General features: G+C 42.2%; 2 protein-coding genes and 1 long non-coding RNA gene across 3 annotated transcripts; 2 read left to right on the top strand and 1 right to left on the bottom strand.

Moving 5' to 3' along the window:
- Nucleotides 1-27739: 27739 nt before the first annotated feature.
- enpep (glutamyl aminopeptidase) lies at nt 27740-127327 on the bottom strand. Its single transcript, XM_069926185.1, has 20 exons — nt 126534-127327; nt 70878-71019; nt 70439-70573; nt 68933-69053; nt 60635-60789; nt 59567-59680; nt 55905-56039; nt 53140-53205; nt 49774-49839; nt 49529-49680; nt 45811-45893; nt 43055-43182; nt 38382-38437; nt 35259-35409; nt 35102-35175; nt 34908-35009; nt 34158-34328; nt 33638-33778; nt 30832-30913; nt 27740-28213 (listed from the first exon to the last, which is right to left on the bottom strand). The coding sequence occupies exons 1-20, from the start codon at nt 127184-127186 to the stop codon at nt 28073-28075; spliced, it is 2868 nt and encodes a 955-aa protein (XP_069782286.1). The 5' UTR covers nt 127187-127327; the 3' UTR covers nt 27740-28072.
- On the top strand, nt 80457-87718 carry LOC138757977 (uncharacterized). The gene is made up of 3 exons (XR_011354019.1): nt 80457-80696; nt 84399-84513; nt 87366-87718. It is a non-coding gene; the product is annotated as an uncharacterized lncRNA (long non-coding RNA).
- Nucleotides 118080-126352, top strand: LOC138757976 (endogenous retrovirus group 3 member 1 Env polyprotein-like). Its single transcript, XM_069926187.1, has 2 exons — nt 118080-118752; nt 123809-126352. Exon 2 carries the CDS (start codon nt 124120-124122, stop codon nt 125821-125823), a length of 1704 nt encoding a protein of 567 aa, XP_069782288.1. The 5' UTR covers nt 118080-118752; nt 123809-124119; the 3' UTR covers nt 125824-126352.
- Nucleotides 127328-144179: the final 16852 nt, after the last annotated feature.

Genomic DNA, 144179 nt, shown 5'->3' with positions numbered 1-144179 from the left:
ATTCATATGGCATTTGTGAAACAACACAGAAAGTGATGTGGAGCTCTCTAAAGCACAACCTTTTCTTTTTAAAATATTCTTTATTGAGTTTAACATATAAATCCTACATACAAAATGATCTAAAGGTAAGGATTGCATAATTGTCATGTAATACTACATTTAGAATGTTACATGCATGAAATTCTTTAACTTTATCTAGCGTAAGGAAGACAGGAAGTTGCCACTTTGTCCATCACCCCTCACAGAAATAAGACACCAGCGAGGGAAAAACTTGCAATCCCTAGTTTACAAGATCAGTGCTCTAACTACTGAGCTATTGGAGCCTCACTGAGTTATTGGAGCAAACAGCATATCACATATTACAAACCTATCAGAAATTAAACCTATAATGTAAAGCACAATCTGAATGCCATTAGGCAGACAAATGGATTTGCTTACATTGTGATCTTGTTAGATATGAATGGTCAGTAATCTGCTCCTTGACAAAATTGATTGTCCAGGACACAGGGAAAATGTCCAATATTAATCAATACACGTCATAGTGGGCAATTCAGTGGGGGAATATAACAGATGGAAATCAAGGACCAACAGGTCAAGATGATCTCAGATTTGATCCTTGCTTGGGGGTACAGCAAAAATGGGTTTGAGGTAGCTGTACTGTAATCAGTCAAGTTTCCATTTGATATTGATATCCATGCTCCCTGCTGGGGGTTCAAATGTGGGTAGTATGAAGACGAGTGAATTGCCTGCAAAAAAAACCCTTCCATTACTAGCTGTACATACTGAGCATTATATACTGAACAGCCAATTAGGTGACATCCAGAGACAGAAGATTCTCTGTCTATAAGAGTCATTGTCATCTTCAGTGGAGGAAACAAAGACCTGAGGGAACAAAAAATTGCTAAGACAAAGCCATAAAGATACATTCTCATCCACGAACAGGATAACTTATACTATTATACCATTCAAAGTAGTGAAATATCATTTGCTTTGCAAACTGCCATGTGTTTCTGTTCAGGCCAAACATAAATTTTCAGTTAAAAAAATGCAACAAAGTCAGGTAAAGTTACAGTTATGATATTATTGAACTAATTTTCTTCTGCGTGAGAAACATTATACTCTTGTGCATTTGACGAGATACTGGATTTCCTTCTCTTGCACTGAACAGTTTCCAGATGTTTGATTGGTTCCACATGTGTAAGAGTGAAGTAGGCAAAATAAATGTGTCTAAGCTGAAAGGGCACTTAGCATTATGACCAAATACTGATGTTGTTAAGATGAAAGCTTTTAGTGACCCACCCAGGATTTGTTAAACTGGGGGACTACCTCTGTTCTTCTTTGTTGAAAGATGATAATGTAACTGAAAAGTGCCATTTCTGTTGCAATTATTACTGTGGCAATTGATTGCAAAGATTATCTAATTTTAAAATACATTTTATTTGCATCAGTATTTGTTGGTTAACATGCTTTTTAGGCATAAAGCATGGTAACAGGCCTTTCCAGCCCATGAGCCTATGCTTTGAATAGTGGGAATAAAGTCGAAACCTTGGGGAAAACATGGAGAGAATGTACATACTCCTTACAGACCTGGATTCACATCTGGGTCACTGGCATGTAATATCATTGCATTAACCACTACAATAACTGTGCAACCCTAATACTTGAATTTCCTTGTATGTTGGAGTATAAGGCAACTGCGTGTATAAGATAACCCCAGAATTTCCACTTAAAATGTAGGTTTTGAGCTATACTCACTGTATAAGACTACCCCAAATCTGGCACTTACAGCTGAGAGCTTTGTGCCCCAATATTCCTTTACCAACCATCCCACTGACCAGTGGAGTGATGCTGTTAAGCATACTACTAAGCAATGCACTCTTGGTCATTTAAAATTTAGCTAATTAATTTCAAGTAATGGCAAAATACTGTCAAATAACTAACCTAATATACATCAAATGTTCCCAGCTAGTGTAACATAGACACGAGTGACGTCACTTAGATGTTGGTTCTTTTGCAGGAACAAATATGGTGTCAAGTATAATTTTATCATTTACTTGAAATTGATTGACTGGCTGATGTTCACACATAGAGTGTTCCTGCTTATGAAGGAGTGAAAACGAGCCTTTCCAAGAAACCCTGTCTTTAAAAGTTTTGTCACCTGTAGATGAAAAGATAGGCTGTTCCTCCAGCATTTCGGTGTGTTTTTAAGACAATCACAAAGTCTGCAAACTTTTGTGTTTCATGCTGATTCTCCACCTATCTTTTTTTTCAGTCTTTTTTATTTGGTCTTTGTAGGAAATACAATACAATGAAGAAATGGAACGTAACTGAAAAAATTGTATCAATGTGTGTGTGTGTGTGTGTGTGTGTGTGTGTGTGTGTGTGTGTGTGTGTGTGTGTGTGTGTGTGTGTGTGTGTGTGTGTGTGTGTGTGTGTGCGTGTGTAAAATTTCAAATAGTATAAACTCGATCCTTCCCCCACTGCAATGGGTGAAAATGGAAAAAAAAATCAAAAGTATTGTATAAAAAGAACCCCACCTAATAAAAAAAAACTAACAAAAAGCAGCTGAGCAGCTTATCCTGAGGGTTACATATTTTTTTTAGTTTTTGGTTCCTACCGTAAATCAAAAGAACAAAGGTAAAACTATATCTCATCGAGAAGAGTAAGTACATCTAATCACATTTTTAAAAAAACATTTACATCATAAAAGGTCACCATGCATCTTCAAATTTCACTGATGAATCAACTACATGATATCTAATTTTTCCTAAAATTAAAAAAGATATAATATGAGGAAAACCATTGAAACACTGTTGGAGGTCTAGAGCAGTGGTTCTCAACCTTTTTCTTTCCACTCACACACCACTTCAAGTAATCCCGATGTCATCGGTGCTCTGGGATCAGTAAGGGATTGCTTAGGGTCGGATGTGAGTGGAAAGAAAAAGTTTGAAAACCACTGTTTTAATCGGACCTCATTGACTCATGATGTGCCCGGTTTCATAACTCCAAAGGAAATGGGCCAATAACCATTTTTCTCAAGCAAAATCTTTCAGTAACAATTGGGTCTAGAGCAGTGATTCTCAACTTTCCCTTCCCTTCTGATCTCAGGTTTGCTGGAGAGGTGACACAGTCTTCCACAATCCACTCTGTAGCTCCAGGTTGTGAAAAGCAGAAAGACTGTAGATGCTGGAAATCAGAACAATGCTAGAAGTACACTGCATGTCAAGCAGCGTCTGTGGGATGAGAAACAGTTAATATTTCAGGTCAAACACATTTAGTCAGAACCCAAGGGTGCGATGCAACCTGCTAATTTCCAGAGATTTCAGGTCCTATTTTATGTTACATTGTTTTATTTACATTCCTGCATTCACACAGTCTTGGGTGTATATTGAGTAGAGCAGTGGGACTTTTGTGTTTCATGCTGATTCTCCACCTATCTTTCTTTTTCAGTCTTTTTTATTTGATCTTTGTAGGAAATACAATACAATGAAGAAAATGGAACTGAAAAAATGGTATCTGTGTGTGTGTGTGTGTGTGTGTGTGTGTGTGTGCGTGTGTCTGTGTGTGTGTGGAAAACAAGTAATTTGGGACTGAAAGCATCCTTGGGGTGCTTCTGTGTTAATAATCAGTGAGGGGTTGTTAAAACAGTGTTGTAAATACAACAATATGGATGTCTCACTGGAACCTCTGACACATTTACAAAACAGTTCAGAAAAACTAAAGCAATGGCCTCAAAAGCCTTCAATTTGTGTGCCATTATTGAGGGAATGTGAAATGCTAAATATCTAAAATAACTGTATAATTTGTAAATCGGGTTATCAGGTATAACGTGTAAAATATAATAAACAGGTTCTACTACACTTACATTTATATTTTTAAAATCTCTCCATTTAAATATAAGTAGAGGATCTAAGGCTTATATTTGTCTATGCTATTCTTATCATTTTCTCTCTTCCAAAAATGCTTAGCTTTTGCTGCTCTTTAATTCATTCAGTTAGTGCTTGACAGCGGATTTATGGTCACAAGAATTTAGATGCTGAAATCCAAAGCAAAAAAAAAAACAATCTGCTGGAGGAAGTCAGCATGCTGGAGGGTTTCACCTCAAAGTATTGACAAATACCTCCCATGTCCCTCTCCCCTACACCACCCCCCCCCCCCCCCCCCACCATTCCGCTCTGATACAGTCTGACCTGTTGAGTTCTTTCAGCCGATAGTTTTTTTTGGACAAAATTTTGGTCCAATTAGAGATGGTGCTACTGATGCTGCATTGTGAGTGCTTCAGATCTCTGTCTTAAGGAAATTATCTTTGCATGGGTTATTGTTAACTCGCATATTAGATTGATTCACAGAATTAGAGACTTGCTCCATGATCAGATGCTGAGTATAATGGGTCGATCATCTCTACTTTAAAGAACATTTAACAGAGGCCTTGGAACTAAGGAGAGTGCAGGAGATAAAACCTACATGAGTTTAGTGTAATAATGTAAGTCCATGGAGTTAAGGACATAACGGGAGGAAAAGGGCTCTGTGACATTTAGGATAGAGTGGAAAATAAACTTTGTAAGTTTAGGAATAACATAGGAAAACAAGATCCCACAACTTCAAGAATAATGGAGACAATACTGGAGATAGAGGGTCCATGAGTTTAGGGACAATATGAGAGATGGAGGGCCCATGAGTTTATGGACAATGCAGGAGATGGAAGGCCCATGAGTTTGGAGACAATACAGGAAATGAAGGGCCCCTGAGTTCAGGGATAATGAGGGAGATAGAGAGCCAGTGAGTTTATGAACAATATGGAAGGTGGAAGGTCTGTAGGTTTAGGGTCAACATGGTAGTCAGACAACCCAGGACTGTAGGTACAGCATAGGAAATGAAGGCCATAGTTTAGTTAAGGAAGTCAGAAACCTGTACCTAAAGGCAGCATCGGAGATAGAAAACTATTTAAAAGTGGTCTGATACACTGACAAATGATGATGACTAACTGAGATGCTTTTGCATGACAAATTCTCTTTTATGTGTAACAACACTGAATTTTGATGTAGTATTCTCCTCTGGGCAATAAAGTGTATCATGTGCCATTGTTTTCTTCATTAACACCAGTGTGAGGTCAGTGCTGCAATCTGTATCACTGACAGATTTATCCAGATCTATCCCTTTATCTTTCAGTTGTTTGGGCTCTTGATCCAATCCAGCCACACTGCCTCCTTCACACAATACTCATCTGTTCTGGTTGCCCACATACTCTGATCACCTAACTGCCCTGGGGAGATTTTTTTTTACATTTTTACACTCTTAGAACTACAGAAACAAATGAAAAATTCAAAAATTATATTTAAACATGTGATTTAAAGAACCTGAGATTGACCTGTCGAAATAAATTATAAATGTCTTTGCTCACAAGATTGACCAAGGCCTCATTCCATCAGTCATAACTTGTCCAGTCAGCCTCAGTATTAAAGGCATTTACCTTACCAGGATCGGAGAAATCTTCACTCATTTTCCATTGTCATTTCAAGACAAGAAGCCACATTGTGACCACAGCAAAATTAGAGACATGGCAGGACTGTTGAGGGTACTAACAGTTTTACTGTGTAAACATCCAACAAATTGGGACTTTCAGTCCCAAATTATTTGTTTTCCAAACTAAAGCCATGTCATAGTGTGAGAGATGGGAAAATTGATCTAAAATTATGAACATGGAAGAAACTAAAGTTCATCAGTTAATGGCTGTAACCAATACAAACAGGATAAGCTTGGGGGTTAGGATGCAGGAAAGCAGAGTCAGCACGATTAACATAAGAATCTTCTAGTCTTTGTGACAAGACCATAAGACTAAGAAAAGGAATGGTAAGGTACAATAGAATGTAGGAAGTTGAGGTAGTCTGGATCAGATAAAGGTCTCCTAGCCCTGGACAGAAGTACCAAGTCCTACATATCTAATTAGCTAACCATACACAGATTTATACATATGAAATTAGCCAACCCTAGATAGAATGAGTCAACTCTGCATACCAAGAGATTGTAGCCCCGAGAATCAGGAAGGTGTGAATAAGGACAATAACATGAAGGGACACCGACAGGATACCCCCCCTGGTCCTCCAAGTATACTGAAACTGCACGTAGGCAGGAAGGATTGCCTAATGCCAAACCTCTCCAGCAGGAGGCAGAAGAATGTAAGGGGGAGGGTATTCCTATACTGAAATCAACTGTATAAAAGTTGGGTGAGCCCCAGTATATGTGTGTATTCCCAGGGTAAGGGGAAGCACCCAACTTTGCATTGTTGTTGTAATAAATGTTCTTTGTTCTCAATTTTTGTCTCGGGCAATTTCTTTAAAGGTACTTTAATTTCTAACAAATGGGGGCTCGTCCGGGATCACACTCCCTCCACTGACAGAGTACCCCGACGACGAGAGTAGGTGCACCCCGGCTGATTCAGCTGGACTCACGGGCGACGGGTGGCTGGTCAGTGGAAGAAGCGAGTGATATCCGAGAAGAGGCATTGAGAACAAACGACGGAAGGAAGCGCACTAGAGCATTACTACTGGAACTCGGTAAGAGTAATTTTACTTGTTTATAAGCATGGGAATAATGGGTAGCAAGGAGGAGAGTCCTGGTTCAGGATGTGAACACCAGATAGCTACGTACAGCCCGCTTGGGTTGATGTTATCTGAGTGGGGCACAGGAAAGACCCGTGGTAAAGAAAAACTGACAATGGTCAGGTATTGTTGTATTGAATGGGTTAAATACCCGGTTAAAGGGAGCTCCGTGTACTGACCAAAATTCGGATCCGAGGATGAATGGATGTGTCAAGCTTTGAACCTATGGCTCTATCAAAACCAGAAAGACAATGTTGAGAGCAGGGAATATGCGGCCTGCTGGCTCAAGGGACCCATTGAACAACTGGTTTTGAATGAGAAAGAATTCAGGGATAAGAGAGAGGAGGAACCTTTTGTCCCTGAATCACAGGGTTGGGATTCCCTCCCTCCACCTTATGTTCCTCCTATGCCAGCTCCTATCTTTCCTTCCCCTCCTATGACCTACCCTTCTGCACCTTCCCCACCTCCCCCACCACTAGAGAAGAGAGAAGAGAGCAGGAGTGGTATGATAACTTGCTCACAAAGCACTCGATTGCCACCTCTGTTGACAGGAGAGAGAGGTAACTTTAATTCAGAACAGCGTGAGACTCTTCAGGAAGAAAGGGCAGAACCCTTTGATTCATTTCCCAGGGAGCAGGAACCCAGACCTAATAAGCCAGAAACCAATTGGATGAGACCACTGCGGGAAGTTCCCATGGGAGAGGGTCTCGGTTTCGTAAATGTGCCCCTGACCAGTACTGAAGTGCGTAACTTTAAGAAAGAACTGACCTCCCTGATAGAAGATCCCCAGGGATGTGCCGAACAGTTAGACCAATTTTTGGGACCAAATATATATACAATATGGGGGTCTCGACATAGAATCCCCAGCAGGGGAACAATTAGTACTAACAGGTTTTGTTACCAACTCAGCCCCAGACATTAGGAGAAAATTACAAAAGACAGAAAATTGGCATGAGCAGGGAATAACCCAGCTTCTACAGATCACACAAAAAGCATTTGTCCAGACATCTGAGGATAAGCAGAAAGCAAAGGCTAACATTTTGATGCAAGCAGTTAAAGTAATAGTAGATGAGTAACATGAAAAAGGCAGGGACTGTGTGCCAGCTCCTGAATGTTGGGAGAAGCGTCGGGAGTGGAAGAGTAGAGACCAGAGATAATTTCATAAATCACGACTTCCCACTTCAGTCACTGACCAATATTGATTAAAATTCATGCTAAAATTTAAATGTCATAAAGGATCGTTTATCAATACTGTAGAATGAGCGAATTTAACTACCAGTTAATTCCAATTTATGAAATAAATTGTATTCAAATGTGATTTTGCACAGGGAGTACCTGAGAATAGTGATGTTATAACATTTGCAGGGAGAAATGTTTGCGCAAATAGGGTGAGTTCTATACATCTTAACTTTAAGTGTATGTGAGATAAAGAAAGGATCTGATGTGTAAAGTGGCTGGATCAGCCAGTTGAAGGGGGAGTGTGCATGTCCCTTTAAGTGCACTGTGGCACTTGAAATTGAGGCTTCAGGCTCTTGTCTTGCAGTTAGAGGTATTTCTTCTACACATTCAGCAGTCAAGGTCCGTGAGTTTAAAGATCACCCACCTCTGGAGAATAAAGATACCTCTGGGGATTCCTATGGGGATTCCTATAAGTTTAATCAGTCATTTCTCTGGTGCATTTTCCTCCGGAGTGAAATTAATGCCTCAGCACAATTTCTCTGTATTGCCGCTGTTATTTAATTCATGATAACTTCCCCCATTCATCAGGTTTATATTTAAATCCGGTAGTGCGGAAGTTACATTGTAAATAATCACGGAGGTAAACCCTGCGCGACTGGATTCAGCTTAATGGAGAAATAAACCTGCGAACTGGTCTATGGTGGTGTGTGAGTACTGCAATAGGTGGAATATGATTTAAATTGGTGGCATCGTTCAGAACAATTGGGCGCATAGGAATAATAACATTAATTACTCACAGATTTTGTACCTGATACTATTCACTACGTCCCGGCTTCAGGACTGGGAAATTGGCATGGTACAGAGAAATTGGCATGGCACCAATATTTCTTGATTCACTAATGACTCCACAAGCTCCAGGATTCATGCAGCTAAACTTTAAGTGTAATATTATAGAAACTAGCCGGTACTTAAATGATTGTGTGTGCAATCAACATTGGAAAAATATGAAAGGTAATACAGGTGCTCCCCTACTTATGATTTTACGATGACACAATAGCATGACTGTCATTTACTTTCATATAATGTGTTAAAGGTCATCACAAGCATCATTGATTTTTCCAATAAACTTTGATAATTTCTCTAAGGTGAATTTTTTGTAGCCTCGTTGGTTAATCACATTTTCGGAAAGCTTACAGGGACTGTTGGGAGAGAGCAGGGTAGTGAGATCAGTATGAGGACTGATACAGTGCTGTCAATGTTAGACAAGGTACGTCTCCAATTAAGATTTTTTTTCAACTTATGCTGGGTTTGCTGGAACGCAACCCTATCGTAAATTGAGGAGCACCTGTGATGTTCTTCTATCTAAAGCCAGCTTTAGATAAACTCTTATCATTCTGACAAATCCAGGTCTAAGTCTAATTTTCCTCCAGCCTTTGAGCAAGCACTTCCACTGCTGCATCTTACTGATCACCTCCTCACCAATGAATCAGGAGACCATGGTGTATGGCACTCACTGCACAAGCAGTCTGAAAATGTATACAAGCCTGTTCAACTTCATTTTACAAAATCAACAATCGGTTCCAGGCTCCCCAATGCTCTCTGTGGAGAGAAAATTGCCAGATTTTTACCCTTTTAATGCCCTTGGTTATGTTTGCCTCTTCTCAAAGATTACATGGCTGCACAGAGGAGCAAGGCTGAAAGTGCCTTGAAGTAATCTGTTGGCTACACTTGTGACCTTTAGTCAGAAAATGCATGGGCTCTTGTCTCACTTTGGGTAGTGCAGCGGTTAATTCAACTATATTACAGTGGCACTGATGAGTACATGGATGTGAGGGGGTTGGAGGGTTATGGGCAGGGAGTAGGTAGGTGGAACTAGTTGGAGTTTCATGTAAATCGGTGCGGACTAGAAGGGCCAATATGGCCTGTTTCCGTACTGTTATTGCTATATGGTTATTATATGGAATATGGTTGTGAGCTGTGGCACAAGGCATTTTACTTAAGGCAGAACTAAAGGTTGAATATGTTTCAAGTTCTCTTGCAGAGGCTCTTGTGCTACAATGTCTGTTATGTACTCTAACAAATTGGAGGGTTGTGCCCCATACAGACAAGCAGCTCCAACTGCATTTTAATAAGGTCTAACATATTCAAAACCCATGCAAATATAGTTTGTGTTTCATTTTACAATTTTTACACTAACACAAAGGAAAGTCAGATTGTTATTCATTTTTTTAAAATCTAGTGATTGGTTATATGTAAAAGCATGGCAAGAGGATCAACTAAAACCTGCCTGGGATGGTCCCTTCTGTGTACTTTTAATTACAGACACCGCAGTAAGAACAAGAGAGAAAGGCTGGACCCACATTCAAAGAATTAAACCAGCTTCTGAACCACAACATCACGACACACAGATTCAACCCTCAACCTGGCGTGCAGTTCCTCATCCTTCAGACCTGAAACTTACACTGCGCCGTGACAAAGTGCCGTAATGTTACATTTATTGTTGTATTTTTTTAACTGTTTATACATTTATTGTTGTATTTTTAACTGTTTATTTTTTTAACTGTTTATTCATTTATTGGGGTATTGTTTGTTAACTGTTTATGTCACTTCATTACTCGCTATGTTTTAAGTCCTCCTGGAATAGGGGCAGCAGAGGTTACAATTGTGCTCCTTTAGAATGTAGACAGGGCATAGATTTAATGTATAGTCATAGTGGGATATGGGTTAACAAGGGATTCCAATACGGACCAGGGGAACTGAACAGCTTTAGTGGAGTACATCTAATTTGTATCTTAGCCTACACAGGTATTAAAGACAGGAGTTTTAAAGCGATAGCACAAAGGATATGGTGGGACAAAGACAGACAGAATGGTAGTCAGGATTGTACATGTCGCAGAGAGAGAGAGTTAATACATATGCTAATGTACACAGACAGGCTGCAACTCACAAGTTCAATGATACCCATGCTAATGTTAGCAGACAAGCTGCAACACACAGTTAAATCACAAGAAACAATCCCCCCCCAGCTTGGTCTCTTTTCATCACCCCGTGAAGGGGAGCACCAGTTACCAACAACGTGAGCTGCTTGACACTTTAATATCAGGCTCCAGACAGCCTTCGGAGATCGGTGGCCCTAGGGTTCGGGGCTGAAGAGGACATCATATACTAACCACAATTCAACGGAACCGCCTGACTACTCGTTCGCTGCTGAAGGCAGCGTTTCTCACAGACTTCGTCAGGACAATGCTTACAAAAGTCGGGTGGTTAAAAGACACTGCTTCAATGTTTCAACGTGAATCTGCCCATGCCCATGTTCAGACGTGGCAACTTCGGACTGATGTGGGATGGACTAGACTCTTTACTGAGAACTGGAGCCTGATACTTGCAACCCTAATAAGCAGCTGGACTCGCTACTCTGACCTTCATGGTGCTCCCCTACCTAAAGACTTTACACAGAGATTACAATTCGGTTATTGACCAGCTGGGTAAAACAACACCTTACACTTGAAAGATCAGTATTACTGATCTAAAAGAAAAGTGAGGAGGGGGGGGGGGGATCAGTCACACTGGCACTAGTAACCAAAGATCAGTAACACTGATCATGGTGAAAGATCAGTATTACTGATCTAAAAGAAAAGTGAGGATTGTGAGAGATGGGAAAATTGATCTAAAATTATGAACATGGAAGAAACTAAAGTTCATCAGTTAATGGCTGTAACCAGTACAAACAGGATAAGCTTGGGGGTTAGGATGCAGGAAAGCAGAGTCAGCACGATTAACATAAGAATCTTCTAGTCTTTGTGACAAGACCATAAGACTAAGAAAAGGAATGGTAAGGTACAATAGAATGTAGGAAGTTGAGGTAGTCTGGATCAGATAAAGGTCTCCTAGCCCTGGACAGAAGTACCAAGTCCTACATATCTAATTAGCTAACCATACACAGATTTATACATATGAAATTAGCCAACCCTAGATAGAATGAGTCAACTCTGCATACCAAGAGATTGTAGCCCCGAGAATCAGGAAGGTGTGAATAAGGACAATAACATGAAGGGACACCGACAGGATACCCCCCCTGGTCCTCCAAGTATACTGAAACTGCACGTAGGCAGGAAGGATTGCCTAATGCCAAACCTCTCCAGCAGGAGGCAGAAGAATGTAAGGGGGAGGGTATTCCTATACTGAAATCAACTGTATAAAAGTTGGGTGAGCCCCAGTATATGTGTGTATTCCCAGGGTAAGGGGAAGCACCCAACTTTGCATTGTTGTTGTAATAAATGTTCTTTGTTCTCAATTTTTGTCTCGGGCAATTTCTTTAAAGGTACTTTAATTTCTAACAATAGCTTTAGCCATGATTAATTTAGGGACAGCACAGGAGGCTGCGGCCATCTGGGTTCAGGAACAACACAGAATCCTATGGGCTAATAATATCCAAATTTAAAGGCAGAATAGGAGATCAAGTGAGTTTTCAGACATATAATATACTGACTGATGATGGGACGGTCTCACTGGTTGAATTGGCTCTCATAGTGTGTGTGTGTGTGTGTGTGTGTGTGTGTGTGTGTGTGTGTGTGTGTGTGTGTGTGTGTGTGTGTGTGTGTGTGTGTATAGTTTTTCAGTAGTTGAAGTATAAGTATGGAGTTGATGGGAATGTGAAAAAGAATTGGTGTGGGAAATGAAAACAGAGAATGGATTTGACGGGAATATGTTGAGAGCCACAATATATTTTTGGGCTTAATAGTCTCCTTTTATGTTTCAAGAACTTACGTAACATAAAATAAATAAATGGGAGGGGCTAGGAGAGAAGGAGGGAAGTGAAAGGGAGGGTGGTGATAAAGAAGATGAAAGGAGAAAATGAGGATCAAACAAAGGGAAAGAGGCAGAGGAGGAGGGTGATGACGAAGATGAGAAGAAGGATGAGGAGGTGGAGGACGATAAGGATGATAAGGGTGATGAAGATAAGGACAACAAGGAGGAGGAGGACGATAAGGATGATAAGGGTGATGAAGACAAGGAGAACAAGGATGAGGAGGAGAGCAGGAGGACGATAAGAACGATAAGGATGACGAAGACAAGGACAACAAGGATGAGGAGGAAGACAATAAGGATGATAAGGATGACAAAGACAAGGACAACACGGATGAGGAGGAGAGGAGGAGGATGAAGACAAGGATGATGAGGATGGGACAAGAATGTGGATGGGGACAAGGATGACAATGACGATGAGGACAAGGGCGAGGAGGATGATGAGGATGAGGACAACGAGGATGACAAGGAGGACAATCAAGACAAGGAGGAGGATGATGACGAGAATGAGGATGATAAGGAGGAGGACAAGGATGAGGACAAGGAGGATGAGGATGAATACAAGGAGGATGAGGAGGGTGAGGAGAATGAGGAGGAGGAAGAGGAGGAGGACGAATAGAATGAAGATGGGGACAATGACGATGAGTACAATATGCAGCATTTATAGTAAATAAATGGACGTGAGCCTTTGTCAAGAGTAAGGAATAAGGGAAAGAGAGAGAGATTGGGTGAGAGGGAGGGGTCAATGGAAATTGGAGGTCAAGATTGATTTCTTTTAGAGAGGGCCCAGATAGAATATAAGGTGTTGTTTCTCCTTTTCATTTGGCAAAACGTGAGGTCATGGCAAAACATGTCAGTGTGGCAGTGGTGTGTAGAATTAAAATAGTTGGCTGCTAGAAGGCCATTTCTGGAAACAGAAGGCAGAATGAAGGTGGTCAATGAAGTGATCTCCCATTCTGTGTCCAGTCTCCCCAACGTAGAGGAAGCCATGTCAAGAGCATTGGAAGGAGTAAATGACACGTACAGACTCACAAGCAAATTGTTTACTGCTCCAAGTTCCATGAAGGATTGACAGGATGATACTAAGGTTCTTTGACCTTGATGGTATCAAAATAAGTACAATTTAGCCCTGGAAAAAGAAAAAAAAAATTCAGAAATGTTAACTTTGGTGCACTGTGGATTCTTGATAAAGGGCATATGTAAGAATGTGAGGGAATGATTTTTGGATACAAAGAAATCAGAGGACTATGTGAATGGGATAGAAAAATGCAATTGAAGTAGTTCTGCCAAGATTGTATCAGCCAGAGAGCTTTCACCTGTGCTGAATAACATGCAATGTTTTGTACAGCATCTCCTGCATTTTTAGACATGAAGTATGAAGATTCATTCTAATGAAAATCATAACGGAGCATAAGATTCAAACACTGAAATAACTTAAAATGTCAGGAAATTGTGTGGAATATTCAATATCAGATACAAGTTCAAAGTTCAGATTTATTGCTAGAATTATATACATGACATCACATATGATAGCACCCTGAGTATCTTTTTCCCATCAAGCAGCATTTCTACATATGCATAGTGCAAAAACTGTACTCAAGGAAAAGGAAATAAAAGAGAGAAATGTAAACAAAGAAGGCAACACAAACAAACTGACTGTTCAATACAGAAAGTAAGAGTCCTTAAACGAGTCTCTGATTGAGTTTGTTGTTCAGGAGTCCGATGGTGGTCAGGGTAGCATTTGTGCCTGAACCTGGTGGTGCGAATCTTGTGACAGCATGATGGTAGCAGTGAGAACAGAGCATGTCTTGGGTGGTGTGGGTCCTTGGTGATTGCTGCTGCTCTCCGACAAAAAAAAACATTTTGATGGTGGGGAGGGTTTTGCCTTGGGAGGGTTTTGCCTGTGATGTATTGGGCTGTGTCATGGCTTTTTGCTCAGAGGTCTTGGTTGCCATGATGCAGCCAGTCAGCACACTTTCCACTATACATCTGTAGATGTTTTCCATGTTATAGGAAACCTCTGCAAACTCCTGAAGAAATAGAGGGGTTGAAGTGCTTTCTTCACAATGACGTTTGCGTGTTGGATCCATAAACGGTCTTCCGAAATAGTAACTCCCAAGAATTTAAATTTGCTCACCCACTCCACCTCTGATCTACTCATGATCACTGGACCATATATAAATTCCAGCCAGTAAGAATCTTTTTATCATATGCATTTTTCCTCTTAATTTTACTGTATGTTATGTTAGCCAATTTTGTGTGGTCACACTTAACAATTATTTATTGCTGCATAATTCTTCACATACTCGAGATGATAACTAAGGCTTATTCCTTTGGCATGTTTTTATTTCTGGTTTAGATTTTGATACAAATCATAACTGCCATCAACTACCTTTAACTTTTATCCTATTGCAAGTCCAATTGCCAATGAATTTTGATGCAACATTCCCCATCTGCAAAATAAAATCTATCACAGTTTTAACAACAGTGTGAGGTCAGCACTGCATTCCATAACACTGACAAGTTTGTCCAGATCGATTCCTTTATCTTTCAGTTGTTTGTGTCTTTTCTTCAATGAAGACACACTGCCTCCTTTATACAATACTCCTCTGTTCTGGTTGACCACACATTCTGATCTCATAACCATCCTGGGGCCTGGGGGGATATTTTTCACATCTTTCCACTTCTGAAGTTACAAAAAAAAGTTCAAAAAATAAATTTGAACATATGGAATAAATAACAAGAGGCAGAGCATGAAGAAAGAAATTATAAATAATCGTTACTCATGAGACTGTCCAAGGCCTCATTTCATCGTTCATGAGTTGTCCAGTCAGCCTCACTAGTAAAGGCATTTGTCTCACCTTTTGACTTCATGCATCCTATAGATGCCAGAAATCTTCATTAATTTTACACTGGTATTTTTGTGTCCATTCTCATTTCAAGACCAATGAGCTCGTGCTTGTTCAGGAAGGAAGTTAGACTACACAATATTACAGGAACCCAAGGATGGTCATGGTATGAACAATACAGCTCATTTTACTTTGTAACAATACAATAAATTTGGTGCTCTTGATGTAAACAATAGATGAATTAAAAATTAAGTTTGACTTTGCTTAATATTTGTTTTTATTTCTACATTTTTAATTTTTAGTTTAGACATACAGCATGGTAACAGGCCATTTCGGCCCACAAGTCTGTGCTGCCCAATTTAACCTACAATCCCTGGTATGTTTTTGAACAGTGGGAGGAATCTGGAGTCTCTGGGGTAAACCCACGCAAACATGGGGTGAACATACAAACTTCTTGCAGACAGCGTGGGATTCGAACCCCAGTCCCGATCGCAGGTGCACTAACTGCTACATCCACCGTGCCATCGCTTCTCTGTTCCTGTCCCAAATATTCCCTGGCAAGAATGACTAACGTATATGTGGTTAAGCTCAAGACAAGTTTTGAGTATAGTGTTAAAAGTAGCTCACTAGATCTCACAGGATTGTGGATTTATATTCCATGTATATGCTGAATGACACAGTAAACTTATTTTTGGAACAGAATCAGCATGGATGTTAAACTGGCTGAGTGACAGAAAGAGTCATTGTGATAGAAAAGCAAGCAAAACTATGGAGGTTAGAAATCTGAAAGAGAAAGTGTTGGAAATACTCAGAAGATCAGGTGGCATCAGGTTAGTGAGCCTTCATCAGATTTGGAGAAGTGGGAAACAAATGTTTTAAGTTGGAGAGAAAGGGAGGGGATGAAAAGAACACCGGTGGTTGATAAGTCTGTCCAGGGCAGAGAGCAAGATTGTTTAGGGATGGTATAAGTTATTCGATGAATGAAGGAGGGCAGTTAAGGAAACAATAAAGATTGAAAAAAAAAATATAGAAACAGAAAAGCTCAGAAATATTCAGCAAGTCAGGTTGCCTCTGTGTGAAGATCTAAAATACCTGAGATACAGAACACAACAATTGTTAGAAATCTGAAACAAAAGGATATGTGCAGCTAATCGAACAGTCGTCGTGGGAAGAGGAAAACCAATTCAATGTTACAGATGGATGACCAGTTCCGACACAAATAGGAACATTCAAAAGATAAAATGGTGGCACTGGCGGAGATACTGCATTGGTGGTGATGCCACTAGTGTGGAGCCACAGACAGCAGGGAGAGGAGACAAATGAACTGGCAGTGGAAGATGTCACTGAATGAAAGCTAAGGAGCAAAAGGGAGAACCAATGGCCTCAGTCAGCAATGAATTTTAACATCCATGACCATAACCCAAGAACAACTGTGATCAGCTGGAAATGAGGATAATGAATGAACACCTTTAACACTCATTCACTGTTGGAAAAGTATAAGACTGTACTCATGTCAGTTTCACCAGCATGGCTAAGCTTCACATTGCAAAGCAAGAAACAAACAATTTATTTGATTTCTGGAATATTAGGCACCAGTTAACCATAGAATTCCCTGTTCCAATATGATACACACAGTGCACATCAACTGCAGTATGAGCCACCATTTTGGAGAGGATACTAACACAAGTACTCAGAGAAAGCCGATAATGATATAAATCGGGGAAGAAGTTCAGCCATCCTGTTCATAGTTCTCAAGTCTCAGTCTGGACATTGTGCAAGGTGTCCACACTTCAGGCAGGTCATGTACCCAGATAGATGCTGAATGCTTCAGCCAAAATTTCAAGCTCAAAGCAAGGCGAGGCCAGTTCTGTCAGTGTCTGTTGCAATCACCAAAGTCATGAAATTGAGATTTCTTGGCTGTGGTGTGAGCTCCTTCTGCAGAATTCAGACATTCCACTCATGGAGAAATCAGCATCACATTTGGTTTCACAAGTGGATTTGTCCAAAATTACTATGCTGGAAATAATACATGACAGGCTCTGCCCAAAAGCCCTCTGCTTGGTCAGGAATGATTCCTGCTCCTTCATTTCACATACAGGCCTGACAATGCATCAATCTGTTCCTTGCTTGGTCCTTCTGTAGGTTGTCTATTGACACCTTATTTCAGTTCTCTGCAACAAAGTTGACTCACTCTCCAGAAAATCACAATGGAGCAGGGCACAGCTGACTCCATGCAGGTTTTGGTGAATCATAAAGTATAGGCACATATTATTCGACTGAAGTTAATGGTAAATGCTAGTAATTTTTCAACAGTTAAGTTCTTTTAGGTTGGATTTTTTAGCTGAAGCTTGCAGTTTTCAGGTGAACAGGTAAGCAAGAGGGCTGGTAATGCTGGAGGAACTCAGCTGATCAGCCAATCCTGAAGGAGGGTCCAGGGCCAAAACATGTTCAATTCCCTCCATAGATGCTGCCTGCCTCACTAAGTTACTCCAACAACTTGCTTTTATTTCAAACAGATAATCATAGTAGCTTGAGTGAGGCTACTCTTTGTAATTGTAATTGAGACTTTAATTTAAGTCAATTAGATTCAGCTGTCTGGACAGGATCTGATTGGATGGAATAAAAAGAGGTAGAGAAACCAGTGTGTAGTTATTGTATGATGAACCTCAGATCTGGGAACTTTGGAAAATGATTTGGTGAGTAGCAACAAATGTTCTTCTTAATCTTTCCTTTAAATGTTCGTCCACTGAAGCAATAATATGTGCAAGAGTGAAGGCAGCTTGCTGATGGCTTTCCTCGCTGGATATTTTCGATCTTGAACTCTTTCATAGACTTCAGCTAATCATTAAAGAAAGAAAACATTTGGAATACAAGCAGCATTCTAAATTATATAAAAGAAAAGTGATTAAAAGTTCTGAGACTCAGGACATGGCAGAAAAACTCAGTCCCATGGCGTAGTCTCACTGCAATACGTGAGAAACTTGAGAGACTTCAACATGTGCAGGAAGTGTACCCAGCTGCAGCACCTGACTGAAAGCATCTCATAGTTGGAATTGTAGTCTGCGGTGCTGATTATATTATGCTCAGGGACCTGGAGACACCAATCTGTGGCAGAAGGTGTGTGCCACCTTACAAAAAAAGCAATCAACTTGCCCATCAGCTATCCCCTTCTCCATTAGTGGAAGAGTTTGTGGTTCCCAATATGGTCTCAATAGCCATCTCAGAACTCATAACACTAATGTAATAGTGGGCCATCCTCAATCCCGAGGGTCTGCTTAAGATGAAGAAAATTCATGATAGCTCACGCTTTCAAATAGTGCAGGCTAATTATAATTCTGATTAGCCACCTAAGAAAATGGGCATTTTGCTGAGCTGGCAAGCCAGCGAATAAGAAGTTTAGTGGATATGGGGAGAAGGCAGGTAGGTGGAGTTAGGTCATAAATTAGATCAGCCATGATCGTATTGAATGACGGGGCAAGCTCGATGGGCCATTTTTGGCCTACTCCTGTTCCTACTTCCTATGTTCCTAACTCTATCAGCTGAAATCATATTGAGCATCTGAATCTGAATGCATTTGACCAACTGGCATGAATTAATTTTGCACCACAATCCTCGTGTCTATTTTGGCTTCCCCTCTCCATCTACGCTACCTGGATTCTCTGACCTCCTATTGACATCAGAGGCAATTTACAGTAGCTACCATATATTTCAGTGTACAAGTTGACTCGTGAAACTCAAAAAATGGAGGTCAATTTGTACGCTGGATACACCTTTTAGATATTAAATTCAAATCAAACTCCAATCTGCGCAAATCTGGGATACAAGTCAACCCTTGAAAAACCAATTCAGTGTATAAGCCTTTTATATATTTTAAAAAAACCTGACTGTGACAGATTTTCATTGAGATTTTTATCAAAAACAACACAATTAGCACCTTTCCAAATCATTCTCACTATCATCGTCTGAAGCAAAGATGGCGGCCAGCACATCCATACTCTCACTGTTTAAACAGTTATCATATGGGTCCAAGTTTGTATCCAATGAGGTGGTTTCAGCTTCATCATCAGTGTCCCACAATAATTCATTTTTCCATGCCAGCACATGAACAAGAGATATCCCACATTTTAAATGATTTTTATCACAGTCTCTACTTTAACTTTGTCCCTTGCCTTGAGCATGAAGTTACACAGCACATCAAGTGATGCAGCAGGCATTGCCCCTACCTTTTGTAAACTACTTTTCTTCACTTGACATCCATGTAGTCCATCCCTCGCGCACATGGTCTTTGAATGGCTTGCTCAAGCAGACATTGACAGGTTGCAATATAGATGTCAAATCACCTGGGATAGTGCCATGTAAGTATTAAGTAGTGCTAATCTATTTTTGGTGTTCTCAGTTAAGTGGCTATTGAAATATATCCCAGAGCAGCAAACTCTGTTCTCTGTCTGGGTAAACCACCTGGCTGCCTGTTCCACATATTGTCTATCCATAGTTTTACACCATTTTCATCTATCCATCCTTTTTTTATGAAAGTGTACAAAAATACCTGCAGGGAATTTCATCTTCCATTTAATTTTGTGTTTGAAGATTACCATGGGTCCTAACTTTGTCCCATTGGCTATACACGATAACACCACAGAAAACCTTTCCATTCCACTGTTCTATTGCCTATTGTGTCGAAATTCATGGGGGTCTCGTCCACATTTCCAATATTTGCCAATGCAAACTGGTGTTTCTGCTGGTTCTGTAATAATTAACTGATAAAAACTTAACACTTTATGATCAAGATCTTTTTGATAGTTTTGGTTTTTGTGTGGGTGGGTGGGTGGGTGTGTGTGTGTGTGTTACCAGATTTTTCCGATTCATGAAACAATTACACCAGCCGACTGTAGCCCCAAAATCATCACTAATGTCTGGGTGAGACTTGGCCCACTGCAGTGCAAATGTTCTTTTTTATTTCACGTGACTACGTAGCAATTTGCCTCTGATCATGTGCCCGTTCTGCGACATGATTTTTCCAACTCTGGCCAACAAGTGATTCCTTTTTTCAATGAACATTGTCTTTCTGGTATTTTTCTTAAAATCTCTTACCAACTTGTCATGCACATCAAATTTTCTTGCAGGAGCACAGTTGTTTTTTGGCCATTTCTATCGCTTCATATTTTCATTGTGTGTTGTGTTGTGTCACTGACAGTAATCACCTCCAGCCAACATCCAGCAGATTTATGGGGGTTGATCTATTCGCTGCTTGGGTAAACTTGTGCCTCTCACTTTGTTCGTTTTAGATTGGTCACAGTGTTCGAACTACCGAAAGAAAATGGACACACACAACGAGAGCAGTTCAGTTTATACAAGACTTTATTACTAAATCTAAAGCTGAACTCACACTACAATATGCAAGCCCTTCCCAATTATACTTATCGATGCCTGGACTGGTCCCAACTGCCAAAGCGAGGCGACGACTACACACTTGTAGTAGGTTGTCCGGGCGCCGGTAGCAGCTTCTCCACCTCCCCGGACCAGGACGTCGGTTTGGAATCTTGAAGTTATTCTTCTTGCTGAGAGATGTTGCCACCTCTTGGAGAGTCTCAAACTTCATGGCTTATATTACCCAAAAGTTGTTTACTTCAGATCTTATCTCTTTGAATAAATGATTTAATTATCTTCAAGGTCTCCTGACAGTCTGCGACCAACAAAAGACAACTACATCTCTTGGCCTCATGGTGGAAGTTGGATAATGTCAACTGATTCATATGCATCCCTGGGCCCCATAGTTTTAGATAATGTCTTCCTATTCAACTGCATCCTGGGCCCCATGGTGGAATTTAGATGTGTTTACTAAATATGCATTCTGGGCCTCATAGTGGAATTGAGATTATGTTTTCTGATGCAACTGCATCCCTTCTTGCATCAGCTGGTTTAAATCCTCCATTACACTGGTCAACAGAGCACCTCAGGCAGCCAAAAGCAGACAGTGGGCCGGTCATGGGGCCATTTCCACTATCTTGTCAACTCTAACTGCTGACTGGCGGTGGCCATCAGCATGGGTACCAATAGCAAGGGTGGCCCTGATGTGCAGTGGTTATAACGAGTTAAAATCAGTCTCCATTGCTTTAAGCTTTGAAAGGAAAACTTGAATCGTTTGAGCATATGAATTGGGAAACTTTTTTTTTGGGAAACCCTCTATACTCATAACTAAAAAATGGTGGTTACAGAAAGTTATGACCATTAATATCAGAGGTCAGGTTCTGAGGACTTGCATGCAAAAAGTTCAATGACTTCACACAGGTAGCTAACTGGTAAATTTGATACTGTGCTCCTTGACTCAGATGCTGCACATCTTGAAACCCTTTCTTTCCTTCTCCCAATCTTTTAATTCAGGTGCCTGCCTGCTTTTTTTTAATCTCCTGCCTTGAAGGTGTCTGGTCCAAAACATTGGTTATATATCTTTACTTCCTGTGGATGCTGAAAGGGCAGTTGAGTTCCTCCAGCATTTCTGTGTTTTTTTTTTAACTACAATCACAGTGTCTACAGACTTTCATGTTTCGCTCCATTTAGTCTACAAGGGATGTCTACCCTGAAGAAGTTCTACAGAAGAGAGTTCTGTAGGCTGACATAGGAGCCAATGTGCCAGAGGGCAAAGTCTCAAACGAGTTCAGTTACTAATGGGGCAATCAATTGAAGAAAGGTACTGATTAAAGGGCAAGAAAATGAGAAGCCTGCTAGAAATCTTGAGTTCAATGCCAAGGAACATGGAGGAACATGAATGCTTCATGGAACACCCCAGAACTCTATCCTTTGCCACCTAACTGCAATACCATGGACAAACCTGGCATTGGTTTCCATTTGAATGTGAACTGAATTTGTTAACTTCTAACCCCCACCCCAGCTCTGCCCCAAACCAATCTTTCTTAATTCCTAGACTTGCTATGGTTTGACATTCAGCATTACATAATTAACATTTTGACAGTAAAATATTCAAAGACTGAAACAGGGGAATATCTGGGCTGAGTGAGAAGATGAACTTAAAAAATATATCACATCTGTCCACCTTGATCCAGGAGATGTAATATAACATAACATAACAATTACAGCACGGAAACAGGCCATTAGGCCCTTCTAGTCCGCACCGAACCAAACACCCCTCTCTAGTCCCACCTCCCTGCACAATGCCCATAACCCTCCATCTTCTTCTCATCCATATACCTGTCCAACCTTTTCTTAAATAATACAATTGACTCCGCCGCCACTATTTCTCCCGGAAGCTCATTTCACACGGCTACCACTCTCTGAGTAAAGAAGTTCCCCCTCATGTTACCTCTAAACCTCTGCCCCTTAATTCTTAACTCATGTCCTCTTGTTTTAATCTTTCCTCCTCTTAACGGAAATAGTCTATCCACATCCACTCTGTCTATCCCTTTCATAATCTTAAATACTTCTATCAAATCCCCTCTCAACCTTCTACGCTCCAAAGAATAAAGACCTAATCTGTCCAATCTCTCCCTATACTCTAGATGCTTAAACCCAGGTAACATTCTGGTAAACCTTCTCTGCACTCTCTCCACTCTGTTTATATCCTTCCTATAATTAGGCGACCAGAACTGCACACAGAACTCCAAATTAGGCCGCACCAACGTCTTATACAATCTCAACATCACCTCCCAACTCCTATATTCCATGCAATGATTGATAAAGGCCAGCATACTAAAAGCCTTCTTCACCACCCTATTCACGTGAGTTTCTACCTTCAGGGAACGATGTACCGTTATTCCTAAATCTTTCTGCTCTTCTGTATTCATCAATGCTCTCCCATTTACCACGTATGTCCTGTTCTGATTCTTCTTACCAAAATGAAGCACCTCACACTTATCAGCATTAAATTCCATCTGCCATTTTTCAGCCCACTTTTCTAAGCAGCCCAAATCCCTCTGCAATCCTTGAAAACCTTCTTCATTATCCACTATTCCACCTATCTTAGTATCGTCTGCATATTTACTAATCCAATTCACCACCCCATCATCTAGATCATTAATGTATATAACAAACAACAATGGGCCCAATACAGATCGTTGAGGCACACCACTGGTCACCGGCCTCCAACCTGACAGACAATTATCCACTATCACTCTCTGGCCTCTCCCTTTCAGCCAATGTTCAATCCATTTGACTATCTCAAAATTTATACCTAAAGACTGCACCTTCCTAACTAACCTTCCATGTGGTACCTTATCGAAGGCCTTACTGAAGTCCATATAGACAACATCCACTGCGCTAACTTCATCCACATTCCTAGTCACCTCTTCAAAAAATTCAATCAGATTGGTCAAACATGACCTTCCTCCCACAAATCCATGTTGAGTGCTCCTGATCAGACCCTGTCTATCCAGATGTTTATAAATACTATCTCTAAGAATTTTCTCCATTAATTTACCTACCACAGACGTCAAACTTACAGACCGATAGTTGCCAGGCTTCCTCCTTGAACCCTTTTTAAATAACGGAACCACATGCGCAATGCGCCAATCCTCCGGCACTATCCCCATATCTAATGACATTTGGAAAATTACCGCCAGAGCCTCTGCTATTTCCTCCTTCACTTCTCTCAATGTCCTGGGGAAGATCCCGTCTGGTCCCGGAGACTTATCCACCTTTATATTTTTCAAAAGCCCTAAAACTACATCTTTTGTAATCTCTATATTCCCCATATTTACCCAATTTGCTTTTTTTTATCTCACATCTCCCAATATCCTTCTCCTTAGTGAATACCGAAGAAAAGAAACTGTTCAATATCTCCCCCATTTCTCTAGGCTCCACACACAGCTTTCCGCTCTGATTTTCTAAGGGACCAATTTTGTCTCTAGCTTTCCTTTTACCATTAACATATTTGTAGAACTCTTTTGGATTAGTTTTCACCCTGCTTGCCATATTTTCCTCGTACCTTCTTTTAGCTTTCCTAATTCCTCTCTTAAGATTCCTCTTACATTCAATGTATCTTTCAAACATCTCCTTAATTGTTAGATCTTCAAAGCCCCTGAAACCTTTAAAATTGGAAGCTGATGAGTTGGGTACAAAGGTTGGTGCCAGTGTATGACCTGCTGAGCTTATCCAGCACACACAATATCTATAAATTTAAAAAATGAACGGTTATAGGGCCTTTCCAGCTCACATGCTTGGGCTGCCCAAAAATTTGTGTATTGCATTATTGTCATAACATTCTCTTTAAGCAGCAGCAGAAATGCTTTTTTTCCCCCAATTTTGTACACTTATTTGCTTTGCTCATGTTTACTGACATCCTCCCTGTCACTGATCCCAGACCATCATTTCATGTCTGTCAATCATCTGTCCCCATGATTAGCCTTGGCATTTACTAGTTATTATTACTGTGCAGTTTTGTAATTTACTGACTCTTGACCCGCTTTGTTCAGGTGCATCCTTGTGCTGCAGGCTTTTATCAGGTACAGATTTATTGTCAAATTACTTCCAACACATCATGGACAAGCCTGAGATTATTACCAGATTGGTAGTGCAAAACAAAACTGTACTCAACATGCACATGTAAACAAACTTTTCTCTCTGTAGCACAATCCAAGTGCAAAAGTAAGAGTCCTTAAATGAGTCTCTAATTGAGTTTGTTGATGGTGGATGGGGAGCAGCTGTTCCTAAATCCTGTGGTGTGAGCCTTGTAGCGCCTATACCTCTTTCCCAATGGTAGCAACGAGAACGATATGCATGCTGGGTTACATGGGTCCTTGATTGCTGCTGCTTTCCGATGGCAATGTTCACTGTAGGTCTTCTCCAGGGTGGGGGGAATTTTGCTTGTGGTGTCCAGGACTGCGCCCACTACCTTTTGCAGGGCTTTACACTCAGTGGTATTGGTGTCCCTATACAAGACTGATGCAGCTGGTCAGCAACCTTTCCACCACATGTCTGTAGAAATTTGTCCGATTTCTGATGTCATTTCAAACCTCTGCAAACTTTGAGGAAGTAGAGGTGCTGACGTGCTTTCTTCACAATTCCATTAGTCCTCTAAGGTAGTGACTCCCAAGAACTCAAATTTGCTGATCCTCTCCACCTCTGATTTCCCCAATGATTACTGGATTGTATACCTCTGGCTTTCCCCTCCTGAATCCACAATTAGCTTAGTTTTATTGACATTGGGTGCAAGGTTGTTGTTGGTGCACCATTCAGCCAAGTTTTCAATCTCCCTCCTGCATCTATTTCATCACCTTTATACAACCCACTACCGTGGTATCATCAGCAAATTTGTAAATGGTACTGTTGACATATGGAGCCACACAGTCTTGGGTGTACTGCAAGTGAACCAGGAGGCTAAGAACACAGCCCTGTGGTGCTCCAGCACTGATGGAGATTGTGGAGGTCAGAAAATTCAGGATCCAATTACACAGAGTATTGATTCCCAGGTTTTAGAATTTGCTGATCAATTTTGAGAGGATAATGGTGTTAAATGCTAGGGAGATGGCATCAGTGAGATAAATCTCTCAATAAGACCTCAAAAATAAAACTCATTCCTATCTTCCTTAGAACCTTTGCCATTTATGCAATGACCCTTTCAATGCTCTACCTGTCATCTTGTCCATCATCAAAGTGGGATGTCTTCAACTGCCTGGACTCAAGGCACTGCTGTTCATCAAATGTAATTTCCCCCCCCCCCCCCACCCCCAAAGCACACCTTAAAACCCATCTATTTGGTAAAGCTTAAACTTGCTATCATAATATTTGGCCTGTCAGGACTCCAATAAGTAGAAATGACTTCACTCTGATCACAGCAATTTTTTTTTAAACGCAAGGACTGTGGTGGTCAAATGCAGATACCTGCCGCTTGATGTCCGACCACATACATGTCCATGATTCTATAATTATTCAGTTATCGTAAGCACATCCACAGCAATATAGAAAAAGTGATCGCTAGCGCTAGGAAATTGTATACTGTATACCCACATTGATCTCACTGCCCAGTTCTCTCCCCTCAGGCCCTCATCAGTCCCCACACTGATCCCATGTAGCTTTGCTACATGTTCACGCAACATCAACATTGCATAGTGCCGATCACAGAATGTATCGTGGATGTTTAGCATCGCATACCTGCCTCTGAGGGAGAGAGATCAACTGAATTTTAGGTTTAAATTAATTCAAAGAATACTTTACGTGTGTGGAAAGTGGCAATAAATTAAAATGGAAGTTATTTTAGTGAATGGTGTTGCAAGGAAAATGGCAGAATGGTCTGTTATTTGTAACATGTTCCTCACTTTTACAGTAAGCTCCTTGCCATACCTTTTCAATGCTAAAAGTTCTGGATTAACTTAGATTTTCAACTTTGACCGTTGCAATTTAAGAACACTTGTAAGCCTAGAACTGGCTGAATTCTCCCTGGCAAGTCAGTGTACCACTGCAAGGCCTGCTGTCACATTGAGGATCACATGGAAGGGTGGGGTGGGTGGAAAGAAAACAGCCAGAGCAAGTCCAACCCAAAAAATAAGGCTGAAACAATTTTGTCCTGTAGCAAAACTATCTCATCACTTCTAGCGTCATACTGTTCAAACACGCAAAATCGTAATCTGAAATCTCTTTTTAAAAACACTGATTTTTTTTAATATAGTGAATGTGGAGAAAAGCAACATTTCAGTTAACATGTATTCAACTCTACAGATGCTGCTTGAATTGATGAGTATTCCCATAATTTTGTGTGTTTTTTATTATTTTTCACCAACTGCAGCATTTGTCTTCCAAAATAACTAATAGTCACATTAATATTAGGATCTCCAGAATTCATGGTTTTCATTCAAACAAAAATAAGGGAGATACAAATGAAACCAACTATCTACAAGATCTATTTCATAAAATGTTAACTATTTATCTGCGCTGGATGGGTCACGTCTCCAGAATGGAGGATCATCGCCTTCCCAAGATCGTGTTATATGGCGAGCTCTCCACTGGCCACCGTGACAGAGGTGCACCAAAGAAAAGGTACAAGGACTGCCTAAAGAAATCTCTTGGTGCCTGCCACATTGACCACCGCCAGTGGGCTGATATCGCCTCAAACCGTGCATCTTGGCGCCTCACAGTTTGGCGGGCAGCAACCTCCTTTGAAGAAGACCGCAGAGCCTACCTCACTGACAAAAGGCAAAGGAGGAAAAACCCAACACCCAACCCCAACCCACCAATTTTCCCCTGCAACCGCTGCAATCGTGTCTGCCTGTCCCGCATCGGACTTGTCAGCCACAAACGAGCCTGCAGCTGACGTGGACTTTTTACCCCCTCCATAAATCTTCATTCGCAAAGCCAAGCCAAAGAAGAAGAACTATTTATTTATTCCTCTTTTATAACAGTCAATTTCTTGTATTAACAGCAGCAATTATGGATGACTTATTCCAGTTTAATTGTTTGCATTGTAAACAATGTCATCATAAGGCACAATGATTGCATAAGGGAAAGCACAGTCCTGGAATGGGTTCACTAACCATCTTGGATTACCAGGTCACAATTAAAATATAAATTAAAAAAAATTCCATACAACTTGCTTTTTTTAAAAAAAACTAAAATGTCAGCTGCTGCAAATGTCCTTGCATTGTGTTAGGATGGTTCTTCCACAGAGGATTTGCAATACCCTCAAGTTTTCAGTCAGTGGCCCTGCAGCCATTGTTCTATTTCATTCAGGTTGTTTTTTAACCAGTTTATATTTGTCTGCACGGATTCAAGAGCTTGTTTACGAGGAAGTTCTCCTGCTCCAGCCTCTGGATATTTTGCAAAGAAGTCTTCCATCTTAAATAAACAAACATAAATTGGGTAACTTGGGGTGGAAAAAAAGTGTTCGTTAAGATAATTACTCCCTTTCTTTTCAATCCACACATTTCCAGTCCTGTCTCCATTCCAGTCTCTTTACTCAAAAGATTATTGTCCACTCACCACCCATTAAATCTTTCCTTTCTTTTTCAATATTCTAAAGGGACCAGTCTTTCTAATGCGTCCTGATTTATTCTTCAGAACAACCCCAGCATTCTTCCAATCCAGCACCCATTTCATATGTATGAGATGTGTGTTTTCACTGCTTTCTGCTCAATATTACGGCACAAACAAACCTTTTGCTGTAATAGAAATTATTATTTTTTTTCTAATTAGTAAATTACAATTGTATTTTCTGCTCACAATGCAATGGTTCCCTTTTCTGGACAACTCTAGCCAGTCAACAAAACATTCACAATGTTCTGAGCTTTGTGTCTAACACAAGAAACTTAGCACAAGTTACAAGGATTTTTCAATTTGTCTTTTTGCAGCATTTTAAATTCAACAATTTCATATTATTATCTGAGTTTCAATTTCCTCATCTTACTTCTGTAGTGTATATCAGTTCTGATGAAAGGCCATTGAAATTATGTTTTGGTTCTATTTCTCACACCATTGTTTGTTAATGGAATTACTTTCCAGATCAGGAGTATTTCCCCCCCCCCTCCCCCCCCCCCCCACCCCAGACATTTTAGTCCATGGGCCTTTAACCTATAGGCCAGATGATAAATTTGAAAGAACATGCTTAATTTAAAAAAAAAAATTGTAATTGTAAAAACATTGCAATAATCATGTGGATCTGCGATCTTCATATAGATTGAATGAATCACATTGGCAAGGATAGTCCTGATGAGGAAAATGTCCAAGGTACTATTCTACATTGTAGAATCAACCAGGGAGTAGGGTATTTTAGAAACAAACATATAATGACTTGTAGCTAAGGAAGAGTTAGCAAAACTTGAGGGAATTTCATATTCTATTTAAGAAAGATTTGTACCTTAAGTAAATGCAGTTACAATGCTCTAAGGCAGGTATGGACAAGGAAAATTAATTAAAAGTTAACATTGAAGATAAACAGTGGGCCAAGTTTAAGCAGATACTTGACAGTTTTCAACAAAGTGAAGGATGAATTATCCATAACTAAGGAATTTAGGAACATCACTGATCGAAAAGGCAACGTTTAGTAATAAACCAGATTAGGAAAATTTTAGAATCCAGCAAAGGGTAACTGAACAAAAAGGAGAAAATAGATTGACAGCAAGTTAGCAAGAAAAATAAAACTGATAGCTAGATTTTTATAGAAGATATAAAAGGCAAGAGAATAGCCAAGGTTGGTATTAATCTTCCTAGATGAGACCAAACAATTAGTATAACAAAATAAATAAATGGCAAAGACATCAAACAAAAGCTTTGTACCTAGCTTCATGGTAGGAGATAAAACCTCATGACATGGATATTTATATAATTAGGAATTATGGTTTTGTTACCCAACAAAATGTTGGGTAAATTGATCAATTTCAGATTTGCAAGATGTAATTAGTAGCAATCCATTAGCATAGAAGAATGAGTAGAAAATATTGAAACAGAAGAATATGCATGGATTTGATACAGTGGATTTTGAAAAGATGTTCCCTGAGTGAGAAAATATAGAATTTAGGGAGCTTAGTTTCTGAATATTGTGTTGCCCATCAAAGGAGGAGGCGAGAGAAACTTGTGAATCTTCAAAATTCTTCATCCCCAGAGAGCTGAGCAGGTTGAGAAATGTATATTTTTGGTCTACAGCAACTATTCTCAACAGTAGCCCTACATGCCCCCACACTGGGGACCACAGCACAGGTTAGTAAAAGCCTTGTTTTCCTTTCACCTCTGGTAACATTAATTTTTTTTTACATAGTTAGTAAGGGAGAAGTACTGAAGAAATAAAAACTTCACAGGGAAGGGGGCCCATAAACTTTAAAGCATAGTCCTAAAGGGGTCATAGCTGAATAAAACAATGAGAATTGCTGGCCTACAGGATAGTTGAGGGTTATGTAGAGCAGGTGAGAAAGTGGAGCAGTATTTGTGATTTTTCCTGTACATATGTTTTTTTTTCTAGATTTATCACATCCATAACATGTTGCTTCTGAATTTAAAATGTTTTTCTGTTTTCCAGATGTCTATAATTCATGTTACCAGCAGCAAATGTATTTGGGGAGCCACACATGTATTTTGACCACCTCCCAGTTAGAACAAGTTTGAAAGCCACTAAGGTTCCTTAGTACCCAACTTGTATTGATGTGGTGTGTTTCCTTTTTCTTAATTCAACCATGAACACCATTGAATCTAGACTTTAGTTACTGTCTAACCATTAATCCAACCACTAAACACCAGATCCCACATCTCACTTTCATCAAATAATCTCCCCCAGTCTTACCTTTCCATCTTCCCTTCAGCCTAAAATTCTAATAATTGACACAGCCTGTGCCTGTGAGTGGAGATCAGATATAACATTTTGATTTTACTTCTCTGCATTTCTCATAGAAAGTCGTGCACTCAACATGATTTGCGTACAAAAATGGAAAAAAAATAAAGGCGAAAATTGTTTTCTTGCTGCTTACCTGCCACAAACTGAGTTCAGTGTTAAATGATGTTGTTATTCTCAGAACCAACCGTCCCAGATTTCTATCGTTAATTGTGTATCTGAAAGGTGAACATAATGCAGGTTTGCCGAGTGTTCCTAAAGAAACATTGTATGAAATCTCTCACACACACACACACACACACACACACACACACACACACACACACACACACACACACACACACACACACACACACACACACACGTTCTCCAAAAACTGTCTTGCTTGTTTACCAAAACCTAACATGGCTGTCAATTTCATATTATTCCAGTGCTATCCTGGTGTACTCAAATTGGCTGCTATAATACTCATGCCTCAGGTTATAAGAACATAAGAAATGGAGCAGGATTAAGCTATCTTGCCCTTTGAGATCACTCCACCATTTAATAAGCTCACGGCTGATCTGACAATGGACTTAGCTTCCCTTACCTACTTGTTTCTCAACCCTTAAAGGCCCTATTATTCAAAAGTAATTATCCATTAGAATCTTAAATACATTTAATAAGACAACTACTGCTTAATTTGGCAGAAAATTCACTATGCTCTGGGAGAAACAGTTCCTCCATAATCTGTCTTTGGATACATAGCCTCGATCCCCTAACCCTTCAGGCTATGTCCTCTAGTTATAATTTCATGTCTGTGGAAAGCAGTCTCTCTGCTTCTATCTTGTCTATTTGTTTTATAATCTATTTTCCTGCCTCATCCTTCTGAACTTCATAGTATGATCTCTTCATAAGCTAACTTCTCTATTTCCAGTCAACCTAAACCTCCTCTTCACGGCCTCCAAAGTCTGTATATTCTTTCTCAAATTAAAATCAGAATTGTACACTGTAATCCAGGTGCAGCTCACCAATGCAGTTGCAGGATAACCTCCCTGCTCTTGCATTTAAACCCTCCAATAACAAAGGCATTCTGCTTTGCTTCTTGATTACCTGTTGCACCTGCAAAATAATTCTTAGTGATTAATCTACAAGCACTCCCAGATCTCTGCATGCTTCACTGTTTAGAAAATTGTCTGATTTTTTTCAAAGTGAATGAGGTCACACTTAATGTTGTACTCCATCTGTTAGACCCTTGAGCAAACTCCAATACACTGCACTTTATCCCCTCCTCCAAATCCTAAATTGTGAATGGCTGTATATATCAATCCAAAAGGTATCACTTTACCAAAGAATAGTTGACATAAAAGGAAATCTTTCTTTCTTAAGGTAGCAAATGAAATTGATAGTTTTCTTAAGAGGTTTCATTATAACTACCTTCCAAAGAGACATTCTTGTCTGAGATATTTGAACATGTTGACCCATACTATATATTTTTTTGATTAGTTAAAAGTGCACGCTAACAGGCTGCTATGTGAGTTTACCATGGCCATTTCAGATAGTGAACTGTGAGTGCAACATTTGAACTTGGAGACTTGTGAAAACTGCATGTAGCATAACTTCCATATGCAAGTTTCAAAGTATGATCCACTATGATGCTGGGAGCAAAGAAGGCAGTGATTTGTGTGGAGAACTACCAGCTCAAACAGTGGGTGGTGATTTAAGGTAGTGTGCCTTCATGTGATGCCAGTGAGATGTGAACTGGCAATGCACATCTTGGAAGCCCAAAATGATATTGTAATGATAGAGGTGGGCATTTTGGACAAGTGTTACTGGGTTTGACACACAAACAAAGCTTTATTTGTATATTGAAAACATAATGGCATCTGTGATGATTCCAGGCCTTGTCAACTCCATAAAAACAATTAAGGTGAGTAAAGGACCTTTAATGAACTTGGAATGACCTGTCACACTATTGTGAAGACTTGCTTCTGCAATCAAAATCCACCTTATTCAGACATGTCAGTGTGGACTGGGAATGTAACAGTAAAATTAACAATGCATTGTATTGTTGACAAATGCCATTGCTCTGCTCCCTGCACTCATTATGTGCAAACTCTATTCAGGAAGAACTATGACAATTTGCTACATACTACGTACATATACTTTGGTGCACCTCTTCAAGGACTGCCTAAAGAAATCTCTTGGTGCCTGCCACATTGACCACCGCCAGTGGGCTGATATCGCCTCAAACCATGCATCTTGGCGCCTCACAGTTCGGCGGGCAGCAACCTCCTTTGAAGAAGACCACAGAGCCCACCTCACTGACAAAAGACAAAGGAGGAAAAACCCAACACCCAACCAACCAATTTTCCCCTGCAACCGCGGCAACCGTGTCTGCCTGTCCCGCATCGGACTTGTCAGCCACAAACGAGCCTGCAGCTGACGTGGACATTTACCCCTCCGTAAATCTTCGTCCGCGAAGCCAAGCCAAAGAAAAGAAAGAATGTACATATACCTAATTCAGGCCCGAAAAATTGGTTACCCTTTACTTCCTATGGATGGTGTATGATCTGCTGAGTTTTTCCAGGATATATTGTGTATTGCACTCGACACCAGAATCTGCAGACTTTCTTGTTTAACTCCATGTGCATAGGGTATAAATTGCTTAGTGTATGAAAGCTTGCTGCCATAAAATAATTTCCATCCAGTATAGCTTCATTTAGGTCATCAATCTGTCATGTTAACTTCTTCTTTCCATTGGTGCTAACTGACCTGATGAATATTTCCAGGAATTATCTTTATTTCAACTACTCAACGCTTGCAATATACCACTGTTCATTGCTAGGTCCTATCATCCATCCACCAAACCTCTCCATGGATCTGACCACTAACAAGCAGGAAGAAACAGTTACGCAGTTTGTGAAAATGTACAGGAGGATGGAAAGAAGAGGCGCTCCTACCTATCCACTAAGTATTCCCAGTTGAGTCGTGTCCAATCCCATGCCATAGTTTTCCCATACTTGTTGTATGAAATGTACTGGAGAACCGTAAACACATCCTGTGTCTTTATGAGACTTTCATTCTTAATGTATTTTAAGTATCTGCATGAAAAAGGAAAAAAAAATATTTTTAGTACATTGATTTTCAAGAAAATAACAACCAATTTATATCTTTGAAGCACAAATTTATGATTATGTACTGGCCACTACTTCTATGAGTTGGCCTTCAGCTCATCCTTGAATGGAGGTACTTCAAATTTAAATACAGTCATAAATTGCGTGCCGCTTCCCAAACAGCAGTCTGAGTTCAAACTGACTTAAAGCAGCAGCACACTGAATGCCAGGGCAGTTTTAAAGAATGAAGAAGAAAAATTGAAGTCAGGCAGGAAAAAAAAACCTTTTTGAAAAATATTTTCAGTTTCAGAAGTGGTAAAATAATGCAATAAATCTCATGAAATTGGCCAAAAGCAGCACTAACTACCTGTCCAAAAGTTGTACATTCTCCACTGATGCCAACCCATACAGAAGCTTGTCCTTCTCCTGAGCAAGAGGCGTCTCCTGGTATTTTTTAAACATAAATTCCCACGAAGATTCACTCCCAGCCTCCTGCATTCCATAGCGGTACACAATCAGACGCAGATTAGCTGGTATACTGGATTAAATAAAAATGGATTTGAAATCAATTCCAAAAGGCAATCTTTATTTCACAGTATATTTTACCAAATTAAAGACATTAAAATCACTGTGTTGGGGGGGGGGGGGGGCTAGGGAGGGAGAGGAGAGGTCCATGATATGTGGGCTGATGGGATTAAAATTAAATAATTGAGCAACCATATTATGCAGGTTGCATATTGTGTTCATCTTGATCTGAAAAGATGCAATGCCCATAGCAATAATCTAGCTCAAAAATGAAAACCCAGATTTCTTTAATGGCAACATCTAAAGAAATTATGAGCAGCTCGATCCAGAAGTTATTTGTGCTTTGAGGTACAGTTCATAACAGGAGTTGCCCTCTGAACCCTCAGACAAACATTTTTCCACAATAATTTCTAAAAATCCAGGAGCATTGTGGCCATGATAGAGCAAGTAAATCTCTCCAAATTCTGGAGGAAACATAAGTGGAACTAATATCTGTGGTAATGAAAAATTATTGATAAAACTAAATTCTTTCCATGGTCACAATTTCAGGGTTCAGACCCTTCTCCATACACATCAGAGCCAATATATTCACCTTTTCCCTGTCAACCATTCTTCGAATAAGCTGGTTGCGTTGCTTAATGCTTCTGCATCTCCCATGCGGCATGCAAGCCCCAGAACGTCTTCCCTCAATAACCTATGAATACACCAAAATTAATTTGTAGGTTAGTTTGTGCAATTCCATACATGGTGAGATTGACAAGTGTAAAATATAAAAAAATAGTAAACCTTTTCAAATGAATATCTGAATCATTCCATCCAAGTTGATTTGTAATGGGCTTCACCTGTTTTCTCCAATATGCCTACAAAAGCAAAGATAACTTGAATGAAAAGTATCTTGATATCTATTTTAATTCATTGTTTTAAAATATTAGTTATGGCTCACTTGGAACTTTGGGTAAAGAGTGTAATTGTCTTGTAGCATATCCTGAATATATGCAATGGATGAAATGGCTTTCGACCAAGGTAAATAATCTTCTTCTTTGTATAGGTATTCTGTCATATTTAAAGCCACAGAGTAGTTTAAGAGAGTTGCTCTACAGAGGGAAAAAAAAGTAAACATTACAGGAAAAATAATTTGAATTAAGTTTGTTTTATTTTACTCTTGCCCAGCTGAATTGTTAATTTCAGATTTCTCGCATCTGTAGTTCTTTGGTTTGCAATTACTGTTTATTTTGAGAGTCACTTCTGGTTCTTTAGCAGATGTTGTCCAAGCATCCTTTTTAGAGAGTCAATTTAAAGCTGAACAAGATATTTCAATCAATATAGCTGTTAAACAATTGTTTAGTTTCTCTGCTTCTCCCAAATAAAAATGTCACTAAAGCAATGAACTGCAGATGCTGGAAATCCGAAATAAAAACAGAGAATGATAGAAGCAGCATTTATGGAGAGGGAGCATTGACCTAAAACACTGACTCTGTTATTGTTTTTGGTCTGAATTGCTGAGACTGTCTCAGTCTCCAAGGGATCTATGTTAACTTTTGATCATCTTTTTCTTCTTTCATATCCACAAATGCTATCAAGCTTTAAAAAAAAAATGATTCTCATATATTTACTCTCTTATTCTATTTTCTATGACCTTACAATTTTTCAGTTTATCATGGCATATGTGGTCCAAATGACATACCTACTTTGAATACGATATCAAAGTTGAAAACCACTACCATTCAAATGCTGGAAACCTATGAACATGTTTGGTGCCAGCAAGTAAAAAAAAAAAAAAAAAAAAAAAAAAATTCAGGGCATCTGCATACTGCACTTAAGTATATGAATATAAACTCACATTGAAGAGGTTTGAACAAGGAAAGAGTTGGTATCTTGGGAATTAAATTTGTTACAAAAACAAAGCCTTTGGACTTCCAAATACTTAGTTGGAGAAACTGATCTTCAACCACTGGATGTCAGACAATGACTCTGACAATTGAAGCCTATGAAAGATGGAGCCATCCTTTTTCAAATAGTGAGATTCTAATTTACCATTTTAGAAAATAATAGCCATTTATATTACAAGCCACCTCTTTGAAACCCTTGGATGCAGCTCATGATGACCTGGAAATGAAATGAATTTTAGTCTCACTAATTTTTTAAATTATTTTTTGCTAAGGTGAAATTCATTCAGTATCTCATTGTTTCTTCTCCAATTGTTCTAAACTATTTCTGTAGTTTTCCATCAATATGGTTAAAATTATTAATTTATAATTTATATTCCCCAAGATAAATGTCACTGAACTGACAGAGGGCTGCAGATACTGTTAAAATGAATACTACTGCATAAAATTAGTGTCCTATACTAGATGAACATTGATAGAATCGTGATAAAATTACATTTGGGCCATCGTGATAAAAATGACAATAGTTAAACAGGGAAGATTGAAGATGCAGTTGTTATGAGCCCAAAGGACCCCAAAACCCAGCAGCAATAGACATTCACCACAACAAATAATTACTTAAACAAAAGTTGTTTTGAATAATCTTTACACATGAAAACAGAATCAAACTTTACCCAACTTAACCCCCTTCTAATTCTAAGCGCATGTGTATGTAATGTGGGTGTCGGTTCAGAAAATTCTTTGGTTCACAGTTCAATCTCACTTCTCATTCTTGCAAGTTGAATGGTTGCAGGCAATTCTTATACTGAGCACAGAATTTAACATGTAGAAAGTTCACCAGGCTTTGGTGCTCAAAAGATAAATGTTTACTACTCAGCAAGGTTCTTGTAGTGTTGCTGAGAGAGATTTGTTGTTCCAGGATTTCCACAACTGAGGTACCACCATTAGTCACCTCAATGTCTTGCTGATGAAACTTGCCCCATCAGGGTTCTCCAGATGATCACCTCTTTCTTTCAGGCTACCACAGAGTTCCTTTCTGTTCCTCTTATTCCAAGAGAAAATCAGACAGATAGCACTTCCAGCCATCCACCACTCTGGAGCTTCTGTTTCAGTTCCAACAAGCTTTTCCTGGCTTGTTACAGCTTTCTGTGTCACACACAGTCCAAGACTCCCTTCTCTCACTCTTTCTCACTGCCAGGCAACATGTCCTCTCTCTCACTTGCAAAGCTCCTGACCTTCTCCAGCAAACAATAATTTGTCTTTTGGTTATTCTGCTGTATTAGGGAAACAATAACCTCTCAATGACCTTTCTGTGAAGAGATATTAGGAAACAGCCTGTCTCTTGGTTTGGCTTTTAAAGACAATAGTCCATTCATTCACTTCAATTAATAGCCACTTGTGAAATCTCCATAACTTCTGTAAAGTCATGTGAATATGAAATCTCCAGTATTTCAAAGAAGTTTTGTTTTAAAATGTGTGTATGCATGTAACCTTCTCTACTTTTCCCAATTTATCTCCCAAATACATTACCAAATATTCCATCACACAGTGAAATACACAAAGTATGGACTTGTCAGCCACAAACGAGCCTGCAGCTGACGTGGACATTTACCCCCTCCGTAAATCTTCGTCCGCGAAGCCAAGCCAAAGAAAAATAGGGTAACCAACATTTTGGGCCTGAGTCTTTCATCAAGATGGGTGCAAAAAGCAGGGAGGTATTTGAATAAAACAGTGGGGGGGAGAGGCAGGGGGAGGAGAATAGAGGAAGGAAGAAGGGGTAGGAGAAGGCTAATGGGCAAGAGAGGTCATCAGTGGATTATAGATGGGTGGGTCTTTTCGAAGTCTGTATTGAATTAAGGCAGGCACATTCATGATCACAACTTGTTCAGTTGAAAATGTATTTTTTCTTCTTTTATTGCAAGTTCAATTTAGCTCACCCAGAAAATGTTAGAGGCTGGAACTTATTTCTGCTTCACTCATATAGCGTCATGCATTGAACACTGACGCTGAAAATATTCCACTGTGATTACAGAAATGAGATCATGGAAAAATAAAATTGGTATTAATTAGTTTTGGACCATAGTCAGTAGGATAAGGTGTTTGTTAATTTACTGCCTCAAAATTCTCCCTTTTGAAAATATTTGCACTTAAAATTCAAAGCTGGTTACTCAAACACTTACCTTGCTAATGAAAATGCATCATCAATAAGTCCCGTACGATCAGTGTCTGAAAACCACTAAATAATTAAACAGATGTTATGGCAAGATTACGCTGAATAAAGCTTTCAATCAAGAAGAGATCTGAACAATGACAGACAGTACATGCTGCTAACTCCAAGGGAAGAGTGCAGGTTGCCTTTGGTCTTTTAGTAATCAGACACCAAATTCACCTTGCACAGAATTTAGTGTAGTTAATTAATCCCATAAAAAAATTGTCATTGACGACAAACCAAGAAGGAAACTTTACTGATTTTTATAGCTAATTTTCATTTTAGAGAGAAATATAAAAACTTAGATATGCATAAGCAACTATTGTTGATGTTAAATATCAAATAAATGTTTAAAATGTATTTTGTACCTCCTTGAAATGTGAATTGATTATTTCATTGATTTTTTTAAAAATTGTTTTTATTTTGAGTGGAGCCCAGTTAAATTTTATTGAATCAGATTGTTAAGCCGGTATGCTGTGAGCAAGGTAGTTGCACCTTGTACAAACAGATCAGACCATCTCAATAGCTCTTGTCCCCACCACCACCTTGACTGTCTCTTGTTTAATCATCACTTTGGACATCTAATCCCACACCATGGTGATCTGAGGGTCCTTCATTAAACAGATGCCTAATCTGTCCTTCCAAGCACCATTGTTCATCATTTAGCAGACTCATTCTTACATTGACTGACATGTGCAACTCAATAAATTCATCATTTGTGATGATCAGCTTTTCCTGTTTGTAACTTCATCCATCTGGAATGGGAACTCAATTTTTCTCTCTGCAGATGCTATTTGACGAGCAGCCAACAACTTCTATGCTCTGCATCTTACACTTCCAACATATTTTCTCCTTCTCTCCAACCCTTTATCTTCTATTGATGCTCCTTCCAATATATCATGTATGATTCATCAAGCATTCTTTATTCTCTGAGATGGCGCCATCTGCAACCTGAACAGTCCTGATCTACACTTCTTTACTGATATTCCCTTTTTTCTCTCTACCTACTAGAAGACGCTTGTTGACCAGTTCTGATGAAAGGTCATTTACCTGAAATGTTAATTCCTATTTCAACATGTATGCTGCCTTAACCAGTTTAGTGCAGGTATTACACATCCTGTGACCACAGTTAAAAGTGCCCCGGGGGGAGGGGCGGGGGGGGGGAGATTGGGTGGGGAGGGAAGAATGCACAAGGGAGTCACAGGAGGGAACTGTCCCTATAAGAAGGCTGAGAGGGACTTGATGGGTGATGGTGGGATCCTGTGGGAGAAGTTAATAGCAGGAGGTGTCACTGTGAAGCCACTGTCTCCAACACCATCTCTCACCTCATCGACCCTGGGCACCACCCCCCCACCCTCCATGGCCATCAACATCATTGTCTCCCATCCTTGCACCGCCCATTTCTACCTTCTACCCAAGATACATAAACCTAAACATCCAGGTAGACCCATTGTCTCTGTTTGCTCTTGCCCCATGGAACTAATTTCATCCTACCTTGACTCCATCTTTTCTCCCCTAGTTCAAACCCTCCCCACCTACATTTGTGACACCTCACACACCCTCCACCTCCTCCAAAACTTCAGATTCCCTGAACTAGACCATCTTATTTTCACGATGAATATCCAATCTCTTTACACCTCCATTCCCCACACATGCCTCAAAGCACTTGCTTCTTCCTGGACTTCAGACCTGAGCAGTCACCTTCCACTACCACCTTTCTCTGCCTGGCAGAACGTCCTCACCCTTAACAATTTTTCCTTTAACTCATCCCAGATTAAAGGAGTAGCCATGGATACCCGTGTGGGTCCCAGCTATGCCTGCCTGTTTGTGGGTTTTGTGGAGCAAAACATGCTACAAGCCTAAACAGGCAAGACCCCCCCTCCCCCCAACTCTTTCTCCGGTACATCGACGACTACATCGGGATGGCCTCATGCACCTGCAATGGGCTCGTCAATTTCACGGCCAATTTTCAACCCTGACCTCAAACACATCTGGTCCATCTCCAATGATGCTCTCCATTTTCTGGATCTCTCTGTCTCCATCTCAGGAGATGGTTTGTAATAAATGTCAGTGGAAAGTCTAACTCCCACATTGGACTACATGTCCTCACACCCTGTCCCCTACAAGGACTCTATTCCCTTCTCTCAATTTCTCCATCCACCATATCTACTCCCAAGACGAGGTCTTCCAGCCTAGAGCCTCTGAAATGTCTGCTTTCCACAAATGTGACTTCCCCTCCACCACTATTAACTTGGCGCTCATCTGCCCTAGCCCCCTGCCCCTAGAAACAATAAACACAGAATCCCCCTCGCCCTCACCTACCACCCCACCAGCTTCCTCCGCATCCAACATATTATCCGTCGGAATTTCCGGACTTACTATAGGCCCACACCACCAGACACATTTTTCCTTCTCCGCCTTCTGTAGGGACCGCAGCCTCCGTGACTCCCTTGTGCATTCATCCCTCACCCCCCGGCACCTTCCACTGTGATCGTAGGAGGTGTAATACCTGCACCCACACCTCCTCCCTCACCACAGTCCGAGGTCCCAAATAGACCTTTCAGGTGAAGCAACACTTCACTCCAAAGAACTCATTTACTGCATCCGGTGCACCCTCTGTGGCCTTCTCTACATTGGAGAGACTGGTCACAGATTAGGAGATCGCTTTGTCAGGACCTCCTCTCGGTCCACAACAGAAGCAACCTCCCCGTAGCCAACCATTTAAATTCTGAGTCACACACTCAAGCTCACGTGTCTGTCCATGGCCTTACACTCTACCCCACCCTGACCATCTACAGATTGGAGGAACAACACTTCATTTTTTGTTTGGGCACCCTCCAACCCAGGGCATGAACAATGAGTTCACTGCATTCTACTAATCAGCTTGCCTTCCCCCCCCCCCCCCCCCCCACCATCCTCCTCCCTTAACTAGTTTATTCCAGTTCCTACTTCCTTTCTTTCTCCACCTATATATATCAAGCCCGAAATGTTGGATGGTAGTGGTTTTCAACTTTGATACCATATTCAAAGTAGGTATGTCATTTGGACCTACATATGCCATGATAAACTGAAATTTTGTAAGGACATAGGAAATAGAATAAGAGAGTAAACATATGAGAATCATTTTTAAAAAAAGCTTGATAGCATTTGTGGATATGAAAGAAGAAAAAGATGATCAAAAGTTAATCATTAGGTATTAACATTGAAATAGTCAAATGGATTCAACAATGGTTGACTGGGAGATGCTAGATAGAAGTGGTATATAATGGTGTGTCAGATTGGAAACTGGTGACTAGTGGTGTGCCTCAGGGTCCATTACTATTTGTCATCTGGATGATGGGGTGGTAAATTGGATTAGTAAGTATGCAGATGATGCCAAGATAGATAGAGCTGTAGATAGTGAAGAAGGGTTTCAAAGTTTACAGAGGGATTTGGGCCAGTTAGAAGAGTGGGCTGAAAGATGGAGTTTAATGCAAGTAACTGTGAGGTGATATATTTTGATAGGGCTAATCAAAATGGGACCAACATGATGAATGGTAGGTCATTGAAGAGTGTAGTAGAACAGAGGAATCTAGGTAGAATGGTACATAGTTTCCTTAAGTTGAAGTCGCATGTGGATAGGGTGATGAAGAAAGCTTATGGTATGTTGGTCTTTATAAATCTGAGCATTGAGTATAGGAGCTGGAATGTTGTGTTATAATTATACAAGGCATCGATGAGCCCACACTTGGAGTATTGTGTAGAGTTTTGGTCACCAAAGTATAGGAAAGATAAACAAATTAGAAAGAGTGCAGAAAAGATTTACTCGAATGTTGCTGGGGTTACAGGGTCTAAGTTAAGTTAAATAAGTTAGGTCTTTATTCTTCAGCGTGTAGAAGGTTAAGAGAGAATTTGATTGAGGTATTTAAAAATTATGGGTATTGAGTCGACATGGAGAGGCTTATTTCCTTTAAGAAAGAGGGAGATATAAATGGAGAGGACACAAGTTGAGAGTTTGGGGGAAAATGATTATTGGAAACACAAAGGGGGACTACTTTACTCAGGGAGTGGTGGGTGTGTGGCACGAGCTTCCAGATGAAGTGGTGGAGGCGGGCTTGATGTTAGCATTTAAGGACAGGAAAGGAATGGAGTGTTATAGTTGAGTGTAGGTCAGTGGGGTTAGGTGGGAGAAAGTGTTTGGCATGGACTAGAAGGGCCAAGTTGGCCTGTTTCTATGGTATACGGAGTGTGAGATCATGCACCACCAGATTCAAGGACGGTAACTTTACTGCCATTAACAGTCTCCTGCATGAACCCTACACCTGTAAAATTATTAATTGCAACTCTGTATTTCTGCATTGTTCTTGCTTGCTATACAATGCATGCGATGTCGAGCTGGATTGCTTTCACAACAATCTTCTTGCTACATCAGGCAATAAGCTTGCATTGTTATCATTTCATCCACTGGGGGAAGCTGTAACAATGCATTCTTTGAAGGAACAATAATTGAGCAGAGTTCTTGGTTATTCCATGAGTTTCTCTCAAGTTTCCTCTATAGCAATGGTGATATTAACAGCCTTATCATAAATTTTGTGCCCCCTGGAGTTCCAGCTGTTTACATTTTGAAAGTTAAGATCAAAAGAAGTATAATCAAATCAATCTTACTGTATGGTTGTTTCTCAGTTGTTGGGTGATGTTATCCCAAGCTGATTCTTCATACTGCACTCGATAGAAGCCAATGTGGTCCATGTTTAACTTTTGGATGCCTGAAGGTGGCTGATTTGGTAACTTTTCTAAATATTTATGGCAAAAACAACCATTGTAAGAAAATGTCGACCTGGTTTCTTTGCACCACAAATAATTAGAAATCCTGCAAGTAAAAGAATCTCTAGGTTGTAAGTGATGGCATGTATATACTCCGATAATAAATCTGAAATTTGAAGTTTAATGCCATTTCTTTTTTTTTAAACTTTATTTATTCATTCAAAATACAGATAATAAGTAACATATATAACAATAAACTAAACATGAATATTTCATATATACATTAAAAAAAATAAAAAAAAATAGAACCCCCCTTTCAGCCAACTCTCCTAAGGAGAGCCATAAAGAATGGAAAAAAATAAATAAAAATTAAGCATACATAATAAGATCTAATCAATGTAAATCAAAATGTAAATATTCTGAATATAACAACCACTTATTAATAAAAAAACTATAATTATCACACGAAACATATGTGATTTTTCCATTATTAAACAATATTTCATCTCATTATGCCATCTATTAATATCAATCATATTCATATCTTTCCACATACTAGCAATACATTTTTTCACTACAGATAATGCTAAATATACAAAAGCAAGTTGAAATTTATCTAATCCCAGACCTTTCAGAGGTTGCAAATTACCCAATAAAAATACTGTCGGATCTAAAGGTATTTTAATCTTGTACAGGTATTCCAGAAACAATTGTACTTTCTTCCAAAAAGATTGTATGTATATATACATATACATGACCAAACCGCATAAAAAAAAGTTCCAACAGCATTACCACATCTAAAACACAAATCTGATTCATGAAAACCATATTTTTTAGCTTTTCAGGTGTTAAGTATAATTGATGTAAAAAAAATTATAATTAATCATTGCATAACGTGCATTTATGAGTCTAGTTACACTATCATAACAAATATCTGACCAATCATCCTCAGAAAAAAAAACAATTTCCGCTTCCCATTTACCTTTAGATTCATCCCAACCCTTTTTATCCGTACCATCCTGTAATATTTGATACATAACTGAAATATAAACCCTTCTCTGGTACCTTCATAAGAAAAGTCTCAAATTTAGTCATTTCAGGTAAAATCATCTCTCTACCAAACACATGTTTTACCAAAGATCAAATCTGATAATAAAGAAACAAAGAATTCTTATCAATACCATAAATGTCCCTCATTTGATCAAAAAATAAAAATTTACCTTCTTTAAAACAATCTCCCAAATTTTCCACACCTTTAAATCTCCAATATAATAAACTTCGATTATGTATTGAAAAAGAAATAAGTTGATTATTATACAACGGAGTCGAGGCCAACAATTCACCACTAGAACCTATCATTTTCTTTTTCTTTGTCCATAACTTCATTAAATGTTTTAATAAAGGCACATTATGTTGCTGTAACAAATTTAATGTATTTCAAATTCAAAAATATTTGCCTTCTCAATTTTGGCCCAACTAAACTTTAATGCCATTTCCAAAATAAGTAGGCCCATTAATGAAGAAAAGAGCTGAAGGAAGGGAAGGGGTGGGGAGCTGGAGGTAGAGAAATAGCAGGATGAGGGAAGACAAAAAACAGGGGCAGGAGATTAAGTAAGAGAAATTGGATGTTGGATATTGAGTGTTGGTGGGAGAAGAACACAGAGGGTGGAAGGTAACCTTAACTTTGAAAGTTCAAGTTTCACCCCACTGGGTTGTAAGCTACTCAAATGGAGTACGCGATAGTGCTCTTCTAAATGCATTTTGACTCTACGTAGGAATGGAGAAGGCGGAGGGCAGACAGGTCAGTGTAGGGGTGGGAAAGAAACTTTAATGACCATTGAGGATAAGCGTTACTGCTCCACAAAATAGCCTTCAAATGTTAAAAGCAGTATGGACATTTTGTGCTCAATACTGAGTGCTTTGAAGTTTTTCACCTCCACTTGTGTAATATTACCTACATGGAAATAATTCGGTGTTTAATCCTTCCAAGCTCCTCAACATTAGATGAATGAATGGCAGATGTGTTGTTAAAATAAAGGGTAGAAAAATCAATATTTTATCCAATTCAGGTACCTTTGCTTGTCCAGGATTTTACAATCATGCAGAGTTTGGTCACAGAAATTACCTTGTTCCAGTCATCACCATCATGGATTACTTCGACAGAAGTAGACCGATACAAGGTGACTTCATGTTCAATGAGATGAACAAAGTGAGTGCAATTTTCATGATACCAAGGGTCATTTTATAGGGAAAAGGCTCCTTTCTTGTGAATTTGGACCGGCAACACGTTTAGATTTCCTTGGGATGGAATTTCATTTTGGTGCCTATTGAAGATGGATGTTCGCTGTAGAAGTTACAGGACTATAATTTCCAGTACCTCCTATCTATCATTTGCTTTCATTTCAAATATATGTATTTTTTAAATTTAGAGATCTAGTGTGGTAACAAGCCCTTCCTGTCCACGAGCCTGTGTCACCCCATTTTGGAGGGTGGAAGGAAACCAGATCACCTGGAGAAAACTCGTGCAATCATGGGGAGAACATGTAAACTCTGGACAGAAAGCATCAGATCCGGGTCGCAGGCACTGTAATAGCGTGTCACTTACGCTGCTGTGCTGCCCTTTTCAAATTTTATCAGAGTCCCACCTTTATTCATACCTGTTGGATTTGACAAGTTGAAAAATAAATTCTGAGGTGTTCCACCTAGAATATGCCACTGTATGGGAATGTTCCATTGATACCTAAAATTAAAGAAAAGGATTCATTTTTAAAAATTGTACTATTTTGCTATAGTGTTTTACATTGTCCGAGAGCCATGCACTCAGTTCCTTCTCATTCCATTACCATAGTACAGAAATAAAAACTAGATTTTCTGAAAAGAAGCAAATCCAACTAGGAATGAGAATAACATCACCATACAAACAAGAGTGAAGAAATGATGATTGTGAATCTCATCCAAAGCACGTTCTCATCCTCTTTGACATTTCTGACTGTGAACTGGTCAAGTTTATTGTCCTCTGATTGCTCGTACAACCCAACGAAACAGTGTTCTCTGGTCCTCAGTGTAAAAGAGACAAGACAAGTATTCTTATATACAAATAAATACCGTTTTCAGAATATGAGAGCTTGAATGGTTAGTGTGAGCAGTTCCTTTGGTCGTTCAGCATTCTCAGTGCTAGTGGTAAGAGGCTGTTCCTCAGCCTGGTGGTGCTGGCTCTAATACTTCTGTATCTCCTTCCCAACAGGAGCAGCCGAAAGATACTGTGTGTGAGGTGGTAGGGGTCCTCAATGATTTTTGTGTGCCCTCTTCAGACAATGATTCTGGTAGATCATGCTGAATTGGGGGGTGGGGTGGGGGGAGGGGAGATTGGGAAGAGGTTGGGGGCACAGTGGACAGGAGAGAGGGAGACTCCAGTGATCCTCTCTGCTGCTCTTATGGTCCTGTGGATTTCTCTGGAGCAACTGTACCACAATGTGATGCAGCCGGCCATGATACTTTCAAGAGAGCTCCTGTAGAAGACTGATATAATGGTGACCGGTAGCCTTGCCTGCTTCAGTCTTGTCAGGAAGCGTCATCATTGCTACACTTCCCTGATTTTTTTAAAATTTGGAGATACAGCATAACAGGCCTTTCCAGTCCACACCATGTGTTCTGAAACTCAGGGTTGTGGTGATACGACCACTAGTCTACTGCAGGGGGCAATCTCTGTACCTGCAGGAAGACCACTTAAGGGGCTGACTCCACCTGGCCGGCTGTCAATTAGTCGACCTGAATATAAACCTGAGCTGGCCCCTCCTGAGGCAGTCACACGGGGAACCACCAAAGCTTGAACTGGTGTTCAGACTTTTACTGGAATAAAGCCTGTTGTACAGTCTTTTGAGTTTTGTGCTTGCTTGCTGCTACCTCAGTGCACCACAAGTGTCCACTTCATTAAACATCTTTTATTACTGAATAATGTAGAATGGACTGCCAAAGCAGACCAAGCTGTTTTAAAAATGTTTTTTCAAGATGCCGCATAGGAACAAGCCCTTCTGGGCCATGGAGCCATGCCATCAATGAACCTTAAAACCCCATACTTTTTGAAGGCTAGGAGGAAACCGACAGACAGTGCTGGATTTGAGCCCAGGTTACTAGTGTAATTGCATTGTGTTAACTACTACACTAACTGTGATGCAACCATTGCATTGTTTGTACTGTATGTATTGTATGAGCTGGCCCACCCCCTGAAGCTGTGACTCCTCCCTCCTGAAAATCCCTATAAAAGCTGTTACGCTAAAACTCCTCCCTCAGTACCTGCCTTGGAACCGGGCCAGCAATACGCGAGATGTGTTGACGTCTTAAGGTGAATAAAGTCTATTAATTACAACTCTCTGTCGATCGATACCGCTACGCTAAGAGTGCCAGCTATTTTGAGGGTGATTATTTTGGGTTCAAGAGCCAGTAATGGCCTCAAAACAAGGCCAGTAGCTTTACCAATATATTAATCCCAGCAAAGTACATAACCTAGTTTAAAACCCTTCAGCCTTTCCCTCCAACCAACTGCTATCAGCAGCACCCAATTTTACATTTTATGTTGGAATGAGCAAAATGTCACATTGGACAAGTGCACTTTAACCTGAGATTCTCCCGAATGTAAGTATTTAACCTTTTAGTTATACAGAGTGTTTTAGGGAATATTGATCAGTTGCATTTCAAGCATAAAATCATTTTGGGCAGTAGCAGAATGGCCACTGTTAAGAAAGAATTTCATGACTCTAAGTCCTGTGCATGTATTTTTGCAGAGATCATGGAGCATTGGGGGAAATTAACACTTTAAAATGTAGGTCATGTAGGTAAACTGATGTGGATAATAGAGGTGAATCCCTATCCTGCGTTCCTATCAAGGTAACGCTACGTGTCCCAACCCCTTGATAGTATGGACACGGCTCTAACTAACTGGCTCGGAACTCACCCCAACCCAATACTTATGGGCCATGAGGAGTCAAGAGAGAGTGCAAAAAAAAGCATGGTCCTTTATAATCCTGCAGCAGGTATGGGGAGGCCAATCACTTGGGGGCAAGCTGGGCCCTGTTGATTGCTGTAACCAATGGCTTGAAGCCAAGTGCAGGGACTTGTCAGGGGTCAGCCCAGGTGATTCACCTGGGCCAATTAGGTGAAGGTCAGGGCCAAATCCAGGCATCCAGCCAGGAGCCCAGTACCTGGTAATTTCAATGGGCCAATCACAAGAGTCATCTTGTTGGCTTGGAGTGAGTCCGGCCTTGATTGGCATGCGATGTGTCCTCTGAATAGGAGCCCAGCAGTGCCACCTTGTGGTGGCCACAATCTCTTCATCATAAAAGACAATTAAGATTAACCTTGGTAAAAGTGCATCCACATTGTACACAGGCACAGCATGGTGTGTAAATAAGGTCTGACCAGCATTTTAATTGGGAAAATTCACTACACATCTTACTGCAATGAAGATAATTGTAAATTGTGTGAGCATGAAACATGTAAAGAATGATATTATCATTTCCAACAGGTGGTTCAATCTATTTTAAATCCTGATCACAGTTGAACAACATCCCAAAATTGTTAGAAATGAGTAACCACCCATTTCCCTGACTATGCCATTTCTTCATCACCAGTAATGGGGATGAGCAATCTGAAATAAACACAGTAAATATCAGAAACGCTCACCAGGTCAGACAGCACCTTTGGCAAGAGAAAATGATTTCAGGCTGAATACTGTTTGTCAGAACTGGGAAAGGAAGGGAGTACACAAACATGCTGGAGATACTCAGCAGGCCACATAGCATCAATCCAACATTTTGGATCTGGGCCCTTAGTCAGGCACAACCAAAATCAGGCAGGCACCCCAATAAAAAGTTGGAGGGAGGAGGAGAGTATGGTAGAAGGGCAGGAGAACGAACACAGGCTAACACATGAAAGGTGAATAAAGGTGTGGTGGTATGTCGTGCATGATGTCATTACACCACTAGGGCACCAGGTGGCTCACCTGGTGACCTTGTATTTAAGCCCCGGGGAATCCCTTTCCCCTCATTCTGGCCTAGGCTTGTACAAAGGCAAGACCAAGGCCTCAAAGCCTAGCTGTATACCAGTCTATTAAAACAAGTGTTTTACCTGCACTCTGCCTCATGGGGTTAGATTCTGGTAGCCTACAAAAGGTGGGAAGGTAGAAGAGAAAATTAAAAAAAAACTGAAAAGTGATGGGGTAGAGGAAAAGGAAGGGAAGGGGGTGCAGAACTGGAGGAAAGGAGAAAGAGAGAGAGTTGGTTTAAATTGAACTAATGTATATTTGAAACACACTGAGATTATAAATTAGTGTTCTGATCAGTCAAAACAAATTTGTTATAAACTTAAAAGATATCTTACTTCAGAGGTGAAGGAGGTTGAGTTGCATTTGCGTTTGGATCCAGCAAGAAGCGTTTCTGTGTGAGAATTCCATTGGAATCAACATTTAGCACAGGGAAACCCATTTGTTGTGTCCACGTATCCATCACTTCTTTTACTGGCAGACCACTGGCCTAGGGATGAAATAAAAAGAAGCATTTCTACCTATTGAGATGGACAGAATCAGCAAGAAAAAATTTCTTAAAAGGCGTGCGAAGCTCACTTACCTGAGCCAAGGCTTTCCAGAAGTCATCTGTTTTGGCATTTTGAAACTGATGATCACGGAGGTATTTCTGAAGGTAGAATATAGCATTTAATTCATCCTCTTTATTATTGTTCCACTTTACTCAGACAAATACTGTTTCTTTTCTCTTTCACCATAAAAAAAAATGGTGGCACTGACAGGCCTGCTGTAACAGCCATAGACTGCGTAAAGGCTTTAAGTGACCTGTTAAAGGAGCTGATGGTGATTTTTATTTTAAAAATCCTGCAATTGCAGGGTCTGGGCCCAAGATGACAGTTCATATGATTGGCAGCAGCCTTGAGGGGTTGCAGACTCCGAGGAAGCAGAAGACTGGCACAGGGCAACAGTAACAAGGAGTACACTCCCTGTTCGAGAAGGAGAAGCAGAGGAGATGACCCTACGTGACGGTGACCAAGGCAGCGGATCAGCAAGGGGCTCTGTAACTGAAGAACACACGGGTGGTGGGCAGTTGGTGACACAACGCGGGGAACCCATGCAGGCTGAAGGTTGCTGGTGTCTGTGGTCAAGGGACTTGTACAAGGCTGTGGGCTGATGGGGACTAGCTCTTGACTGGCTGAAAGGATACCAGGTATTGAAACAGAGATGCACGAGGATGCCAAGGGAGATTAAGACTTCCTGAACATGTCGGAGATACGGATCTGGAGCTTGGGTTGTTGATGGTCAGATTGGAGTCTGTGTGGCTGCAGAGGCGAGTCCACAGACTTTCAATGACTCTGAGGGGACTCTCTTTTTTCTACTGATGGCAAATCTGTCTGACTTACAGCAGACTAAAGCAAATTTTGAGCAATATTACAGCTGTTTTAATGCATGGAAATAAAGGTATCTTGAATCCCCTTCATGTTCCAAATTATTCACAGCCCAAATAATGAGACCTAAGCCAAAATTGCATGGATGATGCTTGTGCACATCTGCTGTTTGTCTTTTGGTGCCAGTTAGAGAATAATTGAACAGTTGAATGCACCACTAGAGGAATATCTGCACAGACATTGATGCAATGAAAACTTCTGAATGAAAACAGGTGACAGAGGTATGTGTGGGGGAGCACTTTGGGTCCAGTGATTATAGTACCATTAGTTTCAAGGTAATTATGGAAAAGGATAGAGTTGAAGTTTTTGAGTGGGGAAAAGCTAGGTTTGAGGAGACGCGCAAGGATTTACAAGGGGTGGATTGGGACTATTTTTTTTCTGGGAAGGATGTAATAGAGGTCTTTTAAAGGAGAGATTTTAAGGGTACAAAATCTTTATATACCCTATTAGATTAAAAGGTAAGGTCATAAGTTTGAGAGAGCCATGGTTCTCAAGGGATATTGAAAACTTGGTTTGAAAAAAGATGGAGTACTACAATAAATATAAGAAACAGGGAAAAAAGAGATGTTTGGGTACTATATTGAATGTAAAAATAATCTTAAGAAAGAAATTAGAAAAGCTAAAAGAAGATATGAGGTGGCTATAGCAATCAGAGTGAAAATAAATCCAAAGGGGTTCTACAAATAAGTAAAGAGCAAAAGGAAAGTGAGAGATAAAACTGATCCAATAAAGAATCAGAAAGGACAAATGTGTGAGGAGCCAAAAGAGATGGGGGAGGTCTTGAACAATTTCTTTTCCTCAGTATTTACTGAGGAGATGGATATTGATCTGTGCAGGATAAAGGAAGCAAAGGGGGTATATATGGAGATTCTAGTGATTAAGAAAGAGGTAGTACTGGAGCTTTTGAAACATATAAAGGTGGATAAGTCACCAGATCCTGACAAGATTTTCCCCAGGACGTTGAGAGAAGTGAGTGAGGAAATAGTGGAGACTCTGGCAGTGATTTTTCAAATGTCATTAGAGACGGGTATAGTGCCGGAGGATTGGCATGTTGTGCATGTGGTTCCTTTGTTTAAAAAGGGTTCGAGGAGCAAGCCTAGCAATTATCGGCCTGTAAGTTTGACGTCTGTGGTAGGTAAATTGATGGAAATTGTTCTTAGAGATAGTATATATAAGTATATGGAGGGACAGGGTGTGATCAGGGACACTCAACATGGATTTGTGCGTGGAAGGTGGTGTTTGACCAATCTTGTTGAATTTTTTTGAAGAGGTGACTAGGAATGTTGATAAGGGTAGAGCAGTGGATGTTGTCTATATGGACTTCAGTATTCAACTGATAAGGTTCCGCACGGGAGATTAGTTAGGAAGGCTAAGTCCTTGGGTATTAATTTGGAGATATTCAAATGAATTCAACAGTGACTGGAAGGAAGGTACTAGAGAGTAGTAGTAGATAATTGTTTGTCAGGATGGAGGCCGGTGACAAGCGGTGTACCTCAGTGTTCGGTATTGGGACCGTTGCAGTTTGTCATATATATTAATGATCTGGAGGATGGGGTGGTAAATTGGATTAGTAAATATGCAGATGATACTAAAATAGGGGGAATTGTGGATGATGAAGAGGGCTTTCAAAGATTGCAGAGGGATTTAAACTACTTAGAGGAGTGGGGAGAAAGATGGCAGATGGAGTTTAATGCTGATAAGTGTGAGGTGCTTCATTTTGGAAAGAATAATCAAAGCAAGACATATGTGGTAAATGGGAGGGCATTGAAGAATGCAGTGGAGCAGAAAGATCTAGGAATAATGGTTCATTGTTCCCTGAAGGTAGGAGCGCATGTGGATAGGGTGGTGAAGAAGGCCTTTAGTATGCTTGCCTATATAAATCAGTTTATAGAATATAGGAGTTGGGAAGTAATGATGAAACTGTACAAGGCATTGGTAAGGCCAAATTTAGAGTACTGTGTGCAGTTCTGGTCACTGATTTATAGGAAGGATATTAACAAGATAGAGAGAGAGTGCAGAGAAGATTTACAAAAATGTTGCCTGGGTATAGTATTTGGAATACAAGGAAAGATTGAGCAAATTAGGACTTTATTCCTTGGAACATAGAAGGCTGAGAGGGGATTTGATAGAGGTGTTTAAGATAATGAGAGGGATAGATAGAGTTGATGTGGAAAGGCTTTTCCCATTGAGAGTAGGAGAGATGGATACAAGAAGTCATGGGTTGAGAGTTGATGGGCAAAGGTTTAGGAGTATCATGAGGCGAACTTCTTTACTCAGAGAGTGGTTACTGTGTGGAATGGGCTTCCGGGAAAGGTGGTGGAGGCAAGGTCAATTTTGTCATTTAAGAAAGAGTTGGATAAGTATATGGATGGGAGGGGGATGGAGGGATATGGGCAGAGTGTTGGTAAGTGGGATTAGAGGAGGGTACTTCGATCAGTATGGACTAGAAGGGCCAAATTGGCCTGTTTCCATGCTGTAATTATAATATGGTTATATAAACTAATGAACTAAAAATCTTGTACCTGGCATCCCTTTTGAAAAGTGTCTGGAGTTATCCAGTTACGTAACATACGCAGAATCGACGCACCCTGTAACCAGAAGTACATGAGATATAAAAACAATATTATCACTGAATCTCTGTATACATTACAATCATAAATACAGTTTGGGACAAATATATTATTTTTGTTTATTTATCCCTGTGCTCCAATTTTCAATTTGCAATCAAACAATTTACATGGGATTAAAATGCACTTTCCTTATTTTATTCAAGGTTATTTTGTATACATTTTGGTGAGACCATGTAGAAATTACAGCACTTTTTATACATAGTTCCCTCATTTCAGGGCACCATAATATTTGAGGTAGAGCAATGGTACAGCATGTACATTAAGTAGTGATGCTTAGTACTTTGTTGCTTATCCATTGCATGCAATGGCTGAAGTCTGTGATTCACAACAAGAGCACTGGATGCAGAAGATGACTCCCATAGATTGATAAATGAAGCATTGCTTCACTTGGAAGGACTGTTTGGTGCCTGAATGGTGGTGAGGGAGGAGGTGTGGGTGCAAGTGTGGCACTTCCTGTGGTCACAGGGATAGGTATCAAGTGGGTGATTGGTAGGAAGGGATAAGTTGACGAGGAAGTCATGGAAGCTGCAGAGGGGAAGACGTGTCCGGTGGTGGAATCATATTGTAGGTTATGGAGATTACAGAAGATGATATGTGGGGTAGTAGAGGGGGCCAGGTCAGATGTGTGAGAAGTGGAGGAGATGCGGTAAAGGCTGAGCTGCTGGCGATAGAGGGGAAGCCATATTTTTTTGAAGAATGGGGAGATCTTGGATGATCGGGAATGGAAGACCTAATCTTGGGAGCAAATGTGACAGAAACAGAGAAATCAAGAGAAAGGAATAGAATCCTTACAGGAGACAGGGTATGAAGTAGTGTAGTCAAGGTAGTTGTGGGATTTGGTAAGTTGGTAGCAAGTGCCCATAGAAATTTTATCTCCTGAAATGGAGACAGAGAGATCAAGAAAGGGGAGTGTGTCAGTGGAGGTGGGCCAAGTGAATTAGAGGCTACCAGCAACAAAGTGAATAAAGTTGACAAGCTCATCATGGGTGCTTGAGGCAGCCAGGTTGGCAGGCTCATCACTGTGTATGCAAATTTTTATGTTTCACTCTCTTAATCAGATGTTCAGAATCCTTGAACAAATTACAGATTAACACTAGTATTTTCACATGGAAACTTCAGTACATTAATACATTGCCACAAGTTATTGAGACAAAAGGAAGGAAAAGGTAAAATATGTAGGAAATTAATGGAGATTACTCTTGAGATTTTTTACTTTTCCTTCTAAATTCAATTATGGTCCCATATAATTTGAAAAGTCTAAAGTAACCAACTCTACACACTTCTTATAATCTTCAGTGTACCCGAGGAAGTCCTCCTATTTCTGTTTAACATACAGTCTTAAGTTCCAATATACACTGATATCACCCAGATTTGCTTCACCTTTTTTGTCTGTCAGTATCCAATACTGGATGAAGAGAAATAACGAGATGCAGAGCCTCCCTTTCCCTATACATTTTGTGTCTTCCAGTCCTGCAATATTCTGGAACATCTGTTCTTCTCCAATTTTAGACTTGGTAAATGAAGGCTTCAGCTCTGACATTTGCTTTGAGAAAGCTCTCTACAATTCTATATCTTTCGTTTTCTCATATTCTTCCTGCAATCTATTAATTTGATTCAGCTTCTGTCACAAAATCTCTTCATGTAGTTCAGCATCAATTCATTGTTTGACAATAATCCAGTGAAGCTTTTTTAATGAATTTTGCAACTTTAAGAGTACCAAACAAATCAAAGTTGTTGATTTAAAATGGCACATCAGCTCACTGCACCCCACCTGTTATGCTCATATTAAACTCACCTGAGGTCTACTCAAATAAATCAATGCCTTACCAAAAACCCAGCCAGTGCAGATCAATGCATTAACTATATATCCAGCAACCTCGGCTCTACTCAATGTTGGTTGTATGAAGGCAGAAAATTGCGCTTACACCAATTACTGTGGTTTTGTCTGATTTCCCTTGTTATTCAAGCATATTGATCTGAATTAGATAATTTAGGGTATTGCTTTCTTTTGGATATCATACCTTTATGAGGTTGGACAAAAAACAAAGCTACTTAAATTAGATATTTGAAGACTACATTTGATGTGGTAAAAATAATATTTGCAAATGAATATGTTTTAATTCAAAAGATAAACAATTCTCATTGGAGGCCATAGCAAATTATTACGCTCCAAGGAGGCCATTATTCACTTCCAAATTTTATAGTCTGCAAAGCAAGTTTGATTGCAGCATTGCTTCCTCTATCTGTTAATTATATCAACTTATTTCACTATCTCTAACAAACCGTTAACATGTATAAAGTGATGCAATTATAGAGATAGAAGCAAGTAATAATTCATCCTCAAGGTTTTCTCAAATGCAGTGGTCCCTTTTAATAGTCAGGTTTTAAATACACTGTACTTAGAATGGTGTTGCACAATATTACTGAGAAGGGCATTACTGTACCATATGATCTAAATTAAATCATTAATCTTCAAAATAGTAAATTTCATGTGTTGATGAAATCCTTGCAATTGGTTCTCAACAGCATTTTTATTCCATAGTTTCTAAATCATTCAGTAAATGAAAATTCATGTAAAATAATTCAGCATTATTTTGGATGCCTCTCAAAACTGTGCTGTAGAAGAGGTCTAATCTGTAAAGAACTACTGTTCTTACCTTGCTATATGATATGCCATCAAATACAGAGGTAATTTCTGCTGGGGTTGATACATTAACAATGATTGGATGGGAGGACAGCAAAGCATCGTCAGCCATTACAGGCAAAACTTCATCTGTAAGAATCTGATCTATCTAAAAGGTAATATCAGAGTTGTTATGGATCAAATTTATTTTATCAGAGAATTACAGAAATATACAGCATAGAACAAAACCATTTGGCTTATGATGCTTTTATTCCAGCAAATATTCTTTAAGGCAAGATTGGATGATGTCTGTAACTTTTAACAACTGATGCTAAGCAGTAAATAATTTAAATAAAATTTCAATAGTTACATTACTTATATAAATATTAAATTGGTAATTGATAGAATTTAATTCAGTGAAATACAACTTTATAAACAGTGGCTGTGGTAACTCACACTATTTCAGTTATGTTATGCAGGACAAGATGTTAATATCCCTTATTACACTTCTGAGACTTGCTGCCGAGACTCTGCGGGGTAGTCAAGTGAGTGGTGGCATCTTCTGGGTTATCGAGGAGGTGCCCTCCTTCCTCAGTGTTTTGCTGATAAACCCATGACACCTCTGATGGGTTCAGCAGTGAATCCCAACATCCCATTCACTCACTTGGGGGCGAGATGGAATCCTCCTCCAGAGCTACTGACTACACTCTTCAGCAGCTCTGGAGAGACCTTTGCTTGTTGGTGGATCTTTCCTCACACTCCCAGATCCCGATGTCGACGTGGCTACAAATCCTCTGCAGCCTACTTCAACTGGTCAGACCCTTGCCTTCCAGCCACATTGCTGCACTACAGCTGCAAGCTCAGTGTACCTCAGTTTCTTGTGCTCATAGGCCTCCTTCACTGTATCCTCCCAGGGCACTGTAAACTCGATTACATCAATGAGATGGAGTGAAGCCGATCACAGCCCAAAGTCTGATCTGAGGTGGGTTTCCGCAATTTCATTTGGGAAGCAGAGCCTCTGGCCAAAGTCTACCACCATCTTCCAATCATGTGCCCTGCCTAACCACCCAGAGTCTGATCTTGATGTGGCGATTCCGGCTTGACCCTCACCTTCCCAGACAAATGCTGTTAATGGCCAGTGGGATGAAGGGGGAGGTAGAACATTGACACTTATCTGCTGATTTTCCAGCACTGCTACTAGACTCTGTAGCACCTGGTTGTAATGCCAAGCATATCAGCCCTGAATGAATGTTTTAGTGTTGCTCAAATCAGGCAGAGGGAGCATGGCTGAGATTCATGGCTGACGGCAGGACATCTTATGTAGCCCTAATGGTGAAGTTTACTCTGAATGTCTCCATGTCCCACAGTTCTTTCCAGGAGATCTTCCTATTCTCTACCCCCTCCCATCTTGTACATTTCCCTTGCCCTGCCTGAGCGACAGCCTTTGCGAACCTTGCCACCTCCTCCTGCCGACGTATCTCCTCCACCACAAGCCTGCGTCTCTGAGACAGAGCAGACTTGTTCCCGGCTGGTGTACTGGCCCCAAGACCAAGACCATTCCTCCCTTGCTGCACTCAGCCCATGAAGTCCCTATGCTTGAGTGCTGCCTTTGCTTGCTTAGTTGCTTCTGATGGAATCCATTTCCTCTCAGTAGCCAGGATAATGGCAGCTTGAGCTATAAATATATCACTCGCCTCTGTTAACATCATCTCCAGAGTTTCTTTGGTGCACAGATTCTCCTCTAAAAGACTGGAAATGGGTAGCTCTAGGACTCCTTTGGCATAGAGCCCTATGCTGCTAGGGCACCTGGAAAGACCAAGCCACTTCCTTACGTGAGATGATCAATCTCTCCAGCTTTTCCACATTTGAGACTGGAACTTCATGGAGGGTTAGCAGCCACATGAGGTGTAGAAAGGGCCAAAACTGCATATATCAGAGTTACATCTTTCCAGGTAGTGTGGTTCTGTCAATGCACTTAAGGAAACTGATGGCATCTTTCCTGAGCTGATGTATTTGCTCTGTATCTTTGAGGGATGTTATGCCACCGAGCTAAACTTTTCACTGGTTTCTCAAAGACTGTTGGAATCATCTCATTGTCCATGTAGAAGCGTTGGTCTACCAGCTTCCCCTTGACAATGGAGATGCTTCTGGACTTGCTCAGCTTGGTCTTCATCCAAGCCTGCTCGATGTTCTAGCACTATTCAAGCTGGTGACACTTAAAAGCCTTTGGTATTTCACCACAGTGGTCTAAGTAAATTTCAGTAATTCTGATCCACCACTTCACCATTTGAGGTAAATAAGCTGAAAAATTTTTAATTTTATTTTTCATTCACTCATTGTTATTTTGTTTTTCCTCAAAATATACATTATTTACCGATTTCCCCCCACCCAACTTCTGAAGCATATGGAGTTTGTAGGTTAATTGGTGTATTTGGGGGGACAATGGCTCATGGGCTGGATGGTGCTATTACTGCGATGTATCTCCAAATTAAAATTATTATTCCCATTAAACCCACTCTGAAGGCAATGAGTGTTGACTGAGACTCCATCTGTGCAATAAAAAAAAACGTCAGGGAAGGCACTTCTCACCATCAACGAAGCAGCTTCTTGGTGCTTGTTTGAAAGTTCTGGTGATGAGATATGGGGTCAAATACCTCAAATTGAGTCAGTACAGAAGTGCAGCTGATGCCAAAGACCCAGGTTCAATCCTGACCTCAAGAGCTGTCTGGAGAGAATTTGAATCTTTTCCCAAGACACATTGGTCTCCTCTGGGTGCTTGGAATTTCAGCTACATTCCAAATTCATGAGGTTTGTAGATTAATTGGCCACAGCAAATTGCCTCAAGTGTGGAGGTGAGCAGTAGAATCTGGGGGTAGCTGAGAATGAGGGGAATATGAAAAATGGGATCAATATAGGTTAATGTAAATGGATACTGATGGTCAGTAGCATTCAGTGGCCAAAGGGCCCCTTTCTTCACTGTATGACTGCATGACATGACTTCACTTGCCTGCTAGAGAAAGAGTCAGACAAGATTCACCATCTTCCTTTCCTGCAGGAATTGAGGACAATCCATTGCTAGGCTGAGCTGCAGTTAAAGATGTTCTTCTGCAATATGGCACAATCTAAATCAAAGAATTTTCTACAGCATCACAGCCAGGCCCATCCTCCACTACACTAAGGATAGGTAGATCCTCACCATATCATGGTGCATCATGCTTGGCTACCAAAATCTATGTGTAGCTTGATGCTGTCACACAAACCTATCTATCAGGCCAGCTTTAGGTATATTTTTCATGCTTTTTGTGAAGATTTCCCATCATACCTTTCGAGACACAATCCAGTTTCAGCCTCAAGGTGGCTTTAGTAAGTGCTACAGGCCAAAAGTCAAATGCAAGTTACATCAAGTGCAATGCGCAGCAACCAAAGCACTCTGTACCTGATGAGAAGATTCATTCCCACAATTCAGAGGAATTTCCAGCTTACCAATGGCCATAGATACCATTGAATTCAATCAACCCTAATATCTCGTCAAACTACAATGGAGGTCTTTAATCACACTCCTACTTTGTTATCTCCATATAAAATCAATTTAACTGAGTTAAATCACTGACATTTCTAATATAGTGGGAACAGGAAATTTCACAGAGTATATATCCCACAATGAAATTTCAGAGCTGTTATGATAAACTAGCTTACCATTAACCAGGAAGGTTGAGAGGCATGTACTCCGATATACTCAAAGAAACTAGCAAATCCTTCATTCAGCCACAAATCATCCCACCAGTCCATGGTGACAAGATTTCCAAACCACTGCAAGGACATAGATGTGAATAAGTTGAATTTCAACATATTTTGGTACAGCAAAATGAAAAACAATTCTGCAGGTCCTTGATGGCTCTCATAACTTTCCATGCAGAAAGGCAGGAGATGTAATCATAATTCAAATTACAAATGGAAATTAAAAAGAAAATGTTCTTCCTTGTTACTCTTTTTCAAAGGGTACTTCTGATTGTGGTATTTTTATTTCTTAGCTTTTTTTAAACAAACTTCAATTTTTATGTGAGGTTAATCATGTTTATTGAAAATAATATGTATGTAGTTCAGGCAACCTTTCACACTGGCCTCAAAATAACAAATAATCTAAAGAAAAGTTGCCTTATGATTTATGCCACGTTCAAGACAATATTTAGGCCTTCCCAATCCATTACCATGCAGTCCTTCTCTTTAACAATGAATTTGTTAATTTCAGTTGTATTGGTGATCATTCAATATTCTTTTTTGTTTTCCTGAGTTTGGTGTGTGGCTCATCAATAAGTTAACCACTGTACCTTGTAGATGCCTCAGCTTGCTCATGGTTATATTCAGATAATCAGCTTCTATAACATGCCTAAACTTCTCAATCTCAGCTATTTCCTTCATCAAGGTTTAAGGTCATGCCTGCCTTATATTTCAGCCAAAGAATATTTTGAACCTTAAGTTTGTTTTTGTTAATTGAATTATACTTTACATTTCTTTGAAGTCAAAGTTGTGTGCATTTACTTTCACAATTGCAATTTATTTTGGAACAGCTTTTCTTAATTAGTGGGGACACAACAATTCCTGACTCACCACTTTACAAATTAGGCAAACATGTCTTGGGGAAGGCACAGATGATATTTATGATGCATCAAGTCTTCAAAGAGATTTCAGTATCCCAGGCTGATGATAAGTTCAACACGAGGAAATGAACATTGCTTTAAAATGAAAATTGCATTCCTACTGTACCTGGTGAACAAGTTCATGGGCAACGACTGTGGCAACCCGTTGCCTATTGTAGGAGGATGATTCGTTAACATCAAATAACAAGTTAGTCTCTCGGTAGGTGATCAGTCCCCAGTTTTCCATTGCACCCGTGCCAAAGTCAGGGATAGCTATCATATCTGCAACGTAGGAGGTAGTATCAAAAAAAATTATATACAGGTGCCCAACCTTTTATCTGGGATCAGCAGGATGACAGTCCCTTTAAGCTTGCCTCCACCTACTGCCTGCTCGATGAGTCGCACTGCTGCCCCTCCCCCTCCTCGCCCTGCCATCTCTCCCCCTCACCACCTGCTCATTAGCCTGAGTCATGGTACCGTCTCTCTCCCCCCCCACCTACCTGAGTTACACTCTCATCTTTCCCCTCTCTCACTCTCCTGCTTGAATTGCACTGCCGTCTCTCCTCCCCCCCCCCCCCACCAATAGCCGTACCAGCACCCTAATAAGGGCCCACTTCTCAGTTCCCCTGCACTGGCATAGTGGTTTCAGTTGTGTGGGATATTATGGATAGCAACAACAGCCATTGATCCCACACTGAGCCGCCGCCAGGCTAACTGAAAGTGCCATGACGCTAGACGAGCATCAGTATATCGCGATTTGAAGGTGCCTATAAATTAGTGGAATGACACGGGATATTCCAACGTGAGTTGAGCAAGGGTCTTTCTCGACAGGTAGGGTATAAAGTAATTATACCACTAATTAGTTATATGGGAGGAATGCACGGGAGTTGAGCGAAGGTCACGTTGAGTCACGTTTGGCACCAAACTTCATCTTTGCTGAGCAATTGTCTTCTACCGAAAAAAAGTTCCGGTTTTTGGAGGTAGCTGTTTTCCAGAATCCTGGATAAAAGGTCAGGCACCTGTACAACCTGTATCCATTTAAACTTAAACAATTGCAAAGGCCCACAAAATATACCAAATACTCCAATGGTTCTCTGGACTTTGTGGCCACTCTCAAGAGTGAGTGACAACATTTTGCTGAGTTGCCACAAAAGGGCAGGTGTTCTGCACACATCCTCAGTGACAAAAAAAGGCATTCCTACCTCCAAGCACTTTTTTTTAAAAAAAAGTGTCCTATGTTTGAGAAAAAAAATGTACCTTATTAATCTCTTACCTTGTGTAGATAAGCAGACATTATTAAAATATGGACAAAATTCTGGCAAAACATAATTCATTTCCTTACCCGATACCCTGTGTAAGATATAGGATTTTTTTTAAGGAGGTCAGTGGTCTCTCAGATGAGAGACTATTTCACCAACAAACAATGTAAGAAAGTTCTTTTGCTGGAATACCTATGCAAAATAATTGTTCCATAAAGGTCTGATCTCTCTTTTATAATTTGTGTGACAGCTTGAGAAATCCCATAACCAGAATGAAAGAAACTAGAATTATTTATTTCTCGGCATGACTCTAATTTAAGTATATTAAGTCTTGCTGGGAATAAAAGCAACCAAAATTTGTGCCAATTTTAAGAACTCTCTACAAGATAGATACAAATGTGAATGAATAATTCAAATGCTCACCTCAATCTTTTTTTAAAAATCTCTATCATGTAATTAAACAAGAACGTCTGCAGAATCGGATTGTAGTTTAATATACAAAAGTGCTTGAGAAATACAGCAGGTCAACGCAACATTCTTTATGGCAAAGAACATTTCGGGCCTATGCCCTTCGTCAAGGGATGAGCAAAGAGCAGGCAGACACTGGAATAAAATGGTGGGGGTGAGGGGCAGAAGGAGGAGCTCAGGCCCACGGGTAAGAGATCATAGATGAATATGGGTGGGAGGGCAGAAGATACAAAAGCTGAGAGTTAATGGTGAGGTGGGGGGAGAGGGGTGGAAGGATTTGGGGAGCTGGAGGAAAAGAGACAGGGGAATAGGAAAAGAGAGAGAATCAAGGGCAGACTCTTTCAGAAACTGAGGTTAATACCATTTGGTTGGAGAGAGCCCAGGCAGAATATTAGTTGCTGTTCCTCCAATATGCAGGTGGCCTAATTTTGGCAGTGAACAAAATGGTTGGCCACCTGGAAGTCCCCGTTATTGAAAGTGCACAATGAAAGGATCTTGCAGTCTGCTCGCCTCAGCCCTGGCCGCCCATAGGCTGGACACCGTACGTGCAGGTACTTAACCAGGTTTCAACCACCCTTTTCTGGCATTCACACTGACTGGTTGACCAGGTCCCACACTGACCTCATCTTCGACAAGGTTGAGATCTTGAATAGCTCTTTTGCTGGATCCCATTGCCTTATCTGGCCTACCACCACTCCTAACTCTTCCCTTTCCCTTCACACCTCTCCCTACTCACCCCTATCTACTTCTCTAAGCTCTCCCTTTCATTCCACCCCCTGTTCACTGACCCTCTCATCTCACCCCCTCAACTCTCCCCTGAGCCCCCAACATTTCACCTCACCGTCAGCACCCAACCCTCCACCTTCAGAAACTCCCTGCACCTCTCCCCTTTGCCACTGTCCTCCACTCCCCGACCTCCCCATCCACAACTCTCTCTGATTTCACTCTCCAATTCCCCATCCCTGCATCCCCCCAACCCTCCACCTCCCCCCCATCACCCTAGTCCTCCCTCCCCTGACACCCTACATCCCTGTCTCATCCCTGCCAAGTCTTTACTTTCTCCTCTGGCTTTTCCTCTCAGAGATGGAATGTTCCTTGTTCCATACTCAGTAGAGACATCACTTTCATCCCCCTTTGCCCACACTGTTACATACCGAGGAAACCTGGGACTATTTTATGCTAGAGCATGAACACCAACACTGTAAGAGCCACATCATACTTGAGAGTGGTCTATGGGTGGTGAGGGAAGCAACAGCAGTGACTCCAACACTGACGCTCGATATCGAAACAATACTCCTCCTTGAGACTTCCAAGAAAGGGAAGGGAGGAAAAAATAGATTGCACACCATGATCCAAGTGAAAAGAAACATCAGAAGCAAACCAACAATATTCAACTTGAAAATAAAGCTGGACACTGGATCACAAAGCAGCATCCTCTGGCTCAGACTGTACCATCAGATGTTCCCTGAGAAAGGCACACTAGAAGCCATAAATCTCACTCTCTCAGCCTATGGAGGCCCCATGATTAAACAATTAGGAAAAGTCTAAATAAAAGGTAGACATAAAGGAAAGAGCATCATATGCACATTCTTCGTGGTTGATGCTGACAGACCAGCAATCCTAGGCCTGAATAGTTGTCAGGAATTACAGCTAATCTCTGTAAGCAATGAGATCAGGGAGAAGAAAATGTCCAAGAGGATCAATAGCGACACCCCACTTGAGAAACACCCTCTAATCACAAATAAGGCCGAGTTTATGAACATGTACCCTTAATGCTTTGATGATAGTTGCTTTGGAAATTTCAAATACCACATAACCATAGACCCAGAAAGCAAACTAACAATGCATGCTCCATGGAAGGTGCCAATAGAGCTGAAACCAAGGCTAGAGCAGGAGCTCGAAGAAATGGAAGAAAAACAAATGATAGCAAAAGTGGTCGAGCCGAATGACTGGGTGAATTCCATTGTAATAAAGGAAAAACTGAATGGCCACCTGGAGATATGTCTGGACCCCAAAGACTTAAACCAAGCAATCAAGAGGTTACTATCCAACACCAATGCTGGAAGACATCACTTCTGCATTAGCGGGATCAAAAATCTTTAGCAAACTATATGCAAAGAGTGAATCTGGATGAAAAATCGACACTGCTCACAACGTTCAATACTCCATTCAGCCGGTACAAGTTCTTGCATCTACCTTTTGGCCTAAAGATGAGCCAAGACATCTTCCAACAAAAGATAGAGGAGATCTAAAGGGCATGCAAAGGTGCTGTCGGTGCAGACGACATCCAGGTCTTTGGTGGAGACCTTCACCTACACGAAGCCATCAAGATAACAAGAGGGGCCGGCATCAAACTCATTGCAGACAAATGCACCATTAAGGAGAAGGAGTGCCAATTCTTCGGAATGGTGTACACACCTAATGGGGTCCGGCCAAGTCCAGAGAAGGTAACCAGCCATTGCTGAAATGGAACACCCAAAGGACATAAAGGAACTAAGAAGCTTCCTTGGCCTGGTCCAGTACATGAGTTCCTTCACCCCACACATGTCAGACCATACAGCCAACCTCAGAGAGTTGCTGAAAGAGGATGTGGAGTTTCAGTGGTCACCATCGCATCAATGAAATTTCAACAAGCATAAGGAAGTGGTCTGCAGAGAAATAGAACTGAGCTACTGCGACAGAAAAAAAAAGCTGTCACATTACAAGTAGATGCTTCCATCGGAGGCCTTGGGGCAGCATTGGTCCAGGAATGAAAGCTTTAGCTCAAAAGCCCTGACAACAGCAGAGACCCGAAATACCAATATCGAAAGGGCACTGTTGGCAGTCAAATATGGATGTGAAAAATTCCACAAATTCCTTTACGGGAGACAGTTTGTGGTAGAGAGTGATCATCGCCTTCTGGAACACATCCAGAAAAAGAACCTCAGCATGGCACCAGCCAGATTACAGAGGCTACTCCTTCGGCTCCAATGTTATGACGTCAACTTGAAGTACAGTCCAGGGAAGGAAATGGTGCTGGCTGATGCCTTGTCACATCTTTCCCCAAACAAAAAATACGAAATGAAAGACACTGAGATCAAGGTACATCATCTCGTCAGTGTGATCAGCAACAAAAACTAAACCTGATTAAAGAAGAAACTGCAAAGGACGAGATGCTACAGCTGCTCTCGCAACAGTGACACAGGGATGGCCAGAAAGGATAGAACAGGTGCAGCCTACAACAAGTTAGTATTGGTCTGTCAGGGATGACATATCCCTGGAGAATGGTGTACTGCTGGCAGGGTCTCGGCTGATAATACCAGAGACAATGCAGAAAGAAATTCTCCAGAAAATACACCAAGGCCACATGGGAATGGAGAAATACAAACTCAGAGCAAAGTCAGCAGTTTTCTGGACAGACATGTATAAGGACATCGAAAAAATGGTGGCTACAACTCAACAAAAGGAAAAGATGATTCCTGCTGAACTACCTGCCAGTCCATGGCACACTGTGGGAGCAGACCTAATCATAGAAAACCAAGAGTGGTATCTTATTGTGTCCTGCTACTACAAATTCCCCTTCATTAGGAAAGTGAAGGACCTGAGAGCACCATCCATCACTGGTGCAGTAGGAGTGCTCTTCATGAAACAGGGGATACCCTACCAAGTGATATGTGACAATAGGTCCCAATTCACATCGTGTGAATTCAGAGAAAATGCAGCACAATATGGGTTCACCATCACTACATCATCACCACATTTCTTCAAGAGCCAAGGATTCATTGAGAGGCATGTACAGACAATTAAATGCACTTTCACTAAGTGTTGAGAAACAAAAGAAGTCCCTTACCTTGCTCTTCTGTTACTGCAAGCAACATCCTTGAGGGCCGACATCAAGACCCCGACAGAGCTTCTGAATGGCAGAAGGTACAAGACAACCTGCCAAGCAAAATCTGCCCACCAGATGACCAAGAGGAAATAAGAAAGTTGACTAACATACAAGAGGAAAGTCATCAACATTATAATAAACATGCACAAACACTACCAGAACTCTTCAGAGGGCAGCATGTGCATGTTCAAGTGCCAGGGATAAAAACCTGGGGTCCAGCAAAGATTGTTAGAGAGGCTGAGACGTCAAGGTCATACATCATTGAGACAGAATCTGGCAGGCAGCTGAGACGAAACAGGATCCACATTCGTCCAACACCAGATCTGACATGGAAAGCGCCAGAAGCATCAGCATCTTCTGTAATTCCAACAACTTGTGAGGGAATGCAAGGCCAAACCCTAACTAACAACACACCAATGACTGCATAGCAAGAAGCAGGAGCACCATAGAACCAAACAGTTGCAACAAAGTCTACAAGGTGGAGAAGCAACATCCTACCACCAGTGTAATTCCGCTGAAAAGAATATAGAACTGCAAATGTGTGAATAGTTAATTCTTAATTGCAAGTGTAGATAAAGAAGCAGTAATGATTTATTTTTAAGAAATTTTAAATTTTAATATTTTTATAATTTTTTTTAAAGAAGGAGGGATGTTATATACTGAGATAACCTGGGACTATTTTATGCTAATACATAAATACTAACATTGTAAGAGCCACATCACACTTGACTGGTACATGTGCGATAAGAGACATTGTATCTATACACGACCCAGTACCCGGATGTGAGTAAAGAAATGTGTTGTTAAACTTACAATTCTTTCTGGTGTTTATTAAGACCTCCGATGGTACAACTCAGACACAACACACACCTCAATGAGTTCCATGCACGCCACAATGCCAAACTCTTCTTCTGTTGTTCCAATCTCTCTGCCTACTTCTTCCACCAGGATTCTCCACCCTGAGTTCTACCTCCTATGCAAGATCCACAAACCCAATTGTATTGATAGAACCAGTTTCCATGTGCTCCTACTGAACTGGTATCATCTTACCTTGATTCCATTTTTCTCCTCTGGTCCAGTCCTTCCCTACATCTATGCTATCTCACATGCCCTCCATCACTTCAACAACTTCCAGTTCCCTGAACTAGACTGTCTAATTTTCACCATGGATGTCCATTCTCTGTAAACCTCCATTCCATACTGAGGGACTCAAAGCCCTCAGTTTATTTTACAACCATCCCCGTCCTCTGTCTGGCAGAACTTGCTCTCAATCTCAATAACATCTCCTTTGACTCATCCCACTTTCTCCAAATTAAATGGTAGTCATGGGTACCCACATGGGCCCAAGCTATGCCTGCCTTTTTGTTGGCCATGTGGAACAAACCATCCTACAAGCCAACACAAGCAGGATTCCTCAACATTGACAACAACATTGGTGCTGACTTATGCACCCAGGCTGAGCACATAAATTTTATCCACATTGCTGCCAACTTTCACCCCAACTTCAAATTAACCTGCTCCATCTCTGGCAACACACTCCAATTTCTTGATCTTTCCGACTCCATCTCTAGAGATAAACTCTCTACAGACATTTTCTAAAAACTCATCAACTCCCATAGTTATCTTGGCTTCATCTCTTTCCAAACTAACCCCTGTAAAGATTCTATTCCTTTCCCTCAATTCCTCCATCTCCAATGCATCTGCTCCCAGGAGGAGGTCTTCCATTCCTCATTCTTCAAAAGCCTCGATTTCCCCTCTACCACCATCAACTCAGCCCTTACTTGCATCTCCTCTATTTCTCACACATCTGCCCTGGGCCCCTTGAATCCAGGATTCCCCATGTTCTCACCTAACACCCCACCAGACTCCACATCCAACATATCATCTCCACAATTTCTGCCCCCATAATGTGATCCCACCACCATCTTCCCCTCTCCTGCAGTCTCCACCTTCCATCAATGGTTCCCTTGTCCATACATCCCTTCACATTATTTGATTTCTTGGTACTTATTCCTGTGACTGCAGAAAATACTACACTTGCACCTACACCCCCTCCCTCACCAGCATTCGGGGCCCCAAGCAGACTTTCCAAGTGAAGCAACCCTTATGAATTGTCAAGTGACATCTACTGCATCCAGCAATCCTGTTGTGGCCTCCTCTAACTCGGAGAGACCAGACGCAAACTGGGAGATCAATTCGTTGACCACTTTTTCTCAGTCTGCTGATATAGTGGGGACCTCCACATGGCCAAGCATTTCAATTTTGTGCGCCTCTCTCATGCCGATATGTCTGCCCATGGCCTAATGGACTGTAAAACCAAGACCACCCATAAATTGGAGGAACCACACCTAATGTTCTATCTGAACACTCTCTAAATGGATGGTATTAACATTGGCCTCTCCAGTTTCAGTCAGGTCCATCCCTTCTCTCTCTCTCTCTCTCTCTTTCCTTGTCCCTCTCATCCCCTTTCATCTCCATACAGAGAGCTGTCCCCTTCCCCATAACATTCTAGGGCTTTCATTTCTGCCCTCTCACCCATACCCACATGACCACTTGCCTTTGGGCCTGTGCTCCTCCCCCGGTCCCTAACCCACCATTTTATTGAGGCACCTGTCTGCTTTTTGTTCACATCTTGACGAGGGGCCCAGGTCTGAATCGTTGGTCAAGTATCTTTGCCATAAAGAAAGCTGTGTGACCTGCTGGGTTTCTCCAGCACTTTTGTGTATTAAATTTCATCATGAAAGTTTGCTGGCTTAAAATGATCAGCTGTGTTCTTTCTAATTATGTAACCATTTGCAATAAAAACCAACAAAATTGCTGCAACATTTACCTAGTTTCGGAAGAGCATAACTTATATTGAAATACTCTTCAAAGTAGTCAAATACTGTTTTCATGACATCTGCTGCAAACATTGCTGTATGACGTTGTTGAGGTTGGACATATATCCTAAGCTGAAAAATGTATGACAAAGTTTAATTAAACAGACATGGCATTACAGAATTCAATTTGTTCAGAGTAAATCTTGCATCATTCAATATAGATTTATTTTTAAATGTTTTCTGCCTTTCCCATGCCACTCTCTAAACTCTCTACTCATCCCAGGGTCAGTTCACAGCTGACACTTTCTGACATTTCAACTAATTTGACGCTCTTCATAAATAGACTGGTAAAGTGAGTTCAGGAAGATTATTTTAGCATGGGAGCTACAAGGCCAGGTTTGATTCTAATCTTAAATTTATGTTTTATTACATGACACAATTAGTGCAGCAGTTCAAATCTGACACTATCTGTAAAGAGTTTCTACATTCACCCTGGGTCTGTGTGGGTTTCCTCCAGGTGCCTCCCACTCTTCAAAAACAGTACAGGGGTTGTAGGCCAATTGGGTGTAATTGATCAGCACAGGCATGTGGGCTGGAAGGACCAATTACCATGCTGTACATCTAAATTTTAAAAAATATATAATCTGATCTGAATATTAGTATTAAAGAACATTATACCAGAGAAACAGACCCTTTAGCCCTTCTAGTCAGTGCCAAACTATTTTCCTGCACAGTTATAATTGATTTTAATTTTTTTTAATATATATGAGCTCCACCCAGTCCATAGCCTTCCAAAAACCCTCCCATCCATGCACCTGTCCAAATTCTTCTTAAATATTGAAATTGAGCCTGCATTCACCACTTCAGCTGGCAGCTTGTTTCACACCCCCACCCCTCTCTGTGTGATGTTTCCCCTCATGTTCCCCCCCAAACTTTTACCCTTTCACCCTTAACCCAAAAACCCATGTCCTCTGGTTTGTATCTCAGTGGAAAAAGCCTACCTACATTTATTCTGTCCATACCCCTCAATTTTAAATACCTCTATCAAATTTCCCCTCATTCTTCTATGCTCCTGAGAATATTGATCAGTGTCAAATTTATGAATGACTTTCTAGGAGTAGAAATCTTGGCAGATCATCCCTCCTCAATCAAAAGCACTATGGCCACATGTATAATCTCAACTACTAAGTTCATTCTAGTTTAGGTTTGTTGAGACTGAAAATGAAACTTCTAACTTTTCCCATCTGTATGACTGAGCTCTGATGATGTTTGGAGAATCACTTTGAATACCAACAATGCACCAAATATGCTTCGACATCATCAACATTATCTGCAATATAGTTACAGTAACACAAGTTATCAGTGACAATTTTTCATTTAAGTGCTTTACAGGAATTACAATGCAAAATCAAAAGAACTGGGTGGGAGAACAGCACAAGGATCATTCTTATTTTACACATCAATAAATATTTTGGCATAAAAACACTATCTCTGTTGCAAAATGTTAAATTACTCACGGGGATATTATTGGCTTTTGAGATTTTTTCCACATAGTCAAATTGATGAACAGCAAAACAAACCAAATAAGTACTCATCCTAACAGATTTTTTAAAGGTTGCTTTTTTCAGGCCATTACTCAGGTTTTCTTCATTCTGCAAGACACATTGAGAGTTATTTATAATCAATTATTCCTGTACCACCAATACACATCTGTTCCCTTTGTTTTATTATTTTTTTTGTACTTTATATATCGACTTAAGTCCTTCTCTATAAGATAGCTCGGATGATAAAAGGTAGTAAAATATTAAGGTTGGCTACTTGCCATTTAAAAAAAATCAAGATCAGAATCTAACCTCCCAAACCCTCCCACTCCATCATCCCTACATTAACCCATCTGACTTTGCAATTCTCAGTCTCATGACAGAGCTGGTTTTAATTTGAGTGCAATATAATTACCTCAACTGGCATGTTTGAAAGCACTTGATAAGGTTCACTGTATATTAAAGAAATGGTGTATGTCGCTTTTTTGTTGGGTTCGTCGAAACAAGGGAACGTTTTCCGTGCATCTGTGGGTTCGTGGTCAGTGGCCGCAATGCTCCTGTTAGTGCGACATTATTTTATGGAGAGTTGAACATAAATAATGAACTTCGACAGAATAATCCACAATTTATTAAAAAAATCACTCTGATAATTTATATTTCTCCATTTGTTTCTGATCATCTGCTGCTGTCATCACAAAACACAGGTCATGAGGAAATTGAAAACCCATTTCCAATAAAAAATAAATTTGTCCTGCAAGTGTAAGGAATTTCTTCTCTCGTAAATAACTCTGTGGATAACCAAACTCCCACTGCATATCCTGTAAACAAACTATTCAATATATATAATAAATATAACAAAAACATTTTTTTTTGTATTAAATATTATATACACTTGGTACTTCAATGGTTGAATGAATTTAGCCAATACCAATAACAAAGGCAACAAAAGCTTATAACTTTGAGGCAAAGGGTCACATTTTCATTGCAAACATCTGTCCAAACAATAAATGAAAACTTACCCTTATTTTATTTGACTAATGGTGTTCATGAGCCAGCACAGTGGCGTAGCTAGGGGAGGTGCAGAGGGAGTGACCAAAAGCAGAGCCATCCCCCCCCCACCACCCCAACCCTGCCACCACCACTCCGAAACCGCTGAAAGACCAGTGTGGCCTGCTACTCGACAACTGACTCACCATCTGGCATGGTGTCGTGGCTCCTTTTACGTGCTCGCTCTCCCTATCGTCATGTTAGAACCTGGCTATGCCCCTGGTGCCGCATAGAGCATGATTACATGATGGACACATATGTATATCATTTCTCTGGTGGATGCAGTTCATTGCCATGCTGGGAAACATTTTCAATATAATTTAACAAAGGATTTGCTCACAAAGTAATGGAACCTAAAGTAAAGGAGACTAAAGAGCAGTCTTTATTCAAGGTATCTGCCTTATTTTTTGACTGGTGCGACAATTCCAATTTTCCTGATCCAAAGCACTGCACCCAATTTCTTTGTGTCTCAAAATGGCATTCATCTTTATTATAATGTCCCCTTTATACCTCTGATCATTTAGAAACAAACACAAAAACTCATAATAGGATAATCCCTCTGTGTAATCACTGTGCCAGAACATGGTGTTTCATTCAGTTATTTTGTTTGCTTTGTTAATAAAATACACTGAGTAAGCAGTAAACAACAGAGAATGTGTATTTTTAGTTCCCGATGCCAATTTCTGCTCGGCATAATTGTTTCTCTTGCTATTGGCATCTGTTACACAAATTTACTATATCAAAACATGGATTAATTTTTAAAATACTAATATACACAACCTTGTTCCATATGACTCTCTTTAGACATTCACTTCTGTACACAATCTGACCTTTTTTTAAAAATGGGAATTAACTTTCTCCATGTTATTGAGTATGATTGCATGAAAGGAATAATAATTGTATTCAATTGAAAACAGAATTACATGTGCTTTTCACATGCACTTTTTAATCTCTCCAAAATCTGATGAGGTGAGACTTCATTTAGCTGTTTTACAGAACACAAATTTACAGAAGGACGGTTATGATCAGATTCACTTCATTCCATCACTACATTGTTTTATGTATTCCAGCCAAAATTTTGGCCAGATTGAATTCTGGTCATACAGCATGGAGTCAGGCTCTTCGGCCCAATTTGCCCATGCTAAGCAAAATGCCCCATTCACTCAAGTCCCACCTGTCTGTGTTTGGCCCATAACTCTCTAAATCCATCCTAGTTATGTACCAGTCCATTTTTTCCCTTGAACATTGCAATAGTACCTTCCTTAACCACCTCCTTCAGCAGCCCATTCCATGCACCCAACACCCTCTGTGAAAAAAAAAAGTTACCCCTCAGATTCCCATTGAATCTCTCCCTCTCACTTTAAACCTGGTGTTTGGTCTTAAAGCATTTTAACAGTTAATGAGGATTGCTTACAATAATAGATTTTTAAAAAAATCTACATTGCAAACTCATTTTTGGCTGAAAGTAGGGTTAAAGAGCAATACAGCATAGAATCATGTCCTTTGGCCCAATTCATCCATGCTGACCATGGTGGGTTCCTATTAATCCCATTTGCCTGCATTTGGCCCTTATCCCTCTATCTACATACCTGCCTAAATATATTTTGAATGTTGTAATTATTTCCTCCCCTACCACTTCCTCTGGCAGCTTATTCCATATATCCACCAATCCCTCTGTGAAGAACTTGCTTCTCAGGCACCCTATCCATAAATATCCTGAAAGAAGTTCTGAATGAAAAGCATAGAATATTACAGCCCAGCCCCTTCAACCCATGTTGTTGTGCCAACCCATGTAAACTTAATCCACTACAATCTAATCCTTCTCTACCTCACACTAATCACCCTCTATTTTTCTAAGATCCATGTGTCTTTTGAATGTCCCTATTGTACCAGCCTTCACCAACACTCCAGCAATACATTTTGTTACCTTAATTACCAGAAAGCTATCAATCTATGTTGTGAAAAAAACTCAACAACTGAGCCTCCCACAGATCCTCAGGAAGAGAATTCCCAAGATTCACCCAAGAAATTTCTCATCTTCTGTCATTTATTTCTGAGATTATGATCCCCGGTTCTCAACTCCTCAGAGAGAGGAAATATTCTCACTTTATCCAAGCCTGTCAAGTCCCAGATTTTTATTTTATGCATCAATTAGTTATAAAGGCCAACATGGCCTGTTTCCGCTCCATAAATGGTTATATGGTTATATTCTCATTTTCTAAACTCTGGAATATAAAAGCTTAAAAATTCTCAATCTCCCTTCACAAAAACCAACCAACCCTGAAACTAGAGAATTTCAGGCAATTTCCTCTGTGGCAAGTATATTGTTAAGACCAAAACTGTACATCTTGTATTACAGCAGTAAGTCTTCTTTTCCCTTGCAATCAAAGCCTCTCATAATGAAGTCTAACGAACTTTTTATCTTCCTAACTGCACGATCAATCAGCACATTGGCTTTTGGTGACTTTATAAACACACCAAGTTTGCTTTAAACATCAACATTACTCAATCTCTCTCTAAAATACCTTGTTTGTTTTTTTTTGTTTTCTCTGCTAAACCTTGTACTTTTCCATCTGCCGTGTTTTAATCCACTCTGCGGCTTTGTGGATGTGACACCTAAAACTGATTAGTCATAATACAATCTCACTCAGAAATGCGATACTAGAGACACACGAGAGACAGAAGATGGTGAAATCTGGAGAAACAAACAATCTGCTGGAAGATATCTTCAAGTTGGGAGATAAAGATTAGTCAATTTTGCTCATGAAGCATTCCATCCTGAAAAATTGACCATTGTTTTTCTCTCATTGATGCTACACAACCTTCTAAGGTTCGTCCAGTGAATTGTTTGTTGCTGGAAATATACTTGCTTTCTTCATCCAAATCTGTGATACTGATTGTGTCTAGCAGGGGCTCAAGAACAAATGCCTGCAGCACCCCCTTAAATAAGAGCTTACAAAAGATCAATTGTTCCCAGTCTTTGCATTTGGGCTAGTAACCCAATGCTCTCTTTTTCATGTGGACATTATTGCCCAATCTCCTAAGGCAACTAGTCAAAAACCTCTGAAAATCTAAATAGACAACAACCAATAGTTTTCTATCCTTGATTCTACAAGTTGCATCCTTAAAATATTCCAACTGATTAGTCAAACACAATTTCCACTACAGATTCTACTCAATCCTATCATTATTAATTCCAGCATTTTCTCTGCAATTCTCATCCACCTAAAAAAGATAAGTTGTCTGCCTCAGTTTAAAAAAAATAATTGTATCATGTTTACTACTCTCCAGTCTACAGGAACAATTAATTACTGAATCTTGTGGATTTTGGAAGAAAACTGGAACATCCCCCACCCTATAGTTCAGGTTATACAGTACTCGTACAATCAGATGACAATACATTTGACTTGACGTGATTGTAGTTGCCTCCTTCAAAATCTGTGCTGTGTGGATCATTGTGTCCTTAAATTCATTAACTGTTAGTCTTATCAACTCCTCATTCTTGCTATACCCTTGGATCTCTAATAGACTGGCTGTTCTTTTCCACTAACACAGCCACAAGGTGGCTGTTCAATTCCTCTACCATTTTCTAATTTCCCATTGAATGTTCTCCTGTCTCTGGAAAGGACCCATATTTTCCTTGTCAACCTTCGGTTTTATATACCTATAGAAGTTTTTGCAGTTCCTATTTATTTTTCTTGCCAGTATACTTTCAGGATCTTATCATGTTTTAATCAAATTCTGAGTTTTCCTTTGCTGAGTTTTAACATACTCTTTATCCTCAGGCCTATTGCTATTTCTAGTGATTTTATCATTCTCTTCCTTTCTTTCATTCTCACTGCCACTCCAGTCCCTGTTGCTTGAGTGGAACTCCTATCGTGAGTTTGCCAACAGTCCCGAGAAATCTTTACACCAGTCCCAATGCTGGGCTGTAATGTTCATTGGGAAACACATGCAAAGATCAGATGGACCACGATGGAAGCTCTGGCTGAAAATCCATACTCCACTGAATTCACTGTCTGTCAAATTGCTCAGTTGCATCCTTAAAATATTGTGATGGCAGGCCCAGTATGAGGCATCAAAAGATGAAACACTCAGGGAACTGAGACCTGGATGCAGGGTTATGCTATGTCCAATTCTCAGCTTGATATGGATTTGCTGGCACATGTCCGTCATGAGATACCACTGGGATATTAATGCACACAGGTTCTTCACTGTATATAGCACAAGGATACAGTAATGTTGGGTACTGGTACAATACTGGCGAGTACATCCCTGCCCTGCAAAACATTGGAGCCCTGTATCAGTGGATATAGCCTGTTACAGCATATCCCTGGCATTTAATCCTCTTGGACACAGGTCCATCATTATATAACTTTGCTCTATTGGACTGTGAATTGTTGGTCAAGCACTGTACATCCTAGATAGCCCCGAGTTACAGTATTATAAGCAACAAAAGTAGCAAGTGGACCAGTGTTGGGAAGGAATTGGAGCAGTGAGGGGACAGTAGAGTAGTGAGGATCATGTATTTGCGTATTTGAACAATCAAGTATATCAGTGTTTGGTAAAGTATGGTTTCCTGAGAGTGTCCCTTGGATTTGGTTTGTATTACAACACTATTTACAAATTTACTCACAATACCACAGTACCAGGCTCTATGATAAGGGGTGAGGGGTCAGTGTACAGGAGGGAGATTGAAAACTTGGCAGAATGATGTACTAACAACAACCTTTTATTCAATGTCACCTCACCAAAACCAAGGAGCTGATGGTAGACTTCATGAAAGGAAAACTACTGGGGGCTCAGAGGTGTAGAGGGTGAGGAAAATTAAATTCTTGGATATCACCAGCCCAGAGGAGCTTTGCTGGATCCAACACCTTAAGGACATTTTAAAGAAAGCACGTCAGAGCCTCTACTTCCTCAGGAGTTTGCCGAAGTTCAGCATGACATTGCAAACCTTGGCAAACTTCTACAGAGGTGTGGTGGAAAATGTGCTACCGGCTGCATCATGATTTGGTATGGGGCACCAACACCTCTCATCTGAAAGCACTGCAAAAGATAGTGGACACAGCCCAGGACATCACAGGCAAAACTCTCCTCACCATCGAGAAATCCACAAAGAAACACTGCCATTTGAGAGCAGCAGCAATCAAGGATCCACACCACCCAGGCCTTGTCCTGTTATCACTGCTGCCAGAAGGAAAGAGGTATGGGTGCCGCAAGACTTGTACCACCAGGTTCAGGAACAGTTGCTACCCCTCCACCATCAGACTCTTCAACAGACTATTAGAGATCTATTTAAGGACTGTTACTTTGCACATTATTTATTAGCGAATATTTATTTTTTCCTGTATTTCAATTTTGTTTATATTTCTTTCTTTGTTTACCTGTCCCTCTTTGGCCTACACATCTTTCTTGTGTACAATTTACAGTTACTGATAAGTAGATCCAGAGGAAAATGAATCTCTGGGCTGTATGTGATGTCATGTATGAATGCTGTCAATAAACTTTCTTTGAACTTTGTCCTGTAAATCCAGCCTTGGCCAGAAAAAAAAATCAAAATGCAATGCGAGAGAACATTGATTTCCACAGTAAACATTTTAAACAATCACTGAAATATTGAACTAACTTTCATGGTGCAGTCTGTCCATATCTTTATTTACCTCTAAGAGTGTACTATATTGTTAATGTAGCTACTGAGAGATAAAGATTATCTCAATAAAAGCATTTTCAACATCCCTGGCTCCATGAGATAACTGGGGTAACCCATAACATTAGACACGCAAACCCAAAAAAGTCTACAAAAAACATGATTGAAAGAAGGATAAATTAATTTCCGTCATTCTCTTTGATTTCATGCATTTTATTTGAATATGTTTTTATTGTTGTTCCATGGTGATTGACTGCAGCCTATGTTGCTCTCTGCTAACAGTCAACCATTACTGACGAGAATGTAATCTATAATGTTTACTGTAATAAGATGAAAGATTTTATTGCGTATCTCATTTGAAGTTACTCTGCAAACAGTGACGTGATTCTGAAAGGTAATTTAATTGCCTAACTTCATTGTGATAAATCACCTATGAAAACTCATTCACATTCAGGTTTCCATTACATAATAGGTTATAATACTAAATTCTTTAAATTTATCATTCAAACTTGAGATTATTACATTTTTGAAATTATTACCAATATGCATGCACTTATAGCAATTGAATGTGTTTACATCAGTGGTTCTCAACCTTTTTCTTTCCACTCACATACCACTCTAAGTAATCCCTATGCCACAGATGTTCTATGATTAGTAAGAGAGGTTTAAGGTGGTATGTGAGTGGAAAGAAAAAGTTTGAAAGCCACTGTTTGAATTGTACCTAAATAACTCGTTATATGCATGGTTTCATAACTCCAAAGGAAATGGGCCAATGACAATTTTTCTCAAGCAAAATATTTAAGTAACAATTGGATCTAGAGCAGTGATTCTCAATTTTCCCTTCCCACCCACATACCACCTTAAGCAATTCCTTATTAATCTCAGAGCACTTATGGCATAGGGACTACGGCTCCTAGAACGCTTCCACCAGCGTTGTCTCCGCTCCATCCTCAACATCCATTGGAGCGCTTACATCCCTAACGTCGAAGTACTCGAGATGGCAGAGGTCGACAGCATCGAGTCCACGCTGCTGAAGATCCAGCTGCGCTGGATGGGTCACGTCTCCAGAATGGAGGACCATCGCCTTCCCAAGATCGTGTTATATGGCGAGCTCTCCACTGGCCACCGTGACAGAGGTGCACCAAAGAAAAGGTACAAGGACTGCCTAAAGAAATCTCTTGGTGCCTGCCACATTGACCACCGCCAGTGGGCTGATATCGCCTCAAACCGTGCATCTTGGCGCCTCACAGTTTGGCGGGCAGCAACCTCCTTTGAAGAAGACCGCAGAGCCTACCTCACTGACAAAAGGCAAAGGAGGAAAAACCCAACACCCATCCCCAACCAACCAATTTTCCCCTGCAACCGCTGCAATCGTGTCTGCCTGTCCCGCATCGGACTTGTCAGCCACAAACAAGTCTGCAGCTGACGTGGACTTTTTACCCCCTCCATAAATCTTCGTCCGCGAAGCCAAGCCAAAGAAGAATGTGAGTGGAAAGAAAACAGTTTGAGAACAACTGGTTTAAATATAATTATATTAAAAATACATGTATATATTAATGATTTAGATACAAGAGTAGCTGGTCTGATTAGTGACCCTGCAGGTGATATGAAAAATGGTGAAGTATAGATAGTGAAAAACACTGTCCAAGGATACAGCAAAATATCGATTAGCTGGAAGTTTGAACAAAGAAGTGGCAGGTGCATCTTATTCTGGATAAGTATCCTGTCTGAATACATCACAGCCTAGTCTGGTATCTGCTCTGCCCAAAACCACAAGAAACTGCAGAGAGAAAGGCAAACACAGCTTAGGCAATCAAACAAATCAACCACCCCCCCCACCCCTCTATCAACTCCAATTATACCTCTCGCTATCTCAAAAGAGCTGCTAAAATATTAAAGGACTCATCTCAATCCAATTGAACTCTCTTCTCCCCCCCCACCCCCCATCACCTCCATCTTTGCTTGAGAATGCAAATCCGTGATTCAAGAATGGTTACTTTCTCACCATTACCAGCCTCCTAAGTGGATCTCACACTGACACAAGATGATGACCTTCTCTGTTCCTGGCACCTCATTTTTTTGTGTTTTGCTCCATAATCTGCACTGTCTGACTACTATTTTACCTTTCTCCCAACATTGGCATGGCCAGAATTAACACGTACCTAAGCAAGAATATAGAACCATTGCAATTTGCCTATCGTCACAACCACTCCACAGCAGATGCAATATCGCTGGCTCTCCTTTCTGCTCTGGATTACCTCAAAAACAGCAATTCATACATATGGCTGCTCTTCATAGACTAAATCTTGACCTTCAATACCGTTACTCCTTCACTGCTGGTCAAAAAAGCTACAAACTTTAGGCTCCTGTACCACACTCTGTAACTGGATCCTTGGCTTACTCATTGGAAGACCACAGTCAGTATGAATTGGAAACAACATCTCCTCACTGATCATCAACACAGGCTCACCCCAAGGATGCGTGCTTAGCCCACTGTTCTACTTGTTATACACCCATGACTGTGTGTGGCCAGGCACAATTCCAATGCAATCTATAATGACACCATGTTGTCGGCAGAATCACAAGCGACAATGAGGAAGTATATAGGAGGGAAATAGATCAACTCATTGAATGGTGTAACGAAAACAACCTTGTGCTCAATGTCAGCAAAACAAAAGAGATGATTGTGGACTTTAGCAAGAAGTTAGGGGAACATGACCCAGTCCTCATCGAGAGCTCAGTTGTGAAGAGAGTAAAGAACTTCAAATTTCTGGGTGTCAATATCTGAGGGTCTGTCCTGGCACCTTCAGGTATTTTCTTTGAAAAATTTATTTATGAATTTTATAAAATGCATACAAAACAACTTACATAAAAAACTATACCCTTACTATACCCCCTCCCCCTACATCCCTCCCCCCCATGTCAGAGCAAAATATGTATTTATCGGTTGCTGTGGAGTGTGCCAACCCATTACATCATTAAAAAAAAATATTTACCTTATATCCAAACCCATACATTTCAAATATAAAGTCCACATTTTACAAAAAAAGGATGATATTTCTTAAGTTAACTTCTCTAAGAAAATACACAATTTTATTTCATTATGCCATCTTTGTATATTCAATTCAACATCATTCTTCCACATAACAGCAATACATTTTCTAGCCACCGCTAACCCCAGACAAAACCTTCAGGTTGATGCAGTCACAAAGAAGGCTTGCCAATGGCTATACTTTGTAAGGTGTCTGTGGAGATTCGGTACGTCACCGAAAACTCTTGTAAACTTCTGCAGGTGCGCCATGGAGAACAGTCTGGCTGGTTGCATCACCTTCTGGTACGGAGGCACCAACTCTCAGGGTTGATAACTTGGTCTGCGACTTCACAGGCACTAGACTTTACTCCATTGAGGTCATCTCCATGAGATGGTGTCCTACCCCCCGCCGGCCATGCTCTTTTCACTCTGCTACCATCGGGGAAAAGGTACAGGAGCCTAAAGACGAGCACTCAGCGGAACAAGGACAGCTTCTTCTTACTCCCGTAAGGTTCCTGATTAATCAATGAACTAGACACTGCCTTAATTTTCGTCCACTATTATATAGTTGTTATTTTCTTTAAGGTGGTTATAATATGTATGTTTGCTCTATGATGCTGTTACAGAGGCACTGAATTTTATGACTTGTTTATGACAATACATCCTGATTCCATGTTTTAATTATTTATCTATTGGTAATTGCACCAATGCGATACAATTTGATTGCCTGAAGAGCACACACAAAAAAGCTTCTTGCTATATTTCAGTATATCTGTGACAATGAAACAATTGAAGTGAGGTGCTGCATTTTTGGAGGACAAATGCAAGAGGAAAGTATACTATAAATAACTGGAGACTTATGCTGTACAGAGTTACTGTATCTTGGCTGCATGTCCATCTTTGATTAGAATGAAATAGTTTATTGTCATGTGTGCTGAGATATAGCAAAAAGCTTTGTTTTGAGTGCTATCCATGCAAGTCAATTTGCAGTAGGTAAGGTGGTTGAAAAAACAAAATGCAGGGAGTAGTGCTACAAGTCAAATAGTGGAGGGTATAGCGAAAAATACAATTATAAGCAGTATAAACATATATCTTTTGCCAATGAGAGATTCCATTTTCGAGTCTAATAATTATACTCGCATTATCTGCAAACATATCCCTCTCCGTAACTCTGCTCTTTTGTTCTGTGTTTTACTGCTGTATGATGTTATGACATGTTTATCTGCTCTGCTCACAAAGCAAAATTTATGACTGCATCGCAGTTCATGTGACAATAGATTAAACTTGTTCAGAGCAGGAAAGAAACCATCCCTGGATCGATAGGTTTATGTTTTCAAACTCTCATGACAAAAGGGGAGAAGAGGGCATGACCAGGCTGCAATGAGTCCTTGATTATGTGGCCAGCTTTCCTGAGACAGCAGGACGTGTTGATGGAGTCAGTAGAGGGGAAGTGGGTTTGTGTGCCAGCTTGAACTGTTTACAACTTGCCATTTCAAGCCATCTTGACCAGAGCAGTTCCCAACCATGCTGCAGTGAATCCCTATTGAATACTTTCCATGGTGCATCTTTGAAAGTTCCACACGATTCTATGAAAGTGGCAACTTAAATGGACAGGGTGGCAAGGCATCCAATATCTGTCAGAACAGGGAGTATAAAAATCAGGAAGTCATGTTGCAGATGTCTAAAACTTTGGTTCGGCAGACTGTGTGTTGTTCTTCTCACTGCTCTATAGGAAGGATGTGGAGGATTTGAAGAGATTGCAGAAGAAGTTCATCAGGGCGCTATCAGAATTGGAGTGTACTATCTATAAGGAAAGCTTGGATTGTTTAATCAAGAGCACTGGATACTGAAGGGGGTGAACTAATAGAAGTATATAAAATTACAAGAGGCATAGACAGGGTAGACAGTTAGAATGGAAATGTCAAATACTAGAGGGCATCAGTTTAAGGTGAGAGGGAGAATGTTGAAAGAAGATTTACAAAGGAATTCCCCGACCCTTCCTTATGGCGAGAGGTAGGAACCAGAAACTGCTGTGATGAGGTAAAAGCAGATGATTTCAAATGTCATTAAAATGACATGTGAACAGGCAGAGATTAGGGGGATACAGACCATGTGCAGTCAGATGGGATCAATGTAATTTGACTTCACAGTCGCTGGAGAAGTGGTAGCCAAATCTTATAATTCTGTCAGCAAATGCTGGGGTTGAGTGAAACACACAAATGCACTGCAAAAACTCAGCAGGTCATGCTGCATCCAAAGGAAGTAAAGGGTAGCCAATCATTGGGCCCTTCATTAAGGTATAGCGAAGACAGGCAGCCACCTGTATGAAAAAAATGGGGGGGGAGGGGGAACCAGGAGAGGGGAGGCGGGAGGATGAGGAGGACAGGTTAACAGGTAAGAGGTCACAGGCAGAAACAGGAAGAGAGAAAAAAACAGACATGATGGGGAAGAGGGTAGTTCTTCAAGAGGAAAAGGAACAGGGTGGGGAGCTAGAGGAAAATAGACAGAGTGATATGTAGAGAGTCTTTCTGAGGAGGGGTTTAACAGAAAGTTGATACTCATGCTGTCTGGTTGGAGAGTGTCCATCTCTTCACCCAATGCCCCTCCCCCCCAATCCCCCATATCTTTTTATTCAGGTCTTTGCCTTCAGCTCACCTTTGTTTTTATTTTGATTTGGAGGAGGAGGAGAATAAGGGAAAGGGTCAAAATGTTACTTACCTTTTTCTTATCCATTAAAAAATACTTATTTAATACAGCTCATCTCTGTGCAACAATGCAAACAGTTCAATGAAGTGAATGCACTGACACAAGATATTTTGATGTTCAGCCTCAACATTGGAAATGTGAATATGTTCAGTTTCCCTTGGCCACAGGAATTTTGTAATACAAACAAATAATACCAAAAATGCTTCACTTTCTTGTGCAAAATTGAGATGATGTTTGATTGACTTCAAATCAGGCAACTTCATATAATAATAAACTGGTCCAATTGCACTTTCAGTTCATTATGCTGTGAATGACAAGGTTCATTAAACTTCCTAGGTAAGTGCTCCAGATTTAATGTTAATACACTTTGCCCATTTAAGGTGAAATTGCACTTCAGTATCTATAATGAGCTAACTCAAACAAAGTTGCTTCTATATTTGATCAACTATTGAGAGAAAAAATTGTGGAATTTGCATACTCCCATTTGACCACTTGAGTTTTCCCCCTCTGTATGTGGCAAATTCCATGGTATTTTTTTTTATTTTATCAATACAGTATGGTAGGAGGCCCTTTTAAATCTGTGCCACCCAACCCCGTATGTTTTGGATGGTAAGAGAAAACTGGAATACCTGGGGAAAACACACACAGGTCACGAGGAGAATAGATAAACTCCTTTCAGACCGTGTCAGATTCCAGTCCGGGCCGCTGACTTTGTAATAGCGTTACACCAATTGCTACACTAACTATGCTGCCACGTAATAAATTATGCAAGGAAACATGGAAGAGGAGTGGGATTGTTCTGTGACCCAGAGGAATTAAATGTATCCTTCATTGAGGAAATATGGGGAAAAAAAAAGTACCCAGTCTTCACATTCTGAAGTTTTGACTGGAAAAAGAGTTGTTAAAACTGAAGGATTGTGGGTCTCAAGAGGGGAATAAACATTAGATGTTCAGTCTTATACAGCATAATTTTATCTTTCATCCTCTTCAACTAAAGTGAATTAAATTTTCCCTTAACAGCCTTCTATCAAAGCACAGTGATATTAAGCCTTTTGACAAATGCATATTAAAAATGATAAGCTACTGACTAAAGAGTGATAACATTAATCTATGCTTGATAATACTTCATCATTTTAAAAAGGTGTTTTTTTTTATTCAAGTGATCCTGCGTTGGTATTGAATGATTTACGTCGTGCTACTTTTACAATGAACATTTTTGGTTGTGTTGCACAGAAGGTCATCTGTAATAATGTAAAACTAGCTGATGCTAGTTTTGAATAGTATTGACACTCATCCCAGGGATGAGTTTCATCTCTGATGTTTTCAAAAATCAATACAGTAACTTATAAGGTGCATTGCGAAAGGCAACTTTGGTCCACAAATTGAAAATGAAGCCCACAGAAAGACAGAAACATATTATTGATACATTTTCAATTTATCTTTAATGTTCATATTCTTTTACATTCAAAAAATAACTTCTCCTTGCCTTTTATTTTACTCAGAATCAGTCAGGAATTTTCACTCCAGTGACTCTTTGCTTGAATATCCAAAGGAAACCTGGCTGATCATCAATGTTTGTTTTAAGACACCACTGCGTTTACATCTTTGGATACTAAGGTATGAAGCCAAAACAAGATCAGTTCACAATTTCTTTGACTCTTTCGATGGGTTAATGCCTCAATCAAAATAATTTCAAATTCATGAACAAACATGTTATTCATGTCCTACCATAACAGGTTGAATGGGAGAGTCACATTCTATTATCTGTTAACGTTTAATGGCCAATTAATAAGATGACAGCACAACAATACTCACAATCCAAAAAAAAAATGATGTTTTGTGGCAGTGAGTCGCTCTCCCCCATTCCCTACACCATTATCCAACATGGCCTACTTTATACATCACCCAGAAACAAATGCCCTCCTGATCTCCCACTCCTCCCACTCTGGATGGCATTTTTCTGTTGCTCATTTGATAATACTCAGTCTCCTTTTTTCAATGTGTTGCCGATATTTCTGAATTCCTCAAACAGCTTATTCATTTTGCTGTTTGAATCAACATTCCTTCAATAATGAAGTATTTTCATTTTGGATGCAAATAGGAAAATTCACTTGAATATGTTGAGTTACCCATCAAGCTAAAATTAAACTGTCTGATCACACAATTTTTTTTCCGCCCCCAGAGATTGGACAATTGGACAACTTATAGGTTTCTTTCTTTCCTGACCCCTAAAAAAAATGCATGGTTTTATTAATATTGACTTAGGAACATAGGAAGTAAGAACAGAAGAAGGCCAAAAATGGCCCATTGAGCCTGTTCCGCTATTCAATACGATCATGGCTGATCTAATTTATGACCTAACTCCACCTACCTGCCTTCTCCCCATATCCCCTAATTCCTCTATCGTGTAAAATGACTTATTAAAATATTTTAATTAGCTCAATAACAATATCCAGTACGAATATGAATAGCTAGATTTTTTTTAAAAATCAGTGAAAAATCAGTTCTTTCATTGGTCATCATGAGAGTCCTTGTGATAAGGAAGAAAGCAATCAGAAGTACCTGCATCAGCTCATGCACTGAACAGAATCAGGCAATTTCAGCTTGAGTTCTAGCCAATTTTATGGACGGGGGCCTATTTTATATAAAAAAAAATCATGGCCCCAGTGCCATAGATGACAAAAAACACCAGTGCTTTGTTCCTTTTCCCTAATTTGCCTAGAAATTTGGACAAAGGACCAAATCTTTGAGATAACTACAGAAGTCATGGGAACAAAAAGGGACGAGGGGGAGGGAGAAGAGGGAGCACTTGTGGCACAAATCATCGTGTGCTCAGACAGCCACTGCTCAGCTTTCTGCGAGTCAATCAGCCCCATCAAAATTAATGGTTAGATTTCTATTCTGATGGACTAGTGGTGCATGTTCCTGCATCTTTACTGGCAAACAGAAGGAAACAAGTTTTGTTATTTAATGCACATGACAATAAAGGAACGATGAATCTTCTAGCAGCCATGTTGCACCTTATGAAGGTGCGCTGCCTAGCCTAACAACAACAGGCAAAAATAACAGGAAGACTATAATAGATTGAATGCTAATGTTTCTGTGCAAGGTTTTAATTTTTTTTTAAAATTTCATTCACAACGGCTTTCACTTTTGACTTGCAGCTCCGTTCACTGTGTAACGGTCAACATCATAGGGAAGTTAATCTGGCCACTGGAGAATTCAGATTATTTGACTGGATAATCAATGAACTCAATGTGTACTGGGTCAGACTGGCCAGATAGGAGCTGCCCAGGGTGCCTTCTTCCTGTTCAGTCACTATTTGCTCTATAGTGGCATGAATGTTGAGTTTGTGCTGTCTTTGGAGGGGAACTTAACTATGAAAAGAACTGCAGAACCCACGCAGCTGTTGCAGACCATACTTCTTGATTTGTTTCCTGTCAAAAAAATTTCTTTAATCCACTTACCACACCACTGAACTTACTCAAATGCCCATGAGTAACGCCTTTCTTTGAAATTAAGTGAGCACCATGCCTTTGTATGCATTTAAATAATCTGGGATAAGGTGCCAGAAAAGTTCATGAAATAAGAAAACCTAAGAATATTTACAATCAGTCAAAGAGGCTTACACTTCAACTGTGCCTCATTGGAGAATTATCTGCACTGCCATTAATTAAGAGCTAACAGTTGGGGATGTTGGCCCAACAGTGTTGACTTACTCATTCTGCTTATGAATCTAGAGGATTTTGCAGGGACAACATTCATGGTCTTTTTCCAATGTTCAAGTTTCCACTGCAGGTTGCTCACAAGTCAGGAATTCTGAGCAGTGGGCAGGGGGGGGGGGGGGTGGCTCAAGGATCAATATCCAACAGACCACATCTTTTGCACCAGGTCTTGATCTCACACCCTTGTCCTTGATCTCACACCCTTGTCCTTGATGAAGCCAAGCCAGAGCCAGGATACTGAAGGCCACGACCGATTTCTTCTCAGAAGATTGACAGACGTTTTGAGGAATGGTCAACATTTCTCCTTCCAAGGTACAGGATAGGTGGACTGTTCCCAGGGGTGCTGTAATTTTACCACTCTTTCAGATTCATGCTGTCTTAAAAAGGCCACTGTTTTGTGAAACCTTGATGAAGGAATGTGAGCCTACAGTGCCATCTGCTGCTCTAATACAGTTGCTCTGATACAGAAGCCCCAAAGCCTGCATGTTAATTATTTGTTCTTAGGGAAGCATGTTAAACACAAAACCTAGCAAATAGAATGTTATCAGGAAACATTTTAGTCTATGTAGTGATTCCATGATGTAGTTTGTGCTTTATAATAACAAAAGTGGAGGCCAAGTCAAGAGGATAAGGGAGTTCACGTAACTAGAGATAGTTCCCTCCATGTCTCTTCTTTAGACTGGAAAGCAACAACCAAAATAATCATACCAAGACAATTCTGACATTGATGTTTTATGGTTCTAGCTTCAAGAGGAAGAAAAATCAAAAGCAAATCTACTAACACATACTGTTGGAGATGAAGAGAGCAAGCTCCTCAAACACCGAACAGAACCAGCTGAAAATTACTGACAGCAGCATCATAAACAAAACCAAAGCAGGATTTGTCTCACTGTTTAATTTAATGAAGATTTTGTAAATGTGCCATCGAGTACCTTAAAATGGAAAATGAGGCCATCTTGCTGGCATTGTATCTTAGAACAGGACTGCACAGTGCAGGCCCTTCTGCCCACAATGTTGAGCCGATCGATATAAACCTACTCCACAATCAACGTATCCTGTCCCTCATTCACAGTACACAGCCCCCTATTTTTCTTTCATTCGCAAGTTCAAAATATATTTTAAATTACTTATTTATGTACATGTAATTATTCTATGCTGTTTTTTCGATGCACTGTGCTCCAGAGAAATTTATTGTCAGAATACACTAATGACATTACATACAACCCTAAGATTCTTTATCCTGGGGGTGAGACAGAATTACCACTTGCAAATAACAGTACTCAACATACACATGTAAACAAGAAATGTAAACAAATGACATGCAATTCAGAGGAAAATGAAACATAGAAACATAGAAGATAGGAGCAGAAGTAGGTCATTCGACCTTTTGAGCCTGCTCCGCCATTCAACGAGATCATGGCTGATCTTAAAGTTCAGTACCCCGTCCCCGCCTTCTCTCCGTAACCTTTAATACCCTTATACTGAATCATGTATGAAAATAAGAGTCCTTAAAGAAATCCTCGATTGAGTTTGCTCTTCAGGAGTCTGATGCTGGAGGGGTAGCAGCTGTTCCTAAACCCAGTGGTGCAAGTCTTATACCTCCTATGCCTCTTTCCTGATGGTAGCAGTGAGAATAGAGCATGTGCTGGGTGAGCTGAATGCTTGAGGATTGCTGCGGCTCTCTGAAGGGAGTGTTCCCTGAGAACGTTCTTGATAGTGGGGAGGGTTTTAACTGTGATGTCCTGGGCTGTATCAACTACCATTTGCAGGGCTTTCCATTCAGGGGTTTTGATGTCCCCATATCAAGCTATGATGCAGTGGTCAGCACACTTTCCACCACACCTCTATAGAAATTTGTCAGAGTTTCCAATGTCATACCAAACCTCTGCAAACTCCTGACAAAGTAAAGGCACTGATGGGCTTTCTTCATGATCCCATTAGTGTGCTTGGTCCAGGGAACATCCTCCAAGATCATGACATCCAAGAACTTAAATTTGATCACCCCCTCCACCTCTGATCTCCCACTTACCACTGGATCATAACATCTGGTTTTCTCTTCCTGAATTCAACAATCAGCTCCTTGGTTTTGGTGATATTGAGTGCAAGGCTGTTGTTGGTGCACCATTCAGCCAAATTTTAAATCTCCCTCCTGTATGCTGACTCATTGCCCCTTTTTATACAACCCACTACTGTTATATCAGTGAATTTTTAGATGGTGTTTTTTGTCAAGCCACATGGTCATAGATGCTCAAGTGAGCAGAGAATAGCGAGGGGACCAAGAATGCAGCCTTGTACTAATATTCCAGTGCTGCTGGAGATTCTGGAAGAGATTTTTTTTTTGCCAATCATAATTGATTGTAATCTAGAGGTGAGGAAATCCAGGATCAAATTATCCAGTAGGGTGTTTAGTCCCCGCTTTTGGAGTTTGCTGATCAGTTTTGAGGAGATGATGTTGAATGCCAAACTGTAGTCAATAAAGAGCATCCTGATGTATGCATCTTTGCTGCTCAGGTGTTTCAGGGCTTTGTGTAGATCCAGTAGGCATTTACAAACTGGGGCTGGTTGGGAGCAGTGTATCCTACCCATGTAGCAATCCCCTGCAGCCCCTTACACACTAGACCCTAAATTGCCTGGTTGAATGGTGAGTGATGTCACCGTGTCATCTGAGGCCCCACAGGGAATACCCAGTTCCCTATGTTGGCTTCCAAAAGGAAAGTGGCCAGGTTGAGCGCAGAGTTGGAATGCTGTCGGGGCGGGGGGAGGGATGAGGAGTCAGGGCCAGGGAAAACAATGTTGGGCCAGTGGGGAGCGGAATGGGGGCAGGATTAATGGCCATCCTATTTACCCATAATCCCACACACTGCTGGAATGGCTTTGGCATTCTAGTAGTGTGAGGATTATGGGTATTGAAGACAGCCACTGCATGCAAGTGCCAACATCATTTTCTACCCAGGAAGTCATCGATCACTTATAAATTGACAAGAAGCAGCTGGTACATGTATACAGGTGGATAATCCACCTCTGACGTGGTTTGCCCAACTGTGCAGTTTAAAAAAAAATTCTACCCACCCATTGGCCTGTACACGGGTAGATAGCCTGCCAATTTGGCAAGTTAAACTCATGTTACAATCCAATTTGTAAACCCCCAGTAAGATGCCATCTGCCGTTGACCTGTTGCTATGATAGGCAAATTGGAACAGATCCATGTCACCACTCATGCTGGAACTGATATGCTTCAACACCAGCCTTTAACACTTCACTGTTGAAGTGAGTGCCCCTGGTTGATGGTCATTTAGGCACGTTACCACACTCATCGGTCACTGGTATGATTGACACATGTTTAAAACAAGTGGGAACCACACCCTACCAAAGTGTGATGTTGAAGATATCCATGACAAGTTGGTCAACACAGATTTTTAATTTTTGGCCAGGTACTCCATCCAAATTCACTTTCCTGAAGGCTGACAGCATGTCATCCTCTGATATGGACAGGGGAGGATCATCAGGGTACAGGAGAGTCCGTCATGGTGGTTTTTCCTATACTTTTTCTTTAATTGTCGAATCGAGCGTAGGAAGCATTGAGTTCATCTGGGAGTGTAGCTTTGCCATCTCCTACTTCACCAGATTTAGATTTGTAGTAGGTTATGTCATTTAGACCCTTCCATAGCAGTCAGGTATCCTTTATTGTTTCTATTTTCATCCAGAAACTACATTTCGCCCAGGAGATGGCTCCTGTTTTGGACAGAGAGCCGGGCCCATTCCAGCCACCGGTCTCATCTGCAAGGTAGGCCCTTTATCTTCCAGCTGTACATCTTTTCCATCTTCATTCTTCCCTGTCCTTTTTAAGTGGCATTTTTTTTCCCCCACATTCCAGGGTAGTTCCCTTTTCCTCCATAATTTTTTAAATAAATGCAAACACACATACATAGATATACAAATGATATTTAATATATTAATAAACTAATTAATAAACTAATTAATAAACTAATTAATAAACTAATTAATAAACTAATTAATAAACTAATTAATAAACTAATTAATAAACATATATACTATATATAATGAGTAAATACTTTAATTTTCACATCTTTTGTTTTTATAAACTTTTTCCTTCGGAGGAGCCAGATCTCCCATCTTGGCTCTACGTCATCACGTGATGTCCCCCTATGACATTGTTGTTGATCATGTTTAATGACACTCGTGCAAATAATCTGCGCAATGTGTCAGAGGCTGTAATTCTTCTAAATAAACAAGTTCCATCCTTTCAATGGAATGAATTACTTATCGCACTCCAAGAGATTTTATTATCAACAGGACAATTATGACTAAGCCATTGGTTATTATAAAGGAAATAGCCAAAATGAAGTTTTGAAGCTGCCATAGTTTGCCACTTTACTTTGTTTCCCCCAATCCTCACAAATCTCTAGCTTGGTTACTTGAAGTTTTAAATACAGAACAAAAATGGAATACTTCCACACAGTTTTGTTAAACAATTAGTATGATGAGGAACAGAAATGCACTGAAAACTTTGATACAAGTATTTAAATCAATACTTTGGATTTAATTGTGCTATTAGAATAAAACAACTGGTTTGTATTTTTTGAACCAAAAACTTACAGAACTTCAGATCCAACAAAAGTATTCTGGCACCGATCCAAACTAACACGATGACAAAATTTAATCATACTTGTTACTTGGCAAATTGGCAAGTGCCAATTTGGTGCCAATTGGAAGTCATTCTGTGACCATATCTGTAGTCTGATTCCATGCCTAGAGAAATCCCAACAGTTAACAGGAGTGTTAACAGTTAACACTTCAGGCACACATTCTCTCATTCAGAGGTAAACTCAAATACTACAATTATTTTTTGTTGTTGCAGGCATACTTACAGGGTATTGTTTGAATAAAGCAAATGGGCCAAGGTGACACATATTGAAGATTTACGAGCAAAATTGCAGGGATCACCCACAGGAAAAAAAAGCCAATGCCTTATCCAAACTCTCCCTCAGTCTTGAGAGAAGGACATCAGTAAAGAAGACCCCACAGAGACAGGTAACAGTTTTAGGGTCAGTAAGTCCTTCATAATCGGAATCACTCATTTCATGCCATTTCGTGAAAGTAAATACCAATAAATCCCTTGAAACTAATGAGCCAGATTTCAAAAGAGCTATTTAAAGAAATAGTGGATGCTCTGCCATCACCTTTCAACATTCAGAAGGATAGCAAACGTTACATTATTTGCTTGACAACAGTGTTAGGACATTGCTGAAATGCACCGTAAATATTAATACTGAGGAAAGAGTAGTATGACTTAGCAATTTCAGCATGAATATTAAAGGAAAATCATGTTTGATAAATTTACGCTTTGACAAAGGAGGATATCATGGCGTTAATAAGAAAGACTATTCCAGGAGGATTATCCCATGAAGCAATGGGAGGAATTTATGATCACTTCTATTTGGCTACCCCAATAATTACAGGAATTAGAGGAGCAAATCATTATCGGCAGAGAGCAGGAGGTTTGAACTAGTGGAGTTGTTCTAGTGAACCAGTGCAGACTTGAAAGGCCGACATGGCCGGTTTCTGCTCTGTAAATAGTTATTGTGACCAATACACTAGATAAAATGAAGCCAATGGATATGGTGCATTTGGATTTTCAGAAGGTTATGAATGCCACACAGTTCAGCCAACAAGGGTACAGCAGAACAAAAAAGTGGCTTATGTGCTGGCATGAATCGATCCTTGGACACCATAGCCATTTGCAATCAATAATTTGGCAAGGGGAACACATTGCCATATTCAGCTGATTGTAGTGTCCCACGGCCTATTCCACGGGTCAACACAGCAAACAGTCGTCGAACACGACGATCGGGTAGACAGCATGCAGGCTGAGACTCCCGCTCCCATAGGCCGGAGGAATAGGGGTCGAATCGGCCAATCACAGCCAGCGGATTGCAGAGGGTCCTATCTGGGCCCGTGCATCCGGGACAACCAATCAGCAGCTGGTCTCGCTCAAGCCACACCCCTATGGTGACACAGCCGGCTGTCTATAAAAGGCAGAGCTGAAGCCCAAAAAAGTCAGTGTCGATTACACTCCCTTGGTGTGCAAGTCGTCTTTCTACATCTAGCTATAAACATAGCGACCCCAAATGGTCCAAACGGAACTTGGACCCAATGATGGAGGAACAACCAACAATCAACACTGTATCTGAAGTGCCAGTTGATGAAATAGACAAAGACTATGTGGTCAAACAATAATCATGGCTTTTATTAGCAGAAACTCATGGTACAATAATGAAAGACAATAGCAAGGGGAGTGTCCTTAACAGTAGAGATAATGCACAGCCAATGTTAGTACAGCAGGGCTCACCAGAGGGGAGACAAGCAGCTTGGCAGACATTCACCACAGTCTCCCCCCAGCAGAAGAAGGGTTAAAATCAAAAGGATAGTTGCTAGGAAAGACTGAAGCAAGCAATACATGGATACCAAGTTTGGCATTGAGAATACTCTAACAGCCAAAATACGCCAGTATCTAGCAAGCAATCGAAATATAATGAGATGTTTTATGAATATGTCAGCCTATCAGGTTGTTTATGAATTCTGGTGCTTAGTTTCAAGACAGGTGGCTCATTTGCAACCTTGAGAACTGGTACAGCTCCTGGGTCTGTCGTGTGGGAAGGACCGACTTCTGGACCCGCTCCAGAATCGCCAGCGTGAGGCAGTGGAGCCTCAGCATGGCCATCTGAAAGCTTACTATGGGTCACCGGCTGGGGGAGTGAGTCCAACCTCTCAGGCTCACTCTGAGTAGGGATGCAAAGAAGGGGCGAACCAGTCAAGGCCAGATCTCTTTGGGGTTCAGTGTCAGTACTCCCGTTTAGGAATTTGACAGGAGCGTAGTTGGGGTTAGTATGCAGAACCTGAACTGGTTGGACTAGGGGGTCTGTTTTACGCGCCCGAGCATGGCTCTTCTGCACCACGGTTCCAGGCTCAGATAAACAGGATGGCCTGTCCATCACAGTTCCTGATTTCCTAGGAAAGGCGAACATATGTTCATGAGGTGTTTGATTTGTTGCAGTACACAATAAAGACCAAATAGAATGTAATGTCTCAGGCAGCACCTCCTACCACTGGGTAACAGGGTAACCATGTGTTTTTAAAGCAAGATTAACAGTCTTCCAGACAGTAGCATTAGCCCTTTTGTCCTGCCCATTGCCCTGCAGGCTGTAGCTCGTGGTACGGCTGATGGCAATTGCCTTCCGTAGTAGGGCTTGCCGCAGTTTAGCGCTCATGAATGCTGAGCCTCTATTGGTATAAATGTAACTGGGAAAACCAAAAATGCTGAAAATTCTGTCAAGTGACTTAATGACAGATGCTGACGAGACATCAGGGCATCTCAAAAGGAAACCTGGAATATTCGTCAATAACAGTAAGGAAATATACATTTTTGTTGTTGGAAAGTAATGGTCCTTTAAAATCTAAGCTAATCCTCTCAAAAGGTCAGGTTGCCTTGATGAGAGTGGCCTCCGGAGATTTAAAGTATTGCAGTTTGCATTCTATGCAAAAAGGACAGCTTTTAGTCAGTTTCCTGACTTCTTCCAGAGAAGAAGGGAGGTTGTTAGCCCTTCTTCTTTTTTCCTTCTTTGGCTTGGCTTCGCGGACGAAGATTTATGGAGGGGGTAAAAAGTCCACGTCAGCTGCAGGCTCGTTTGTGGCTGACAAGTCCGATGCGGGACAGGCAGACACGATTGCAGCGGTTGCAGGGGAAAATTGGTTGGTTGGGGTTGGGTGTTGGGTTTTTCCTCCTTTGCCTTTTGTCAGTGAGGTGGGCTCTGCGGTCTTCTTCAAAGGAGGTTGCTGCCCGCCAAACTGTGAGGCGCCAAGATGCACGGTTTGAGGCGTTATCAGCCCACTGGCGGTGGTCAATGTGGCAGGCACCAAGAGATTTCTTTAGGCAGTCCTTGTACCTTTTCTTTGGTGCACCTCTGTCACGATGGCCAGTGGAGAGCTCGCCATATAACACGATCTTGGGAAGGCGATGGTCCTCCATTCTGGAGACGTGACCCATCCAGCGCAGCTGGATCTTCAGCAGCGTGGACTCGATGCTGTCGACCTCTGCCATCTCGAGTACTTCGACGTTAGGGATGTAAGCGCTCCAATGGATGTTGAGGATGGAGCGGAGACAACGCTGGTGGAAGCGTTCTAGGAGCCGTAGGTGGTGCCGGTAGAGGACCCATGATTCGGAGCCGAACAGGAGTGTGGGTATGACAACGGCTCTGTATACGCTTATCTTTGTGAGGTTTTTCAGTTGGTTGTTTTTCCAGACTCTTTTGTGTAGTCTTCCAAAGGCGCTATTTGCCTTGGCGAGTCTGTTGTCTATCTCATTGTCGATCCTTGCATCTGATGAAATGGTGCAGCCGAGATAGGTAAACTGGTTGACCGTTTTGAGTTTTGTGTGCCCGATGGAGATGTGGGGGGGCTGGTAATCATGGTGGGGAGCTGGCTGATGGAGGACCTCAGTTTTCTTCAGGCTGACTTCCAGTCCAAACATTTTGGCAGTTTCCGCAAAGCAGGACGTCAAGCGCTGAAGAGCTGGCTCTGAATGGGCAACTAAAGCGGCATCGTCTGCAAAGAGTAGTTCACGAACAAGTTTCTCTTGTGTCTTGGTGTTTGCTTGCAGGCGCCTCAGATTGAAGAGACTGCCATCCGTGCGGTACCGGATGTAAACAGCGTCTTCATTGTTGGGGTCTTTCATGGCTTGGTTCAGCATCATGCTGAAGAAGATTGAAAAGTTAGCCCTTATGTAGTGGAAGAATCTCATGATTCCTGGGTGGCACAATCTGCTATCGATCTCTTTTAGCCCCTCCAGCTGAGCACCAGCAGCAGATCGTGACAATGCGTCAGAGGGATCATTTAACCTGCCCGGTCTGTATTGGATCTCAATTATAAGTTGAGAGTTCCATTCGCCAGCGTGCCATCTTATCATTCTTGATTTTACTTTTGTGTTTAGTACTGAACATGTAGGTTACAGATTTCTGATCAGTGACAAGAATAAATTTTCTGCCAGCTAGAAAGTGTCCCAGTAGCGAACAGTTTCAATAATAGACTGGGCTTCTTTTTCAATGGCAGGATGTTTAAGTTCAGGTCTGCGTAATGTGCGGGAGAACAATCCCACAGGTCTGCCCCTTTGATTAAGGGTTCCTGCCAAGGAACAATCTCAGGCATCAGTTTTCACTTGGAATGGGACATCCTCGTCAATGGACGAGAGTGCAGCTTTGGCAATATCAGCTTTGATTCTCTCAAAAGCCTTCAAGGCCATTGGAGAGAGAGGAAAAGATTTAGTGTCAAACAGAAGGCATGCCTTCATGGCGTAGTCCCAAACCCATTTGCAGTAGAGGAAAAGAATCCCATACACCTTTTAAGGGCTTTTGCTGAGTCTGGGGGTGGTAACTTCTTAAGGAGGGCCATTCTTTCCGGGTCAGGGCAGATTTCGCCCTCGCAGACAATTTAGCCCAGAATGGGTAGCTCTGTCGCGTTGAACACATATTTGCCCTCATTAAATGCAAGGTTGAGTTCTTTAGCTGTTGCTAAAAATTTCTTGAAGTTGTTGTTGTGCTCAGCCTGTGTTTTCCCCACAGATAGTGACATTATCAGTTAGGGAAACGTACCCTGTAACTCATACATCCTAACAATCTTATCCACTTCCCTCAAACACTGACACACCATTAGTGACTCCAAAAGGTACCCTTTTAAACTGGTCTAACCCCCCCCATCAGCCTCAAAAGCCATTCAGGGCCATTCCCTAAATTGGGATTTGGTTAAAAGCTGTTTTGAGGTCGAGAGTGGAGTACACTTTGTATTGCGCTATCTGATTAATCATTTCATTGATTCGTGGCAGGGGGTGGGCATCCTGGTTCGTATAATGGTTGATTGTCTGGCTGTAGTCAATAGCCAGTCAGGTCTTAGTGTGATTTTTCACAACTACCACTTGGGCCCGCCATGGATTCTTACTAGGTTCAATTACTCCCACTTTAAGCAGTCTCTGGGTCTCAGCTTTGATAAACTCATGATCCTCTTTGCTGTAAGAATGGCTCTTGGTGGCAAACGGCTGACACTCAGGGGATAAATCACTGAAAAGGGAAGGAGCTTTGATCTCTAATGCGGACAGACCGCAGTAACTAGCGCGGGGGATGGTAAGTGTGGATAGTAGCCCACCGAAATTTAACATTACACTGTTCATTTGAGATTGAATATCTAACCCCAGTACCACAGGGGCACAGAGCTCCGGCATAATAAAGAGCCATACATCAGGCAGGCAATGTCCCTGCAAATTTAAAGTAACTTTACACTTGTCCCGTACAGTTTTTGTTAGTTCACTACAAGCCATTGATACCTTTCGATTCGCTGGATATCTCCGCAAATTTAAGACTCTGGCAACTCTCTCATGGATGTAGCTGTCAGTACTCCCCGAGTATATTAGACAATCACGAGTCTTACCCTCCCCCTTCATAGTCGACCGTTCCAGTCCATAACATCCCCCAAGCTTTGGGCCATCACGGGGGATCAAGGCCGGCCCTCATTGATGGTTGCGATGCATAGCCTCCTCCACATCCAAGATTCCATTAGAACGATGTTTCTTGGTGGCCAGGTACAGCGTCCTTTCCCCATGCAGCCTAAAAGACCGCAGCTGCAAGGTAGGCAGAGAGCTTCGAGCAGCAAATGGCTCCAACATTTGGATATTTGGCACTCATACAATTCCCCTTGGTTTTGGGGACAGACAATTCACCTGGAAGTTTATGGTGGTGGCCATCAACAAACATTAATGGGTGCCGATTTCCTGAGAGCCATCTCATTACTGGTGGACATTAAGGGGTGTCGGCTGGTACATGCCCAGACATTTCAGATACACTCGCTCAAGGGCACCGAACTTGGTAACCCCCATCTACACTCATTGAGTACTGCCGACAATGAATCTGCTTGAGTTTTAGTGGAATTCTCCTCCATCACTACACCCAATTTCAACTCAGTGGAACCCAAACATGGGGTGAGACACCAAATTATGACAGAAGGCCCTTCCCTGGCTAGAGAAGAATTTAGAAAGATAGAGGAACTCAGTATTGTGCGGTGCTCCGATAGCCTATGGGCCTCCCCCCTTCATATGGTACCTAAAGCAGCTGGAGGTTGTGTGGAGACTACCGCTGCCTTAACGAGCCCTCCACGCCCAACAGATATCCTGTGCCCCATTTCCAGGACTATACCACTTATCTGCAAGGGGCTGGATATGTTCCAAGGTGGACCTCATCAGAGGTAGTCAGATCCCAGTCCACCTCAATGGCATGGAATTCCCAAAACTGCCTACATAATGCCCTTTGGATTGTTCAAATTCATCCGCATGCCATTTGGGCTGCAAAATGCGTCTCAGACTTTCCAGAGGTTGATAGATGCAGTGGGACAGGACCTGCACTTCGCCTTCATTTACCTCAATGACATTTTAATAGTCAACCACACCCACACTGAGCACGCCCTCTCTTAAGACCATTGTTCTCCAGGCTAAGTGAGTTTGGTTTAACCATCAATCCAGCCAAGTGTCAATTTGGCTGAGAGATAATTGATTTTCTGGGCCATCGTATTGACCTACATGGGGCCAGGTTGTAACCCACCAAAGTAGATGCTATTTGTTCCTTACCCAGACCAACAACCATGAAAGGACTGGTCAATTTTTATCATCGCTTCATACCTGCAGCAGTCAGCATCATGAGTCCACTATTCCCCCTTATGGCAGGGCCCAGTAAAGACATTCAATGGACACAGGAGGTGACTGAGGCTTTCCAAGCATCCAAAGATGCCCTAGCCAAAGCCTCCCTCCTTGTGCATCCCAGGTCAGATCCCCCAACCACCCTCACGGTAGACACCTCCAGCACAGGGGTCGGGGGTGTACTTGAGCAACTGGTTAACGGACAGTGGTAGCCGCTGGCCTTTTTCTGTGAACATCTCAGGCCACCAGAGCTCAAGTACAATGCCTTTGATAGGGAGCTATTAGTGTTATACCTGGCAATTCAGCATTTCCGTAACTTCCTGGAGGGCAGGAAGTTCAAAATTTACACAGACTACAGACCACTTACCTTTGCCTTCAGCAAGGTGTCAGACCCGTGGTCAGTCAGGCAAAAATGGCACCTGTCCTACATTGAACATATCACTGGTATGTCCAAAGTGGTAGTCGATGCACTATCAATTCACTCAATTTGGCTCACCCCGCCTACAGTTGAAATGGTGGCTAACTGGTATGTCTAGCACAGCCTCCTTAAAGAGGTCATTTAGTGGGCCAAAATGTACTCAGTGCCAGGCATCAAAGGTCCAGACCCATATTAAAGCCCCTCTGCAGCCTAATAAAACCAGCATGCCACCACTTCAACCACGTGCACATAGACATTGTCATGCACATTATCTATTGATCATGGCTGACCGGATGACTAGGTGGCCAGAGGTAGAGCCTCTACCTGAAATCTCCACAGAGATGTGTGCACAGGCATTATTAAACACCTGAGTGGCAAGTTTTGGGGTCTCTGAATACTTAATATCTGAAGGGGAGCCCAATTCACATCCAGCTTGTGGACCACCTTAGCAAATACCCTAGAGACTCAACTCCACCACACCACAGCAAACCACCCACAGGTCAAGAGGCTGGTGAAGAGGTTCCACAGACACCTGAAGACAGCTCTGATAGCCCAACTCACCTAACTAAATTAGGCAGACAAACTCCCTTGGGTCCTGCTAAGCATCCACACCACCCTGAAAGAGGATCTTGAGGCATCCTTCGTCAAGTTGGTCTATAGCACAAATGTCAAACTCTGGCCCACAGACCAAATTTGGCCCGCGATATAATTATATTTGGCCCGCAAGATCATATCAAAAATGTATTAGAGGTGGCCCGCTGGTCGCCGTGCCAGTATAGCGCATGCACAGTAACCGTTGTGTCCCAGGGTGAGGGAGAGAGAGAAAAATCCTGGTCCTTGAAAAATAGTGGTGGGTGGTTTTATAAACATGCTGGCGTGTCCCCCCTCCCACCCCCCCAACGCAGCGCGGCCTGGCCGGTGTCAGGGGAAGCCAAGGCCGCTTCCCAGCGCCCGGAACCCCAGTGGCACAGTGTTTCTTGGAGCTGCAGATGGAGTCGGGACGCCGGAGGGAAGATTGGGGCTTCCCGCCGAGTGATGGGGACGCCGGCCGCCCTGCGCCTTCCCACCAGACCAGCGGCGGGTGCCCGGAGTACACGTGGAGAGCGAGGCTGGTCGGGCAGGTAGGGTGGAACCCCCCGCCAATCTCGGGAGTGGCGTGGGCTGGATCGGGATTAGCCGCGCTCACCTGCTCCTCCTCCGTTGACCGGGATCCAGCACGGTCCTGAATGTGGAGACTGCCCTGGAAAGGTTCTGGGACACCGGCATGGAAAGAAGAACAGGGTCCGTAGAACATTACAGATCAGAAACAGGCCCGTTGGCCCTTTGACTCTACCTCGTGAAAACCCAACACTGGAGAAACTCAGCGGGTTAAACCGTATCCTTTATCCAGCAGAGAGGTACCTAACAATGTTTGGCCCGTGATCCCCCTCATCAATGTATGAGCGAAACTCTGTGGTTCTCGTAAAAACACCAGAAGGGAGAAACTCGGCAGGTCCAGGGGGAGGGCACCGGCAGAAACTCGGCAGGTCCAGGGGGAGGGCACCGGCAGAAACTCGGCAGGTCCAGGGGGAGGGCTCCGGCAGAAACTCGGCAGGTCCAGGGGGAGGGCTCCGGCAGAAACTCGGCAGGTCCAGGGGGAGGGCTCCGGCAGAAACTCGGCAGGTCCAGGGGGAGGGCTCCGGCAGAAACTCGGCAGGTCCAGGGGGAGGGCTCCGGCAGAAACTCGGCAGGTCCAGGGGGAGGGCTCCGGCAGAAACTCGGCAGGTCCAGGGGGAGGGCTCCGGCAGAAACTCGGCAGGTCCAGGGGGAGGGCTCCGGCAGAAACTCGGCAGGTCCAGGGGGAGGGCTCCGGCAGAAACTCGGCAGGTCCAGGGGGAGGGCTCCGGCAGAAACTCGGCAGGTCCAGGGGGAGGGCTCCGGCAGAAACTCGGCAGGTCCAGGGGGAGGGCTCCGGCAGAAACTCGGCAGGTCCAGGGGGAGGGCTCCGGCAGAAACTCGGCAGGTCCAGGGGGAGGGCTCCGGCAGAAGCTCGGCAGGTCCAGGGGGAGGGCTCCGGCAGAAACTCGGCAGGTCCAGGGGGAGGGCTCCGGCAGAAACTCGGCAGGTCCAGGGGGAGGGCTCCGGCAGAAACTCGGCAGGTCCAGGGGGAGGGCTCCGGCAGAAACTCGGCAGGTCCAGGGGGAGGGCTCCGGCAGAAACTCGGCAGGTCCAGGGGGAGGGCTCCGGCAGAAACTCGGCAGGTCCAGGGGGAGGGCTCCGGCAGAAACTCGGCAGGTCCAGGGGGAGGGCTCCGGCAGAAACTCGGCAGGTCCAGGGGGAGGGCTCCGGCAGAAACTCGGCAGGTCCAGGGGGAGGGCTCCGGCAGAAACTCGGCAGGTCCAGGGGGAGGGCTCCGGCAGAAACTCGGCAGGTCCAGGGGGAGGGCTCCGGCAGAAACTCGGCAGGTCCAGGGGGAGGGCTCCGGCAGAAACTCGGCAGGTCCAGGGGGAGGGCTCCGGCAGAAACTCGGCAGGTCAAGGGGGAGGGCTCCGGCAGAAACTCGGCAGGTCAAGGGGGAAGGGCTCCGGCAGAAACTCGGCAGGTCAAGGGGGAGGGCTCCGGCAGAAACTCGGCAGGTCAAGGGGGAGGGCTCCGGCAGAAACTCGGCAGGTCCAGGGGAGGGGTCCGGCAGAAACTCGGCAGGTCCAGGGGGAGGGGTCCGGCAGAAACTCGGCAGGTCAAGTGGGAGGGCTCCGGCAGAAACTCGGCAGGTCAAGGGGGAGGGCTCCGGCAGAAACTCGGCAGGTCAAGGGGGAGGGCTCCGGCAGAAACTCGGCAGGTCAAGGGGGAGGGCTCCGGCAGAAATTCGGCAGGTCAAGGGGGAGGGCTCCGGCTGAAACTCGGCAGGTCAAGGGGGAGGGTCCGGCAGAAACTCGGCAGGTCAAGGGGGAGGGCTCCGGCAGAAACTCGGCAGGTCCAGGGGGAGGGGTCCGGCAGAAACTCGGCAGGTCCAGGGGGAGGGGTCCGGCAGAAACTCGGCAGGTCAAGGGGGAGGGCTCCGGCAGAAACTCGGCAGGTCAAGGGGGAGGGCTCCGGCAGAAACTCGGCAGGTCAAGGGGGAGGGCTCCGGCAGAAACTCGGCAGGTCAAGGGGGAGGGCTCCGGCAGAAACTCGGCAGGTCAAGGGGGAGGGCTCCGGCTGAAACTCGGCAGGTCAAGGGGGAGGGTCCGGCAGAAACTCGGCAGGTCAAGGGGGAGGGTCCGGCAGAAACTCGGCAGGTCAAGGAGGAGGGGTCCGGCAGAAACTCGGCAGGTCAAGGGGGAGGAGTCCGGGGGGAGGGGTCCGGCAGAAACTCGGCAGGTCAAGGGGGAGGGGTCCGGGGGGAGGGGTCCGGCAGAAACTCGGCAGGTCAAGGGGGAGGGGTCCGGGGGGAGGGGTCCGGCAGAAACTAGGCAGGTCAAGGGGGAGGGGTCCGGCAGAAACTCGGCAGGTCAAGGGGGAGGGGTCCGGCAGAAACTCGGCAGGTCAAGGGGGAGGGGTCCGGCAGAAACTCGGCAGGTCAAGGGGGAGGGGTCCGGCAGAAACTCGGCAGGTCAAGGGGGAGGGGTCCGGCAGAAACTCGGCAGGTCAAGGGGGAGGGCTCCGGCAGAAACTCGGCAGGTCAAGGGGGAGGGGTCCGGCAGAAACTCGGCAGGTCAAGGGGGAGGGGTCCGGCAGAAACTCGGCAGGTCAAGGGGGAGGGGTCCGGCAGAAACTCGGCAGGTCAAGGGGGAGGGGTCCGGCAGAAACTCGGCAGGTCAAGGGGGAGGGGTCCGGCAGAAACTCGGCAGGTCAAGGGGGTGGGGTCCGGCAGAAACTCGGCAGGTCAAGGGGGAGGGGTCCGGCAGAAACTCGGCAGGTCAAGGGGGAGGGGTCCGGCAGAAACTCGGCAGGTCAAGGGGGGTCGGCAGAAACTCAGGGGGGGCCTGACCTCACCAGGACCGTTGCCCACACCCCCTCCCTGCCGCAGGCCGACCCGCGGCTCACGGTGACGGGGCCGCTGATCCGCCGAGATGCCGCGCTGCAGTGAGAGCCGATGCCCCCGCACTGTCGTTGTCCAACCCGATCGCCCGCAAACCCCGCCCTCCCGCACACAGGCCTGAGTAAGTATTATGAACTTTAATCTCAGGATAAAATGATCTTCCAATAGTTTCATGTCACAGTGATAAATATATTCCTGGTTAAAAATGGTCCTGAACCTGGATACAAGCTCATTAGGCATAAAACTTGAAAAGTGTGTAAATCAAAGGATATCTGTACCAATGGAAAAAGGGCATGGCAAATAACCCTGCTAGAGTTCATGCCCACAATCAGTCACCCATTTGATTGTTTCAGGAATCATGTTATTCTCCCACATTCTCAATAGCCCTCAAATTTTACTATTCGACAAATCCTCTATAGAGAAATATTATTTATTGAATATTTTATTTCTCATTTGTTAATGCTTCTGGAAAGAGTTTATCCAAAACTATTATTAAACATTTATTTTAATAAGAAAAAGTTTAACATTACATATGTTGAGAGAAAACATGCATATGTTGAAAATTTTCAATAAATATTTAGTTCGGCCCTTGACTTTGTCCAAGTTTTTAATTTTGGCCCTCCGTGAATTTGAGTTTGACACCCCTGGTCTATCGCATGCCCTAGTCATCCCGGGTGAATTTGTGGCGGCTTTCAAGGACTTGGGAGAGTTTCCAGCAGCTACATTTTCCTTGACGGTGTTAGAGCCTGGGTTCATTAATCCCAGAGCTCAGGGGCAAGCTAGCTCCTTTGTCCCAAAAAAAAATTGCAGACTGTCACTACATATTTTTCTGACATGGGACCCACTGGCTACCACCTATGTATTGGACACTGGCAGCAGGGAGGAAACCTTCACGCTCAACCAGCTGGATGGAACCAGCCCACTTGGATGTTATGCAGCCAGTTACTCACCTGTCCCCATGGCACAGGGACCAGCAGTCAACTGACAGAGTCCAGATCGCCAGTTCTGGGGTGGAGTTGGGGGGGGGGGGGAAAGAGTAAAATCATGTAGCAGCCCATGGCCCACTCCACAGGATGTCACAGCAAACAGTCATCAAACACAACGATCAGGCAGACAGCACACGGGATGAGACATCGTCTCCTCTAGACTGCAGGAATAACAGTCTAATCGGCCAATCACAGCAAGTAGATTGCAGGGGGTCCAATCTAGGCTCACACATGCAGAATAACCAATCAGCAGCTGGCCTCGCTCAAACCAAGCCCTGTGGTGACATGGCTGGCTGCCTATAAAAGGCAAAGCTGCAGCCCAATAAAGTCAGTGTCAATTACACTCCCTTGGTGTGCGAGTCTTCTTTCCACCTCGAGTTAGAACCATAGTGACGCCGCTACATGATGATACTAAATTAGTTAGAAAAGAGAGTGCAAAGAGACTGCGAGATAATATAAACCAAGTCAATGAACTGAGAAATGTCGACTGAATGGGCATTAATAGAGCAGTTAGAAAGTGGAGGAAATGGTCATCCATATTGGTGCACAAAACAGAAACTCACTCCATGCTTCACAATTGGGAAACGTTGCAGCTCAAAAAAGGAACTTTGTGACTTTGTACACGGGTCATTGATAAGCTGTAAAGAGTTAGCAGAGCAAAGTGTTCGTTATGGAACATAGAACAGTACAGCACAGTACAAGCCCCACAGCCTCAGTGTTGTGCTGACCTATATAAACCTACTCAAGATCAATCTAACCCTTCTCTCCCTCCCAGCCCACCATTTTTCTTTCATCCATATACTATCAGAGTCTGGTTGTCTGATAGTGTGGGAGTTGGTGTTTCACAAGTGGGGCGGGGGGGTTGCTCTTGGCAGGTAAGTAATTGGGGGTGGTGTGCTTCTTCCGCCATTTACATTGGGCATCTTGTTCACTGGATGCATACACATGCGGTTCTCGGTTTCATCCCAAATGCTCCTCACTTGAATCAACATGGGCCAGGAATTCTGGAAAATCAATCGAGATGTCGAGCACATTCTTGAATCTTTCCTGTTTGCCCGATTGTCCAACAGCACTTCCCATATACAAGGCTTCGCTGGATTATTGGAAGATATGACTTTACTCAAGTTCTCCCAGATTCTGTTATCAGAGTCCCTGAGGTTTTCACCAGCAAACATTACAGGGATCACCCACAGATGAAAGCCCATGACTTCTTCAAACTTTCCCTCAGGAAAAATCAAACATAAGAAGCACTGAAGCCACCCCTCATTAGTGCACACTTTATTTTATTTAAATGGCTATCCTCCAATCCTATCAATCGATCTGGATTGCATTCAAACCTCTGTTATTGTTTAGTGCTAAACAAGAAAGTCTGCAAATGCTGGGGTCAAGTGCAATGCAGGAGAAACTCAGCAGGTCATGCAGCATTGATAGAAAGTAAAAAGTAACCAATGTTTCTGCCCTGGGACCTTCGTCAGGTACAAGATTTAAAAAAAACAGGCAGACACTAGAATGAAAAGGAGGGGGAGCAGAGGGCATGAAGGAGAAGATGTACAGGCTAATACACGAGGGTTAATAGGTGGATAGAGATGGGAGAATACAAAAGTGACAGCGAGAGAGAGGGCAGTTCTCTGAAAGGAGAAGGAAGGGAAGGGGTGGGGGAAGCTGGAAGAAAGGAGACAGAGGTATGGAAAGAGGGTCACGGGAAAGAATTGGAAGCACAATGCAGTAAATGACTCCTGCAAATTCATAAGTTAAGCATTACTAGATTTGGAAGGATTGTTTGGGGCCCCCAAATGCTGACGAGGAAGGAAGTGTAGACGCAAGTGTAATCTTTCTTACGATTATAGAGGTAGATTCCAAGGGGGAAATTTGTGGGAAGGGGCGAGTGGAGAAGGGAGACCCAGAGGGAGTGGTCCCAATGGAAAGTGGAGGGGGATACATGTCTGGTCGTGAGATCCAATTGTAGGTGGCAGAAATTGCATAGGACAATAGGTTAGATGTGAAGGCTTGTAGGTGAGGACAAGGGGGAGTCCATTCTTGTTGAGTCTTGGGGTGCAAGTTGCTAATAACTTATCACACCATGCTGAACTTGACCTGGCTCCTCTTTATGAATCAAATACCAAGGTCTATTGGGGAAAAAGAGTTGACTTTACATTTCTGCCAGGGAAAACTGAATTTCCAGACAGTTCTCAGAAACAGAATCTTATACAACCTAGGGTCAACTCTGTAGCTCTTCAAGTCATGTCATTTTGATTTCTTTACCTACAAATAGATGCATTTATCATGGAGAGGGCATTAAAGGACTTGTCAGGATCTCATTCACTTCTCCCTCCTCCCATCTGGAAGAGGGTTCACAAGTGCAAAATCACGCACCACCAGATTCAAGGACAGTTCCTCTCCCACAGCTGTCAAGGCCTTGAACAAGCCACACATTAGAAAAATAACGGAGCCCTTGTTCCGATCCAGCTGATCTTTCTATAACTCTGCACTCTGTCCAGTTTTATTTGCTGTACCACGTATGGGCTGACTTGCAGCATAGCAGCAAAGCCAGCCTTTCCAACTTCACCACACGTCAACTTCATAGCCTTTCCAACTTCACCACACATTAACACAAACTTCAACTTGCAACAAATCATTAGACTATTTCCTGGAACTGTCGGTTTGTTGTTTGAGGACAGAACAAGTTAACTAAAATTACAGATGATAAGAAAGTACTTTTATTTGTTCTTACAAAGGTCTTACAAAATTCAATGGGATAAACACAGACAGGATACTTCCCCCAACTGAGATGTTTAGAACCAGCAGTTGCATTGCCAGAATAGCAGGTTGGCCATTTTGAACTTAGAGGTGCATCTTTGAAATGATCTTATTCAGAGGATATAGAATTAATTCAAAATAAAAATCATTGGATTTCTGGATATAAAGGAATCATATGGTGATAAGTCCATTTTCCTTGAACTGGGGTAGATGATTAGCAATGGTCTTGATGATTAGTGCAGAAGACTTGAAGGACCAAAGCCTTCTGGTCCCAACACAAGGCTATCTTGGCTTTTGACAAGAGTACAAATGATATTTAAAAAAAACTCCAGGTTAATGCATGTGTAACCTGGAAATTCATAGCAAACTAGAGGTTTGCACAGTCTAACCATTCTGCAGAACAAATCCACTACACAGTGAGACGTGTCTCAAGATGGAAAACAGACAATTGCATTCCACACCAGACAAAGATGGGTGCTGAGATGTTGCCAGAAGAAGAGCACTGAGACAGGGCATGAAGACTAGTCCTCATTGAGCAGGTATTCACAGAACAAGTCATCAGACTCTGATCTGAACTACTACAAACCCAACTCCCTTCCCCCCACCCCCCCCCACTAGATTTCCCATCTGTTCACCCTTCCATTATTCCATCAAATCCATGATCATATTGATAAAGTAAAAGCCACTTACAAATGAACATTACAGATGATCTCTTCAGATCCAACCTTAACAAAGGATAGCCAGTCAGTAAATTATCACCATGCACTTGCCTTCATCTATGGTTCCCATGCATTGGCTGCAACATGGTTGGTAGAAATTGGTAGGCTTTCAAGAGAAGGAAGTGGAGTTGATATTTGAAGAGTATTCCGAAGAAGCCTTTAGCCAACAGACCATGCTCAGACTGCATTAGCAGAGGATGCCCAGATCTACAGGTCAGCGCAGCAGTGGTTAGATCGCAAATGTTGTCATCTTGCCCATTTTGGGTTTTGACAAGACCACTCTCTGCAGGCTGCATCACCACCTTTGTCCAAATAGTGATCAAAACTGAACTCCAGACTAGATGGGAGAGTGAGCATCTTTGACATCAAACCCACGTTTGATCTCGGGTGGCTTTTATAGACCTAGGGTAAAACATGTCAGTGGCTAAATTAAATCAAGGAGAAAAGAAGATGGTCTGGTTGTTGGAGGTCAATCACACTAGCTCCATGACATCAGGACTTCCTCATGGCACAGGCTGCTTCATCAATTAGGTCAGGATTGGGGAATGTTTGCTGATAATCAGAGCTGCTTTGCAAATGAAGCAGTCTATGCCAGCTGGGGCTAGATCACTTTAAAACACAGTCTGCAAGATGGCAGTCAACACTTGCACAATTAAAATGCCAGGCAATGAACACCTCCAACAAAAAAGAATCTAATCACCTCCCCATAACATTCAACAGCATTACCACTGGCAAGTTCCCCCAGTATATAGGTCACTATTGACTGAAATGCAATTGGTTAAACCTTGTTAATACTGTGACTATAATATCAGCTAGAGGCTCAGTATCCTGTGGCTAGTGGTTATTATCTTGGAAATAGGAAGAGTAGGCCATCAAACCTGTTACAGGATTCAACAAGATCATGGCACCCAACAGCCTTTTCAACACAACCCTCAATTCCCCTACTATACAAAATTCTGAATTTCAGTGAGTATAGTCCAAGGGAACAGAATCTCTCCTCATATGCTAACCCCCTCATCTCTGGAATCAAAGTGGTGAACCTCCTCTCAACCACATCTAATTCCATTATACATTTTCTCATGAGACCAGGTTTGGCCTCACTAATGCCCTGTACAATCACAGCAGAACCTCTTGCATTCGATTCCTCTAATCATGAAGGCCAACATTTACATTCTTGATTACCTGTGCACCTGTAAACCAACCCTTTGTGATTCATGAACCAGTCCATCCAAAGCTCTCTGCACAACAGCATGATGCAACCTTTCATGAGTTAAATAATAATCTGCTATTTATTCTTCCAAAGTGGTTGATTTTGCATTTACCAACATTATACACCATCTACCAGACCTTTGCCTGCATGCTTAACCTATATCTCTCCAGACTCTCCACAATTAGCTTTTCCACTCAATTTAACATAATCAGCAAACAATTATCAGTTCCCCTTCCAAATTATTATTATACATTAGTGAACAATTGAAGGCCCACCATTGACCCCTGCTGAACTCCACTCATCACTGATTGCCAATCAAAGAAATGTCCATTTATCCTTACTCTCTGCCTTAGATTGGTTAAGCAGTCCTCTACTTTACCCCTCATTTTGATGTATCCTTATCTTTTATGCAACACATCATTTATGCAACAGCTTATTGAACTCCTTTTGGAATTCAAAGTATACACAATTCGTTCTCCTCAGTCCTTGTTATATTCTCCAAGAACTCCAGTAAAATTGTCAAACATGACCGGTCCTTCCTGAATTCATGTTAGATCTGCCTGATGTCTCACTCTTTCTTCCTTGATAACAATTTCAAACTACAGATGTCAAATTCAAGTTCATCATCTGACTATACATATCTGACTGCACATATACAACCCAATGAAATAGTGTTTCTGCAGATAAAATCTCTCTAGATACACACACATATAAATACACACACATATAACACATACACACATATATCTATACACATACTATAAGCTAACTGGCCTATAGCTCCCTACCTTTCCCTACATTTTTTTTAAATATAAAAACAGTGGCATGACATTTGCTGCCAGGCCATGGCCAAGTCCAGAAGACTTTGGTAAATGATCACAAATGCTTCTACTACAACTTATGCCATTTCTTTCAGTACCATAGATGCATTCTTTCATCGATTTGTACAGGCTCTCATCCCATCGCATCCTCAACAACTCTTTGGCGTGTTACATGTGGCAGGAACACCCATATCAAGCTCTTGTTCATTGACTATTGCTTGGCAGTCAACACCATCATACCAGCAAAACTACAACCAAACTAAAGGATCTGGAAATATGTTCATTCCACAGCAACTGGATTCTCAACTTCCTCATCAGGAGGCCCTAATCATTGCAAATCACCAACATCATCTCCTCTATGATCAACATAGAGCGTCCCAAGGCCCTTCTCTATTCCCTATACACGTGTGACTGAAGAGCCAAGTTTGACTCCAACTCAAATCTATTCTCTTTGGCTTGGCTTCGCGGACGAAGATTTATGGAGGGGGTAAAAAGTCCACGTCAGCTGCAGGCTCGTTTGTGGCTGACAAGTCCAATGCGGGACAGGCAGACACGATTGCAGCGGTTGCAAGGGAAAATTGGTTGGTTGGGGTTGGGTGTTGGGTTTTCCTCCTTTGTCTTTTGTCAGTGAGGTGGGCTCTGCGGTCTTCTTCAAAGGAGGTTGCTGCCCGCCAAACTGTGAGGCGCCAAGATGCACGGTTTGAGGCGTTATCAGCCCACTGGCGGTGGTCAATGTGGCAGGCACCAAGAGATTTCTTTAGGCAGTCCTTGTACCTTTTCTTTGGTGCACCTCTGTCACGGTGGCCAGTGGAGAGCTCGCCATATAACACGATCTTGGGAAGGCGATGGTCCTCCATTCTGGAGACGTGACCCATCCAGCGCAGCTGGATCTTCAGCAGCGTGGACTCGATGCTGTCGACCTCTGCCATCTCGAGTACTTCGACGTTAGGGGTGTAAGCGCTCCAATGGATGTTGAGGATGGAGCGGAGACAACGCTGGTGGAAGCGTTCTAGGAGCCGTAGGTGGTGCCGGTAGAGGGCCCATGATTCGGAGCCGAACAGGAGTGTGGGTATGACAACGGCTCTGTATACGCTTATCTTTGTGAGGTTTTTCAGTTGGTTGTTTTTCCAGACTCTTTTGTGTAGTCTTCCAAAGGCGCTATTTGCCTTGGCGAGTCTGTTGTCTATCTCTTTGTCGATCCTTGCATCTGATGAAATGGTGCAGCCGAGATAGGTAAACTGGTTGACCGTTTTGAGTTTTGTGTGCCCGATGGAGATGTGGGGGGGCTGGTAGTCATGGTGGGGAGCTGGCTGATGGAGGACCTCAGTTTTCTTCAGGCTGACTTCCAGGCCAAACATTTTGGCAGTTTCCGCAAAGCAGGACGTCAAGCGCTGAAGAGCTGGCTCTGAATGGGCAACTAAAGCGGCATCATCTGCAAAGAGTAGTTCACGGACAAGTTTCTCTTGTGTCTTGGTGTGAGCTTGCAGGCGCCTCAGATTGAAGAGACTGCCATCCGTGCTGTACCGGATGTAAACAGCGTCTTCATTGTTGGGGTCTTTCATGGCTTGGTTCAGCATCATGCTGAAGAAGATTGAAAAGAGGGTTGGTGCGAGAACACAGCCTTGCTTCACGCCATTGTTAATGGAGAAGGGTTCAGAGAGCTCATTGCTGTATCTGACCCGACCTTGTTGGTTTTCGTGCAGTTGGATAATCATGTTGAGGAACTTTGGGGGACATCCGATGCGCTCTAGTATTTGCCAAAGCCCTTTCCTGCTCACGGTGTCGAAGGCTTTGGTGAGGTCAACAAAGGTGATGTAGAGTCCTTTGTTTTGTTCTCTGCACTTTTCTTGGAGCTGTCTGAGGGCAAAGACCATGTCAGTGGTTCCTCTGTTTGCGCGAAAGCCGCACTGTGATTCTGGGAGAATATTCTCGGCGACACTAGGTATTATTCTATTTAGTAGAATCCTAGCGAAGATTTTGCCTGCAATGGAGAGCAACGTGATTCCCCTGTAGTTTGAGCAGTCTGATTTCTCGCCTTTGTTTTTGTACAGGGTGATGATGGTGGCATCACGAAGATCCTGAGGCAGTTTACCTTGGTCCCAACAAAGCTTGAAAAACTCATGCAGTTTGGCATGCAGAGTTTTGCCGCCAGCCTTCCAGACTTCTGGGGGGATTCCATCCATACCTGCTGCTTTGCCACTTTTCAGTTGTTCGATTGCCTTATATGTCTCATCCAGGGTGGGAACCTCATCCAGCTCTAGCCTTAGGGGCTGTTGAGGGAGCTGGAGCAGGGCGGAATCTTGGACTGAGCGGTTGGCACTGAAAGAAATCTATAAACTCGCTGATAATACCACAATTGTGGGCCAAATAACTGAAAATGATGAGTCAGAATACAAGATGGCGATCTAGAATCTAGTTGTGTGGTGCCAGAACAATTGTATCTTTCTTTCAGCAAGACCAAAAAGCTACCTGCTGATTTTAGGAAGGAGATGCTAAGGGACCATGCCCTTATCTGCATTGATGGGGCTGAGGTAAAGGGTTAGAGTCTTCTTGGGAGTCCACATTTTAAAAAAAAGTTTCATGAAGTGAGCATAGAGGTGTCCATGAAGAAAGCATTCCAAATCCTCCACTTTCTAAGGAGTCCATCATAAATCTTCAGGTGCACGGTGAGGATTATACTGACTAGTTCAGAAAGTATACAGCCTAGTTCAGAAATTCAAATGTCCCGGAATACAAAAACCTCCAGAAGTTAGAAAACATAGCCAGGTCCATAACAGGCTCTGCCCTCCTATCCAGTGACACATCTATTGAAAAGGAGCAACGTCGTATATGACCACTTTACCCTGGTCACAACCTTTTATCATTGCTGCCTTTGGGCAGAAGCCTGAAGACCAGCACCTCTAGTTTCAAGAACATTTCTTTCCAACAGCTATCAGGCTCTTGAATCTCCCTTTGATACACTAATTATGGACTGGTCAAGACACCACAAAAGGACAGCCTGCACTGTTTAAAGTTCAGAAATGAAGTTTTTGTGAATTTAGGTATTTATTGTACAAACATTAAAATTGGGTGGAAAAAAAGGTAAAAGAAAAAAATGATTTAAATTGTTTATAATTTAATCAATAAATTATATAATTTAGCAAAATGCAGGTATTTTGTTGACCCAAGAGTGAATTAGTTTCTATTTTGGGATGACATCAAGAACTAAAGTTTCTTTCACAATTCTTTATTTTAAATGCTGCATTATCAAACCATGATCAACTTCCCCTCCCCCCCATAGATATTTGGATTCAGACCAGATTAAAATAATCAATCACTTAATAATCCTGGGAATTAATCATGGCTTACTATTAGCATGCTTATACTTTCTAACCATTTTCTTCTAATGTCTGGAGTTTTACATTTCAAATCAGCTTGTGCCTCAGAACTGACACTAAACCAATTCATAAAATTAAATTTCCATTCCAAAATAACTTGCAACTGTACATAAATTGGTAAAAGAAAAACAAAAGTTATTAAAACATAATATATTTTTTTAAAATATGGTTTAAAAGCTCAACACCACTGGGAACTATGACATATAAATTCCAGGTTGTTACAAACCAAGTTGTGATATCTCATTTTATAACATTTACATATCAGCAGTTCATGATCATTATACATTTGTTGAGATCAAATCTTTGTGTAATGAAGGTAATAATGAATCCACCAGAAGGCTGAAACAGGAAAAAAAACCATGATAGAGCATAAAGAAATGGTTGAGGCATAAGTACTTCACGTCTGTGCAAACACAAAAATTGCACCGTAGGAACAGCAGGGAGACAAGAAATGAACAGACATGAGCAGTGTAAAATAAATAATTTCAGTCATGGATTAGAGAGGTCAATGACACTAGTGGTTTATATCCTGGCACAAGGTGAATAGAAAACAAATATTAAGGACGACTGCAGAAACAGGTGATACCTTAGTTGGGAGCCATCAAAATTATCGGGTACTTTCTTTCTCAAGATCACAGATGATTCAAAAACCCCAAAAGTATACCATTATTCAATCAATGAGTGAGATAAAATAGAGAACCACCAATCAATTGGTATTATTTTAGTTAGAAAATGCTAGAAACCATTTTTAAGGGGATGATAACAGGACACTGATAAAATCATGTCTTTGTTAAGTACTTTACGAAGGGGAAATTATGCTTGATTGTTGCATGTGCATTGAGACTCTGGTCAGGTGGATAAAAGGAACCAGGAATATGGTATATTTAAATGTTCAAACTGCATTTAATGAGTGACACATAAAAAGTCTGTTCGAGTAAAGGGTTAGAGTTGGCAGAAATATATGAGCACAGCCAGAGTGTAGATTAATGAACAGACAACAGAAAGTAGAGGCAAAGTGGAGTTGGCAAGCTGTACATGTGGGGAACCACAAAGATCAGTGTTGTGACTTCAGCTTTTATAGTTAAGGCAGCTCGTCCATCCAGTCGGGGCCGCTCAGGTGGGCCATGTGCCGACTTAAGGAGATGGTGCAGTCGCTCGACTAGCCGATTGATAGGACATGGTGTGATGTAGCTCAATCCCCAACCTGTTGGCGAGGTGTGCCCAGAGCGCAGAGGTGAACTGGGCGCCCCGATCACTGGGGAGGTGATTTGGGATGCCGAACCGGGCATCCCAACCGTTCAAAAGCACTCAGGAGCAGGATTCCGTGGAGGCATCTGGATCACCTCGGGCCAATGAGTGCTGCGGTCTACCACTGTGAAAAGGTAACAGTTACCTCAGGAAACGGGTAAGGGTCCAATGATGTCCACATGTATGTGGTTGAACCATCCTAGGAAGTGTTTGAAATCTTGTACGGGCACTCTGGTGTGCCTGTGTACCTTGTAAAGCTGGCAATGGGTGCAGATTCTGTCCCAGTCCGCAATCTGCTTCCGAAGCTCGTACCAGAAATGTTCTGCCACCATACGGACCATGGACCTGATGGAAGGGTGGGAATGGTTATGGATATGGTGGAAGACTTGTCTGCACCACTGCTGCGGAACCACTGGTCGCGGGGTGCACATGGAGACATCGCATAGGATGGTGCCCTCAACGTGAGGAGTCGGGATGTCCTGGAACCGTAGGCCCGTGAATGCAGTCCTGAAGGCCTGCATCTCCTTGAAGTTCAGGCCAGGTGTCAGCACGCAAATGTCTGGTCGTGAGAATGCATCGGTGACCACATCGTCTTTCCCTGCCTTGTGCTGAATGTCAGTGTTGAACTCCGACACAAAAGAGAGGTGACGTTGTTGGTGGGGTGATCAGGGATCTCTTGCCATAGCAAGCACCTGAGTGAGAGGTTTGTGGTCGGTAAAAATGGTGAAAGCCCTCCCCTCGAAGAAATAGCAGAAATGACGCACAGCCAGGTACATGCCCACCAACTCATGATCAAAAGTGCAAAACTTGCACTCTGGCAGGCGAAGAAGGTGGCTAAAGAATGCCAATGGTTTCCACTGTCCGTTCACCTGCTGCTCCAGGACGGCACCAAAGGCTGTGGCAGAGGCATTGACAGAGAGCACCATATGCAGGTCAGTGTGTGGGTGGATGAGCAGGGTAGCCTTCACGAGGACATCTTTCATGGCTTCAAATGCCCTGCTGGCCTCTGGAGTTCAGGTGAGTGTCTGGTCTTTGGCCGCAATGAGAGCGAAGTGCGGCTGCATGATGTGCGCAGTGCCTGGAATGAAGCGGTTATCGAAATTGACCATACCCGCGAACTCCTGTAGCCCCTTGAGGTTGTCCAGGTGTGGGAACTCCCTCATTGCAGTGACCTTTGTAGCAGCAGGAGTGGCTCCTTCGGCCGTGACAGTATTAGCCCAGGAACTGCATGGACTCTTTCCCAAACTGGCATTTGGCCAGATTGATTGTTAGGCTGGTCGGCCAGTTGGGAGAAGAGGGTGCGCAGGTGAGACTTGTGTTGTGCCCAGTCTCTGCTGGGGACAAGCATGTCATCCAGGTAAATGAATATGAAATTCAAATCCCTGCCTACTGTGTCCATGAGGTGCTGGAAGGTCTGGGTGGCATTCTTGAGCCCGAATGGCATGCATAGGAACGCGAACAAGCCGAAGGAGGTGATGATGGCCATTTTGGGTATGTCCTCAGGGTGTAATGGGATTGGGTGACACCTGCACACCAGGTCGACCTATACCCTTGCGCCATGCAGGTTGGCCGTAAAGTCCTGGATGTGAGGGATCGGGCAATGGTCAGGTACTATCGCGTAGTTAAGTCGTCAATAATCTCCTCATGGGAACCAAGCTTTCGGGACCAGGTGGAGTGGTGAGGCCCAAGGACTGTCGGAGCAATGATGCGAGAACTCTTCCTTCGCTATTTGAGGCTTATCTGGCGGGAGCCGGCGTGCCTTGGGTGGGGATGTAATGAATCAACCCATGGCATGCTGAGGTGGCAGAGAACTGCGGCTTGAGGAGGGATGAGAACTCATCCAGGATATGCTGAAACTCGTCCATGGTCATGCTGACCGTGGCCATCTGCAGGTGCTCTGTGCGGGAGGCGATAGGATTGGAAGGTACAGACATCTACCAATCACCTACCTCGAATGTCAACCAGGAGTCCATAGGCAAGGAGGAAGTTGACACCCAGGATGGCAGTTGGGAGGGACAAAATGGTGAACCTCCATGAGAACTTCTGCTGGCCGATCTGGAAGTGGATGGTCTTGTCTGCATACTTCCAGATCTCCGTCGAATTGGCTACATGGAGGGGAGGTCCTAGAGGCCGGTTCTGGGACTCAATGGCTGTGGCTGGGATGACGCTGATCTGGGCCCTGGTCTTGATGAGGAAGTGTCGGCCACTGACTGAATCCTGCAGGTAGAGAAGGTGGTGTTGTTGGCCAGCTGTCGCAGCCATTGTTTCCCTGGAACGAGCAGGGCTGATGACACTTCAGAGCCTTGGCTCCCCAGCGTTGGTGGAAGAAGCAGAGGCCTGAAGTGGATGGCTTGTTTCTGGCTGAGGCCCCTGCAAGGGCTGGGTGTTCCACCACTGCGCTAGAGGAAGGCTTGGCATGGACATGCCCATGACTCGTAACCTGCTGGACTGCTGAGCCCTCTGAGGGTCGTTCGAGCCATAGCTCCTGAGCCTTTTGAGTGACCTTCCTGGGGTCAACGAAACTCTCCTGGGACAATAATGCCCGGATGTCTTCAGGCAGATGGCCAAGGAAAATGTGCTCGAAGAGTGGGCAGTTGGTGTGATCGCCCAAGAGCGTGAGCATCTCATCCATCAACTCAATTGTCATCCGAGTGGCACACTGGCACCTGGAAAGGCCAAGGGAGCTGGTGAGCACCCGCTTGATGGTCCTGTACTTATCTTCCACGGGTGGGTGCTGAAGGAGGTGCAGTACACATTTGGCGGTGAACTGGTCCAGGGCAGTGACCACATGGTAAAACTTGGTCGAATCCGATGAAATCTGGCAGAGGTGAAACTGAACCTCTGCGTGGCTGAACCAGGTCTCTGGCTCCTGAACCCAGAAGTCAGGAAGCTTGATGGCTATAGCGATGACAGAAGGGTGTTCTCGGGGTCACCAATTGTAGCGGCGGCTACACTGCCAACTGAAGGATCGCACAATCAGATGGGTTGAGTTCAGTGACCAAAACTAATTTATTGCAGGCTGCCTGGCTGGTCTTATTCTCCGAGCCCGGACCTGGCTGAGAACCGCGCTGGGGGGCACCGACGTCACATGGGTCGTGGCAGGAAACCCCCAATGGTGCCATTTTGACCGGCTACCCCGCCGCGTGCGTGACAAGCGAGGCCAGTTCGCCTGCCTAATGGCCGAGGGCCATACAATAACATAATTATTCATTTACACAGCACTCCTTAGGTTCTTGTCCACGTTGGTCCAGTGCTATTGAATGGAGCAACTTGGCCCGAGTCATCAACTTGAAGGCGAGTTGCCCTGCATGCAACTCTGAAAAGTAGTCGGAGTCCTGCAGGATATATCGTGGTGACTAAAAATTCCTGCACTTTCCTTTTTAGACTGCCCGTGTGACGGCAAATGTGGTTGATTGCGCCGTTCGTTACATGCCTGCGATCTAATAACCCCTAATTGATCTGACAGCAGGGTCGGGCTTACCCAACCAAGTCAAGCGAGGCAATACACAAATGTGCTGGAGCCATATGAAGTAAAGGATGATCAACATTTTGGGTATGCAAGAAAATGATAACCCAACCACTGCATCTGTGGCCTCTCTTTAAATGCCTCTATGTGTATTATCCTCCAACCCAGCAATGAATCCTCGGACGCATGAAAGCGAGGAGCTCTGACCTTGCATGCCATGCAGTGCAAATGGTCGAGGGAGACGGGACAGTTCAGTTGGTGGGGTTCAATCACCCATTGCTTCGCTGCACATCTTCAAGAGCCCACCTGTGTGGCAGTGCCGATGGCTCCATCCTTGAAGAAGAGTCGGAATTTTATCAAGGGAAAAAATCAAAGCCAAACGGGACAATTAAACTGTTCTTAGCATGTGGTGATATGACTGTTTGGCCCGCCCTCCGGGGTCTCCCTACCTTAGCTCCTCCCGTGTGACCCCTGGCCATAAAGGTCGAGTCCCCTCTCCTTCCCCCTCATTTTCCTAGCCAACACCCGGGCCAGCAGTCTTGCTCAATAAAGCCTATCGTTCCCCTCAGTCTTCTGTCTGTATAATTATTGGGACTACCAATAACGCCCAACATGGCAGGAAAAAAAAGTAGTTAATACAACTATTTTCCACCAGTTTTGCCCTCCAAGTTAAATTGGAGGTCTGAACTGTAATTAAGTGTGATATAGAAAATTTAGGTTAAAAAGACTTAAGTTAAAATGTGATGATTAATCATAAACAGGGAAGCCAGAACGGACAGAGAGTTTACTAGCAGTCAAGGACAGAAGGAGCTGCTGAATATGTTTTTTTAAACCTATCTTTTCATGGTCATAGTGAGAGACATGCAGGAGACAAAGGATTGATAAGAAGTGTGAGAAACAGAATTCAATGAATGTAGAGTTCACAGCGTACGTAACGAACGTGATAATTAATAATGCAGTTATACTTAGAATGTTTTTGTAATACTAACCAATTAAAACAGTATTAATAAGAAGGGGAAGGGCAAATAATAAAGGTATAAAAATCAATGCACTGTATGTATCGGGGCTTAACTGGTGAGAAACCAGTTGAGTCCAACTCTGCAGACTTGTAAATAAAGCTTGTCGTGTCATCAGTTTTAAAGAGACTCATGTGTGAGAAGTTTTATTTCTGACAAATGGGGGCTCGTCCGGGATCTACACTCCGGCCGTGAGGGGAGGCGAGAAGAGGGACATCGGAGGCGGTGCACCCCGCTGAGTTCAGCGGCTCCTAGTCCCTTGCTCGTTGCTTCGGGCGGCTTGAGCGAGTGGTATCCGGACAGGGTGACACGACAAGACGGAGAGGAGAAGGGTGACGGTTCAATCCCCGGGAAGACACCGGTAAGTGACGACTTACGATTGTGGTGTGGGGATTGGGTAACAGGTGTAACGGGATACACCTGTTTGGATAAAAACCTAACGGAATAGATTAAGTATAGATCTTTTGTCGTTGTGTGAGGACCCTGTCGCGGGACTCTAGGATAGACCCCAGGGAAACCTCGGCGGTAACCGAAGGAGGGACAGCACCTCCGACGAAGTGCCGAGAAGAGAGGGGTCAACCCCAGGAAAACCTCAGCGGTAACCGAAGGAGGGACAGCACCTCCGACGAGGCGTCTGAGAGGAAGGGAGTAGGGTCCAGAACGAGAGGGTCCTCAGCAACGATAAACAGATCTAGGTGGGAAAATGGGAGGATCAAAATCTAAGGGCTCGTCTGAAAATTCAGGACAATTCCTGGGAGTACCCCTTGACAGCCCTTTGGGGAGAATGTTTGAAAATTGGGATAGTAAAAGATATCGGGACAAAAACAAGAAAAAGATGGTCCAATATTGTCTCCTTTGGTCAAAACAACCTATTAAAGGTTCCTCGGTCTGGTGGCCGAAATTTGGATCTGATGAGGATTGGGTTAGACAAGCATTAAACATATATGTAAATTCGAGACCAAAGGTGAATCAAGAAGAGTCAGCATATGCATTTTGTTGGGTTCCCTGGCCAGGATCCTTAACAGAATGTTTTAAATTGAGAGTGGCAGGAGAAAAGAAATGGGAACCTCTGGACAACCTTCCCCCTCCTTATATTCCCCCGGTGCCTACTGCGCCCGAGGAAAGCTTATTACCGGAGGGGAAAGGTGATGAATCTGATTGCCCCGAAGGGGGCCGGGATAAAAAGGAGGAATTAAGGGAGTCGGACCCTAAACTTCCACCGGTAAACCGACCCTGGACAAGATCCCAGACTGGTCCAGGACCATCAAAGTTTTCAATAAACCTAAATCCCCTGAGAGAAGTTCCTATGGGAGGACCGGGAGGGGGAACGGGATATGTGAATGTTCCCCTAACTAGTACAGAGGTGCGGGGATTTAAGAAAGAAATGAAAAAGTTATTGGAAGATCCTATAGGACTGGCTGAACAGCTTGACCAATTCTTGGGACCAAACACATATACGTGGGAAGAGATGCAGGCAATAATGGGAACATTATTTTCACCCCAGGAGAGGCAGATGATTCGACGGGCTGCCCTCCTCATGTGGGAATATGAACAACCTGGGGACCCTAGACCCCATGAACAAAAATATCCCTTAAATGAACCCAGGTGGGACAAACGAACACCCGAGGGATTGGCAAGTATGAGACAATATAGAGAGTGGACAATTAAAGGGATACGGGAGGCTGGGCCAAAGGGTCACAATTTTACCAAGGCATTTGGGAACCACCAGGGGAAAGACGAGTCCCCTACTGATTTTTTGGAGAGGGTGAGAAAGAATGTCCAACAGTATGCTGGTGTGGACCCTAGTACACCAATGGGTGAACAGCTTATTCGAATTGAATTTGTTTCCAAATCATGGCAAGACATTAGAAAGAAACTAGAAAAGGAGGAGGACTGGAGTGAAAAACCCCTAAGTGAACTGTTAAAAAAGGCACAAAAAGTATATGTGCAGAGAGAAGAAGAAGATCAAAAGAAGGCGACAAAGGTTATGGTACAGACTATCCGACAGATGAATGCTGAATCCAGAGGGGAAAGAAAACAAAACCTTCCTCTAAACAATCCAAAATATCCAAGAGAGGGAAGACCCCGGAGGTTCGTTAAGTGCTATTACTGCAATGAGGAAGGACACTTTAAGAGGGAATGCCCCCGATACAAGAGGGAATTGCGTGCCCTCGAACTTATGGAAGAAGATTAGGGGTGTCAGGGGTTCCAAATGTTAGGGACCAAATATAAGAGGGAACCCCTGGTAAAACTAAAAATTGGTCCCAAGGGAGAAGAGGTGGTGTTTATGGTGGACACAGGAGCGGAACGAAGTAGTGTAATAACTGTGCCAATCGGAACTGAGCCTATAAAAAGTAATTTGACAATTTCTGGGATAGAAGGGGCTCCCAGAATGGTATCAATAATTCCCCAAGTAACAGTGAAACTGGAAGAAAGAGAAGGGGTACAAGACCTCTTGTTATTACCTTCGGCTGGATTTAACCTCCTAGGAAGGGACTTACAGGCTCTCCTAGGTTTGGGTGCTCTCCCTGTGGACGGAGAAGTGCGAGTCCACCTCTGCGCTTTAAAGGAAGAGGATGAACGGCAGATTGACAAGAGAGTCTGGTATAAGGAGGGAAATCGAGGAGGTCTGGACATCCCACCTTTACATGTCACATTAATACCAGGTCATCAGCCGGTAAGGAAACGTCAGTATCCTATTTCTTTGGAAGGGAGAAAAGGGCTACAGCCGGTAATTGAGACTTTAATACGAGACGGACTATTAGAAGAATGCATGTCACCTTATAACACCCCTATACTCCCAGTAAAAAAGTCAGATGGATCCTATCGCCTAGTTCAGGATCTAAGAAGTTTGAATGCTATTGTTCAGACCCGCCACCCAGTGGTGCCTAATCCCTATACTATTATGAGTCGGATTCCCCCAGACCATGAGTGGTTTAGTGTTATCGACTTAAAGGATGCCTTCTGGACTTGTCCGTTAGAAGAGGAAAGTAGAGATATGTTTGCGTTTGAATGGGAAAATCCATGGACAGGTAGACGGAGACAGTTTCGGTGGACTGTATTGCCCCAAGGGTTCACTGAATCTCCAAACCTGTTTGGACAAATGCTAGAACAAATCCTGATGGACTATCCACAATCTGATGATTCCCAACTAATGCAGTATGTGGATGATTTACTATTATCAGGACCCAAGGAACAAGAAATGAGGAGAGAGACCATTAGACTCTTGAATTATCTGGGGAAAAAGGGTCTACGAGTGTCCAGAAACAAGTTACAGTTTGTTGAGAAAACTGTGATATATCTGGGACACCAGATAAGTAAAGGACAGAAACGGATTACCCCTGAACGAATTGCGGGAATCACTAGAATGCCTTTACCCCGTAATAAGAAGGAAATAAGACAATTCCTGGGACTCTTAGGATACTCTAGGTTATGGATAGAGGACTACTCAGCTTTGGTGAAGTTTATGTATGATAAACTGACAAATGAAAATGACTATCCATTGAAATGGACCCAGGAGGAGGAGGGATGGTTCGAGGACTTGAAACATTGCCTAACACGAGCACCAGTGCTCACTCTGCCCTCTTTAAAACAGCCCTTCCAGCTATTTGTCACTCATAACCAAGGAACAGCTGTGGGAGTTTTAACACAGGAAAAAGGCGGTCAGCGACACCCAGTAGCTTTCCTTTCCAAAATGATGGACCCAGTGTCTCGCGGATGGCCGACGTGTATCCAGGGAGTAGCGGCTGCTGCTCTGTTGGTAGAGGAAGCACGTAAACTTACTTTTGGAGGAAAGATGACTGTGTACACCTCCCATTCTGTGAGTGTTTTATTAACACAAACTGCCCATCGATGGCTGACTGATTCTCGCATATTAAAGTATGAAACCATTTTAATGGTTGGAGAAGATTTACAGTTTGCAAAAATTAATAGCTGCAACCCAGCTCAATTTTTATACGGCAGTGAAACAGAGAAAGAGGTGGAGCATGACTGTGTCGAGTTGACAGATCTTCAGACCAAGACCCGAGAAGACCTTTGCGATACTCCGCTGGGAGAAGGATATGAATTCTACATTGATGGCTCCGCCAGATGTGTTGACGGAATGAGAAGAAATGGGTATGCTATAATAGAAGGAAATACTTGGAAAGTAGTAGAATCCACGAGACTACCCGGAAGCTGGTCAGCACAATCCTGTGAACTATATGCCTTGCAGAGAGCCCTCAGAATACTGGCAAAGAAAATTGGAACGATTTACACAGATTCCAAATACGCATACGGAGTAGTGCATACCTTTGGTAAGATCTGGAAGGAGCGTGGTCTAATTACATCAAGAGGAAAGGAATTGGCACACGAACAGATGATTACTCTGACTCTAGAAGCCTTAACATTACCCCAAGAAATAGCAGTGGTCTACATACCAAGCCATCAAAGGGGAGATAACCCGACAGCAATTGGAAACAGACTGGCTGATGAAGAAGCCAAAAGAGCAGCCATGCAACAAGAAGTCCGTTTGCTGACTTTAATCCCAATAAGGCAAGGCATAAAGACAGCTCCCATTTTCACTGCTAAGGAAGAAAAGAACATGGATCAGCTGGGCGCAAGCCAGTTACCTGATGGAACATGGAAAACACCAGATGGAAGAATTGTTCTAAATAAAGAAATAACTCGCAATATTTTAAAACACCTGCATCAACAGAGCCACTGGGGCCCCCAAGCCTTATGTGACACAGTGCTTCGAGAATATGTGTGTAAAGGAATCTACACCTTGGCCCAACAAGAGGTGCAAAATTGTTACCTATGCACAAAAATTAATAAGAAGATAATGAGGACAGGGACCATGGGAGGTCAACCATTAGCCATACGCCCTTTTCAACGTATCCAGATCGACTTCACAGAGTTACCTCAAGTTCAAAGATGGAAATATCTGTTGGTGATAATAGATCACTTTACCCGATGGGTAGAAGCCTTCCCAACAATAAATACTACAGCCTCTACAGTAGCTCGCCTCCTCCTAGAGCAGATAATCCCCAGATATGGTATAATGGATTCTATAGACTCAGACAGGGGTCCACATTTTTCTTCAAAAATCCAGCAATTGATTTGTGATGCATTACAGGTCTCTTGGAAATTACATACCCCTTGGCATCCACAAAGCTCAGGGAAGATCGAACGTATGAATGGAACACTAAAAATCCAATTGACAAAGTTAATGGTGGAAACTAAAATGCCTTGGATAAAGTGTCTGCCCCTAGCCTTATTGAGAATTCGTACTGCCCCACGAAAAGATGTAGGGCTGTCCCCTTATGAAATGATGTTTGGGCTTCCCTTCTGGAGTACAGTTGAGGGGTGTCCCACCTTGGGGGAAGGGGATATATTTGTTAGGAACTATTTACAGGCACTGTCACGCTCTCTTACAGATTTACGAAAGAGAGGACTATTGGCACAAACACCGCCTCTAGACTTTTCTTTACACAAAGTGGAACCAGGAGACTGGATTCTTATCAAGACCTGGAAGACTGAAAAACTCCAGCCCCAGTGGGAAGGTCCATACCAAGTTCTCTTAACTACAGAAGCTGCAGCACGAACAAGAGAGAAGGGGTGGACACACGCATCCAGATTTAAGGGACCTGTAGAGGCGCCACAGGACCCTGATACGAACTCAGATTGGACTTGTATTCCTGGAGAAAAACCTCTTACCTTACGATTTCGCAAAAAGACTTAATTCACAATGTTAATGTTATGTTCTTTGATTTTTCTTAGTTTGCCTATGTCTTTATCAGGTGTGAAATGTAAGAAATGCAGAGATACAGTGGTCCTGTTTCAGGACCACATTTGGGGAAGAAAGGAAGGTAATTTCATTTCCCATACCTCAGTTCCTGAGAAATGCTGGGCAGAAAATACCACCCAACATCCATATACCCCTTGTGTGGAAAAAGAAGGAAATAATATGGGCCATTATATACAGATTCCTAATACCACTCCTTTCCCTCTTAACAGTTGGAAAGGTGACTCAAGCCCACCATGCCCTGATGGACTCTGGTTTTGCATACACCAACGTACTGTTCCAATGAGAAGTTACACTCCACACTCGAGATTGCCTGTCCCTTTAAGACAGCCGGACTTAGTTCGAGTCCATCCAAATAACCATGTAAGTTTCGGTAATGCAATTGGGGGAGATAACCTTTTTGTAGATCTGGCAACTAAAATTGCAGGAACTTTTAATGTAACCAATTGTTGGGTCTGCGGGGGTCCACGGATGTCAGAACAATGGCCTTGGTGGGGAGAACCTCTCAATTCATTGACCATGATTTCCCGCATTTGGACAACTAACCGAACGAGATCAAGAGAAACCTGGTCTCTCTCTAACGTCCCCTCTGGTTTTTATTGTCTCTCACGAGCCGGCAAATACCCAGTAGGAGAAAGTCCCTGCAAGGCTGTATGGATTCGCATTTCGCCTGGTGTTTTCACTTGGTTTCCTAAACCTCAGACTTGGTTCTTATCCACTGTTTTTAAAACTAATTGCCTACCCCTGTCTAATAGCAGTATTCAGTTTTGGAATTGTACCACTTCCACCATCACAGGACCATACCAATCAAATCCTGTTCTTAAAAGAGTTTGGGAAAGGGGGTATGGAGTATCCCCAAATGGATTATTCTGGGTATGTGGTAATAAAGCTTATACTCGTCTTCCCTCACAGTGGAGTGGAACTTGTTTCCTAGGAATAATCCGCCCAGAATTTTTCCTTCTACCCCACGATCACGGTCATAAATTAGGCGTGAAGGTCTTTGATACATTACATCGTGAACCCCGCTCTACCACGGTACATTTGGGAGAATGGAGAGATGATTGGCCTCCAGAGCGCATAATTCAATATTATGGTCCCGCTACATGGGCTCAAGATGGATCTTGGGGTTATCGTACTCCTATATATATGTTAAATCGCATAATTCGCTTACAAGCAGTGCTTGAAATTGTTACAAATCAAACAGCTATAGCCCTGCAATTACTTGCATCCCAGCAAGGTCAAATGCGCTCTGCTATATATCAGAACCGTCTAGCCCTAGACTATCTCCTAGCCACGGAAGGAGGTGTATGTGGCAAACTTAATTTGACTAACTGCTGCTTACAGATTGATGATAATGGAAAGGCCGTTCGTAAAATCGCTGATAATATTCGTACATTGTCCCATGTACCGGTTCAAACCTGGCATCCTTTCCCACAATTTAATTGGATGGACAAATGGTTTGGAGGAACCTGGTGGCATACCTTCTTGTGGGTCATCGGAGGTATTTTATTCCTCCTACTTATTTTGCCCTGTATTATTCCCTGTCTACGCAGCCTGGTGATTTCCATGGTCGAACAAGCTATGCAACCAGGGGGGATGGGAGACCCTGTAAGACTTTTATTTCAGCGTGAGATTAATGTATCATAAAACATTTCTCTTCCCTAGCTTAGAATCCCCATTCATATCTATACATATATTGAACACATTTTAAAGAGAGAAAGGGGTGGATTGTGATATAGAAAATATAGGTTAAAAAGACTTAAGTTAAAATGTGATGATTAATCATAAACAGGGAAGCCAGAACGGACAGAGAGTTTACTAGCAGTCAAGGACAGAAGGAGCTGCTGAATATGTTTTTTTAAACCTATCTTTTCATGGTCATAGTGAGAGACATGCAGGAGACAAAGGATTGATAAGAAGTGTGAGAAACAGAATTCAATGAATGTAGAGTTCACAGCGTACGTAACGAACGTGATAATTAATAATGCAGTTATACTTAGAATGTTTTTGTAATACTAACCAATTAAAACAGTATTAATAAGAAGGGGAAGGGCAAATAATAAAGGTATAAAAATCAATGCACTGTATGTATCTGGGCTTAACTGGTGAGAAACCAGTTGAGTCCAACTCTGCAGACTTGTAAATAAAGCTTGTCGTGTCATCAGTTTTAAAGAGACTCATGTGTGAGAAGTTTTATTTCTGACATTAAGTGCTTAAAATTACACGCATAAAAGGTTAGCTTAGAAAGCAGAGTGAGGTCCATCTGTGGAAGAAACGATTTGCAAAATTCACATCGGGAGTTTCTTCCCAAATATATATTTCCATGCAAATAGGAATAGGGTAAAGTAATCACTTACTTGACCACGCCGTTTTCCTGGTAAGTGGTTTTGTAAAACCCGACCAGTGAGGCCAGGAGACTGCTCTGGAAGTGCAGGATAAGCAGGTACTCGTGTCCAGGGGGGGTGGCGAGCAACTCCTGCTCGGCTTCCAGCACCAGGTACTGGTGGGCTTTGTACTCGAAGCAGCGACGCAGGGCGAGCTCGGTGCTGCTGGCTGAACCGTTGCTGTGGCGGAGAAGGGGCTGGGCGGTCAGGTTGCCATCTTTGGTGTGCAGCCAGATGTACTTGGTGGCCTGGCGGGTGTGGATGTGCACCACCACCTTTCCGGTGTAGTCGCCACCCTCCATGTCGGGCGTGAGCTCCAGGTCATAGTGATCTGGGTTGATGTAGTCGGGGAGCCGAAAGTTACTCCACGGGCCATTCGAGTCCTCGTTGGAGAGACAGTAGCCCTGGGTTGGCGGCTGGCTGGCGGTGACGGAGCTGGTGGTGCTGGCGGGGGTCGACTTCACCCACTCCTCGCACACTTCGTTGCGGCGGCTCAGCCCCACTCCTAGCCCCACGGCCAGCCCCACCGCGACCAGCAGCCCGCACAGGACGATGGCCACGTACTTCCATCGAATACATCCCTCTTTGTCCATCCGTTCCCCCACCTCGCAATTCAGGGGCTGCATTCGTTGCCGCTTTCACCAGTTGGCCCGGCGACAAAGTACCCAACAACTTCGGCACCGAAGTTGCAGGGAGCGGGAAGAAGAGTTGAATCACCTGGAGAAAGGGCACCGCCTCGGCTCCAGACGTCCCAAATGGGTTAAATAGCCCAGGCGCGACTCGTTAAATGAGTGAGGTCAGAAGCAGTGCCAATCAAGAGCCGCCCGGGGAACGAGTCAGCTGGAAAGGGCAAACTTCCACTTTGCGTCCTAACTCTTCGCCTTGTTCACCTCAGGTGGCTTTTAAAAATGTTTATTTTGTTGTTATTGACTTTAAATGCAAATTCTCCCCGCAGGCGCAAAATAATTTGGAAATCTGCTCGCGTCTCGCCTTCCTCGATCGGGCTGGACCCAATTCATCAACTCCCGGCCGGGCGACCAACCCCGAGGGAGTGGAATTGCATCGTTCAGGGGATCTTAATCGGAATGCATCATTTGCCGGTATAAAAACCCCAACTAAAAATTGATCATTTATGAAAATAGATGAAATCGTTCACTATTTTAAGGCAATTTGTGTTCGTCCATGAAATAAAGTCTACCGGGTCATGTGTCCTCGACTCTGCGCCTATATGTTTACTATAGGCTTCTTCTCCGCTTAAATGCGCCTGAAGGAGCAGAAGCGGCCCTTTAAATTGCCGTTCAGGTGACAGCGTTTAAAACGCAATGCTGGCCACCTGAAGGACACAACTGCACGGGATGCGGCTCTGAGCGCACTCCGGCTCCTGCCCAGTGTCAGCTGTGATCAAGCAACCTGACCCTTTCACATCCGCTTTCAGCCACTGCGTTCAGGTGGCTGGGGGAGCCGCTGAGCTGATTATCCCTCTCGGAGGAGGGTAACGTAGCTCGCCCCAAGAGCACTCCTGCACATTCAGGTGGCCTCAAAACAGCCGCATATTGCCTAAACGTGCCGGGCAAATGGCCAACCGAAAGTGTCTTATATTGCATTTCCAATGATGCAGTTGTTTAGCCATTCTTATATCATTCAATCTGCTTTAAATGCTCCCGTCCATGGTCATGCGGAATAGTATGGTCTGATCGATGCAAAAAGTTTCCCATTGCTAAAATCTGCATTTAGTTAAAAAAAATAAATGTGTATGTGGTGGTACTGAAACCCGACCAGTGAGGCCAGGAACTGAAGGGGTCAACCTCTGTACCTGCAGGAGTGTAAGGGAACAGGTCTGAATGGTTCAAGCCCCACCCGGTTGGGTGTCAATCACCCTCCGGGATATAAGCCTGCGCCGGCCTCCCGAGGCTTCACTCAAGAGTTGCTGCAGCCACAGCCTGCCTGGCTCTGTGGAAGTCTTTATGGATTAAAGCCAGTTGTACAGTCTTTATCTTTGTGTGTGTCTGATTCTGGCTAACAGTGGACCACAATGTAGTAATTCCAATAATCTCCCACATTTATATTCATGAAAGCTGTTACATTAGTGGCTTTCCCTGCTCTTAAGTTCAACCTGCCCAGCAGTGAAGGCCAACATTCCATGTTTACCTGCAAACCAAAAAGGCACTGTCAATATTAGTTTCTGTAATGAACTTTTTGTAGGTCTCCAACTTGAGTTAACTTTTAGTCATCCATTACATACACTAAGTTAGTGTCATTAATACTGAGATACTGTGAAAATCTTAGTTTTGTATGCTCTCTAAATATAGCCAAAAAAGTTGCCACTCTCCAGTGCAATTTTAGATTTAAATGTCACAGAAGCCACAAGGCTTTCTTTTTCTTCTGGCTGTCCATCCCATTGGATGATGATAGTTCCTTTCAGTCAGTTTGTGGGGTTTGATATGAGCATACCCCACTCCTCAGGAAGGAACAGCGTGTGTATGAATGGATTTAGGTGAGTAATGGGTTGCACAGGTCCAGACCCACCCTCTCGACATCCCTTTTTGGATCCAATGGCATGGTGAGGTCCAGGACGGCTGGGGGAAGTTCTGTTGCAGTGAATGTCCAGACCAAGCTTTGGTGCAAGGGATGTCCTTTCTGTGCTTCATGGCACGTGTTTGCTAGAAGACCGTTGACCCTACGAGAGGGTTCTTCCACCCTTTGACAGGTCTTGTTTTTCATCCTGCAGGGGGTCTAGCCACCCTCTGCACCAGGCATCCCTGGTGGGTGAACTGGTTTAGTCGCAAACCACCCGGCCATGTGTCAGGTAGTGCATGATACCAGTAGCACTCAGACGCATGGTAAGAAAATGGTAACAAGATTTATCATTGACAATTATTAAAGTGGGTCTCTAACATTTCAACAGACAAATTGGATTAATTAATTGTGGCTTCAATCCAATTCTCTTTAGGAATGTTAACTTTCAACCTCTTCATGTGCATTATCTCTGTTTTTCAATATATTTTTCCCTTATGGTTGCCTGGTTTCTTATCAAAAACATCTGTGCAATTGCCTTGATTGTTTTCTGTAATAAGGATAGCCACATTCAAACGACTTTTGAACAAAGATGGTTCTTATTTACTTTGATGTAGCAGTAACAATCTCGTGTTTGTTGCCTTATGGCTGGGAATGTTTTTGTGTGTGGAAGCACTCTTTGCATGTTTACTTTGTCTAACACTTTCATAATCTTAGGTGCTTCCACCAGAAGCTCTCTAATTCTCTTTTCTAAAGAGAATCTAGCTGTTTAATCTGTACAGTAAAGCAATGATAAACCACACTCTGGACAATTAGAAATGCTAATGGTTCAGCGTCTGGCCTACCAGGTGATATTTGCTGCATTCCCCATCGGCTTGCTAAAGCCCCTGTTCCCATATTCCCCAATCGTCTTACTGAAATCTGGAACCCCTATTCCCAACCACTCAGCAAAACCCCAGTCCCTGTGCTTCCATCCATTCACCTGAGTTCCAATTCCTGTGCTCCCCATCCATTTACTGGGGATCTGGCTCCTCAATATTTGTTGGCCATTCTCTCTTGAAACTTAGTTAAACAGGAATGTCTCCAACTAGACGTCATTTAATATTGATCTTCAGCTTCGGTTAAATTCCTCTCTTTCACTATCCTTCTATCTCCTATCCTCCAGCTGCCCACCTGTTTCCCTCCATTCAGAGAGCAAGCTCCTCCCCTATCACTTCAACTTTTTTTTTCTCTTCTACCCTCCCCCCCCTATCATTTCTTACCTGTTAGCCTGTACTCCTCCTCCTGCCCCTGTCATGATAATGAATATGTATGAGATGTACCGGAAGTCACGTGGTATAAGAGAGAGAGAGATAAGAGCACAAGCAAGAGAACAAAGGAAATAGGAGAATAAAGACAATGAGAAGTTTACCTGATAAAACTTGTGTTTAATGTTTTATTAACTTCACATTTCGGGCCACAAATGTGACATTGGCGACGAATATGGAAGAAGCTTGAAGAAAATTAAAGACTAAACAAGATTACAGAGGATTACAGACAACTTCAAGGTGATAACAATTTTCTCCGTGACTCAGTACTTTTGGGGCTGGAATATTTCCTCATGGCTGGTGCAAACTGTGACTTTCTAACACATAGTGGAATTGCTCATTTTGACCCAACGGGTGATGCAAGTACTGTAAGTGTGAAGTGGAAGGCATGGCTGGAAGAATTTGAATCCTACGCCGACAGTCGTGGCCTATTTCTAGATACCAGTACGGTTGAACAAAAAGCGCAGAGAAGGGCATTACTTCTTTTCACTGCTGGACCCTCAGTTCGGGAAACATTTAAAACACTTTTGAATACTGGAAGAAAGGATGAGTACCAGAAAGCAGTAGATGCATTAAATGCTCACTATGTAGTGACACCGAATGCTACATTTCAACGCCATTTGTTTCGGAGAACGAGACAAGAAGATGGCCAGACAATTGCTCAGTACGTGACGAGACTACGCCAGCTAGCTGTTGGATGCAATTACATGCCAGCTGATTTGGACAACCAATTATTGGATCAAGTCATACAGCACTGCAGATCAGATAAACTCAGAAGACGTCTACTGGAAAGAGGGAGTGAGTTGGAACTCACCGATGCTTTAACCATTGCTGCTGCATTAGAGGCTGTTGAAAGGCAATTTCATACCATGACCCTGAAAGACAACTCAAGCCAGCAAATTAAGAGGCTCTCACATCGCCATAACCAGCCAAGATATACGTCGACACAGGACGTGGAGTGTTATCGATGTGGAAACCGAGGTCACTTTGGAAAAGACCCATATTACCCGGCCAAAGGCAAAGTTTGCAGAAAGTGTGGAGGTAAGGACCACTTTGCAAAGAAGTGCAAAAGCAAGTCCAATGCAGACCAGAAGAGGAAGAGTACAACTTTCAAAGGCAAAGCCTGGGGGAAAGGAAAGTATCCTGGAAAGAAAGATACCATTCGCCAGATAGATGGTGACGATGATGATACCCAGGAGGGACAGAGTTGTTACCAATTTACGTTGAATGAAGTACATCATGAGAAGGTCCCAGTTATCATTGGTGGAGTGACAGTACAGGTCATTGTAGACTCAGGCAGTGACAGTAATGTGATTGATCGACATTTATGGGAGAATTTGAAAAGGAAAAAGATCATCTGTACCTCAAAGAAGTGTTCCAAGAAACTGTATCCATACACAGCAACCAAGCCATTGCAGACCATTGGATGTTTTACTGCAACTGTTGAAGCTGGAGATAAGTACACCGAAGCAGAGTTTATGGTCATAGAAGAGAGGGGAGAACCATTGCTGAGTAGAAGCACAGCGCAATACTTCATATTGGAGCTTGTGTCAATTCAATTCAGTCATACGAGGATATGAAGCAAAAATTCCCCGCAGTCTTCCAAGGAGTAGGAAAGCTGAAAGGTCGACAATTGAAGCTAGCGGTAGATGAAACAGTCAAACCCAAGGAACAACCAATGCGCCGAACTCCGTTTGGACTTCGTGGGAAAGTCGAAGCCAAAATTAAAGAATTGATCGAACAAGACATTATTGAACCGGTGGAACATTCGACACAATGGGTCAGTCCCGTAGTGATTGTGCCCAAACCAAAGGGTGACATAAGACTATGTGTTGACATGAGAATGGCCAATGAAGCTATAATTAGACAACAACACCCTATACCAACAGTGGAGGAAATACTTCAAGAACTAACTACCAGCAAGGTATTCCCAAAAATTGATCTGAAATGGGGCTATCATCAATTAGAGCTGGATCCAGGTTCCCGAGATGTAACAACATTTGTGACTCACCGTGGATTGTATCGTTACAAGAGACTATCATTTGGAATTAATGCAGCTTCGGAGATCTACCAGTATGAAATCCATCGAGTGATTCAAGGCATTCCTGGAGTTGCCAACATTTCTGACGACATCATAGTCCATGCACCAACGAAGGAAGAGCATGACAAACGGTTGAGGCGTGTACTATCTAGACTACAGGAGGCAGGCCTTACCGTGAATGGAAACAAGTGCCAGTTCGGTGTGTCAGAAATGGACTTCATGGGACACAGACTTACACGGGAAGGACTAAACCCTGCAGAGGCCAAGGTGAAAGCTATTGCAGAGGCACGTGCACCTCAGAAGGCAACAGAGGTGAGGAGTTTCCTGGGATTGGTCAATTTTTGTGCAAAGTTCATTCCTAATTTCGCTACAGTGGCAGAACCACTAAGGAAACTAACCAGGAAAGGTGTACCATTTCATTTTGGATCTGAGCAGAAGAAAGCGTTCACAGCGCTGAAGCAAAGCCTGACAGATGCAAAAACTCTTGGATATTATGATCCGGCAGCATCAACCAAAGTCATAGCGGATGCCAGCCCAGTTGGTTTAGGAGCAGTGTTGGTCCAGATGCATGATGGAGGACCAAGAATCATTGCCTATGCCAGCAGATCGTTATCAGATGTGGAAAGAAGATACTCTCAGACAGAGAAAGAAGCACTCGGACTTGTATGGGCCTGTGAGAGGTTCCATGCATATTTATACGGCATTGAATTTGAACTCATCACAGATCATAAGCCATTAGAGGTGATCTATGCACCTAGATCCAAACCATGTGCCAGAATAGAGAGATGGGTACTCAGACTACAACCCTACAAATATAAAGTAATCCACATTGCAGGGAAAGCAAACATTGCAGATCCGCTGTCCAGATTGGTGAAGGATGGTGGTCCACAATCCAAGTCAGAATTGGGAACAGAAACAGAGAGCTTTGTACGCTTCGTAGCTATTCAGGCGACACCGAAAGCTGTGACTACGAAGGAAGTCGAGAGAGAATCTGAACGTGATCCAGAACTCATGGAAGTAAGAGAATGCATACAGAGTGGACAATGGGACAAGTGTACTCACAAGGCTTACATTCCCATCAGAGACGAACTTTGTTGCATCGGACAGTGTGTATTAAGAGGTTGCAGATTGGTGATACCGCAAAGATTGAGACCGAAGATTGTATCCTTAGCGCATGAAGGACACCTAGGTATTGTTGGTACCAAGCAAAACCTCAGGACCAAGGTATCATGGCCAAGTTGTGACAAAGACACAGAGAAATTTGTTAAAACTTGTCACGGATGTCAAATCACAAGTAGGAGTAATCCGCCAGAACCGATCCGGAGTACGCAACTTCCAACAGGACCATGGATTGACGTAGCTGTTGATTTTCTTGGACCTTTACCGACGGGTGAATCAATTATGGTAGTGATAGATTACTACAGCAGATACTATGAGTACGTGGTGTTGAAGTCCACAACCACTGAAAAAACAATACAAGCATTAGCAGAGATATTCGCAAGATATGGATTACCTGTTACATTATACTCTGACAATGGTCCACAATTCATTTCAGAGACATTTGCGGAATACATGAGGACCACAGGTATCCACCATCATAAAGTAACTCCGAAATGGCCGCAAGCCAACGGGGAAGTAGAGAGACAAAATCAGTCCATTGAAAAACGATTGAGGATTGCACACGCTGAAGGACAAAATTGGCGAGAAGCATTGCTATCTTATGTGGCTGTCTATCGAGCAATGACTCATGCAACCACTGGAAAAAGTCCTGCAGAAGCATTTTTTGGGAGAAAAATCTGCACAAAAATGCCAGAAATAAAGGAAATCCGAGACGACCAGGAGATGAGGGACCACGATGCTGAAAAGAAAGGTGCAGCAAAGCTGTACACAGATTCGAAACGTGGAGCCAAGTACTCAGACATCATGCCAGGAGATAATGTTCTAGTGAGGCATGAAACTGGTGGTAAGCCAGAATCACCCGAAGCCGTGGCGAGCAGTATTTCCGACGCCGAGAGTGAACAACCGAGAAGCGACGACAATATCGCAGGCAGGCCGAAACGAAACCGGAAAGCGCCCAAACAATACGAAGACTTTGTGCCATAGTTTTAATAAGAACTTTGGGACAGTATTTTAATCTTATATCATAAAGTGCATGTATGAGTGCTGTAGGAAGTAAACTTTATGTAGTTGAGTTATAGTATTACCGTTAGTTACGATGTTTGTATGTTTCCGAGAGATATTGGTAAGTGAAGGTAAAGTTTATTTCTGATTAAAGGAGGGATGTCATGATAATGAATATGTATGAGATGTACCGGAAGTCGCGTGGTATGAGAGAGAGAGATAAGAGCGCAAGCAAGAGAACAAAGGAAACGGGAGAATAAAGACAATGAGAAGTTTACCTGATAAAACTTGTGTTTAATGTTTTATTAACTTCACATTTCAGGCCACAAATGTGACAGCCCCTTCCTCCCTCCCATCTTTTTATTCAGGTGCCTGCATGCTTTTAGCTTATACCTTGATGAAGGGCTCTGTCCTGAAATGTTGGCTACCCTTTACTTCCTGTGACCTGCTGAGTTCGTCAGCATTTTTGTGTATTGTGTATTCTGTTGAAACTTACCTGGTTTCAACTTAGTAGATTCACAAATACATTGCTGTGTAATATCTATGAAAATAATTAAAATTGTGTTGATACGCTAATAAAACAACATCTGATAATCTAGAAAACTGCAAATCCAGATGAACAACTTCACTGTCCATACAATGTAATGTCAAATCATGTGTGTCTACAATTTTAACTTCTAAATTATTGAATTGTTTTGTGAGTTTACATACATTTGAGTTGCATTTTGCAATATAAACCATGCTCTTTTTCCCTTTTTCATGTGCATTTTTATAAAATCATGACTCTTTCACCAGTTTTGAGTTTCACAAACTCAACTTTGTGTTTTCTCCACTCTTTTCTCGGCCCTATGACAAAATTTCTTCTGTTATATCAGATTAAAAACTTCCCTCAATAGATTTTTTTTTTAAATGTCATCTACAAGGACATCAATGCTATTTCTGATTAGGTGAAGGTTCTTGCTCTTGCGTACCTGAACTTGCTCCATTGCTCAAAATAACCACTGACTTTTTAATTTGTTTAGTGCTGTACAAAAAGGAAACAATCTGAAGATTACTGTGCATGAGATATCCATAAAATGACCATAAGTTCCATTCTTTCGAATGAATGTCAGAGTTATACTTGACCATTCTAAAAGATTTAAGTTCCATCCCAAAGGAGTTTCCTGGTTATAACAGCGAAAGGGTTTTTTAAATTCCCCAATACAATGTACTCTCCAACTTTCACCTAAATGTAGTTTACTTTTGGTAGGCTTTTTATTCCACTATTTTCAACCTTGATCAGAACCACCACTGTTAATGACTGCTTTATGCATACCCAACTGTCAATTGGGCAATTGTCATTCTGTAAGTCTAGTTCCCCTGTCTTATGCAGAAGACACTTCTCCCTGTGCTATCCCTATGCTCTGACGTATCCTGGTGATAATAAATAGAAATTCTCTATAATTCCACAGAGCCTGTAAAAATATCTTCTGAAGTCAGAGATCCAGGTACTTAGTGTATCTGGTAACAGGTATGTCCTAATCTCCTAGCCTCCCCGCCTAACATGAAAAAAAAGGATCCAAACTCCCATTAGCATCAGACTTTGCACCATTCTCAAAATTATAAATTAGATAATATTGTTGCAGAAATCTCTCTGAAGCTCAATACTCGTTGAGGCTAAACTCATCACTGTTTCGATGTTCACCAACTTAAGAACAGTCGACTGCTGGTCACCACAATTTCCAATTGCTGAGGTTGTGTTGGAGTGTGAGCATTTAGTCCATTTGATTCTATCTTGATTCCCATGTTATGTAGATGCCGTGAACATGGAGAATTTGTCGGAAAGCCACATTGGAACTTAGAATAAATAATGGGGAAATGTTCATGGATGCAGCAACTGAAGTAAATAATTAAAATAAAATAATAATATAGAGAGACAAAAAGTTTACAACAGAGAATGAAATGTTGAATGCTGAGTTGAGAAATAGAATTGCCCAGCAGACGGCACTCTTTGATCTTTCATAGGAGAATACCCCACTGTGAGAGCATGGCACATACCATCCCTGTGTAGCAAAAGGGCACCATTTTTGCAGGCGTCCATACATTGACTTCATCTGTCAGCCAGAAAATACACAAGAACATCTCAATATGCTAACCATAACGCCACAGAATTGTAATGAATGGCATTAAAATTACATAACAGTAATAAGAAAGAGTGCAGAGAGGGAGGAAACTAGTTTTGCAATGATAGGAATGAACCTCTGTATATACTTATGTCGGACTCTTAAACTTAACAATATGGGATGTATGTAGTGGTGTCGAGTGTCCATAACCCTGGCATAATCTGCATATTTATGTATTGATTATAAATTATTTTAATCTGCATGTTGATTGGATTAATCAAACCGACAGGGGTGTAGGTGTTTGTGTTTATAGCCTATCTAGAAATATAAATTATGAGAAAACCAGCACAGCTTCCAGAGAACGCAAATTTTAAGCCAGACGGGAAATTAGAATCAGTTATCACTTCTGCTCTGATCATCTCAAATTAATCACAGTACCCCCAGGCTACAGAATACATAATATCGTTATCACAAAGACCCTAAATGCCTTGCCAACTGATTCCACTACAGGTGCCTAACCTTTTTTCCAGGATCATTGGGACCGGACACCTGCTGTTGTTCAGAATCTTCCGGATCTCAAAATCATTTTGATTTCAGTCCCTTTAAGCAAATGCTTCGCACCTAGCCCCTGCCCCCCTCCCCCGGCCATCCGTCGCCCCCCCCAACCCCTCCCAGCTGTCTCTACATCCCTTACCAAGACCTCTCCCCTAAGGGCTCGTGCCAGACTATTTTGTGCTCAAGGCCAGGCTGAGCACAGGATGGGATGCGACGTGTACCATATACAAGAAGTTCTCTACCAGAGTGTCGTCAAATGGAGGTTGGAGGTGATGGGATGGCTCCGGAGCTTGGCCAAAAAGGCAGTGATCATTGGCTTCTTGGAGCCAGTGGCCTAGTTGGGTAGAAGGCTGGACATGAGGTGCATTGCTGCAGGAGGAGCGGCCTATCGGGGTGGTGGAGCTGAGCACTAGCAGCTTTCAGGTGCTCCACCAGCTCGTCGGGCCGGACCTTAGGCACACCACAGCAGTGCAGCACTATCCGTCAATCCCCCCCCCCCCATCTAACCCCCGACACAGCAGCAGAGGTAGTGCTGCCGAGCCCAGAGTTTACAGAGTGCCTCACTGGATCGTGGTGATGGCTCAATGCAGAAGCAATGGTTATATTTGTTACCCATAATCCCCACGCAGCTGGAACTGTTCTGCCAGTGCCAGAGCGGTTCCAGCTGTGCAGGGGATTATGGGTAAGGAAGATAGCCATTGCTCCCACATTGAGTCAGCCATCACCTGCTTCACTCCCACCAGGTGCTGGGGGTTGAAAGACCTTTCCACTGAAGATAAGAGAGGGTGCCCACGGGGGTGAGGATGATGGGGCAAGAGACAGGTACTGGGGGGGGGGGGGGGTTTCTGCCTGAAAATGGAGAATTTACTATGTGAAATTAATGTTACTTATGTGTCATTATCATCCAAAAAAGTGTTGATTTTTGGAGGTTGACAGTTTTTAGAATTCCGGATAAAAGGTTAGGCTCCTGTACTTGTCAAATGGGCTCCCATTCATAATTGGCTTCCCGCCCAAACATGCTTGATTGACTCCAGTACTTGTCAGATGTGATCTCGCTGTCAAAAACTGCAGGATGTGCATAGCCATGCTGAAGGCGCGAACGAGACCTCGTGCGACAGATTATAGATATGCTTTGGGGAGATAAATTGGGGCAGGTTTTTTAGTGTAGGTCACATACAAACATTTCAAAACATATCTCATTTAAAATATTGGAGGTCTGCTCAAGCCAGACAGGCTGGCTCCAAAAGCCTTTGCAAAAGATTTGGAGAATTCGCAAGAGACTTTACTAATGAATTGCTGTTTTGAAAAGCATCAGATGGAAGAAGTCAGAGAAGTAGGTTCGAAGCCACTGGCTGTCTGGGAGTGTTGCTTGCTATTCTAAGAGAATCATGTGGTTTTTACAAGCAGAGAGGGAGGGAGTCAAACAGGCTTTTCTCTGAGAGAGAGAGAGAGAGAGAAAAAAAATCAGTTCTGCAGTTTTACAGTCAGCAGCAATAGCTGGGACTGGAACAGGACAAGCTGGCAAGCTTGTGGAAAACCCCCATTTGGAAGACGGGTTGTGAGTGCTTAGTTCAGCCTAGTCAAAGCCCTTGTGATTCATACAAGAGGAGAGGACTGGCTGCCTAATGGTTCACTTGAAATAAGAGAAACAAAAAGGAACTCTGTGGTGACCAGAGAGAAAACAAATGACTGTCACAGCCACTGATTATGTATGACGGCTGGGTCCTGTCATCATGATAAATAATATAGTTCAGTTATCAACTATAATGCCTTGCAGGATAATATAGATTGGTTATCCATTGTAATGGCTGGCATGTTGCCCAGGACCATGAGGGAGTAAAAAACAGTAATGGTGGAATAAAACTGAGCATATTTAAACTCAACCTAAGAGTGTTGATTTTATTTGACCTCAGGATTCAACATTGGCAATGAGGATGAACTGAGATTCTTGATATTTTTGATACACAGGAGAAAATATAGCATTTGGAGGAAATGAAGCCACAGGAATTAAAGGTTTTTCTCCATTAGACCCGACTGGAGAAGCAAGCAGAGTTAGTGGCTTAGTGCAAGGAGTTCAGTTCATATGAGAACAGCTTGGGACTGTATGTCGATGGGGCGATGCCAGCAGAGCTCACATGGAGGAGAGCTCTACTCTTGTATATGGCTGCAGCTGCCAGACGGGAGATTTTCAAGACACTGGCCAACATGGGGAACAAAGCTGATTATAACAGGGCTGTTAACACCTTGAAAAAGCATTTTGTTGTGGAATCAAATGCCACATTCCAACGCCATGTCTTTCAACAGATCAAACAGAGGGCCACGAAAAACATTGCTCAATTGGTCACACGACTCAGGAAGGCAGCGGAAGGTTGGAGCAGATTTGGAAAACCAGATTCGAGATCAGATGGTAAAAAGTTGTACATCCAAATACTTGAGAAGTAAGTTGTTGGAGAAAGGTGCAACACTCACACTGGCAGAAACATTGACGATGGCAGCATCACATGAAACAGTGGAAACTCGGTTTCAAATTATGAAATTGGATGGTCCCCCAGCTGGATGTGATGGGACATATTCTGATCATGTTCATAAGATATTTACCACCATAAGCAAAGGACAGGAAGATGGTAAGCACACTAGTTATTTGGAACATGGTCATGAATGTTATCGATGTGGCAATATCGGACATTTTGGCAAGAATTTGTGCAGTCCGGCCAGGGGTCAAGTGTGCAGAAGCTGTGGTAGAAAGAGCCATTTGGCCAAAACATGCAGAGCCTCACCCCAGGCAAGAGGTAAACCCGGACATACAATAATTGTGGAGGAAGAAGGGGGATGAGAGGCAGACATAGGCCGAGGGGTGAACAAAATTTACGTCATGTTGAAAAGGGTTCATGTAAATGTGAATATACACGTGATGACGATCTGGAAAAACAAAGTGCGACAAGATATGCCTTTGCTATTAACAATAAACATGCAAATGCAAAGGTGCCAATAGTGATTGGAGGTGTGAAGGTTGACATCATGGTGGACAGTGGGAGTGATACCAACATCATAGACAGAGTATTGTGGGAGGAAATGAAAAAGAAAAAGATAAAATATACAACCAGAATATGTGAGAAAAAATTGTTTTGATGCACCTCATCAAAGCCGCTTCAAACAATTGGATGCTTTACAGCAGAGGTGCAGGTGGATGTCCAGGGTACCATTACACCACCTAACATGATGGTAAAATTTGTTGTCATAGAGGAATGAGGGGAACCTCTACTGAGTAGGGAGATGGCACAGACAATGGCTGTATTACATATAGGCCTGAATGTAAACTCAGTGCAATCCTATATTGATCAGAAGGAGGACTTTGTATTTTATGGTTTGGAAAATTGTATTGTGTAAATCATCCAGGAAAATATGTGATTTGGAAATTGAAGTTGATATTGATATTGAAAATAATCAGTACCAAAATTTGTTTAAACATTATTCATTTATTTGATGATCCTTTTATTTGATAAGGGAGGGATGACAAAGTGATAAATAATATAGTTTGGTTATTGACTACTATGCTTTGCAGAATAATATAGATTGGTTATTGACTCTAATAGGTGGCATGTTGCACATGACCATGAGGGAGTAAAAAACAGTAATGGTAGAATAAAATTGAGCATATTTGAACTCAGCCTAAGAGAGTTGACGTTTTTTGACCACAGGATTCGACAGGTCCAGTAACTGCAGCTTCTGCCAGCACCATAAAGGGTCCTGACCTGAAGCATTAACTGACCATTTCTCTCCATGAATGCTGCCTGTCCAACTGGCTCCCTCAGCTTCCCATTCACTCAATCAGCACCTGTAATGCTTTTCTCAGCTGGTGTAAGCACTGCTGTCAGAGGGATAAAGATGGCTGAGCTCCTTAACATGAATTCTGCAGCATGGAAAGAGCTGCCTTCTGCAATCCTAATCCCTGGTGTGTGCACATGCTGATCTCACTACAATAAATTATCGCTGCCATAGGTGATAGTGATCTTCCTTTTGTCATTTTTCTGTCAAACACACTTGTTCAGTTTTACCTCCATTCCACTGGTTAGTTTCCGTGAAGTGCCAGTTGACGAAGTAGACAAAGACGATGATTATTTAATCTATGTATCAAATATTACAGGATGGTACGGATAAATTTCTGGAGAAATTTAAGTTTGGTCCTATCTTTATTGTTTGGATTAAGGCTTTATATAGTAAACCGGTAGCTAGAGTATTGACGAATGGATTGATTTCACAACCGTTTAAATTGACTCGATCAACTTGTCAAGGTTGTCCTTTATCACCAGCTTTGCGTTAGTGATCGAACCTTTGGCACAGCTGATAAGACAAAATACACTGATACAGGGTATGAAAGTTTTAGATGAGGAGTATAAAATTAATTTATTTGCTGATGATGTATTGGTGTATTTAACAAATCCAGCTCAATCAATTTTACACTTGAAGGAGTGTCTGATACAATATGGACGTCTTTCTGGATATAAAGTTAATTGGGAAAAAAGTGAAATATTACCAGTAAGTGAAGGAGATTATTCAGCTTATAAGAATATTCTTAATTTGAAATGGACTGATCAAATTAAGTATTTGGGTATAATTTTGAATGTTAATTATCAATCTTTATATAAATTAAATTATGTTCTGTTAATGAAAAAAATTAAAACCGATTTGATTAAATGGAAAGATTTACTATTAACTTATTGGGTAGGATAAATACAATTAAGATGAATAATTTTCCACGTATGCAATATTTGTTTCAATCTATTCTGTATTTACTTGATAATATTTTTTTTGAGATTTGAAAAAAATGGTTAGGGAGTTTTTGTGGAGAGGTAAATTTTCAAGAGTAGCCTTGAATAAATTAACTTGGAAATATGAATTAGGGGGACTACGTTTACCACATTTTTGAAATTATTATGAAGCAGCCTAATTTAAATTTATTAGTTCATTGATGGATTTGGAATGGCCCCCTAGTTGGGCCAAAATTGAGATGGCAAATATTTCTGAATTTGAAATACATCAATTTTTTTAGATGGAATATAAATTTGTTATAGCAACATAATGTGCCTATATTAAAACATTTAATGAAGTTATGGACAAAGAAAAAGAAAATGATAGGTTCTAGGGGTGAATTATCGGTTTTGTCTCCGTTATATAATAATCAACTTATTTCTTTTTCAATACACAATTGAAGTTTATTACATTGGAGACTTAAAGGTGTGGAAAATTTGGGAGATTGTTTTAAAGAAGGTAAATTTTTATCTTTTAATCAGATGAGGGACAGTTATGGTATTGATAAGAAAGAACTCTTTGTTTCTTTATTATCAAATTCGATCTTTGGTAAAACATGTGTTTGGTAGAGATATGCTTTTACCTGAAATGACTATTAACTTATTGGGTGGGATAAATACAATTAAGATGAATATTTTTCCATGTATGCAATATGAAGGTACCAGAGAAGGGTTATATTTCATCTATGTATCAAATATTACAGGATGGTATGGATAAAAAGGGTTGGGATAAATTCAAAGGTAAAGGGGAAGTGGATATTGGTTTTATTTTTTCCGAGGATGATTGGTCAGATATTTGTTATGATAGTGTAACTGGACTGATAAATGCACGCTATGCAATGATTAATTATAATTTTTTACATCAATTATACTTAACACCTGAAAAACTAAAAAAGTATGGTTTTCATGAATCAGATTTGTGTTTTAGATGTGGTAATTCTGTTGGAACTTTTTTCCATGCTGTCTGGTCATGTATATATATGCAATTTTTTTTGGAAGAAAATTCAATTGTTTTTAGAATACCTGTATAAGATTAAAATACCTTAAGATTCGACAATATTTTTATTGGGCAGTTTCCAACCTCTGAAAGGTTTGGGATTAGATAAATTTCAACTTGCTTTTGTACATTTAGCATTATCTGTAGCGAAAAAATGTATTGCTAGTACGTGGAAAGATACAAATATGATTGATATTAATAGATGGCATAATGAGATGAAATATTGTTTAATAATGGAAAAAATTACATGCTTTACGCGATAACTATAGTTTTTTTATTAGTAAGTGGTTGATATATTCAGAATATTTACATTTTGATTTACGTTGATTAGATCTCAATATGTATGTTTAATTTTTTCTTAATTTTTTTTCCATTCTTTATGGCTCTCCTTAGGAGAGTTGGGTGAAGGGGGGGATTCTTTTCTTTTCTTTTTTTTTGATAAAATATAACGTTCATGTTTATGGTTTATTGTTGTATATGTTATTTACTATCTGTATTTTGAATGAATAAATAAAGTTTTAAATAATCAAAATATTGACTGTCCATTTCCCACCATAGATACTTCGAGCAGTTTGGGTGGGTTTGTTTTTTCTGTAGATTGCCTCATCTAGAGTCTTGTGTACTTTAAATGAAAAGTCAGCAGGTTAGAATCAAGTTGGAACATTGATCTGAAGTTAACATTTTTACTACCTTGCTCTTTCCCAGTTCTAAAGGTCTCGATTTATTTTTCCATCTTCCTTTTCCTGTTAGAATTTTATTTTTGCTGACAATCAAGTTGTAGAATGATACGAGTTGACTTTATTACATTGTTATCTTTCCCATCATTATGTAATTTGTACAATACAACAGAAAATGTTCTTCTAACAAGGAATTACTGGGGTAAGGGCTCTCTTGTAATCTTAGATGAGAAAATCAACATTGGTCTTTGAAGTTGATGGAAATGACTGTGAAAGTGTGAGTGCACGCTCATGCTTACACACACACACACACACACACACACACACACACACACACACACACACACACACACACACACACATTCTCTCTCACACTCTCTCTCTCTCCAATAACAGATGCAAGCACAAATTAATAACCTTGCTGTTGTGTCCCTTTTGTTAATGGAAGGAAAAAGTAAAGCACTCGGAAGACTCAATTTACAGCTAACTTTCTTCTT

The sequence above is a fragment of the Narcine bancroftii genome, chromosome 3, assembly GCF_036971445.1.
Source record: "Narcine bancroftii isolate sNarBan1 chromosome 3, sNarBan1.hap1, whole genome shotgun sequence".
NCBI lineage: Eukaryota > Metazoa > Chordata > Chondrichthyes > Torpediniformes > Narcinidae > Narcine > Narcine bancroftii.
Note: the sequence above shows the minus strand (reverse complement) of the source record. Positions and strands in the feature narration are given on the sequence as shown.

Coding starts and splice junctions, on each gene's coding strand:
- LOC138757976 (XM_069926187.1), top strand. CDS start 124,120: ATGTTAATGTTATGTTCTTTGATTTTTCTTAGTTTGCCTATGTCTTTA.
- enpep (XM_069926185.1), bottom strand. CDS start 127,186: ATGCAGCCCCTGAATTGCGAGGTGGGGGAACGGATGGACAAAGAGGGA. Junction 53,206..55,904: donor ATGGCATATCATATAGCAAG/GTAAGAACAGTA, acceptor TTCTGGTTACAG/GGTGCGTCGATTCTGCGTAT. Junction 28,214..30,831: donor CTGAACTCAGTTTGTGGCAG/GTAAGCAGCAAG, acceptor TGTTTATTTAAG/ATGGAAGACTTCTTTGCAAA.